General features: G+C 42.1%; 2 protein-coding genes across 2 annotated transcripts; both read left to right on the plus strand.

Annotated features, from left to right (window-relative positions):
• The first annotated feature begins 2715 nt into the window (after positions 1–2715).
• Positions 2716–61950, plus strand: LOC139687644 (glutaminase liver isoform, mitochondrial-like). The gene is made up of 15 exons (XM_071584884.1): positions 2716–2992; positions 18345–18433; positions 35105–35143; positions 37073–37172; positions 38668–38807; positions 39627–39756; positions 40855–40982; positions 41233–41348; positions 42413–42534; positions 46068–46226; positions 51767–51943; positions 55058–55189; positions 56437–56591; positions 61029–61169; positions 61701–61950. Exons 1-15 carry the CDS (start codon positions 2825–2827, stop codon positions 61948–61950), a joined length of 2046 nt encoding a protein of 681 aa, XP_071440985.1. The 5' UTR covers positions 2716–2824.
• A 12525-nt stretch (positions 61951–74475) lies between these two features.
• Positions 74476–102058, plus strand: LOC139687646 (glutaminase liver isoform, mitochondrial-like). Its single transcript, XM_071584887.1, has 14 exons — positions 74476–74606; positions 76834–76933; positions 78889–79028; positions 83348–83477; positions 85506–85633; positions 86856–86971; positions 89567–89688; positions 90545–90703; positions 93431–93607; positions 95058–95189; positions 96076–96230; positions 97488–97628; positions 100991–101156; positions 101846–102058. Exons 1-14 carry the CDS (start codon positions 74476–74478, stop codon positions 102056–102058), a joined length of 2010 nt encoding a protein of 669 aa, XP_071440988.1.
• Positions 102059–144179: the final 42121 nt, after the last annotated feature.

Here is a 144179-nt window from a genome sequence, read left to right on the forward strand (position 1 = left end):
ACGCCTCACTGTTTTTGTTCAGGTGTAGTGATTTGTGAAGATGGAAAAAATTGAGATTCATAAAGTAAGGGAAATTCATTCTGACTTTCAGAACACTCTGAAGGACTGCTCCTTCATATTCAACTGTTGCCAAGTTGAAAAACAAGTTTAAATTTGGTCGGGACAGCTATTACAATGATCTGTGTAGCAGTCTGCCAAAATATCCCACTACCCTAGAAATTATTGCAAAAGTGTGTAACACAGTCTTGAAGGGTCGCCGGCTGAAAGCACGAGAAATCGCTGGGGCTGTAGGGATGTTATCTGAACATCACATTTAAACAGTGGAATTGGACATGAGAAAATTATATACTAGATGGGTGCTTTGACTCTTAATGCAGGCTCAAAAATACATTAGAATCAACATTTCATAATGTTGTTTGACCCTTTTAAGAACAACCAACAAGATTTTCTGGACTGGTTTGTGACCATAGATGAAACTTGGGTCTGCTACTCTACCCCAGAGACATAACAGTGTTCAAAGCAGTGGAAACTTGTTGAATCTCCATCAAAGAAAGCAAAGATAATATGGTCGACCGCAAAGGTGGTGGTTTCAGTTTTCTAGGATGCAAAAGGGATTCTGCCGATAGATTTTCTTCCCACAAGTGAAACTGTTAGCGAACAATACTATGCTGACCTTGTGGACCAGCTACAGCAAAAGATACACGAAAAAAACCAGGTTTGGCGAGGAAGGAAGTCACCTTTCATTAAGACAATGTGTCATTGCCCACACACAAGTGTCATTGGCATGGCAAAATACATGAACTAAGAAATGAATTGTTGCCACACCCACCTCATTTGCTTTATTTGGCTCCATCAGATTTCTGACCTTCCCTGAGCTCAAAATTTTCCTTGTTGGATGGAGATTCTCTTCAAGTAAAGAACTAACAGCTTAAGTTGACCAGCATTTTGCAGGCCTGAATTACTCTTATTTTCAAGATGGGATCAAGATATTTGAAAGTCTCTGGACCAAGTGCATTGATGTACAGGGAGACTACATGGAAAAATAAAAGTTTCACTGAGGTAAGTCATTTATTTCTACTCCATTCTGAGAACTTTTCAGATTATCATCTTAGCACAGCATCTGGGTGAATCAATTTCCTGATTTAGTGGTTGAGATAATTGTAATTTCTCACAAAGGAAGCTAGGTTTGCTCTTACATAAATCACTCAACTTGGAAAAAATAAATGGAAAGTACAGTATGTAGGTCTAGTGCTTGAATTGAGCATTAAACATGGATCGTAACATTTTCTATTGAATTTTAAAAATATCAATCATTTGAGAGATGAGCCCCTAAAAATGATGCCATGACACATGAGAATAGAAACTGGCAAAATAAACACTTTTTAAAACATAAGCACTAGTGAGTACTTAAGGACAGCCAAATATAATAGGCTGAATTCAACCTTTAGCATAAATAATCAATCTGGAGAGACCATTTTAATTATGATTCAAAAAGTTACCCAAGAAAGTTGCCATGGTGAGCAGGCTTCAATAAATATTCATTAATATAATTTAACAATCTTTGGTGATGTCTAAGAGAAGCAGAGAACAAAATTTTTAAGTCTTCTTATCATTTAGAATTAGTTTATTTTCTAAACACCATTTGGACATACTCAAAACTGCCTCTCTCTCCTCTTCTATCACTTGGGTGCATGCCCACGCACATACATGTATGGATGTGTATGTGGTCAGAGAAACCCTTGTCTCTCCTGCATAACACAACTTGACACCCCATGACTACAATACAGCCCTCTTATTTTCACCATACTCCTTCAATCTGCAAAACATGTGTAACCTGTTCCTGCCCGTTCCTCATTTGCCTAACGTTCTCCCCTCTATCTCTGTCTTCAAAATTCCATTGTTAATCGAAATGCCGGCTATCCAGCTGTACTGTCTCCTTTGGATTTCTCCCAAATATACCCTCTCCTCCTCCACCATTATGGGGACTTTCTGATTCATTTCCCTTTCTGTCCATTTCACCCTGTCCATCGTTATCCAAATCCACATTTTTAAAACTTTTTAAAATTATAAAAATCTTGCTTCAATGACCATGTTTCCGCGCCATACAAAATCACGCCCCATATAAAAGTTTTGGAGAGCCTTTTCTTAATATTCTCATTTAAGTCCTTTTCATCAAGTCCCTTCGCCTTATAAAAGCTTCCTTGCCTAACGCATTTTTTCCCCACCACTTTGGTCCTGAACACTTTCCTCTCACATTAACTGTTCCAACAGCTCTGGTTTAAAAACTCCTGTTTTAATATTTAAGTTAGCCTTTTTCTTTCTCGTAAACCGCATAACCTTTTTTTGTTTATATTTATTCCTTATATCATGTATTTCAGTTTTGAAGAGGCAAAGTGTTTTAACGATTGGAACCATTGAGAGCGAACTGTCAGGTTTTTATTATCTAATTTACGACTGGAGGTAGTAACTTCTTAAATCACCCGCCATATTAGTCAAATGAGTATTCTAGATAAATTGAATCGCATATTTGTATAACTATTTTAATCTTATTTTGTCACACATTAAAATTTTAGTTTAATTTTATTGGTTCGTGTAGTTATTCATTTTTCTAATATTAATGAATTTACACAATTGGTGTATGACTAACTATGTAATTTACTTCCGGTAGGTAGAAGGCAGACGATAGTCGTGCATTTAAGATTGAGTAATGCCCAACCAAGAGCGCGTTGTGTGATTTATAATTTTGCAAATCCGTTTTCTGACTTAATTACGGTGTGTGTAACACAATTCCGGCAAGGATAATAAGTAATAACTATTAATTAGTATGCTTGTGTGTGTAACTAATGTTGGATATCGTGCCACCGGCAGGTTAAAATGTGGTGCAGGAAAGGCAAAGTTAAGTGTTTACAGAACTATATTTTCGCATAAATTTTCGGGAACAGCTCGGAAACCTAAATTTCGTGTTGATACATCCAAGTTCCATTCTTTAACGGTAAGTACAGAATTTTATCAAGAAGAAATTGATCGAACAATGTTTTTATTGATCCCAAGCAAAAGTGGGCGATTTGTCACAATTGATGTATTTTTATGAATTTTACACCAGCAACTCAATGGATTATTATGGTCACCTAAACGCCCTATGTGAAGAAGCTATATCAAATTTCCATTTTGTTACGTTTTGTGAGTAAGCAGCTCGGTAAATTGAAGCGCAACGAGCTTTAAATAAATTTAAATCTGCATATACTGATATGCCATGAATTTAGTGCATGAAGTAAATGTTTTATTTTAACTACTTATCAATGGTTTCGTATTAAACGTAACTTTGGTTCATTTTTTTAATAATTGCGTGGTTTATTCCTAATGTGGCTTTTCTGATTTAACATGATTTGGGGTTAATAAAAATGTAGTTAGTTGTGCAAAGGTATCTACTGCTGAACGGTTTATGCGAGAAGTCGCGACGAAAGATTTATCAGGACCTATTAATTCCTGTGCTAAATCTAATTGTAACTATTAGCGTTTCTAATTGCATAACGCCGTTCACGTAGAGATTTGCATTAATCTCGGCAGTACCTCTTTGCATTTTACCCACATTAAATGTGATCACAAGCGAAAAAATAGTGCGCCGACGTGAGGATCGAAGTGCGTAACGTTAGCAGAAAGTACACCAGATGTGAGGACTTGCTTATACGATTGTCGAAACGTTTTAATACGGACAGGAAGAAATGTGTCTGCAAGTGAGTCTTAGGAGGCGCGATGGTTTTCAAGTGGGTTTTGTACAGAGGCTGCGGTAAACTTTCAATTTTTTTGCAAGGTCTCGCCCGCTTTATGTCGTTCAACTTTTCCTTGCGGCTAGGCATTTTTTTTTAGGGAAGGAAAAAAGAATATGTTATAGCAATTATGCCGTTGGAATATGTGACTGACCTTTAAAATACAGAAACGTAGTGTGCGAAGCAATTAATGCCCTACGGTTATAAATACGTGCAATTTTCGATGGGCCCAGAAATGATGGCCTAGTTCACGATCTACCTGCGAAGGAAGATTCCATCATTCTCCCGGCCTCCCCATGTTGCTAAAACGAACATTTTTACTAGACCTATCGGGAATTTAAATAATGCAAATTAAATTTACCCTGAGTTGAGTCAGATTTGAATCAATGGGCGTTTTTGCGAGTTCTAATTTTCTTGGAAGAAAAATTGGCGGAATTTTCAAATTACATCACTGTTTTTCACTGGCAAAACTTGAAAAATAACGACAGATTATATTGTTGAAATGTTTTCAGACTAGCGCGAATACGAAAAATGAAAGCCATCTCAGGGAATACGGAATAAAATGAATGTATGAAAGAATGCACGGGCGGCGACACACATAAATTTCCAATGTTTATCGACAACAGTGATAAAATCTAAAGTAGGTAACCTAGTGTTGGTTTAATAGGTGAGGGTAGTTCTCAACCAATGCTATTGAAAGCCGTGTACAGTTTGCGACCTTCAAACATTAACAGGGTAATAACTGGACACCACGCTCCCTTAAAATTTAATCAAGGTCCTCTACCCTTAAGTAGAGGACCTTGAAATCCAGAGGTTTTAAACGGTCTCGCACGAGCGGAAATGCACATGCATTGTTTCTGCAGTTTATTTTACTGTTCTTTGGATTTCTTCCGTTTTTGGATTTTGTAATAGTTTTACATACTCTTAATAGTTATATAGTGCAGCTGACCATGCTACATGAGCAATATTTATCTCTGTTAAAAACTCATTTTAATTATTTTAGTGTAAGTTTCTGTTCTAGGAACCTCTTTAAGCGATATTCCATAACCTTTTAAATAAATTATATCACATTGGCCTTTGCGATGTATTATGCTAAAAAGGATCATTTCGACGTAAAGAATCACTCCATTTGAAGTTAAAATAAATATGAATTAATGTGCAGCAGAAAACAATCTTTTTAAGCCTTCTCTGTCCATTGACGTAATCTTTGACCCTTCGGTAAGGGAATTAATGTTCATAAATGGAAAAAAAACATATGGATAAAGAGTAAATTCTCAAGGAGAACCAAAGCGCGTGCAATGCGTACAAAATGCACGGCCAACCTTATTGTTCTCGAATTTGAATCAATTGCTCATTGTTAATGCACGTAAAACATGCATATTGTGTGTAGGGATCAGTGAACTCCAGCCCAACTGCGAGAGGTCAGAATTGATGTATCAACCGCACAAGATTATCGAGAGTAATGATGACGACAATTTTTATTTTAGAACGTATCTATTACCAATAATGAGTCTTCCTCAGAATGCAATGAAAGATGTGCTATTGCTTCAGTAAAAACTAGTGATCGATTCGGACATATTTATAGGTACTCTAAATCTTTATCAAAAATAAAGAAAGTGCATCTCTGCCCGGACGCTAAACATTCCTGGAATTCTAATTTATTCCTATTGATACGCATTGGAAATGATTTGAAAGATATCTATGGAAATATTTCCTCCAGATAGACTTAAGTGAGATATTTCAGAGTTAACACACAGTCCTAATAGAAGGGAGGAAAAAGAATTATCTTTCTTATTTGAAAAGTTCTAATATTGGAACAGAAAACGCTTCCTTCCGCGTTTTCCTAAATCCTTGAGACGTTCCGCGGGGATGTTATCTCTCTCCCCTTGAGCCTATTTACAATTAATTTCCCAGAATTCCCTTTAAATATTGCATCCAAGTATGCTTGGGTCTAAGCTATCACCTTATACGTGATATTATCGTTCTGTATAAACTTGCTGGGCTAATATCTTTACCGTATAAATCCTCTATGTATTCTTCCCATCCGTGTTGAATTTCATGGTTCAGTTGATAATTTAACGAATTTATGTTTAATACTGTGAACGGATATTCCCTTCTTGATTCCTAACAATTTTTTCACCATCCTGTGCAGCGCAATAATTCCACCCTTCTTTTGTAAACCTCCTTTCGTTGTACACTTTCCAAATCCTCTCACTATGTCTTCCTCCACGCTTCTTTCGTTCTATTAGTTTCCAGCTTCAGTGTAATATTTACCCCCACTGTACATCCACCTAATTCTGTGAATACGCGCTTCCATTACCTTCTCTCATCTATCTTATTAAACATCTCATCTGTATTCTATGATGTTCTTGTCCTTTTTTTATTTACTGCCTCTATAGTTCCGTTTGCGACTTACGAGATATCTTTTTTGACATGTTCTCGTATTTCTTGTATTTAACCCTTCTCCTTGTCCTCACTCGTAAGTTTTTCCACTGTCTTCTGGTACTTCTTTCTTTTCGTTTCAGTTAATACTTCACATTCCATTTTCTCTACCCTCTTTCCTGTTATACTCTCTTGAATCTGAGTTTACGCGTCATTAGCACTGAATTATGATTGGAATCCGCAGGAAACTGGTGACACGCGCTCTTCCTTAATCTGAGCCTGACCACAATATAGTCTTAATGATATATTTTTTAATCCCTGGGTATTTTCTGTACACTTGTGCCAATCGTGTGGTTTAAGCAAAGTATTCGTTACGGTTAAATCGTTTCACTTGCATAGATCTACTGGTTTCACGCCGTCATAATTTCTTGTTACCTCACTACCATCCATCCCTGCCTCCACCGTTGTGGTCCTATCCTCCATGACTATCAAATGTCTCCTTCTGGCAGTATCCGAATGTATTTACTCTAATTGACTGTATGCCCTATTTTTTCCTCCAAATGATTGCTTGGTGGCATGCAAACCTGAACTGAGTTGATTGGTTCGGATTTTACTTCTAACAATAATATTCTATGACTCGCCGGCTTCTTTTTACTTTTCTTATTTCAAGCTTCTTTTTACCTTTTTGTTCAATAATACCTACCCCTACCCCTCGCTGTCTCTCTTCCCCTCCGCTTTATATGACTCCCTTCTTACATGTACAGCTTTAATTATCCCCTCATTCCTTCTATCTCACCTAGTTCAACCGTAAAATATCTCTTATTTCCTCTGTTCATATCCCACTTCATATTTTCTAATCTCCCTGAAACAGTATCGTCCTAATATTCCAAGTCCCTGTTCTAACTGGTTATGTCCTCTTCTGAATTTCGTGAGATGACGACGGCAGAAGCCTCTTCCGTAATTGGGTACGAAACGCGGCTCAGTAGGCTGATTCTCGGAGTTTCTGAGACTCATACTCATAATATTGTCCATAATAAGGTCATGGAATAAATAATTGAGGTAGTTTCCCCTTTCCTTCCTCAACAGCGTTTTTAACGCGAATCCATATCTCAAAAGGCAGCATCATTGGGGTCAGACGTCTCTTGCTGCCGCATCTCTGAGGGAGGGACGCTGCAAGAATGTATTCCATATAGCTCTTACCCTACCAATGGGTGACCCTACCAGGAATAATTACCATTGCTCTCGCCAGCAAATGATGATCACAGCTATAATGTACATCAGAGCGTACAAGCCCTTCTACGACGTCGAGGTTGTAGTACATTGGCAGGAATTACTGACAGTTAGACCTTATGCTGATAATGCCTTCGAACAAATTACCCTTCAATTTCTCGATCCGACCCTTCCTCTTGAGCCATCAACTTCTCCAATATCTGTTTGAACGATTTTAACCTCATCCGCTCTCTCGGCATCAACAAACCGACATATCACACTTCCTTCATACTTCTCTATTACAGGTGAATCCAATCCACATCTTTCTATGACGCAAACATTCCGCCCCAAATCTGCTTTGTTACTGCCAAACTCCACTTAAGTGCCCCCTACCCAGCGTTCAGTCCCTATGCTTGTTTCTACTGGATACCTGCGGTGTAGCGCACAACTCCGAGCGGCGGCCAAGAGCATTGTTAGAGGAGAGGGATGGACCACGATGTGCACCAAGCGCACCAGGATGAACGGTTGCTTATTGCCTTTCACAAATACGCTCAAAAGAGGTATTTATGCCCATAATTCCTCACTCCACATGGATGCTAAGAAAAAAGCGTGAAATTGACAGCAAAATATATTGCTGTGAAAAAGTTGAGGAGAAGTGTTATTTCGACCTCACTTTAAACCCTTTTCGAGTGTGTGCAATAGGAACTGCACAAGAAGGAGCAAATTCCAAAATTATGCAAGATGAAGAGAAAATACGTTCGTTTCGTGAAGAATCGTTTTGAATGAGCAGAAAAAGATGCTTTATTATTACCATTTGGAAAGGAGGTTCAGAAGTCACTTGAAGCACATCTACGTTCTGTTCTTTTAGGCCAATACAAATAATTCTCATTTAGAGCTGTCACAAAGCGATTAATGTTACCTTCGGAGAGGACGAGAATATAGCAGGAGGTTAAACAAAGAAACGGGCTGCCGAACAGACCAAATCCAAGGAATCACACTTCCCCCGCACAACTCATGACCGCAAAACTATTTTGCATCCAGTGGCCAATAAGTTAAAGAACACTTTTGGTCGATGGGGATACATCACGTTCAGAAAAACCTCAAGCGAAACCAAAGGCTAACCCTGAGCCCGTTTTCACTGCCCATTCTAAGCTACCCACGCATCCATCCATTCCTGAGGGAGGACCATTGCATGAGGCCCACCTCTAGATAGGAAATGTAAACTAAGTACTGGCACATCTGGCTGGATACTGTTGGGTATTAAGGACTCCGTACACTAAGTTTAGGCCGTTAAGGCTGTCATGTCAAGAGAATAAATTATCTAAAAATATGATGTGAAGATGGAAGTCACCATCATCATTTCCAAGTTGGAGCTTTTTGAAGTGACCTTCCTATTCAAGATGAAATTTCAGAACAAAAAAATATATCCCAGAAGGCATCTTTACGACTCTTTTTTCTTGCAAAAATAAGGGGGCGGGGGATTGCAGATAAATGTAAGAGGGATTTTCTCGATAACATTCGTTTCAGCTCCATTCTGATGTTGAATTCACAATTCTTGTATTTTTCTCGTAATTTCCTGTGTAGTCTCCGCGAAGAGAGAGTTCCATTCACTTCAAAGTCGAAGAAATGCATCTGAATTCAGAGATGAGTAACATTGCTTCAATCCCCAAAATATAAGTATTCGTTAGGCTCTTCCACTTGACTCAATCGCTGCATCAATCTGAGAGTTCCTGAATTTATTGCCGGAGATGGGAAAGTGACTGTCGACTCATGATCGATGCTTCGACCGGAAGTCTATCATATTGGTGAAACATTTTTATTGCTTATCTCCCGCAGTGGAGTGGCGATTGGGCCTGGCAAGGCAAGCTGTCTCGTTTATTCTTAATTTTCCATAATGCTGATTTAAAAAATATAAATTCAAACACTTCTCAACTTAAAAGATATCCCACATCGCCATAATCGCTGTGGTAAGCAGCGGGAGTAGCGGGCAACCGTCCGTGAAATTTGTAGCGATTCTCATCTGAACTTGTTGTACGTAGCTAATATTATTTATCACCCAATGGATATTCAGTGATCCCGGATAGAATTACATTATTATTTGACCAATTTAACTATTAAATTTTTTCATCATTTAGATACTAGGCGGAAAGGCCACTACTGTTAGAAGCTGCGCACAAAAATAAAATTTGAGAAGGAACAAAACCATTAGAATGTTACTCTCGTGTTTAAGAAGTATTTTCAACAGATCCCTATTACTTGAACGAGCAAGTGTTCTACAAATCTACTGGCACTACTAACATTAGCCGTGGAGATGAATACATCAAGAAGGTCGTTAATTTTTCACAGACTTCGGACAAGCTTCTCTTTAAGAGTCATCGCCAATTTCTTCATTTACCACCTTCAAAGTCGCCGTTGCGGTCACCATGACAGTTCCGGAAGGGTTTGGTTGGCTTTTGTAATGTATTTCTTTCGCAATGAGCTCTAACGACCGTTAACTCCCTTGAGGGTCTGGTGAGGCAGACTATTTAGCCTCTCGTTCTTCTAGGTGACTTTAATGCTCATATGTCACTCCCCTTTGGAGTGACAATATGTATGACTTTAATAGACGTGGATGCATGTTAGAAAATCGTCACAAAAGTGGGAAAACTCATTTGACTCCTTTTACGGGTGATTATTCGTCAGTACGATAGATCTTTACAGAATGTTTAAATGTATTGAAAACTTATAATCCGGGTCAGCTATGTTTTGTCATTCGATGTACCTATTTTCACTGCAAATTACTTTAATATTCGTGCGCCTATTGTCTCTTCGAAAGGAGGTTTCGTTAATAGTACCTGGTTTTTACACACTTTAACAAAAAAATAAAAATGTCTGAATTTTGAAGGCGGCTGCTGAATAACCTCTGCTCTCGAAGCATATTAAAAATGAAGCGCTATTGCTATACTACACTTATGGTAACCGGAAAGTTCTGTAGATGCCTCGGAGTCCTCAGTTGTTCAAACGGTGAAATTAGTGAGATTATTGTTGACTTCCACTTCCTTCTCTTATTTCCTGAGTGTATTGAATACAGTGTCAAGGGCTTTCAGATGTTTCCAAGTGGTTTCAAAAGTATTTGCACCACCGGAAAAGGAAAAGGCTTGCGGTGGCCTATCCAGAGTCGAGCTAATGTGAGTCCGTCTGCCTGTTTAAGGACTTCGCGTTCGTTGGGGGAGAAGGCGAGAAGCAACAGTGGGACGCTCGCTATTGTTCGGTTTATGGATTTTGGGAAGGATCGGAGGGGGACGCTAGAGGTGAGGCGGGGATAGGGTGGAGATGTCGCCGTTGGATAATAGGTGCCCTTGCTCTCTGAAGGGCAATCTTCTCTCCATGAAAGATCGAATGTGGGCCAGTGGGAATGGTCATGCGTGGATTGGTTCGGTAGGGGGTGGGGTTCGCCGATGCGGAGCAGAATCGAATCACCGCAATCTGTGATATTTGTAGCAATGTTCGTCATTATCATAATTTACATGCAATAATCCTCTGATATTATCTTCTGGAATGTTCTCTTATTATCGACAAAATTGATAATTTAATTTCGATATTTAATTTGATACGCAAATCTTTAACCCAATATCCCAAGCCCAATAATCTTCATTATATCCTCCCCTCATATTTTCTGTCGTTTTCAGATTTCCCACTGTGACTTCCTCTCTTCTTCGCCCACCCCACTCAAAATCTCAGCGTTTTTATTCACTGTCCAATTTATTTTCTCCGCACTTTGCCAAACCAATATCTCGAGCTCCTTCGATCTGCGCTCGTCCTCTTGCTTCACAGTTTTTAGATCCATAAAGCGCCATGCTCCATATTAACTGAAGTCAACTAATCTTTTCATCATATCATTCGATACGGTACAAATCACGAATTCTCTCATTTTCAAATGATTCTGTCGTTCAAGTATGCCCCCATTTTTGAATGCCCTTTTTCCTGTAAAATACTGTTCAAATACATTAACTGCTCCATCTGCTCCAGTTTATTTCCTCCTACTTAATTATTTAAGTATTAGTATTAGCTTTCCTACTTACTTAACGAGTATCTCATTACCTTTGTTTTCTTGAGGTAACCCTAATTAGAAACCTCTCGCATCCTTCTAGTAAGTAACTCAATAACTGCAATCCCGTTGCTCTCGGGCTAATTAATGTATTCTGCGAACTTAGCTGACTTAATCACCTTGCCGCCCACTGTTATTCTCAGCTCAAGTTCTTCACCTGCTATCCTTAACATTTCCTCAGTATATACACCTATGTTGATAATTAACTTCCACCAATGGCGAACTCTCTTGTCCCACCTCACTGTCAATCAATGTCCATCCTGGTTCGTCCTCTGCTACTCTCACCTGTGTCTTCTCATTCTTGAACCAATTTCGAATAAGTCCACTCTCATATTCCGCGATGCATCTATTACCTTTGCACACTTAACACAATCGAATACCCTCTCATAATACACGAATCACGAAAAGATATCCTGATTATAATCAGTTTTCCTTTCTATTAATGCTCTCATCACTGCAATGGCATCCCTCTCCCTTCCTGGGCAACCACAAGCGACACACTGGGGAGGTACCGGCTCCTCTTCTCTTCTGTGATGAATTTTAAAATACGCCACAGAGGGTCTACTCTCCTCAAATCAAACCTCTGGTTGATAACTGTGGTTGAAAACTTCAATTCCTCCCATCGGAATCATATCCTGGGCTATTGCTAGTCCCCATCTGTAGCTCCTTCGGCGAAAGCGCAGCGGTGGGGATCTCCAGTCGGCGTAACAAATATTACTGTGCATAATTACAGAATTGAATACTGACGAAAGAAATGGGGAAGCAGTTCAATTTTTGTGCAGCATGGTTATCGGTTGATTTTAATGTATTTAGGACAAAGTTCCTCAAATTAATGCGGGTTTTATTCTAAATGACTTTTAAAAGGTTCCCTGGCCGTCCTGACATGATATTTTGAACAGCTGTCTACCATGTATGAATACGCGTGGGCCCCAGACCCAAGGGGCCAAGGCTTCAATAAATAACCACTGTCAGGCGGAGGTGGGCAAGAATGCAAGACGAGGTGGTACTCTGATAAACAGGGGGGCTCTGAATTGGAATGCCTGGAGTTCATGGAATGAGTAAGGAGGCATTCCGAATGATGCAATATTCAGACGATCATGGGATTCATCGTAGAGTGATGTGCCGTCGCATCTGCAGATGACAGCAGAGTGGATCAGAGATTTTAGTTATTAGAGTTTAAATCTGCACAAATCACCCAGCCATGGTAATAGGAAGGTTGAAAGACAATTGGAGAGATCATAGCGGGACCAGGAACGCCTTCGTACTACTCGGTGCTCTTCCTCATCGTGGAGTAAGAGGCGGGAAAAAGAAAATGGTGAGAAAGTGGTGGCTCCTGGATTACGAGTACCAATCACGCAGGATGGGGATGGTCCTCGGTCGTTAGAAAATCGATCTTACCCTAGAAATCCTTTACAGCAATGAGCATGTTTTAAAACGTTTGCACCTAATCTTGAATTCCAATATTTGCTAAAGTCTTTAACTTTGGTTTCGAAAGATATTTAATAATGAAGTCATTTCAAAGGTATTCTTCTGGACGAATTACCTGATATGCATTTCCATGTCTTTAATTTAACGGAGAGTAAAAAATATAAAATTATTGCGCGAGCATAAAATTATAATGAGAATTAGACATGTTTGAATATCGTAAAAGCGAGTAAAATCGTATTTTCGAGCCTTGACGCACGACCTTGGACCTAAAGTGGAACATTCCACCATGAATACTCGGTCACGGTTATCCAATTCGCGACTCGTTTGAAATGATTTCTACATCTGGGAAATTGCCTAATAATGATTTCCATTTATTTCATTTAATGGAGAGTTAGTTAAGAAATATCAAATCATTCAACTAGTATGAAATGATAATTAGAATTTTACTATTCTTGCATATTTGAATGACGTGAAAGCGAGACAAATTGTAAATTTGGGTCCTGGCGCACGACCCTGGACGTGAATAGGAGCCTTCCACCGTAATCACTCGTCCACGGTAATCCACTTCGCGGAAGATGGCATAAATGTAGTCATAACATTCCGTTTGATTGTCTTACTGAATGAATTATTAGGTGTGTACCCTCGCGAGTCTTGGAGCGTGGAGCTAAAAGCCGTTTTCTTGTCGCCGCCTCCGTCTACTTAAACTATCCGTTCACTTTATCGGACTGTGTTCCCTGCACCAGTGGTGCTGTCCCTTCGTGGTTCCGAGGTGAGCTCCCAGTTGGCTGGGATCGTTCGCGGAGTTCCGTGCCTCCGCGATACCCGGCAGCTCCTTATCAGAGGGAAGACCCGAGGCGAGCGGTCGTAAAAGACGGCGGCCCGAGTGCGCCGGTGACCTCCTCTCCTTCGGTCGCCTTGGATTCATGCGTTGCGGGCATTATCTTCATCGCTCTGTTTTAACAACTACTACCCATTCCCTCCCTCTCCCCCCGTTGGGTGGGCCAACTCTTCTCGAGGCCTTGCCCGCCGTGTTCGTGACTATCACGGCTGCATCCGCCGCATTCGAGGGATGCCTCCCCCAGCAGTGACGTGCGCGTCCGCTCGTGGGGATGGCTGTTGAAGCAGGCGAATCTTGAGAGTAGCTGTGATTGTCGAGGGCGCCGTGGCATCCCTGTGGATGTTCTGTTCTCCAATCACGCTTCCGCAGGCGAATCATCCCCCTCGCGTTCTTCTGCCACTCCGATGCCATCCGAGTTGCTCTCTCCACCCCTCCCCACATGATCCCCGTGACCCGCCTCTCTCCGGCGCTAAGGTTTGAAAGCCTCCCTCCGGCCTTCCGCTGCTCCGATGGCCTTCCGTCTTCGGAGCCGCCGCTCTCCACACAAATGCCTCCGCGCACCTCTGCCTCGTTCGCCATTGCTTGCACCGGATGGCTCTCCCTCTAGAACAGCCACCCGGTGCCTCGAGAGGGGCTCCGTCGTTCCGCTGCGACCTCTCTGCCCCCGCCTTCCCGACGTTCCAATCCCCCTAGTCTTGGCCTTCCCTCCTCTTCTTGACCCTTTGAAATAACTACCTTATGAGAATTCTCACACTTAAATTACATTTAATTGATACTATATCGCCTCGCGGTGTGGTCTCAGAGAATGCGGTGTGTATGGGTTGGGAACTTGGAGCGAAAAGTCGCGGGGATGACATGTGGTGAAATCGGAAAGACTGAAATTACTGGGACTTCATTTTCTTATATCTGAGCATTTTGTAATCCGATTAAATATTTTTATAAATTCAATTTTAATAATATGTTTTTATTCTTTATCTTTTCTGTTGAATAGTTAGTCATATGAAGGGGATGAGTCGAAAAAAAGGACAAAAGTACGAAGGGGTAAATTATAAACTAGGGGCAGAATTAATAGGAAGGAAAAAACTCAGCGAAGTGATGAGAAAATTCGCCCAGTTTATAGAAAAAGGGCGAACTGCATGCGTACTTACAGAGACACGACGTGCAAATTATTAATCGAACCAAAATAATTTTAAGGAGATGGAAATAATGTATAGAGAAACTGTATGGCCAAGACATTAGGCCAAAACGTAGACATAAGAAGAGAATTTGAGGCTTAAGTATTGGCTTACTCGATGACGAGACAAAATGGGAAAGGCATAAAGGGAAATGAAATGATGACCGTGGGGGTAGAATCTATTCCTGCGGTACAACGCACAAGTTTAGGAAAACATGGGAGGAAAAGATTTTATGGGTAAATTCGTAGCATTTACGAGGGATCGATTACGATTTCTAAAACTTCTCTGCCCGTCCTTCGCATTCCACTTTCAGGTTCTCCAGTTCACGGCAGTGGGTAGCGATCTTCCACGTTAGGTACGGGAAGGGGAGAGGCATGCTTGATACCATTGCAGTAATGAGGTTACTAATGGAGAGGAACAGAATAAAATTAGGATTTACCAGGTATCATATCTGTTTCGTAGATTTCTAAAAGGCGTTTTATAGAGTAAATTGGGGATTATTAATAAATTCATTGCAGAGAATAGGTGTAGATTGGAGGGATAGGAGAGTTATCAGAAACCTGTACATTTCCCAGACAGCTCGGGTATGAGTGGGGGATGAATAGTCCGGATGGGCATTATTTGGAATAGGAGTAAGACAGGGATGTCCATTGATCACCTGTAATGTTCAACGTAATGTGGGTGAAATAGTTAAAGAGGCATAGGATGAACTGGGGATAGGGAAGAAAGTCGGAAAGGTGGGGATTTCATAAAATCAGTGAGGTTTGCCCATGATCAAGCTTTGATTTTTCAGTCAGCCAAAGGGTTGCAAGCATTGTTGAGTGAATTGAAAATTCAGTGCGATAGGTTTAAGATGAGAATAACTGTAAATAAAACAAAGGTTTTGCGGTTTTTGAGAAAGAGAAAGGCTAAGGTAACGTCAAAATAGGAGGGCAACCACTAGAGCAGGTGGAACAGCTTACGTATCTCGGAAATATTTTGGACCAAAATGGTCAAGTAGTAGGAGAAGAATTGTGTCGGGTGAAGAAGCTTTCACAAGGAGGAGAGAATGATGGCAGGGACGTTGAGTAAGGATAATAAGAAAAGGCTCGTTAAAACTTTGTTATGGAACGTCGTTATGTTGGTAGCGGAAACATAGCATTGGAGCAAGTTGATAGGTGTGAATTGGAGACTCTTGAAATGTGGGTTTGGAGAAGGTGAAGGGGACGGCAAAGATAACAAATGAGGAAGGTTCTAAGAAACTAGAAACAGTTCTAAGATACCGTAGCAGTAACTTTTACCGACGCCTCGGTAACTCAACTGGCTAAGGCACTCGGCCGGACATCCGAGGGATCTGGGTTCGAATCCTGGTCAAGGCAAATGATTTTTTAACACTTTGAAATGTTTGTATTTTAAAAGGAAGAAGTGTTATGGTGGGGGAGGATAGAGGTTTGTTGGGAGAAATCATTAGGGGACAGGAAAGATGGATGTTGACCATATTGATTGGCATTGGAATGCTGAAGACTGTTAGGGGGGAGAATGATAGGCACCGTAGGAATAATAGAAAATGCTGTTACAAGGGGCCATGAGGGAACGAAGAGATTGGCAGATTGGAATACTATATGATTTAAGTTTTGAGAGCCGCTGCAAAACCAATCGTAAGATTGATAACTGGGGATTAAAATATTGATGACCGATGTTTATTGTACTGATTAACGTTTATAATACATTATTTTACCTTATCTGCTGTTTGTTTTGTCATTCATTTTGAGTATGCTCTTGTGAACAGAGGAAGAAAAAATGCACAGGTTGGCATTGAACTGTCCCACTTATAAATAATAATTAAACAACTGACGGGTGAAATAACCAGTACGTGGTATTTTTTCTTAGTGAGAATTTCTTTTTCATTTGGATTTAAAAATTCTCTCCGAATTTTAAAATTCATTTCTGTAGTGTATGATAAGTAATCAAAATAAGTAAAATTTAAAGGACATAAGCGCACAAAAATTGAATATACGATCATGTAGCTCGTATATGTATTATTGAAACATAACAAATCTAAAACGTCAAACTGTCGCCGTTGGCCAACAGTTATAAAATTTACAATTCCCTATTCCCGCCACCAACGAAGTGTCAATGCTGAAATTAGTATTTTAGTTTGAAATGACATACGACTGTGTCGTGCAAGTATTGGGATTTTTTATCTCCTATCAGAGGCTCAAAATGTGACTAAATTGAAAACCTTCAATTTTCACGCGGTCATAAAATTAAAACCAAACAATTGTCAATGTTGATAATATGGACAGTTAACTCAACTGATATTGGTTTGCATAAAAAAGATCAGGATTGATGTCTCATTGAGAATTGACACCTTAAAATGGTAAATTTTCAATTATAATGGTTACGTTAACATGAAAACTTCGGATACTAAATAGATATAAAATATGAAAAAAACCAAAGATTTTTTTGTGTCATACCTTCGAGATGGTTGATTCTAAATTACTGAAGGCATCAAAAGTCCTGAGTCACGTGGAACTAAAATGGCCGCTACTTAAAAGGGGCAAAACAAAAAAATAGTAGTTTTTTGGAACTACCTTCACATACATGTAAGGGCAATACGCACAAAGTATTAAACTCACTTTTGTACCACTTGTAATGGATTGACTTTCACATTTTCTGTTTATAAAGCATTGCAGGTACTAATTTTGTCCTTTGCTTAAGCAAAAATATGTTTAAAGTTAAGTCCTTATTTGCTACAATATGTGTAAATTGATATTGATTTAATAGTCCAAGTCCGGTGGCAATACACTCACAAAAATTCTGCACACTATTATGAGTGTAAGTTTCAGTGCAAGATCTCCGTAAAGCACTGTCAATGACACATTGTTTACCTCGACTCCTTGAGCGAAGTCTAACGCCAAAACGTACTGTAAGGGATACGCTTTCCATGAGTATAGTATAAAGATTTTCGTCAATGTAAAATATAATGGAGGCACTGTTTTACATGACCGTAATATGTTCAGTATTTACATTCCAAATTATCACCATCTAATTACCCGATACTTTAGTCATCTTTCGAGAAACTGGCCCAAGCCAAAATATGTTATGTTTGTGATACGATTGAACCATTTCCTCCTGACTAAGAACCAGAAGAAAGAGTCGGCTCTATTCAGTTACTTTCATTCTCGTGGAAGTTCTACTACAACTCCGCTAGTTACCCAGCTATATATAGAAAGCAAATTGATGAACGTAGTTGTACAGTTAAATGGCGTATACTCGTATCTTCAGCGGCGGCGGAAGAAGCCGACCCATCGCTCCTCCGCTCACTGCACCCTTCATATTCGTCTTATCCGTTGAGCGCCTCATTCGTGAGGGCATTCGGCACGCCCCGAGGGGCGGGCGACCGTGTGCTTGTCCGCGGCAGTGTGCGAGGAGTGCAATCTCTCATCCCTTTCTTCTTTCTCTTCCGCCCGGGGCAGGCGACCAGCAAAGGGGTGGGCGGCGCGTCCGGCGATGGCGCTCCCACGGAGACGCCGGCGGCGGCCAGAACTCCTGGCAGCACTGCGAGGTAAGGTGGTGTCACTAGCCATTGGTCCCGAAGGAGATCGTTCCCCTTCCCCCACTTCCCCCTCCCACCAGGATCCAGAGTAAACGAAAGTGAGCGAAGAGCACTCGATGTCAATGGTAAAAAAGGATATCTCGTGATCAAAAAGCAAAAACTCGAAAAGTTATGTTTACGAGCTGTGATAAGAACAGCTATTGAATAATTCCAGATTCTTAATCCTTCGTGGGTTAAGAATCTGGATTTTTGTCGATACCACTCGAGATTTGTTTTTAACACCATTCGCACAACAAATCTCGAGCGGTAAATAGATTTGAGCTCCCGATCAATATGAGGGCAAACGAGTGCTTGGTACAGATAATGTCGGTCCTCTAAAGCGGCAGCCTATTGCCAAGAAAAGAGCAAAATAACATTTTGGCAACACTTATAGCATGGTAATGACAAAATATTTATTGTCTTACACATGAAGATTGAAACTTGATAAAAGTTTGATCATAGCCGAGAAATTTAATCATTTCACTGATTTGCATAATCTCTCAAACATTTCACGGTGACAAAAGTTGATAAATTCAAGTTATCCTTTCCTGGCATTAAAATTAAAAGCTCTCCGAACATGATTAGGAATTATTTTAGCGTATATAATATATATTCACAGACTTGAAATTAAGAACTACTGCCGAATTCAAGGAAACTGCGGGAGATTCCACGACAGTAGCTTCAAACGGAGTCATGAGCTAATGCGCATTACGATGCAAGAATTTCAAGCTGTAAAAATCATTCGCCTCGGCTGGGATTAATCCTGGCAAAGGCTAATGATTTTTAGCCATTGGAATTCTTGGATTGTTGAGAGCAACTCTTAATACACATACTTTCGTAAACATTCTACGTTGTCTTTATGTTATATTTCATAGCTCTTTCAATTTCAAGAAAATAACGGATGGTCATTTAATGAAAATAATAAGATTTTAAAATCATAATTTTCTGTCTTGAATAGGTTTTCCGAATTTAGATAGCCGAAAAATTACATCTTGCCTTTCAAAAAATCTCAATAAAAATTATGTGATTAAAATATTTTAAGGATTTTTGAGCGCGAAATTGTTATGCAGATGCCAATCCCGGTTTAGACGTTCGTTTAGCTTGGCCAACCAACTTTTGCCGTAGGAGAATCTCAAGATTCGGAGAAGCTAGAACCGACAAATAGAAGGTTGATGCCAAAACCTCGGCTGAGCTAAGAGTAAAAGTAAGACCATCTCTGACGGCAGCTCCATTTTAGGAAGATCATTGAAATTGTCGAGGATATGAATCTTAAGTACAACTTTCCAAAGGTACACTCATTTTAACACAATATCTCATTCAGGTATGACAACCAACCCTATGAAACCACACGTCACGCATAGCCGTAAAAATACTCATAGTAACCTTTTCACTCCATCCCAATAAAATTTATAATTCCGATACATTAATGGAAAAAAATTGGATTTTATTGATTATTTTTCTCTCTTCTCCCCACGCATGAGATATTTTCAAAATAAGTGATCGGTTAGAAATAGATTTCGGACGGTGTTTGACAACTGTCCCTTCTATGCCACGACGTCGTTGACTTAGGTACCGCCGCGGTAAAGCTCGTGATTTTCTCTTTGTTTCCTCCGCTGTGCACACCTGCGTTCAGTTTGTCCCCACCACGGTGTCCTCCATAATCTCGTCCCCACAAGGAACTCCGCGACACACCCCGCGTCCTCCTCAGGGTTTGCCTGCCAGCCTCCATCCTTTTTCTGCATCATCCGTCCGACTTATCCCCTCTACACATCTCCGATCTCAAATACCAGTGTCATCTTACCTCAAACTATCACTCCCTTGATCACACATCGTTACGATTGAAGCCTAAAATAATAGTATATTATTTTCACACGTTACAATATGTGTATTATTACCATTATTCTTATTCCGTAAGCAGTTCCTTCCCTGGCGCTATTTTTACTTTAAGGTACCACTCTATATGCTGATATGCCTATAAGGTCAACTTATTGAACGGTTGACATTTCCTGCAACGGAATAGGATGCCTGCTTGAAGCCATTAACCCTAATAAATACCCTACACCCGGTCAAATACCAGCTCGGATATATAAAGAACTGGCGCTGGAAATAGCGCCGTTTCTGGAGATCATGTTAAATCGAATATCATGTTTAAGAAATGCGTAATAAATCACACAGCATGCAAATATTGGAAAAAATATACAACCTTTAACAGGTAATGAAAAACTATATTTTAGAATGCTTTCGACAAACTGTCTTATGGCAAAATCATCACTAAGCTAGTCTACGGAATAAAAGAAAATGCCATTCGCTGGACGAACAACTTTTAAACGAACACGCTCTAATGACAGCCATGGACGGTGTTAGTTCTAATACAGTTGAAGTCACATTAGGTGACCCCCAAGGAAGTGTTATCGATAATTCTTTAATTCCTTCTTGCCATGGCAGATATTGATACTGTGGTTTACAATTAATTTTACTAATTTGCTGACGACGCATAGGTCTGCAGAGATCTTCCCAGTCCCGAGGATAGAGTAGCATTAGCTGATGACCTGAATGCGAATACAGCGTTGGTGTGGCGAATGGAATTGAAATTATACTAAAATAAATGCCTCGTAATGAATTCATGAAATAGGAGTAGTTCCATCGAGAACGACTGTTGTATTAAGGGTATTGACATATCACATGCGGATAATATAGAATACAGGTGTAACTGTTTCCTATATGTAATTGTTTCGCGTACTCTTGACCTCTGTTGGGCGAAGCATATACGGGAAATATGAGAACAAGGTAGCTGAAAATTAGGGTTTATTGAATGACTTCTGCGGAATCGTTACGAATATGCAGAAATGCGATGCTATCTATCTCTAGTTAGATCTCACTTAGCAGTGCTGTTAGTTTATGGGAATCTCACGAAGTCGAGTTGATCAGCAAGTGAAACGTTGTGCAACGAAATGTACCGCGATTTGTTATAGGATATCATGATAAACTAAATAGTGTGACTAGATCATATTGCGATTCATTCACGGGCCGAAAGAGATATTAGAAAATAATATCCCTCACACAAATTAGAAGTAGGTCTCTTTTGTGAGTATAGTAAAATTTATGTTACTTATTATTAATCACGTCGTACTTAGGAATTAGAGGATAATGAAAATTTAATTAGATAGATAATCTTTAAAACCAACGGTTTTATCATGCATTTTTCCCGAAAGCGATGCTAGATAGCAGTAGTAATCTACCGATATCGTTAGGATTTTGTTGAATGTATCTACCAATCACTTCCATACACCTATTCCCAGCCTAAAACGACAATAACAAAAACTCAGAACGCGGGATACTAATAAATCACTTATACACTCCAGATTGTCTTAGTCCTACTTTTACGTATATTTATTTAGAGTTAATCCTATAACAGTCTTTTGTTTTGGTTTTTCAATCGGATTTTATTAACATAAGAATAACGACAGGGACGATTTGAAACACCCTAGCCTTAAGGGGGAAAATCCACCTAGGCGGAAATCGATCTTGCGACCATCGGATTGCCTGGTGGAGACGGTACCCCACTGACACCGGGGTGCTTCTGCTATGCCCACCTCTGTATCGTTCGCTTCATGCTCTCATGCCCTCATCTCAGTGCTCAGCATTCCATTGACACTCGATACGTTATATCCCGCATTCATATTTGCTGCCTTCTTTGAGTCTCTCCAAACTACGTTCTCTCCTTCCATGCTATGCTCGAAGTTTCTGTGTTATTCTTTCCGTCTATTCCATATTTTTCAATCTTTTCCACACCAACATCTGGAAATCCTCCACTTTACATTAATTATCCTGCCTCAGTGACCTAGATTCTGCGGCGTGCACACTACGCTCCGTACCAAAATTTTTGCAAACCTTTTCTTCACATCCTAATCTTATCTTGCTTGTTGTCAACTTCCGTGCTTGTTATCAATTATCTTCTCTTTGCAAAAGCTTCACTACCTAAAGCAATTCTTCTTTCAATGTCCCTTCAACACTGGCCAAACTTCCTCGATTGGTGAACTGCACGATCTACCTTAGTTTATGCCCACAACTTCAAATTTCTTGAGAAACTCATGACCTTAGTTTAATGTTCATTGCTTCTCATACCATTCCCATCGTAGTTGCTATGTCGGTCGCTCAGCAAAGATTATTGCAATCCCTTTGCTGACTGACTGGCTTTAGGATTCACAATCCGTAAATCTGACTTGATCAGTTTCCCACCTTCCATTCCTTCTTCCATCCCTTCCCATGCCTCTTATACCACTTCCTTTATTTATATACGTATTTATTACGTACCCCTACTCTTCCTAGCATTGCCCATTCTGACTCTCCATCCTCCTTACGTACCTGAGTAGCCTTTGACGTGCACGAGTTACGGATAATTCGCCGTTTCTCCAATTTATTCCAATCGTCAGCGAAATGTTCATTAATTTTTCCGATCTACACTGTCGAACGCCTTCTCAAAATCCACGAAGCAAATAAATGCCTCCTGGCTGTTTTCTATACCTATTTGTATATGTGATCGCATTATTATTATGCGTATCCCTGCACTTTCTGAATCTAAACTGATAATCACCTAAGTAATCATCTCTCTTCATCTTTATCCCTTGGTTAATGCTCGTCAGTATTTCTTTTCTGCGTGCGAAATCAAATTCATGGTCCTGCAGTCCTCACACAATGATACTTTTCCTTTTTATTCGGATACATATTAATGCTAAAAAAACGGTTATTACGAAAGAGGAAGGTGATTGTCAATAAATTCGCTCAGGAAGCCGTTTTTTAAGCTAAGTAGTTGTGTCTAACCATTATTGCTGTACGATATAGAACTACTATTTTTTACTCTCTTTAGCAACTCGTCGGACATATGAAGAACTGTCTTTTAAAGTTAAATCCCGTGGTGTTCCGAAACTGTTCATAATAACAGTTCCCATCGTTTGTATAATATAACTTCTCCATAAATAAATATTATGCACTAACATTAAATTTAAGATTTCCATGCTAGGTGTGAATTACCAACTTTCACAAGCCTTGACGATGGTGTGCACGGTATCGCGTGAATGAAAATACTCTTGTTAATTTATTGCCTAATTTGTTCATTATTCCTTCAACGTTGATATATGTCCCCCAATTTGCACTTGCCATCATAGGTTTAAAAATGTTATTGCGATATATGTTCGATAAAGAGTGCTAGTGTGTTTTTATTCGTACATTTTATTATGCAAAGCTGTAAATTTATGTATATCATGCTAGCGGGTATGCCCGGCTTTGCTAGACCAATTTCTCCGTACAGATTAAACTGGATTTAATTCATATTACAGGTAATTTTATGTACGGGGGCAGTTTCTTCATCACAGTGTCGTACGAGGGTACGAGATTTAGAAGATGATTTAGGACAAATACGTTTGATTTTCCCAAGCATGATAAATTCTGAATTAGAAAAAACGAACTGTTGCACTTTTGAATTTAACCGTTAAAGAAATAATTCAACTCCATCGAATTTCGCGGTAACAATTAACCAAAAAAGGTATCCACTATAAAAGTTAACTTTCAAAGAAATAATCTGAGACTATAGAATTTTACAGCAGCTGGTTATAATATGTGAAGCGTCTGCTCAGCTGTCTGCATAAATCATAGTGTACTTTTGTAAATTATATAATAGCTATAGAGAGATGATGCGGCAGTTAAACTGTCGCTCCTCATTGAAGTGAGCGAATTCAAATCTTAATTCTCTTAGTCAAACATATGCTTCCATCTGGTTGTGAAAATTTTTTGATCGAAAAGTCAATTTCTTTGATCTCAAAAATTTACATAAAAGTATATTCAAATTGGGCCCAGAGTGGGTTACTTTCGAAATTGGTACCCCATTTATGCAAAAAATTAGAACCCCCTAATCCATACCACCTTGGCGTGATGGGTCCCCATAAAAAGCAAATTACATTTCAGATTTATATAATATTAAGTGTTAGCTTAATGTGTAATTCTTATGTGGTAACACGTTTTTTATTGATTGAGTTGGCTTTCTTATTGCGTTAGCGATCCGTTGCAGGGTAAGGGTGTTCAGTTCGCTAACGGCAGAAAGTAGCACGCGACGGGATATACGCTGCATTTAAATTTTGCTTTCGCCTGAGCAGATTGTCAGCCGAGACTTGTATAATCTTATTATTTATTATTATTTTATTCAGGAGTTAGGAGGTGGCTTATTTTGCACATATTTCTTCCCAATAGCAGGGATATATATTATTTGAAAATGTTGAAATTGGAGAGAAAATCAATTCCAAAGGAAGGTGGACTCGAAGCTTCAGTCACTGCTCTTAAGCAAGTAAACACCACTGCTGCCAGATCTTTGAATCAAGTTGAGAGCACTATTAGGAATATAAAAACTTTCATTGGTGCTATTTGTAAGCACAGGGACATCGCACCTACGGCGTATTTGTGCACGGTGTGTCAATACTGAAGTCCAAAAGTGAAACTTGTACCTCATTTACATACACGCTGAGCTAACAATATACACATAATATTGCAGTTTTTTCAGTCAATTATCTAAATTATAAATTTATGATCGCTCTCTGCAGAACAGTTCTCATACTTTCTGCTTCTAATTTGAGTTTTCGCCAACTCTTTCGGATCATTTCCCACCTAAGTGCATGAACATTTTTAATGGACTCTCGACTATAATACCTGTAGGCATTCAAATTATGAAAAGCTAATTGGAAAAGGCGACTTCCCTGAAAAGGCCCAAGTGAAATAGGAAAATTGATTGCTGCGTTTTTAGTTTGCCTTTGTTCAGCGAATGTGCATTTGAACGGCAATGATTATATTTTTAATATATTGGTGATGAGGTGAGAAAGACAATATCATTTTCTAACGGACGCGCAAAATATTCAAATCATCTCATGCGGCGCTGGTAAACAGTGCTCAAACACCGTCATCATCATACATCTCTCACTCTTGACTCAGTGATGTGACACATCAGTGATTGCCATCCGTTGGCTGACTGGAGCTTGATCGACCGCGAAACTGACTGGATCCACATACCCAGGTCTTCCCATGCACAGTACTTTATACTTTAATCCCCCCCCTATTTACAAATAGATATTGGGTTAACCAAAGTACTTTCGTTAAAATTTTGAAGGATTTGTGCCTCTATGCATCCACACACCCGCATATGGACTTATTTTCATTTCAAATACCCAATGTATTTTCGCGTGTTGAAGGGGTCTCTGAAATGATAGGGGAGGGGTGACGGCGGCGCTCTCCCCCCCAACCCCCTGAGGGGTGACTAGGAAAGCAAAAGGGGATGAGGGCGCCTGCACAGGGAAATGTGCGGGTTTGGCGGGGTGGGGTGTGGAATTTCAAGTTGGGGGGGGGTTTGTTAGTGTCCCTACTAGGTGCAGGTTGTGAGTTATTGGTGGCCATCGCAGATTTTTTACTCAATGCCAGGGCACTTGTGGCCTCGACGGGAATTTCGATGAAGGGTTACTGGTTGAGACAATAAATCATGGCGAAAATAAAAAAGAAATTCAATAATCGTTGTCGTATTGGAAGCCGACATCAATAGCGGGCGCGGACTCGAATGGAACCTCTTACGTCAAAGTTTCACAAATTATTTTGTCAAAGGAGTCTCCTCTGGGAACTCTCAGCACTGGGATGACACGCGGGAAAAATATCCTGAAAAACAAACTCTCCCCGGCTCCCAGAGCTAGGTGACGGCTATCAAAACGAATCGCAGCGTCGCTGGAAGCTTTGATTTTAAATTTCCTTGTTGCCCTGTTGAGAGTTTTCCGTGCTGAGAACTTTCGGAAAGATTTAGAATTGAAGACCTGGTGTGTGACGGTGCTCTCTCATTTTTATGACACGAAGGGCAATGTGTTTGCGCTGGCTGTTTGCGCTGAGTGACCTCGAACGAGGTGATCACGACACAATCGAAAAGAGATGTGACGTCGCATCTCAAGAATGACGTGCTCACCATGAAGAAATCACGTGGTGTGCAGGGAGGGGGAACAGTTATGAAGAGACCCAAGAGAACGTGCGGGTCAGGCTTAAGAAACTTGGTCACATGAGACGGATGGTAGGAAAACGAAATGAAAGAGCATAAGGGAGGTGTTACTTATCTTTATTGCGGTCACATTTGGAAAACGGGGCAAAAATTTGGGAGTAATGGGAGCAAATGCTAATTTAGGAAATGGAAAAGGTATAGAAAAAGTTAGATTTGTGAGATTTTCTTCGAGAAAAGAGTGAACGTGACGACTGTTCTGTAGGAATCGGGAATGGGATTCCACTCGAGCCACGAAGAGTGGAAGCAAGACTAAAACACTTAGAAAGGAGCAGAACACACCCGATTTTATTTGAAAATACGATAAGGCGATAATTGGGATAATAATGGCCCCATTTGACAGAGTGGATCAGCAAGATAAACTAATCGATTAAGACACCGTCACTGACAGATTCGAGTACCCATTTTCCCCTCTCACATTACTTAATCATAACAAGATCAAACCTAATCACAGCCATATTTTTCATTCAAAATGCAAAATTGAAAGCTTCCCTGCATTATGATTTTTCAACTACATTTCCTTGGCCCGTACTAGTTTCTCGACAAGGTATATTTTTCAACGCTCTGCGAATTCTTCGCCCCATGTCCGCGTGAACGTTCTTTAATTTCCTTCTTTTTTATTCCTCATAATAATTCTATCCCGTTTTTAAGATCCACCATTCTTTCCTCAGCTGTTTTCATTGCCTCATCCTCATTTAAATTCTGAGTTTTTATTGGTACTCATTCCTTTCTACTTCTGTTAAATCTTCAAAATTCCACTTCCTACCAATCTTTTTGAATTTTAAATCGTATGCAGCAACAAATAGATTATGATCCGGGTCTACATCCACCTCCGGGAATGCGTGTGCGTTGATGACGCTGTCAATACTGCTTTGTCAAACCATTATGCATACTTTAAATGGTGCGCACCTGCTCCTCCAGGTATTTTTCATATGTAATGATGTTTGAAACAGGTGTTATCCATTATAAAATCCTATCCCTTGCAGAAATCCATTGTTTTTCCTCAACAATCATTTTCTTAAACTTCTCTGTCCTACTTCCCTCCCATATTTCCCTCCACCGAAATGTGCGTTCCAATCTCCCGTCACCATTACGTGGGTTCTTCCCTGCCCAGTTCCAAACACATCCTCCAGTTGATTCTCGAAATTGTCTACTTCGCCCTCACATCAATTTATTGTCGCAATGCACTCCTGGATTACCACTGGATTGGTTGGGACAGGTTTTATCCTTTATCTTTCAATGGAATTCTATCACTCACCTGCACTTAATTCACTACCCTTCCCCCCTGTTTCTATTCAGCACTACTACCATTCCATGTTCTATTCAGCATTCCAACCACTCTTCAGCCGCTTTAAATTACTTCTGTCTTTGTCCCTCCAGCAATCCTTGCTACATTTTCATAGCACCTCATGAAAGTCTAATGTATCTATACTTCCTCTCTCCATTTTTCTCTTAATGTTTTCTAGCTTCACTGTCCTTGACGTCGTTCCAACATACCATATCCCTATCCTAACCGCCGTGGTCTCCTTTCGAGTTTTCTTTTCCATAACTTTCCGCTTGGTTTTCTTTTTCACAACTTTTTACAACATACCGCACGGTTGTGCAACAATTATCTCTGATGACGATTGAAGACACATTGTTTTTCTTGCTGCTGGGCACGATATCCCGCCTTTTGTCTGGCTCCTACCCTTCTCCTTATCTGGCATGAGTGACCCTACCAGGAGCATTTATTTCAGGCAGTACAGCTCTAGGGGTCAAAGGAATGGGCAAACCCTTCCACCACTTCAGGCTCTTTGTGCATGGGAGATGGTCATGACATCGTTTCAAAGAGTAAAAGTGGCCTAATGCGATTTCGTTAAACTGCCATTGGTTTCAAATGCTCACTCCCGTCCTTTTTAAATGTTTTCCCACCTCACGCCCCCGATTCCCTCCTTCCAACCGGAGGGTCGACATGCGTGTCCGGAGCGGGAGGCGCCCACCATCCGGCGGCATCCTCTCTCGCGTGCGTTGTGACGTCCCCGGCCCATTGTTTTGTTCATCTTACGTACATCCCCCCAAGAGAAACGCGTCTCTCACCCGCTATAGAGAACATCCTCGCATTGATTCGTTGATGATTTGAGAACCACGGCACCAATATGATGCCCTTGACCGTGAACTGAGTTACTAAAAATGATAATGGCATAAATGAAAATCGGCGCCGTTAATATTAATTTTGTGGCGGCGATTGGAATGCGAAAGATAAATTGTGGAGCGATGGAGCGATTCTGAGCACGAACCGCCGGAGTTGATGATGTCCTCGACTCTGTCTCGGGGATGGGGGTTCCGCGGGGGTTGGCGGGGTGGGGGGCATTCAGACCGGACGGTTGCTCGCCCCGGATGACCGACTCGCCCAACGTCAATGCTTTCTCGTGAAATTGATTGGTCTAGTAAACTTTTACACTCTGGTTAACTCGTGAATGCCTTCTTCCACGTTTAGGTGGTGTTCCACGTTAGGTGGCTAATGATATCAATTTCGATAGAAGTGGTCGATTACAGAGGTGTGCTCCTCATGATTTCCAGAGACTGTCCAGAGGAAAACGAAATAAAGTTTCTTCATTAAGGCTTGCACCAGACGCTGTTCCGAATGCGTAAATGTATAAACCAATGATTATGATGGTAATCAATGGTTAAATTCACGGATATTTTAATTGTGCAGAGGTACGAGTGTTACTGAAATGCCTTGTTCGAAGAAAAACGAGCGAACAAGGTAAAAAGGCAATCGGACAACGGAACTGCTGTTTTCTTTGCATTAGAACTCTCGTACATGTAATGCACTGAAAAAAGAGTGCGGAAGGAATCATGTCCCCTATTTAATTCCAAGAAACCGCGGGAGATGCCGCAACAATAACTTTTAGCGGAGGCATCCGCTAATATGCATTTCAATGCAACAATTTCAAAGTGTAAAAATTTCAGAGTTTAACAGGACGCCTCTTAAGTGCTTAAGCCCTCGGGCGGATATCGAGGGATCCGGGTTCGTATCCCGGTCAAGGCGAGTGATTTTTACATTCTGAAATTGTTGCATTCCCCTATCCAAAATGAACTTCCCTCGCTCCGCTTACTTCGTACATGGGAGCTGAGCAGGACTTACGCTTAAAATAGTAATTTTTGGTACAATTTGCCTCCCATAATGAACGCAACTTGAAAGGCAAAGAACTACATACAGGAAAATCGCTTCTTATATATATACTAACTATACTATACTATCTCTATACAATACTAAGTATATATACTAACTATATACCTGTATATCGCTCTTCAGTCTGTGTCCTTCCGAAACCTACCTTTAACGGTGGACCGCATAAAAATTTTAAATACGACGTTTAATATCTAAGAATATTCTCTGAATGTTTTCCTTTCTTCATCTGCTGATGTATTTATTGCTTTATAACTATTTAACTAGTTGCTAACTTTTGTTGAGTGAAGATTTATCTGACCTTTTCTTTTTTGTTTTGCGGTAATTTAAAGTTCTTTTAATTCTTGCTTTAAAAATGGATTGTTATCTTCAGATTTTCTTTCTTCATTCTTTGAAGCCATGGTCTGGTCATCTGGAATGAATGCATCGTCGATGAGTTCTGTAAAATATTTTGCGTCCTTCTGCATGTGTTTCTTTTTCTAATATTTTTGGTTTTGTGCCCCCAAAATGTCCCCATTTTGCCCAAACGTTGGGCATGCTACACTTTTAAATGAAATTTAATATGCATTCCTATGAATACCGTAATTGTTTGCACAAAACCTTTTAAGCGTATGAAGAATAGTTTTGACCTCTGACGCGATATAATATGCTTGTTCTTGGAATTTTAATTTTCTATCCTGTATGGTTTCCAGATACTATGAATTCTGACCCTTGTAAAGCTTAATTGCGAGATTACTTTTCAGAGCACTTCTAAGGGCGGTACACCTAATTTTAGTTAGTGGTACTTATTTTTGCTTCACATCTACAGAGTTCTAGAGCATGCATACGAGAATGAAAGATTTTGATTCAAACTCTTTTGTAGAGTTGGCGCTTATTCTAATGATAGTTTATCCTATTTTCTCATGCTATCATTTCACAAGAGCCTGAGAGGCCTGCACGCAGTAATCAACATATCGCCATATTCCACATTAATTGTTTAAGTCCTGAAGTCTCTGGAGCTCCCTAAGTCGGATCTTTCGTTGTCCTTTTCGCAATAGGACCTATAATTGTTTTTCTTTATTCAAAGTACCTCTTTGAGGAGTCGAAGGATTTTTGGACGTGACAAAATTTTAGTTCGTCAATGTCAAGGGGCCATCGCCCTGAGTTAAAGGCTGCCTCCAAGTCTATAAAGACAACAGAAATTTATGTTAAAGGTTCTATTCTAATCAAAATTGACGACATGCTGGATTGCTTGATACTTTCTGACATGTTCGTATACCTTATTTTTAATTGCTCTTTCCAGAGCTTTGCGAAGAGCTGAAAGCAGGGTTAGCAGTCTGAACGATCTAGGAAGGGAGGGGTCTCTACAAGGTTCTTTTAAAATGAAGTGATTAAATAAGTTTTACAGATTTAGGAAAGTATCTCGGTTGTAGACAATCTTCAAAGATCCTTATAAGTATCTTTAATATTTGATTTTCGAACTTTTTTACTTGCGATCCTTCGGTATCCTGGTGTATTCCTTGGTTTTCTTTGTTCAATAGCTAATATGATGCCCAAATGGGAGATTTTGCAATCCTCCTTGTCCTACGGATCGTTTGGCATCTGTTCTTGCAGGCATATCTATAATTACGTATTAGGACAATTCAATTACTTGGTATCAGGGGGTCTACATGAGCCGTTCAATAATTTCTTAAAACTCCAAAAGATGGCGCTCGTAGAATCGGGAAATGAATGATTTTAGTAAGTCTCACATCATACTGAACAGCTGATTAAGTTTCAGCTATATTCATCTCGTGGTTTCATTTCCATGATAGATTAAAGCACCAAAATTTTGTTTATTTAGTAAATGGGAAAAATTATGTTCATGCGGTGATTTAAAGCTCTTATTCAAAAGGAATTACACCAGAAGACATAATAGCCGAGTTACATGAAGTCCATGATACATCTGTGTTTGCGACTGATTACAATTGAGTAAATGAGTTTAAACGTTGCCGTACATCCACAAATGATGACACATCGTTTGGGACGGCCAGTGGAAGTGATTTCCTCCGAAATGATTGACAAAATCCACGATATAGTTTTGAGTGAACGACGAATCAAAGTTTGCGAAATAGTTGAGGCCACAAGCGTACGTATCACAAGTTAAGAGTGTTTTCAATTTTGCAGGAACAATAGGATTTGAAAAAATCTTGACAAGATGGGATGCCGCGTTTGCTCTCAGTGGAGAATAGTAGCAATCATGTGGTCGATTCCGAAGCTAGTTTGGAGCTTATCCGTCGCAATCCTGTCGAGTTTCTGCGTCAATAAATGCGTAAATATGGACGAAACATGGATACAATACTGCACTCAAGAGACAATTTGTTTAAATTTCAGAACGCACAATATGTATATGATTTTATTGTATTCTATAATTGGAGTAAAAACGGCACATTCCTTGGATGAGCCATGAAAATTGCAAAAAAAACTCCATAGACAAAGGAACAGTCAAAACAGTAGGTTTCTAATGCCGATTCGGTTCCGTAGAAGGCGAAGAATGTAGTGTTGGCCGATAATGTGATGGTCACGTTTTCTTCGGATGCTCGTGGAGTCATCTACACCGATTACTTGCAAAAAGGACTAACTATAAATTGAGAGAAGTGTAATGAGTCGTTGTTGCACTTCCAATACCTGGTTGGTATGGGCTGATTCGGGCTTGTCAATGAAACGTGTGCATCAATTTGATATAGGTGGTCTCTGAACGATCGTTTTTCCTTCTTACCGATTCCTTCAAATTGCTGGTGGATATTATTTGCTTTTACTCCTGCTAGGTAGGGATGTGGTCTTCTTTTCTACTCTTTCTTAAGGAGATCTTTATTTTCCCAGATGTAAACCCATTTTGTAATTTTTCTTCTAAGTCGTACTTGTCAAAAGTATTAATATGAACACCTTTTCGGGAGATATCTTTCTACCACACTTTAGGCTAATTTTGATCAAAGCTATTTCCTTATTCTGACTTTCTTAAATCTGAGAAGAGAGGTGATTGTGGTTAAGAATTTTATCCTTATTTCCTCTTCAATAACAGTTCTTGTTACTGACTTTTATCTTTTCTTTGTCTCAATTTTTTTGAAATCTCAGCCTTAATTTTTTTTATTTCTTATGACTACCGGTTAATTATTAAACTAATCTTGATTCGAGGATTTCATTTCACCCACTGACATTTAAGCTGTCAGCACTATTTAATTTAGATTGTTGACTGGAGAGGGTTTGGCTCCGCCCCGAACACCTATCCCCTCGGAGGACTTGCATTTGAGGGGCCATAGGAGCCGAGTTAACGGTTTCTGTTTTTCAATTTTATTTCCTCATTGTGCAAATTGGGTTGAAGCCACTGTTTAGTTGGTAATCCCTGTTGTTCGCTCGAATCCCCAAAGAGGTAGTAGCAGGCCGATTGATCCCCGAGACGTGTATCAGTCTCAATGAGCGCTTTAAGTGCTCTCTACTCGAGGTTCACCCTGAATCTCAGATTCTCTCTGTGGGTCTCAGACGACGGGGGACCGGGATTTGAAGACCAGTCGATTCCTCCATTCGCTTCGGCCCAATCTGGCCACGATGCACTCTGGAACATATGGTTTTTCAAATCCCAGCTGGTTACAATTCTGTTTGTGGCGCGCGGCCGGGCTTCCGTCTGAATGTTTCGAAAAGGTCCACTCAATCAGCGACGACGAGCGCGGTCACCCCCAGGGACAAGGTCGCGGGCCCCCCTCCGGTCTGCCCCCTCAGCCGCGTCCCCGGTCTTTGGCCGAGGGGAGGAGAAGGCTGATTCCACAAGGCGCGGAGCGACGGGTAGGGCGGAGGGAGGGTCAGGGGCCGTCGTCGTCACTTCGGCCAATCTGGCGGAGGCATTGGCCGATTCGATTCGATTTTGCGGGGGTTTATATTTTTCCTCCGGTGGCCCGTCTCCACCCCGATTTCCCCGTGGCTGCCCACGGAGACATCGGGGAGGAGACCCCCTCCGCCTTCGCATTTCGCCCGCATCCACCTCAAAGTTTTAATGACCATTGAGACTGTTAAGATGGGTAAAATTTCACACAATGGCTATGAGAATCCATTTCCTAGTAACTTGAAAAAACATTATCCTCGAAACGAAAGCTTACTGACTTCGTGGAGTTTTAATTTTGCACCGTCTCTAAATTCTGGGCAATATTTCTTCCTCTTACCATGTTTTGGAAATATTAAAGAGCCACATTCTGATTCATTTCATTCTTTGTCGGAGATCTTAGAAGTAAAACAGTAATTTCTTCCCGCAGTGATTACTTTAATGTTTGTTTACCATTGTAAATAATATTTCACAAATAAGTAGGAACCAACTCCGCATAAGCCAAGAATATGTTAGCCATACAACCACTGGCGCCACACCGCGTTTTTTCAATATGACGGCATTAGTTTTAAATTTGAAAATTCGCTATTTTTAAAACTGTTATTCTAGTTTAGTACTCTTTCTACATTTATCTCCGTGAAATTGGCAAGTCAGAAAAAATTGTGCGCGTATGGTGCTCGAACTAGATGTATCCAGAATCCATTTCCACGGCAATCATTGCAAAAATAACATTCTTGGCGATTATTTGTGCCAGAGGTGAGTTTGTGGCAATGCGAAGCACGGGGCACCTGAACTCTAGAGACTATCGGGTGGCTGAGCCCGAGGCCTGAAACCGCGACCTTATTATTTATTCCTCCAGACATTCCCGCCTCAAGGGAACTTCACTTTTACTTAGCTTGCATTCGACTAAATGTTGACTTGTGCTGATGTTCCCGATTTCATCTTCACGACCTCTCGGAGTACCTCGTGTAACATTCCCAGGCTATGGAAGTATGAGACATCCTTTCCTGTCCTTCCCCTATGGCGCAAATGACCTTAGCTGTCGGTCGCCTCCCCTCAAAACTACTACTACTACTCGAGTGCCAGCAAAACCCTTCTTCCCTCCTCCATTTGATGTCGTGTCGGTGACTGCCCACCATAGACTGAAAATAATTGTTCGTGGCAGTTCGTCTTGGGCCTTTCCATGCGGAGGCGCTCGGGCATCCCCCCACCCCCCTCCGCTATTCCCAATACAATACGGAGGTTATAATATTTCACATATGGGACCGCTTAATTCGGGATTTTTATAACCAACATGCGGGCTTAGTGCGCTCGAGGTAGGACGTTCCCACAAAGGGTTTCTTGACTTGAAGAGTCGGTGAAATGATGATCGTATCCATAAAACCTCCCCTCCCCTCGTTTGCATCGGCAGCTGTGTGTGTGTTTATTGCCCCAATTGCTGCCTCCCACCCTTCCAAGCACCAGTTTCTTTCGAGTAACAGGATTTTTTTCTACCTCCCACCTTTCTTTCTCTCCGTGCATACATGTGGCTCTACGCGATCTGCTGCCCACCACCCGCGCCTCCAGGGGATACGCCTTCATCCACGACACCAGCTACATCAACGCGTGAGTATGCGCCGGGAGGCGAGACTTTTGATATATCCTCTCCCTCCGACACCCCCCCACCCGCAACCCATCGTCGGCTGACTGTCAGTCACAAGGTATTGGAATTCACTCAGGGGGTGCAACGGGGTGGGTCAATCAGCGGGATGTCGCCTCACGCGGAGCACCTGATTCGCGCGGTGAATTCCTTCCGGTGGGTACCGGAAGAACGCCGAGCTATTCGTTAACCCGGCGACTTGCTCCAAAAACTTTCTTCTGCTCTCGGTTAGCGCAGACGGTAATATTAATGGAAGAGAAGGGAAGGAAATGTGACGATTGGAGAAGTTTTAATGATTGACGACGGAACGGACTGATGTTTCGAAAATTACCGCTCCATCTCTGCTCCTCGACGCCACGCACCGCCTCCCTACCTACTCACTCGCCCGATCCCTGACCCCCACGCTACCCACGATCCAAATCTCACCCTTCAGTAGCAACTTCTAAGCCCTCCACCCCCGCCCTCCGTGTATCCGCCACCCCCGTACTCCTCGGCACAATTCTGCTCGTCCCTCCACCCCTCTCCGTCGTTCCCACATTCTCCTACGCTGCAGCCCCATTCCTTCCGCGCCCACGCTGCACCCTCCGTCCCCCTACCTCCGCCATGCCTCCACATCCAGCCCTACCCATCGACTGCCTCGCACTCCGCCCTCATCTCTCAACTCTGCCAACCCCTTCGTCCCCATGCGCCCTACCTCTTCCCCTGCCCTGGATACGCCCTACATCCGCCCCCCCCCCCTGAACTTCCATCCACAAGTCTCCCATCCTACCATTCAACACCTCCGTCTCTTTGCCCCCGCCCATATCCGAGGGGATGCACACCATTTGGTGTACCAGCTGAAAAGACCCTTCCCGATTATTAATCATGTGATTACTAGTTGTGTGAGCACTTGACTGATTGTCAGCATTACGGTTAGCATTAGAGGAATGATTATGGTGAAAAATTAGTTTATTTGGTGTTTTACACTTTTATTATCTAAAGTTCGCGTATGCATTAGATACACTTCGTGAGTTCCATAAATGTAATAAAGTTTAAATTTCACTTTAATTATGAGTGACTGGGAAAAATTAAATTTAAGACCTGAAGATGTTTACATCTTGCCAAAGGTAAAAGGTGAAACGTTCTAAGAACCAGATAAGCACGATGATCTTGCAGTCGGGAGTTGTGTGCCTCGAAACCGTGAGTCGCTGACTCACGGTTCTAGTCGACTGCTCCTTTTTCCACTTATTATTAACGGGACAATTGTGGGGTGTACGTGCATTAGTAGCGAGTGCAAAACTTTTCGGTAGCTGTTTCTGGAACTCACTCTTGTGATGATGTTGAAGTGACGTACTCACTGTCGGGAACGTGCCCGAACGACCCTCCAACCGATGCTTGTTCATATTTGTTCCCTGGGGCAGAATCATAATTCCACTCAAATAAAAATTGGGTCGAAGTTTCCGGATGCATACTTAGATGAATTATACTTTTCCTCTTAATGCCAAATGTTATATTTGGAATGTCGCCGTATCGTAGGATCCTCTGAGGACATGCATTGTTCCTGTTGTTAGTAGGTATAAAAGTTCGACCTCTACGAAGGAGGGAGTATCTATTCGACAGACATTAGTATTCAAATCCTTCATGAAAAAGCTTCAAGTGCTCATATTCCGATGAAGAAAAAATTTCTCAATTCATGCTAATGCATGCTTTTTCAGTGATACAGCGAAAACGTACCACAGTTCACCTATTGTGTGTGGTAGCATATATTTTGAGATTATCTGGCAAATTTTAATAAACATGTAGTGGTTATGTCTTGGGATCAGCTATTCATCAGTCGACAATTCTGTACCTTACCTGTCCTTACTCGTTCTCTCGTTTCTAATCTTCTCTCTCTCTTTTCATCTCTCCCCCTGCAGTCCCAAGGACCAGGAACAGGCCAAGAATGTGGACGACGTCCTCTTCGACATGTTCAAGAGTGAGGAGACTGGCCTCCTGCCCATCGGCAAGTTCCTCGCGGTGAGTGGTGTGTTGATGGGCTGTCGCTCCCCCCTCATGCAGCCATCGATCCCCTTTTCCTCAGTGACTGGCTCACTTCCCCTCAGTGAGTGACTTCCTTCCCCTTCTGTGAGTTTATTTCCTCCTGTCGGCGGCCAGCCGACCTCTCAGTATATTTACCAACAAAGTAGTTAACCGAAAACATATCTAAAACTTTTGAAGAGTGACTCGTCACCTCCTTCTCTTGGATTCTTGTGTTACCCTCTTTCTTCCTCCCGAAGCTCTCCGTACACTCCTTGGCCACCTGGTTTAGTTAAATTACCTTTCTCCTCTTTACTTTTGAGCATATTTCTCACTGTATGAATTTGTCTTCCGCCTACAAGAAAACATATTTCTTCTAAAATCTCTCAAATTCAACATTTACGTTTCCATATTTGTGTTTTTCAGCGCCCCACTCATTTTCGAGAAACACGGTCCATGTTCCCACCCTACATTTTTGTGACAACTCTTACTGAAGTCCCCTTCCGGCGTTCTGGAATAATTGACCTCCAGAATAATTGACCAACAATAATTGCTACCGTACCACATCCATGGAATGCAAGGTTCCTCTCGTTTGATATAGGGACTTCCCGTTCCTTCCGAATTGCAGCAAAGGCGCCTCCGTTTCCCCCTCGCCGTCTGGTGGTTGTAGCAGTTGATTCCGGGCGCACCCTGATCTTTGCCAATCAGAACCCTCTATGGAAACCACTTTCCCTCGTCATTTGTGCCCTAGAGTTTGGCCGTAGGTTATCTTTTGTCCTATCGCCTAACTCTACAGAGGGGAAAATAATTGTTTAAGAGCTGGAAAATTTGTGGTATCACCGAAGTTGGAAAGAATTTTTTTGTCGAACACTTTGGGGTGCTTTTCGTGTAAAACGCTTTGAAAACACTTTCTAGTCCATAATCGATACTTTTCTATATTACCCTTGCGTCACGTCCATATTTTTAATTTCTGATTGAAGCTCCCACCTTTTATGGATTAAATATAATTGGTAATTTTCCACACTGTGTAGTTGTGTTGTCATCTGCGTTATCATTGTATAAGTACACGCCATTCTTGAGAAAATTGCTTCCATAATGACGTGTATGCTTTAAAATTTCAGTCTGCAATACTGTAAGATTGTGTGGATAATTACAAAGTATTTTTTATTCTCCCCTACATAGAATTCCACAAAGATGAGGCAGTTGATAAAGATTTTCATCCTAAAATATTATCGCCTCGGTTTTTACCCATTCAATACTACGGCTTGCCACGCGGCCTAATTTGTGGCTTCAGGCTCCATGCAGGACCAAAGCCCCTCCATTGAGTGCTTCCAGTCGAGGAGCTTTGGTCGCGCTTTTGTGCTTCGATTACAGTCGAATCCAGACCCCTTTCCCCTCTCGATCTGTCCTTTCGGAGTCGTGTTCGTGGGGCATGCCCTGCTATTGTTGGAGTGACCTCTCAGACCCCTGTCTCGTCCCTTCCTCACTCCACCAGGCCCTCCGCAGCACAGGCCTTCGGAAGAACGACCCGCGGTTGGCTGAGATGACCAACAATCTGAAGAAGGCTCACAAACTGTCCGGCAGCGAGACGGGGTCCCCAGAGACCATCAAACTGGATCGAGATACTTTCAAGAGGTGAGTTTACGAACGGTCCTCACCCCTCCCCCCCAATTGAGTCCGGCCCCCCGCCCTGATGCCTCCAGAATCGATTCGTTTTCAATTCTGTCTCGACTGAATGTCCGATTGGCGCTCTCACATGTCGCGTTCTCAGATGCGCATTCGAATTTGGTGGGTTCATGCGAGGAAATTAATATTCTCTCTCCTCCGCTTGACCCCCGGGAGTTTATCGTGAAGTTTTAATGATCTTGGTTATTTATATTATTTTTATTATTGTGCCAACCTAATGAAGAAACTGAGACATTCAAGAGGGCACATGACTATTTTGCATCAACTATTATTTTATTAACCAGAATATTATTTATAAACGGCGGCATGAAAAGAGTTTTGATGTAGACGGTTCTATTACTTTTGCTTATACCCGCGCATGTTATGTTTAACATGTTCATTGGACTTAATAATTTTAACCGATTCAGGAGAGGATTCCTCCATTTTGAAGAAATTATTCGAGATGATTCTTTCGATTGTGTATTATTGTGATAAGGGAAATTAATGTAATCGGGGTTTTTCCTGATTAACATGGCCCCGATGCTAAGATGCGTTGTGGGACAGCATATCGATTGTGAGGACATCAACCGATGCATGATGATTTCGGCAAAATCTGTGAGGGGACGATTGAGGTTCCGTTGTGGCAATTACGCCTCCCTGGACCCCCATACATAAAGTGAGTTTGTAATGTTGCATCTCTCTCTCTCTCTCTCCTCCCCCCTCTTTTTCCCCCTTTTCGGATTGGGTGGTGCGTCCCTTGACTCTGCAACAACTCCTGGTGCCCTGCAGCGTCATCTCTGACAACATCGTGCTCATTTCCCGGGCCTTCCGCCACCAGTTCAAGATCCCTGACTTCCAGGGGTTCACCAAACACATCGAAGACTTCTACTGGAAGTGCAAGTCCAACACCGAGGGCAAGGTTGGTACACCAAACGGCACACTTTCCGAGACACGTCGGCACCACTCGCTGGGCATTGGGTGCGGCGATGACGTCACCGGTTGGATTGACAGCACCCTCTCCCGACGTGCCGGGGGCCTGTGCTCCCGAGCCCTTGCCCGCGGTTTACCATAGTAGTAATTAATATTTTAAGTGCCTCGGCGACTGAGGTCATTTGCAATCACTCTTGTTTTTATAGTATTTGCTGAACTATATTCTTGCTTTGGTATTTGTATTGGAAATTAATTGTGGCGATACTATTGCGTACCGAATTACATGTTTTGCCGGTTTTATTTCGTTTTTGGTAGCTCTTCCCGAGTCTGAACCCTAAGTCTTTATCTTCCATTAGCGCATTCCGTTTCGTATCTCTGATGAAGGGGGATGTCATGTATCATAGTCGTTGAAAGTGGGTCGCGGTAGTCCAGGGGGTAGAGCGTTGGACTACTGACCGGAGGGTTCCGGGTTCGATTCCCGGGCCAGTCTCTGGGCACCTGCAGCTCCACCCAAGCTGTGTGATTTTTCGGGTACCAGATCTTCCTTGGAAAACCATAACCGGCACAGGGAAAAGAACTGGCCCCCCTAACCTGATGTGTGAATTTCACACGAAGTCGGGCTTAGTACTGGGTGAACTCTAGGTCGACCACTGCGGTCCTCGTCGTGGACATTGGTGCGGTTATTTTAAAAGTGAATGAACCACTGCCTCACTCCGCCTTCACTCCTTATTCTCCATACACTTCACGAAGTTGCCTATGAATTTCAATTGGTCTGTGGCTTTTTGCCAGAAAAAACCTCATCACTTAACATTTTAACAGTTTACAGTGATAAAATTAGAAGAATCGCAGTCTGAAACTACCACAGCAGGATGCGCACTGAGTGTAGGGGCGTATAGACACTAAGTTGGTGGCTCTAGCCCTACCCACCGCCCTGCTAGGCTACGTTTCTTAAGTGACTTTCTTGACAGCCCTCGTATATTGATGAAAAGTTTCCGAGTTAATCCCCTTGGCCTATTAAATGCAACGTGCGCAAGGTAACCAATGAACATTCAACTCACTCTCTCTCCCTCTTCCCTCACCCAACAAGGTGGCCAGTTACATCCCTCAGCTGGCTAGGATGAACCCTGACTACTGGGGCGTCAGCATCTGTACCATCGACGGACAGAGGTTCTCCATCGGCGACACGACGCTGCCCTTCACCATTCAGTCCTGCAGGCAAGTAGCCAACACCCCACCTTTCCACCTGCCCGAACATCACTGTTGACTCCTCTTTTTAGTGGACGCTTCTCTATTACACGATGAGACTCTACATACGTTTTGGCCCTCTAAAATTGAGTATCAACCGATTGGCCAATGAGAGGGCATAAGCATTGCTTCCTTCCCCTCTCCTCCCAAATCATCATTCGCCATCAGAGCCTCTTTACTCGAAAGCATTATTATCCTTCCTTTGCTCGTGTCTTCCCAGCAAGCCCCTGACGTACGGCATCGCCCTGGACCAGCTGGGCGCGGACATGGTGCACCAGTACGTGGGTCAGGAGCCGAGTGGACGGATGTTCAACGAGCTGGTTCTGGATCATAACAGTGAGTACCTGCGTGATAGTGGGGTCCCCTGCCTCCAGCCGCTTTTAAGATGCTGGATACGTCTATTTCTCTGATCACTGCCTCCAGTCCAGTACTACAGGTATAATTGAATCAAATGGTGCTCTGCGAAGGGATGATTTTCCCTGATTACTGTCGATATTCCAATGCCTCATTTAACACAAAAGTACTTGGATAGTTCAATAATTCCTTAGAAAATCCAAAAGATGGTAATGTGAAGTATTGGGGAAGGTTTACTTTTAGTAAGCGTCATCTTTCCCTAGAATAGTGTTAAAGGTTCAGCAATATCCATTTCGGGGTTTCATTTTCATAGTAGGTTGAAGCAACACTTTTTTGTTTATTTAGGAAAATGGAAAAAAATTAATTTCGTGCGGTAATTAAAAACTATTATTTTAAAGACTTAACCCCGGCCCCTGTGTTTGCGACTGTTGACAATTGAGTAAATGAGTTTTAACTTGGCCGTACATCCACAAATGATGAACATCGTTCGGGGCGTCTAGTGTAAGTGAATTCTTTCGGAATGATTGACAAAATCCACGATGTGGTTTTAATTGATCGACAAATCAAAGTTCGCAAAATAGTTGAGGCCACAGGCATACATATGGTCATGTGCAGAGGTTGATACCTTTGAGAGGAAAGACTCTTCATTCCATTTCATGGCTGATACAATGACTGGACCATCGGTAGGAATGGGTGCATAAAGCTTTATGACCTCATTGATGGAGAGAAGTAGTTGTACATGTATTATGCTAATCTGGAGGTTGACAGTTCGAATACCATCTAACTTTCCTTTGTGTAGACTTTGGTTTTCATTTTCCTCATTATTTCTTTTTGAAATCCAACATAAAAAATCCTGACTGAGGTCTTTTTGTTTCGCCAGTCAAATAAAGTAAAAAAATGGATGTCCTATATCATCTCAATGAATATGTGCTCAGATTGGGAAACTGGCTTGAGGATGTATTATTAGGGGTTAGTAATCCTTAATGGCTTTTGTTTCTTATGAAATTCTCACTGACCTTGCCCCCTTCTTTTCTTTCCCATTCCAGAGAAGCCACACAACCCTATGATCAATGCAGGTGCAATCCTGGTGTGTTCGCTGCTGAAGACGCTCGTTAAGCCAGAGATGACATTAGCTGAGAAATTTGACTTCACCATGAGCTATTTCAAGGTCAGTAAGGGGAGGGTGGGTCATGAAATGATTGTGAGTTGTGGAAAATTGGATGCACATATGTTTTGGTTTCAATAGTGTGGAGAGGATAGAGGTTGTAATAAGACCACTGGACTATAACCAGTTCGTTAACTTCATCAGACAATTCTACTAGGAACAGTTTCGTTAAAGAGGCATATAGTTTATGTAGGTGCTTCAGGATAGACCAGCCAACCCTCAGTAGTCTCTCGGGTGATATGATATATGAAGCTGACTTGTAGAGGAGATATGTGCACAAACAGCAAGTTGGAGGGAATGAGTGCAAATGGAGAGGAGGATTGGTTTCTGGTTCCCACCCTCAAGTAGATGCAGCTCATCAACTGAATCAAAGTCCTTATTCATGATGTGTACACCATTTTTCTCAATGCATGGTGGCTGACCTTGAATGCACTCATGTAGCTTTCATTTTCTTGGTCAATCAAAGAAAAGGGGCATGAAATGCATTTTAGGGGGAACTCTATGTCCCTTTTGACTACCATTAAGTTTAATTCGGTCTCCGGTTGTCTGTGTTGTTAAATTTACCGCATGTGAATTGTATTGTGCTTGTGTTAGTAGGTCACTTTCTCACAATCTGTAAGAATTTGCAGTCAATTTTTTATGCAATAGCAGGAAGGAAATCTTGCTCACCAACAAGAACAGGAAATTATTCTGAAATTTTATGAATATTTTAAAAGAGAAACGAAGAACCATAGGTCCATCGTTAATGTGACTTAAGTTCAAGGAAGAACATTGAAGATCTGCTGCATTAGCAAGTGATCTCTGTAACAAATTCTCCCGGAAGGATTCGACATCTGGGGAAATAGGGGCCATGTGAATCTTCTCCATGTAAACATTTGGAGGGGAATACCATAATCACAAAAGGAGATGAACTCAACCGATATTTTTTCTGTAGGAAAACCCTGAGATATTATGAAAAGAAAGGGTTCCCTAAGCTTAGAAAATGACTTGCTGATTTAGAGAAGGAAATGAACTTCGAAGGGGAAATCCCATTCCTAAGGAGGATTCTGAATTCCATGGGATTTAAGTCTGGGAAAGGGAATGAAGGGAGGGAATTTCTAAGGGATACAGTGGACAGCTTTACACTTCACTTTTATTTTTGCCTAAGATGTATGACCCAGTTAATCAAAAGCTGTTGACAATAAACTTGTAGAAAAGTGCACATTTGTTTTTCTCATAATGACGAACTTCCACTATATCTTGTCTGAATCTGTTGAATTATATTTGATTTAGATGAGACTTGGAACAGAAAAAATATTGCCCTAAACACGATTTGGCTGAATGAGAGCGATAATGGAGGCTAAAAGTTCCAGTGGGAAAGAGTGGGAGGCTAAAGACTGTGCCATTTAGGCTCCTCATAAACAGGTTTTATGGAGAGAAAACATATTTAGATAAATGGTATTAATTATTATTTATTTTAATTCACTTAAGTCTGGTACATATGCCAAAAATTCATGTTTACTCACTTACTTTGGAGAAGAATAAATATTGAGAGATCTCAAGTTTTTAGATTTTCTTTTATTTGATGTTGTTTTTCATGAATGAGCTTAACTTAAGAATAAAGGATTATAGGAATAAAAATTGTGTGGAACTTTCTTTACATTTTAAATATTTGCCTTTGTGTTTGCCGGGGTGTGTCCCTATTTTTGTCTTAAAAGTAATTGTTTACTTTAATTTGAAGGACTGGATGTCTACTTCAGCATATACGTATACAGTAGCTGTCAAATGTTGGAAAGGGTATGCGAAAACTTTGCATAGTTTCACTGGATACTGAATCAAGTTAAATAAGTCAGTCATAACCACAGCATAATAGTCAATGTAAAATTCTTATATGTTGAGGGTACTGCAGCCATCGTTCATTAATGGCTATGCTGACTTTAATTCATATTGAAATAAATCATTTATCTAACATTAGTTTTTCTTATATTTAATTCTGTTTAAAACAATAGGCTCTGAGTATTTCACTGTAGAACTCCCAGCACAACTCATTGTTCCATTGTATTTTATATCATAGTGCCACACAATTTTATCTGCCTGCTCCATTTCAAGAAGCTCTACCCTTAATTGCTTACCTATCAGGGAACCTATCTTTATCACATTTGTGCAAATTGTATGGCTTCAGCAGATGTGATGGGAGATGGTTTGGGTGAACTTGTTTTCTAATGCTTCGATTTCAATGTTTTTGGATTCTGTTAAGCCTTATAACAAATCACACAAATGTTGTGAATATTAATGGATTAGACAGCGATATTTATTTATTTATTGTTTATTTATTTATTTCTTCATTCATCATAGGCTGGTTCAGCATGGTTTCATCATAAAACAAAAAAATTAAATCAATTTTTTAAGTATATAATCACATAAAAGGGCTATTTACATTACATAGGGATATTAAATAAACAAATTTTAGATTTTATTTACAAATACACAAAATTCATCCACATAGTACTAAGGTTTAATAAACAAGTATAATTAAAGATTACACTTGAAATTATTTGAAGGAGATGTTTTCATATCTGCAGGAAGCAGGTTAAAAAATTTGGCTCCTTGGTGGTATCATCCCTCACCTCTAAAATTAGATGCTCTTGCCTCATTGTGATTGTCAAACTTAGCACATGTGGCATGATCATGGACATTTAGGTTTTATTCATATATATGCATGTTATTCTTAATAAATAAGATTTGATTGTATGCATAAAGAGCAGCCAGTTGCATAATTTGCGGCTCATGAAAATGAGGCCTGCAGGATGGTCTGAAAGTTAAGTTTAAGACAGCTCTTAAGGCCTGTTTCTGCCCTTTAAAAGCCTTTTTGGCTATGGCTTGAGCCCCCTCCCCCCCAGAATTTAATGCCATATGATAATCGAGATTGAAAATTTGAATGGAATGATATGCAACAGTAGGACAAGGGCTCAAGGTGGGGCTTTTGATTATTTTGTGTGGTTCATATAGCCATGGAGGAGAATTGTCCGATTTAGTTATTACTGCCTCCCAATGCTGCCCATCTGAATGTGACTTGAGGCATCCTTACAACCTTCGACAGTGGTAAAGACCCCCACTAGCCCTTGGCTCTGCCACCCTGCCATGGAGTATTCCTGCTCAAGTGCAAAGGGGATTGCCTGTGCCATAGAGGGTGATGGTGCTGTGGCCAGTGTCCTTGATTTCCGATTTAGGTTACAATTACACTTTAACCCAGGCTCTTGAGCCAAGCACATTGTTCTCCTGCTGCATTCATTGCATTTCTGATTTCCATAGAGTGAGCAGTAAATTTCAATAAGTGTGCATAATCAAATGAAGAATATATAGCTTGTTTCTTAGGAAGAACAAAACAGTGTACTAGTAAAGTATATTGTACGTGCCTGCATGGCACTGTGTCATCGGTATTTCTGCCAGGAGTGGTGGATTTGACAAGCTGTGTCCTACATGAGTCAAGTCGCACTCCCCCTTGTGATTAGCCCCCACCTGTTGGTCTGATGGGGGGCACGCCATTCTTCTTGTAGAAGCTGGCCGGCGGAGAGTATGTGGGGTTCAACAATGCTGTGTTCCTGTCGGAGCGAGAGGCAGCCGACCGAAACTATGCCCTTGGCTTCTACATGCGTGAGCACAGGTGCTTCCCGGAGCGAGCCAACCTCCGGGAGTGCATGGATTTCTACTTCCAGGTGAGCCAGGGCTCTAACCCTGACCCTCCCGATGCAATCACTCCCTCCCCCACTGATGATATACTGTTGGCCACCAGTTTGACTGCTTGAAGTTGAATGTCTCTTTGGAGATGGATGGAAAAGGATTTGGAGGTGTTTCACAGAAAATCAGTTGATGATGAAATCATTTCATCTAATCAAGACATTTAATAATGCTCTTTAACATGTATTACAAATGCACATCTCCTGGGTAAACTATTTTGTGCAATCATTTTGATTTGCATTACAATAGTTATAGTTTGGCCCAATTCAGTCTTTAATGCCTTTTGGCCTTAATTGTTAAGCATGGCATTGTGTCTGGTTTTTTGAATCATTATCTCCTTTTTTGTTTTTCATTTATGAAATAAGACATACAATAATATGCTTGTTCTGCAAAATGTCTTCCATGTTCATTATTATGCATTTTTGAATGTGTTAAAAGGCTCCACCTTTCATATCATTATTATCACAGACCCTTGTTTGTCATTTAGCTTTTTATTTTTTCCAATTCTCAAATATTGTATCAAAGACTATGAATCAATTTGTTACCTACATGGCTTTTTCCCCCTCAAATGTGACCCCATTGTTGTCACACCTCCCAGCAACCTCTCTAAAAACTTGTGTTAGGCTGCAAGTGATGACCACAATGAGAATCATATTCACATGCTTTGTAAAAATTATATCCACTGAATTTCATCCTACAAAGGTTGAAAGTTGATGCTACCAGTTTTTATCCTGGTGTACATTTTCTTTTGGTTCATAAATTCCCAGGAAATTTTTCAATTGAATCGACAATAATGGATATAACTTGCAGGCCTTTTTGAGTATGTTTTCCTTACAAATATTGCTGGAATTCACTTAATCAACTTTATCATTATCAAAGGTACTATAAATAATAAAGAAAAATTTTAGATGGCTCAGCAAATTATCTATTTGTTTCCCTCCATGTTGTAACGGGAAGGATATTTGAGATGATTTCCTTATGCCTACCTCAATATTGTTCTAAATGTGACATCTTCACTTAAATGGCTGCCCCACTGAGGAACTGAGGTTGCTGGACTACCTTCGTTAAAATTCCACAAATTTTGGTGCGGGTGACCATGCCAGGGGAAATTATTGTTGCAAAAAAGCTGCATTACAGGTCATCAGAACACTCACACCCTTCCACTGTATGAAGGCCATAGTCCATGGGAAGGGCTTTGAATATGTATCTAATAAAAGTAGTTGTTGGAGTTCTTCGAGATCATGGGCACCCCACTATTCACTCTAAGGCATTTTTCTTACTGGTTTCAGGAGATTTGCTTTGACTAGCACCTTTCCATTTCAGTGGCAGTAACGTGACTGTTTTTCAATTTTGGTGGTTTTTAGTATTTACCTGCCTACCTTTTATATTTCCAGTTAAGATTGCATTTTTCAAATAAAAGCTAGAAAACAGAATTATTGGAAAAAGTTTTGAGACTTCAGAGTTACTATCAAAGTTGAAAAGGATAGTCTGTTCACCCTGATCTCACCAGCACATGCCAGTTTCCTTTCTCTAACAAAATGATTTAAATTTCAATCCACAATCCCATAATCATTCACTCACAGGCATAGAATAATCTGCTTTAATTTCTAATTCTGTAATTCTTTTGAATTTTGCAATGAAGTGCAATTTATGAATGCATTTTTAAGTGGTATGAATTTGCGGCTGCGGAATCTTTTAAAGAGAAAACTCATTGCTACAGGGTTCGTCCGGAAAATAAGTGTACTGAGCTCAGGAAAAAAATTTATTGCACTTTTACATATCTTAAGCTAATATTCCTCAACATAGGACCCTTGTGAGTCGATACACTTGTTCCAGCGGCGTTCCCATTCCTGGAACGCTCCCGCGAAGGCATCATCGGGAACCTCTCGAAGACTCGTCGTCGACCTCTTCTCTGCCCTCCACGAACATCTTGTGCCACCGAAAGATCATGTTTCTGGACATGGCTGACTCCCCGTAAGCCTGGTTAATCATACCGACAGTTTCGGTAGACGATTTCCCAAGCTTTACCGCAAATTTGATGGAATAACGCTGCTTCGGCATCGCGTTCCGTGACGTGGGTCGAGCGTGGAGGTTCGCGTTAACAGAGCTCCTCACTACACCACAGCTCAGAGCCAACTGCCTTTTTCAGCGTCGCTTGCCAACATACCCCCCTCCAATTGCAGCCCGTCAGAGCGGTGCTGGGCATGCCTGGAGCGGCGCGCCCAGCCCAGGAGTCAGTACACTTATTTTCCGGACGAACCCTGTATGCAATCATAGTGTTATAATACAATATGAATCTTTATGAAGGAGTCTCTCAATTGAGAGAGTAATCTAAAAATGTGCTTGAGTATGAAACTCTTTGATTGTGTCTGCCACTTTCTGAGGGAAAAATGCATAAGCATCTAGCCATGTACTTGGAAGGATCTTTGTTTGAGAACAGCCTAAAGAAACGAAGAAAAGTTTTAAAATAACAAAAATGAAAATGTGTTTTTTGGTACAGTCAAATGGAACTGAGGCATAAAATGAATAATCATTATCTCGATTATTATCTAAGGATGAAGATGATTTAATGCTCTGCAAAATTGGAGCTACAGACCAAGGAATTTTCCACAAAAATATTTTCTTACTCATTGAAATGTGAATATAATTGGTTTTTGAAAACAGAGGCAGGAAGGCAGAGTACTTTCAACTTACGTACTGTATAATAAAGTTTTGATAATCAGGGCATTCAATTGAAGTAAAAGGTGTATTTCAAGAGTAATGTTTCAGGTACCTTGCCCTGTCAAAATTAATTAAAATTTCAAGTATTACGGGGATCGAGATGGTGCGGGGGCTAACGTACTGGCTTCCCACCCTGAGTTCAAATCCCAGTGGTGTTGAATATTTTTCAGAGGTATCGCGATCCCTACTTGAGGTGCATTGTGGAGGGCACTTTGAGTAAGTACGCTGTCCGTTGGATGGGACGTTAAACTGCGGACCCCTTGGCGCCTTTCGTAAAGAGTAGGCTAATGCCGACGCCGGGTTATTCTCCACCCTTCATCCTTTCCTGTCCATCCCCTATGGCGCAAATGACCTCAGTTATTGGTTGCCTCCCCTCAAAACTACTACTACTTCAAGTATTACTGGGAAACTGGCTTATTACTACTGAATGGCATATCACTCTATTTCCCAGCCTATGAGACACACTGATTTTCAGGTTAGAATTTATGAAAAGCACTCAGATCAGCAAAAAGGGTCTAAGTATTTTGATGTTCACCCTTAATACCAAGAAAATTGAATTGTTGCATTAAGTAATTAGTTGCTGAATGATTACAAACACTTAAATATTGTAGAATCTCAGAAATTTATCATCACTGGGACAAAAAGACTTTCAGCTGCATTGTTTCAATGTTCTTAAGTGAAATTGGTGAATTCAAGTTTAAATGCAATTCTGCATGACAATCTTTCCTCTTTAGAACCTATGAAATTATTATCGTTTTAACTTTGTATGCAAGCCTTAATTTCTGTTATCATTTTGATATTACGGTAATTTATATAAAAAGCAACCATTTTCAATGCCTTAAGAAACTTTCTCGCTACATTTGTAAAACCTTATTATGACGAACTCAGTAGCATATCAATATTATTTGAGGATCTAGGTCAAGAATCACCCACGGAGCCAAGGTTAAATTATAAATTAAATTTCTTGCATCAATGGGAAGAATGTCTCTTTAGCAATGATATTGAAAATGTATTATTTGCTCCATTGTACTTTGGTAGGAGAGATCATGTCTCATGTCTCCAACTATGCTGGAAGGGAAAAGTGTTTTGAGTTGAGGGTAGTCTGGTGTGTAATCAACCCCTGCCACTCATCCTAGTGGTGGCTTGCAGGGTACGATATAAATCAAATCAAAATCTAATACTTAAGGTTGAGTACTTTTTGACTTCAAGTTTATCCCTAGAGATAAAATGTACGATGTTCTCATATGTGTGTATAAGCAAAGGGGCAACATCCCCAGTAGCACAATGTGTATTAAGTTATTCAGTAGCACCACAGTGAGATGTAACTAAATCTTCTATGTTGTATAAATTTATGACTTAATTGGGAATGTTTTTAGGAAATGTATTATGAAATATTGGAAATCTGTTGCTTACTACTGACTCAAAACAATGACATAGAAATTTAATTAAGGCCACTATTTACTATGACTGGTACGGAATAAAATACTTAATAGTAGGTATTTTTCTGGAGATTTGGCTTGCCCTTAAAGGCCAAAGTATACCTGTGTACCTCCGGCCCATATGATGTAGGCTGATTTTAGAGAACAGTTTTGAGTAAAAAAAATACATCTCATGGGCCACGAAATACAGTATGTCATTCTTACTAACACAATAAGTAGATGATCACCAACAAAATGTCTATTATTATTTATTATTATTAGGTAATCTACCGGTTAAGGTAGGTTTTTGGATGGACGTAATTACTAAAATGTCTACTATATATGGAAATTATCTACTACATATTTTTCATGCATGATATTGAGCTATTGCTCTTATTAGTCTGATTAACTGATTTCATGACAAATATTTTTATTTACATGTAATTATTTCAATATTTCCAATGTTTTGTAATAAATTTGAAAGGCCTCCTGAGAAGGCATGAACATTTCAAATTCTCAAATTGCTTTTAATTGTTCCTGAAAATTTCGAATCAGATATTTACTGGTATAAAATTTGTATTTTATGTGAAAGAGGAATATAGCGTGAAAAATGTGGCCAATTAAATACTTTATTATCATATTATATTATCATAAGATGCAACTAAGAATATCTGTTAAATATGAGTCCTACCATTGTTTTTTACTTGTATTGTTTGAAAATGCCAAATATGGTTAATATAAGTAGAATTTATGGTATGAAATAGTCTGATAGCTTTTATTTGAAATGAGAATCTCTATCATGCTTCCTTGACATAATTTATGAAGAAGCTTCAAATTGAGGAGAAACAAGTTCTCGTAGTCACCACACAACACATTAATTTGTGGAGGAGAGCCAAAAGCCAAATAATTCTCTTCATTCAAAGATTATGTTTAATCGGCCTGTTATTGGGTTTAGGTTTAAAACCCCATCACTGAATTAAAATAAGGGAGGGAAAAAATTGCCTGGTTTGACACAACTGTGCACTGAAACATTTTCTACCAACATTTATATTTTTCTTATTTTCCCAAACAGTTGAATTACGACAATCACGGGAAGTATATTCCCCATTGGCCGCCTCAAGAAAGGAAAAGCCTCTTGTAATGGAGTGCTCTAATATTAATAGATCTAGTTGCATTATATTTATGGAAGTCGGACAAATTAGAATACATTGCCCCACTGCCATTCCCACCTACCACGCTACCTCTCCTCTGCAAAACCATTTATTTTAATTTTGCCCGTCGAAAAAATAATAATACTATGGATTTATGTCAATGATGACGCCCTCAAGGGTGAAAGTATTGTCGGGCGCGGCTAACCCCGTTTCCCCTGTCTGCCGCAGTGCTGCTCGATGGAGAGCAACTGCGACTGCCTGTCGGTGGTGGCAGCGACGCTGGCCAACGGCGGCATCTGCCCAGTCACGGACGAGAAGGTGCTGAAGCCGGACTCGGTGCGAGACGTCCTGTCCCTGATGCACAGCTGCGGCATGTACGACTACTCGGGGCAGTTCGCGTTCAAGGTCAGTTCCCCAACGTGGTAATAGATGTCAGCCAGAAGAGAAATGTTCTCGGAGAACTTATAACGTGAAAGAGTGGCCCTGTTTGTTGCATTGAGCTGCATCGTGACGACACGACTTGTTCATCTCCGTGGTATCAGTTGGTTTTCAGGAAGGGGGACAAGTTCGCTGCTGGCAGTATTTGCATTTAGGATGAACCGGGGTATCGTTGATCATCACGGGTTCTCATTACCCCTCGGGTGACAGTCTAAAATTAACGAGGAACTTATCGCGCCCTCCCCCTCTTCTCTTTTCTGCTCATCGACGTACAAACAAATACGCGGCAAATGCTGCTCTATTCTCCGCGATGAAATTACCTCATCCACCCTAAATAAACTTAATTCAACCTTATCCACATCTCCTGCACCTGAAAAAAATTCCTCACATTCCACACTTCCTGCAACTTCAGCCCCTACCTTCTACTTAGTCGAATGTTCCACCTCTTTCTTTATGTCTTTCCCTCTGTAATCATCAATAAGCATCGTTATTCCATCTCATCCCCTGGTATATACTCTTATCCCCTCATATACCGCTTACCATTGCCGAACTTTCGTTAGCTCCCGTCCAATTTCATTCATTGAGGAGAGGGGTGCATTCGGTAAAAAGACTGGCGGGAAAGAATGGATGAAGTCCTGGTGATTGCTTATGCGAAACTTGAGGTATGATGCGATGTCACGTGTACGAGGGCGATTGAAAAAGTAAGATCCTCTCTTTTTTTCATGAAAAATCACATTTATTCTCAACTTTGTTAACATCGTAGGAAAGGCTGAGCATTTAGCTATTTTTCTACTCTGTCGTCAGTTGGGTTCGTGACGCGGCGGGAGAAAGGTACGACGCCGGTATTAAAAAGCTGCTTACAAGGATGCAAAAAGTGATTGATCGTCAAGGCGACTATGTAGAAACATAGCTAAATGCTCAGCCTTTCCTACGATGCACACAAAATTGAGATTAAATGTGATTTTTCATGAAAAACAATAGGAGACCTTACTTTTCGAATCGCCCTCGTAGAAGGACGGGCGAAGTTTGCATTTCGGCTGGTAAATTACACTGCTGAAGGTGAAGAAGTGGAAGAGAAATGAATTTGAAGAGAAAAGTTCCATTGGTAGCCCATTAGAAATCTCTAGGGAAATAATTTTTACGGGAGGTATTAAGCATGACTTCCTCAGTTCACCTCCAAATGTTGCCGAAAGTTGTTCTTGTGCTAACGCCACCATCTTGAGGAAATGGCGACCGAATAAAATTTTATAAAATATTATATTTACTTAATTAAAAGTAAAACTTCGGTTTTCGCCATGTTGAAGAGAAAAAGAATGCCAATTCACTGAAAATGTGCATTTATTGAAATTTTAATAACAAGTACTTGAAATTTATGATCAATGTTAACATGCCAAAGCAAACTTCGAACTATTTGTTAAACGGCTTTAATACTTTTCCCCAATAAAGCCAAGAGCTTAGTACACTGGATAATGGAATTGTTTCTAATGGCGCATTGAATTTTAAAAATTCATCGATCGAGAATGATCGAGATCATCATCGAGAACGATCACTGAAGAGTCCTCGAGACGACATCCCATTACGATCGGTGATTAAAAAATAACAAACTTACTCCTGTTATCACATTAAAGTCGACGACACCAGAATTTATTTGGAAGAATATTACGGTAATGGCTGCCACCATTTTTTCTTCTGGTATCTTTTGTGCGAAGTGAGTGAGTTGAATTAAACACTCTCCGCAATAATCATTTCTCTAAAACATTTTTCCTTGGCCATTTTAGTTATTTTCTAGCCTGGAGGGAATGCAAAGGGATGGGAAAAAATTGGCGAGTTCTGAGAGGACGGAAGCTGGCGAAGATGGGACAGACTTTGGATCTGGGTCGATCGAATGATGTCCGTGTGGACTTGTGAGCGTAGGAAAATGTGGAAAGGGGCTTTTTGGTTATGTTCATGACTAATAGATTGGCGGGTCGTTGAAAAGTGACTGGGAGACATTTTTATAATGAGTTATCCGTGATTTTGTGGTCAGTCAGGATGTATACTATTTAGGAGACCGAGTGACTGGGCCGTTGATGATTTAGATGGTGAGGGCGTGCGGTTATTACTTTGGGCAAGTTTATGCGCGTAGTGTTTTCTCTTTAGAAAGGTCTCCGTGTAAAGGAGAAATCGCTGAGATCAGAGACGAACTTGTCTCAACGGAGCCTCTCCTATTTCAAATTCCGTGGTCGCGGTCGGGAAATGAATACGAAAGAGAATGTTGGTATGAGATAGATAGCAGCTGCTGCATTGGAGGTATCGCGGGTTATTTGTGGGTTTTGCGTGGACAGAGTAGTGGGATGTTTGATCGGCAGGGGATACGTTGACTTATGGAGATGACATTTCGGGTAGCGAGAAATATGCAGGGATGCAAAGACAACAGAGGAGGAGCCGTCAAGGTAAGGAATTAATGGATTTAGGCAACAGTAAGTGAGTCAGATCGCGTGGGGTATATTAGTGGTGGGATCGAATCTCTCTCCAGAAGGAGGCAATCCTCCTTTTTCTCAAGAGGATGATAGGTATGATGTAATTAAGTATATGAGGCTAGGATTACTCCATCATCAGAGGATGATGATTTACCCTGAATGACCCGACCGGCAGAGAGATAATGAGCACGTGGCGTAATGATTGATAAAAAACATGGCATCTTGCCGAAAGGAACTAAATATGCATTATCAAGTACGCAACTTCTTAAATCTCCACAAATGGTATTTATATGACTGATTTCATAGCAGAGCGATAGCATCAATTAAATTCCTTGATGCTTTGGGATCGCAAGTCTACACCTCGTTAAAATTTGCTGAACTGTACTGACTCTTGACTATAATTAATTTTCTGTCAGAGCTTTCTTAAGATGGTTTAAATGCAACTAGCTTATTTTTCTAATAAAATCGGTGATGATAATGGGGCGTGGTAGAAGCAACAAATACTATATACTTAAAAGTAGTGAAATCTTTTGGCATCCAGCGTGCGCGCGGCGCGAGATGGGCTCGCCATCCAGTTGTCCCGTGAGTGGTGGTGGCCTCTAATCGGAGACCTTTTTTGCAGGTGGGCCTGCCGGCGAAATCCGGAGTGAGTGGTGCCATGCTGGTGGTCATCCCCAACGTGATGGGCATCTGCACGTGGTCCCCGGCCCTCGACTCACTGGGCAACAGCTGCCGCGGCGTCCAGTTCTGTCAGGTGGGCTCGGGTTCCCGCGTGGGCGTGCGATGTCGTGGGGCGCGGCGGGGGACCGCGAGGTGGTACCCGCATGCGACTCGTGCCGTCCGTCTCTCTCCCCGGGATGGAAAACAGAATGCCTCCCGTCAGATTTTCACTGGTTCCACCTTTCAGAGGACCTAACTCAAGGAAGTCGCTCGCACCGAATCCGCAGTACTCTCCCATATTTTCAGTTCACAGTAGGGAGGGGTGAACCCAGGGGAGGAGGCTCAGGAGTCGCAAACTGTGTCATAAAAATGTGCCAAGGAGGAGACTTGACGGCAACATTAAACGACCTTTAATATTGAGGAAAGTTTTGGTAAAAATTTTCAATATATTTATTGGTGCGAAAAATTTGAATGATTACATTTACTTTATATTCATTTTTATATCAGTGAAACATAATTTATCTTTTTACTATAGTTTGCAATGTGGCGACAATATTTTCAAAATAATGCTAGATAAACATTTTACGTTTTAATACATCGTTTGTAATTGATTCAAAATGTAAATATCCTCACAACATGTAAGAATGAAAAGGTTGTGAGGGTAAAATTAGTTGGTCCGGATTCCTTGGGTGTGGAGGAGAGTCATGGAGTGATGGTGGGCAGCCCTGACTAAGGCGTTTCCATCCATCAGACACACATCAGGTAAAACAAGAAATAGTGTTCTGGGCCGAATTCAAAATGTTACGTCACGTGATGGGGTGCGAGAATGGTCCGGACGACGCCGAGGGGGATTGTCCGGCGCGTGCCCTAGGCTAGCCGAGAGATCCGGTCGTCGTATGGGAGATCGCCCCATTCGGATGGCAGGATTGTCCCGCCCACATCCCTTCTCCCGAATCCATCTGGATCCGACCTCGAACGCACTCCCTTTTGGATATTCTCACTACGCACACGAGGGCTCATGGCTTGGTCGTCTCGAGGGAATATGATTAATTTAACGCTACGCGGGGCCAGCGGTTGTTCGGTTAAGGATTTCAATGACCCCGTGCGAATCGGTTCCGCACGTCCGCCAGCAGCCACCCCGGCCATCATTTTCAGGTCCACGGGGAATACCTGCAGGAACCGGGCGGAGGGCCTACAAAGCTGCAAGTGCCAAAAAATGAACCGGATGGGAGAGGGACTTCGGGAGATATTGCCGCAGAAATATCAGTGCCGATTTCGCCTTTTTGTTATTGGGAGTCAATGTTGTGGCATCTTCCTGACCGAAAGTTTTTTCTCTCCTAGGAGATCGTCAGGGAGTTCAATTTTCACCGCTATGACAACTTGATGCACGCCACCAACAAGCAAGACCCGAGGCGGCACCGCTTCGAGACCAAGGGCCTGAGCGTAGTCAACCTGCTCTTCTCGGCTGCCAGCGGCGACGTCACCGCCATGCGGAGGTGAGTGGATGGGAGCAGCCGTTCGCTGGCCGCTAGGGTTCTCTGCGCTGGTGAATACTCGGGTTTCATACCACAATCTCCTATTTGAATGTCGCGTATTGTAAAAGTGTAACAGTGAAGGATGATAAAGTGAACACATGTTGGCTGTTAAAACACTCGCATTACAAACGGGCTTCAATACCTTTCACAATTACGCATCTACCTCGACAGTCATCTTTGCCCATATGTTTCTTAGCCATCATCTTGTAATCTCCCGGATTTTACTGTCGTAGTTTGAAAACGCTTCTTTTCTTAACGTAATTCTTCTTTTTAATACTCCTACTATACTCTGGCCACCATACTCAAAAACACTTACTAAATATACGAACTGTTTGCCTGTTCCATTCAATTTTCCCCGACGTAAATGGCTATTTCACCCTTCCTATTTCTTAAGAACTTTGAGTAAACGTGAATGAAACCGAATATCTGGTAGAGGAGGAGACGTTACGGATGAAGTATGATCTTGTGCTTTTCTGGCGAATTGCTGTGGAAACGGCTACTCGGGTCTTCCACCGGATCAGTGCTTCCATCGATGACGCCAACGTTTCGGAAAACGACTTGTCATCGATGGAGGAACTAACTATGTTGAAGACCCGAGTAGCCTTTTCCACGACGTTAAATATATTCATCTGTCCCCGGCATCCATGAAGGTAGTTAAATAGTTTTAAATGTTCAGTCTCCCTTATTCGACCATCCAAAAGGAGTAAATATGACGTAGAATGCTTAGTTCTCTAGGCTGGCGGAGGAGTTAAAATGCTTTATGGGGTCTTACATTGTAGAGTTATATCTAAGGAAATAAATAAGAGAATCCTGCAAACGAGATAAAGGTGACTTACGGGGCAGATAGCTTGGCTGTAGAAAAAACGCCTGAAAGTGAAGTCTAAGCTCTGGATATAGAGGAAGGGCATTAGGAGAGGGTACAAGATATTCAGGTTAGAAAGGAAAAATTGAAGACATTGGACAAGTGAGGGACGTGGGTCAGTGGCGTAAAGAATCGAGAGACGATATCTTCAATGGAATGTCTATGTTTGAAGATTGAACGATCAAAGGTGGCCAAGAACCATCTTAGAATTGCCACCAAAAGGCAGAAGGAAACGTGAACGGTCTAGGAAAACGTGGAGAGAGCGGAACTAGCCTAAATGATGAGGGGTCGAGGATTGGAACAGAAGATGATTGCTATCACCGAGGAGACTGGAGATAAAAATAAAGGGCAACCCGGGAGGGCCGTTGAAAGTAATTACATTTATCAAGAAAAGACAGTAATCCCTTTCAACAGATGTTTCAAGCAAGAGAGAGAGATCTTTATTAGGCCAAACTCCTTTTTTATAAAAGGGAATAACAACATATATTTCAGCAAGCTGTGGAATTCACCATTTATAAAGATCAAGTTAGCATAATAAAAAATATATCATTTGCATAAAAAATAATTCATTTAAAAATATTAATATTTATGCCATCGACTTGTAAATTCTTGAGAGAAACAGCACCTGGTCAGGGAGCTTAGCTGATTGATTTATGATTATTTTTTAGTACTCTTTAATCTGGTACATTGTCTTTCCTTTGAACCCATTCCACAGTTCCATGATATTGCATTTAGCGTTTGAAAAATATGATCCATAAAATATGCGCTCAAAGTATTTCTCAGAGCTGCATGTGGTTTTTTTTCTGTTCAACCAACGTCACCCTTCTCGAATTCCTCCAACTGTGATGCTGCCCAATTAGTATTATGTAATAATTTCTTAGTAAATTTGGAGTATCGTAGAATTCTTTCACGATAGGTGAAATGAAAGCCTATAGTTAGATGAAGCCTAAGAAACATCGACTTGCAAAGAGCATATATATTTGTCATTGCTTCGCGTTTGCGGAGAGACTTTGAATGCTGAATGAGGAACTGAGAATCACAATGATACATTCGTAACTAAGTTGGAAATATCTCATATTACAGCAGTGTATAAAAAGAGACTTTTGAATCGCGGGGAATAGATCGTGAGTTGTTAGAGTCAAGTCTAGGCCGCGCCGTCGAGTGTCCTGTGTCGGGCGAATGGGAACGCGTGCGTTGCATCATGGGAGGGAGAAGTGGGGCCAGCGTCGGAGTGGCTGGCGGTGGGCAACATGAGACACGCAAGATAGACCGAATTTGGTGCTCAGGGCGAAGTATGTACTTTGATTGGGATATTTTTGGTGAAAAATTAGACAGTGCGAGAAATGATGACAGTGCGAGGAGACCAGTGTATTGCGCCCTTAGCTGACCGACCATCGCCTGGTCACTATACAACTTGGAGGACGGGAGCGCGCAGCGGGTTGCGCGACACCAGGCGCGTCTCGCATGCCCTCCCGTATCGGGGTAGCGGCGGAGTGGAATGGGGGGGGGGGGGCGAAGGTTCTCTTCTGCAGGTCGGACATTAGAGAGGCGAGGGAGGTAGACCGCGACTGACTCGAGGATTCGCTATGATTCGGCGCACTCCACCGGAAAACGAAATGGCGCGACAAGGATATCCAACGATCGGGAATACGAGAAGCTATGCGGAGCAGGTAGCGGGAAGAGAGTGGTCTAGATCTATATACGAGGATGGCCTGAAAGACATTCGACTTTTGGCCTGGAAAAATATACTACCTACACGATGGGGTCAGATCCCAAATCCTCTTCAAAGTAGGTGCGCCCCTTACCGCCTTAATAAGGAGTTGTTTCAATTCGGTCGTAAATTTCGAACCTATTGTTGGGACTATATCGAATGTTTTGGAATATAATTCCTCGTGATGTGATAAACTTCCTTCATATGCGCATTGCATCGTGTATATTCCGCGTAGTGCGAGGGTAATTTGAAAAGTTCTCGGATTGGAACAGAAATTTATTTATATATATACTCTGCAATCCACCACCAGGGTGTGTGGCAGGGGGAAATAAACGACTTACCTCAGTAAAACTTTCATTTATTTTCAATGTAGTCTCCCTGTACACTGATACATTTAGTCCAGCGTTGTTCCAATATCTTCATCCCATCTCGAAATTTAGATTCCTTCGGGACTGGTCTACTTATGCTGTTAGTTCTATGCTTAAATAGAATCTTCGTCCTCCGGGAAAAATCTTGAGCTTAGTATAGAGATGGAAATCTGATGGAGCCAAATCAGGCGAATAAGGTGGGTGTGGCTAATATTCCTATCTTAGTTTACGTATTTTTGACATGGTCATGACACTTGTGTATGCGTGCATTGTCTTACCGAAAAATGACTTTCCTCCTTGTCAAACCTGGCCTCTTTTCGTTTATTTTTTTCTGTAGTTGGTCCAGAAGTTTAGCTTACTATTTTCCAGTAATTGTTTGACCAGTGGGAAGATTTTCAGCGGAATCCCTTTCGCATCCTAGAAAACTGAAGTCACCACTTTTTCAGTCGACCGTATCACCTTTACTTTCTTTGGTGGTGGTAAATCATGTTTCTACTGCTTTGGCTACTCTCATGTCTCTGGGGTATACGAGTATTAGTGGATCCAGGTGTCATCTGTGGTCACAGACTGGCGTAAAAAACCTTGTTGGTTGCTCTGAAAACGGGTCAAATATTGTTTGGAAAATTCAATTTGATGCATTTGTGATCCTGCGTCAAGAGTCGCGGTACCCATCTAGCGGATAATTTTCTCAATCCAATGCCACTGTTAAAATGTGATATGTCCGTTCAGATGACATTCCTTCAGGTTCAACGATTTCTCGCACTTTCAGTCGGCGATCCTCCAAGGCCATTTAATGCACTTTTGCAATAATTTCTGGGGTTGTGGCACATTTTGACCGACTACTGCACGGATCAACATCTAAGCTGTCCCGGCCAAAGGTAAACTTGTTGCTTTACTTGGCAACAGTTGAATATGAAGGAGCAGAGTCCCCCAGAGTGTTCTGAAAGTCAGCATGAATTTCCTTTGCTTTCATACCTTTATTTACGAAGTATTTAATTGCTGCTCGAATGCCAATTTTTTTCATCTTCACAAATCACTACAAGGGAACAACAGCTGAGAGACTCCTTCACTAATGATCACTTCCCCCAGCAATGACACGTTTCGTGTTTACTCATAACGGATTACCTATTACTTCGCGGGAAACTCGTTGCGCTTGCGCTGACATCTGGTGGTGATTCCGAAAACCTTTCAAACTCCCCTCGTATTTGAAAAATTCAGATTTATTAAAGAAAAACTATTTTTACGTGCTTAACTTGGCTGTTGAATCAGATCATTAAATAATGACTTGTTCCATCCAATGCTGCGTCTTGTTCCTCTTACGGCTGCTAGCAACAGCTCCGGCGGAATGGCCATCCGGGGGCCGCACCCCCCGTGCCTTAACCTGGGCCGCCATATGGCGTACCCCTGCTCCCTGATAGTGGTGCCACTCCTGATTGAGCGTGTGTGTGTTTTGACAGGCACCGCCTCTCCGGAATGGACATGACGTTGTCCGACTACGACGGCCGGACGGCGCTGCACCTGGCCGCCGCCGAGGGACACCTCGAGTGCGTGCAGTTCCTGCTGGAGCAGTGCGGGGTCCCACACGACACAAAGGACAGGTAAGCCGAGGCACTTGCTCCCCGAGGGAACGAGTGAATGCCATTTTGGATGGAGGGGGATCCTCCTACTGAGGCAGGGGGCGCTGGAGATAACGGGCGGTATCCATTTCGGCGCCGGAGGGCCTGTAGTGGAAACACCGAAGCCTTGTTTCCTTTGCATCTCCGTAATTTCAATTGAGTTTGGACGTGTCATTGGAGATAACACCTGAAATGCATAATTAATATAGTTCAGTTCTTCTAGCTCTTGTTTGTTCTATGGAATGAATGTCCTAATGAATTGGGATCCTCTTTAAATACTTTGATCAGGAACGGGGATGAATTATCATTAATAATAAATATTATCAGGACCTGTCAGCGGCTACTGGTCACAACACGGCTTCACGACCACGATGTAATACAGACCCGAAGGTAACAGACTCAATAAGGAGCTGTCCTCATCTCCAGGCCTCACCATGCGAGTGAGGGAGCCACCCGTCCCTTCGCGTTGGCCTGTAGGCCCCCGCCAACCCCTGTCTCTCCATGTGTCCGCAGGTGGGGCAACACCCCTAGCAAGGAGGCGCAGACGTTCGGCCACGCCAAAGTGGTCGAGTTCCTGGAGCAGTGGGCGAAGGGCAAGAGGAGTGGTGATGAGGAGGAAGGCGAGGGGGAGGCGGAGGACTCGTTCCCGCCGGCCCTGGAGACGGCGGGCGGGGCAGGGGCGGCGTCGGCGGCCTCGCCATCCCCCGCCTCGGACATCGTCCTCGACGACCCTCGCGGCGCCCCTAAGGGCCAGCTGCCGTAATTGACCTCCGCCCCCACCCGCCCTCCCTCTCTAGTCACCCAGTATCCCCTCTCCCCTTCGTCCCCCCCTACTCCACCCATAACGCACGGAAGTCACCGGGGGCGATACCACACGCGATCGCGATCCCTCGGAATAAAATTTGTCCTAGCGTGTTTAGACAATAATTAGCCTTTGGGGAGTGGACGCGTGCGCCCGTAGTTTCCCTACCGGGGCACCCCCCTCCGCTCCCCTTGTGGCGGATGTGATGTGCGGATGACAATTGCTCTGTCGAATGATTTGTCTTGCTTGGTTGTTCTTCTTTTTCGAGAATAGGAGGGAGGAGGTATCGCCCGCACTTTGGTGGGAGTTAGTGCCACACCCCTCCCTCCCCTTTCCACAGCCGCCTTTCCCCCGTTTTCCCGCCCTCTTACCCCGCCGCGCCTTGCACAGGGGGCGGAGTTTGGCACGCAGGAAGGGTGGGAGGGGTGTCGAATCCCATCAGAATGTCGCCGCGAGGGCGGGGCGTACTCCCGCTCACTCACTCTCTCCTCTCTGCTCGGGCGATCACGCGGGGCTCGTAGTTGGGGGTTGTTTCCTCCAGGGGGGTTCGCCACATGGGTCACAGGTGGCTCAAGGGGGAAGGATGGGCGGAGGCTCCTGGTTTCCCTCTGCCTCTTCCAAATTTCCATATTGCATTGTCGTCGCTGCCTTCGGTCAGTCCGCCGAGACTCTTGAGGGTGCTCTCCCCCTCCCCACTGCGTGTTTCCCACCCGCTGCCGCGTCCCTCCATCTCCATTCAACTTTCCTCCCGATGTATTTTTATTTTTGAGGAAGAAGAAATCCACCGCGTGGTATATTTTTATAGATAGTTTATTTATTATCATGTGTGCATTTTTATTTTTAAGTATTCATAGAACTTCGACGTGTTTCCCATTTTAATTTCCCTCCATAATACTGCGTTGGCTTATCTTTTTATCGGCAAAGCTGCTTCGGAGGAAGGCCACGCGCCGGTCTTCGTCACTTGGTGTCCGTGGTCGAAAAGGCCGCGCAGTCGGCGAGTATCCCCCGCGCCGAAGGCACTCGCCTCTTTGACTTTCCGCGAAGGGGTCGGCATTTCTGTAAGTGAGAATGTTGCTCTCATACATTCCCTGGCAATTGATACATTCAATAGTGAATTATGGCATTTGTTGTTTAAATTCAATACGAAGTGATATTGTTTACTCAATGGCCAATTAACTCGGGAAAAAGTTCATTTTTTAAGCACTGTTTTAGTCCTCTATATTAATCCCTGTTTTAATGTGCATTGCAGCAGACATTTTTTTATTGTTCTTGTATAGATTTCTTCGTAGCTAGATTGCTAATTATAAAGTCCGGCGAGGACTGGCTGGAACATAATAGCTACAAATGACCTTCGCCTCCAAGGTTTTCCTCCGTGGGGGCGGTGTGATCTTTTTATTTTTGGGGAGGGTACTTCACTCTTCAGTGCCCATTGCGTAGCGAGAGCGTAAAGAGGCCTCCCTGTTTGACGACCTGAGACATTCGTTACTCCTTGGACACTCGTCTTGGTGAGCTCGGTGACGCCTCCTTTGCCCTTCGCTACTTCCGTCGTTTACTCCTATAGTTTTGCCTGTGTAGGCCACAGAAAATCCAGGTGTATATCTTGAACCAGTTATATTTTACTTCAGGGAGAATATGTGAGGACCTTATCAATATAATTCATTGAGAATTTTAATAAGACTTAATATAAGATTTAAGTTGGGAGCATTTATCTTCTGCCACAAGGAAGATCATCATTTTTTATTAGGAAGTTGATATAATCTGAAATCAAACTATCCCGGCCCTCAACGTAATTTTTTGTGGCTACGTATTGTATTCTTCTTTTCAGTTACCAGGCACAGAGATCACTTATCTCATACTTAAACATGGAGAATATTGTTAGCTAAGTGTGTACCGGTCAGCATTGAATCCGTTTAATAACACATGTATTTTTTTCAATGCTTAAGGCTCATATATTTCATAAAACTGGAACACTTACTTCACAAACCTCTAGTCATGAAAAATAGATTAATTTGTAATCCAGATGTGCTGAGAATCTTCAATATTAATTAGATTTCACTTCCAATCTTCCAATGCACACAGGTATTCATGTAAGTTTTTTTATCAATATTCTTGTATTTTCTCAATTTGTTCTTCTAAGACACAAACGCACTGATCATTCTATTTTATTCTATCTTCTAGAAAAGACAAAACCACTATGTTAGTACCTTCAGAAGGTGCCTCTCAACTTTCAATTATTTTGTGCAAAGGCATCATATGCCTAAAATCAGCCTCCATTTCTGGGAGTGTTCAGAGACTTTGAACCTTGGCTGATGGGGCCTCTGGGTCCAGGGTATTTGGGTAGGGGTTCCTTGCTAACCCTCTTGCTAGTAGCTAAGACCCTTCCCCCACAATCAGTTGCGCAAGTGTCATCTGCCAATGTCAATACTCCCCAAACCACACAAATGAAACTCATCTCAAGCATTTTGTCCCATCTGGAAGTCGGTATTTGGATTCATTGGTGAACCGAGAGGGTTGGCATATTTTGGACTAGGTTGCATGCCCAAGAACCGCAGCCCTAAAATGATGAGTCTACCAGCATCTTTTCACAATGTCAGTAGGTTGAAGCAGTAACAAGTGGCATAAATGGCATTTAATATGTGCTCGTTAAAGCTCTTCAATAATACATCCTTCAGGGTGCAAACTCTTAATCCCTTCAAAATGAATGCTCCTCCCCAATTTATCGAACCTGCCATTAGCAAAATTAACAGAATTTTGAATACTTCCAAGTGGGTGGACATAAGAACTCTGCATCGTAGCCATTCTGATTGCCATTAGAGAGCAGTGAAACAGATTTTTTTCAATCATTGGGTACATTTTGTTCGGTGGAATTGCTGTAGGATTGAATCCAACAGAGCAATACAAATCATTTATTTTATTCTCAGGGATATCTGAATTCATTGAGCAGCTAGAGTTCTCCAGCTTAGTTTCATTTCTTTTAGCACCTTTTAATATTTGCACAAAAATATCAACCTATATTATATGATTTTTATCCTGAAGATAAATGATTTATGATGAGTGTGCCAGCCCTAATCTAAATTTGTTTATTTATTTGACTAATCATGAACCCATTCTTCTTTTCCGTCTCTTAAAAATTTCCATCGGTGAGAGCAAGATGGTAACAAATCACCCACTGACATACCTACTGCTTTCTCTCCCCACATATTTCAATACTCGCCGGCATTGGGGCAGCAGTGTGAGAGTCAGTGAGCTTTTATATTTTGGCATTTCCAATGTCAATATTATTAAAATTTTCATATAGTCCAATGCATTGATGCATTACTGCTGTTTTTGAAAGTTTTGAGTATTTTAAGGGTGATCAAGAATGCAAAGAATTGTTGATTGGTATAGTTTATATATTATTGATTGGTAAGGTCATTGTATTTGGATGTACCATGGATGTTGTCAAAATAACTCTGGAATCTTCAATTTAGAACTTGCAATTGCCTTAGAGGCAAGTACCTTAAACTTAGAAAATTCAAGAAATGTGAATTTCCCATTACGTTTTGGTGTGGAAGAAATCATTGTGGAATTCATATGGTTTCTAGAACAAGGGTGTTGCTTCATGTATCTAGATTATACACTTGTACATGTTCCAGTGTTTGACAAACGAAGTAAGAAAAATATTACATATGGCAATAACCTCTGTCAATTAATTCAGACTTTGGCATTCTCCGAGTTTAGTGATAGCAGAGCTTGAAAAAGATATTGGGTCAGGAACTTTCACAGATGTCCCTGCCTCTCCTTCATCATTCCAAAACATTTATGCTGATTGAAATAATATAAAGAATGAGATCACAGTCCTCCTTAGAAGGTCAAATAGGGCTGACTGTTCGTTGTCGTAGGAGGAAGAGTAATGCTCATGGTTTCATATTATTAATTTTTTTACACGTGAATTTTTTGTGTTATGGCGAACATCTTGCAAGTTAATTCCCTCACAGGACTTCATCTTTCTTTCTTCATATCATAATTCATTATTTGAAGTCGCTAGAAGAGCTCTTAAAGATTAGGCCTGTTGAATGTCTGCTGTCTAAATATACTCCTCAGTGATTGAAGAATTATCCAAATGAATATATTTTACATTTAATGGGAATTGGAGCATTAAGACTCATGATCCCTTTTGCTGCAAGGGTTGGCACTTTATACAAATTGCCTTGACAGTGTCAGCATAATAACTCCAGGAGCTACACACAGGAGCCTAATCTGGGAACTTTGATGATTAGACTCACAATTCGAATGGAATGGCAATCAACCGCTGTATTATGTATCAATGATTCTGAATCATTTAAGAAATATCTTGATTAACTTTTGAAGTGACAGAATATGTAACATGTGCTGCCTTAATTCATCAAGTCTCAAGTCTTGCGCTCACATTTGTTTCCCATTTATCATTGGAGGTATTAGAAACATTTCTCTTTCTACCTTAACATTTCAATACCAAGGACCTCCTTTCTGTTCGAAATGATGTTTGACTGATGGTCAGTGAACGAATTCCAGGACTGCCCTGACCTTGGTTGGGCATAATTTTCAAAAATGCAGTTCCTGTTATGCTTGAAAATGCTTTTAAAATTCATGAATTCTATTAGAATGCTTGACCTACATGCTCTTATGCATATGAATAATGAAGAGAAATTTTGGAAACACCACTTTGAATTTCTGAAATAATTTCTGCAAATTTTGTGTGTATTTATGTTTTATGGGCCCATGAGCCAATAAATCCAAATATATTATTCCAACTTAAATACAAATTACTAGTGTGTGAAACATTACTGCCTACTGTCTAAGGTAAAAGGTTGTGTAATAGGAGAGGTGGGTATGGAGGAGGGGAGGTGAAGACTCTCTGAATAACCGTTACTCATAATCTTAACATACTACTGCTGTTTGTCAGTGAAAGTTTACATCTACTATGTGAACTCAGAAGTAATGCCAAAATTGTTGTGAATTATGTGGTGTTTGTTGATAATAGTGAAAAGAAGGACTGTTTTAGGCATCTACATGTGAAATATTTTGTGGCTGATTGTTATGCAAATATATTTGGACGACAACCAGTTACATATGGTTTTTTGTTATTCTGAAAATCCCCAAAACATGTTATACATTGTGTATTAGATTACCATATTGGTGAAAAGAGGTTGTGCAACTGACAGTGTTAAATGTATGGATCTCTTTTGTTTTGATGTCTGCATATGTGAATGTTTGGGTGTACATTTAGAGGTATTACTAAATGCTTAAGAATGCACAGAAGTTATACCAAAGAAACCTTCCTTTGCAATATAAGCTTGTATGTGATTGACAAACTTTAAGACAATAAGCTTCCATGCCTTGTTAGCATAACTTAAAAGTAATAATTATTTGCCATGCATGGCAATTAATAAGTTTAATGTATTTCCGTCTGGGTTCAAATAGCACACTGTCAGTCATGGTCAAGCACAGCTTTGAAAGCATGTTTTACAAAACTACCTGACTGGCTGCCCCATTTTGATAACGTGGGAAAACTCACTGTCTCACTCAGGATAATAGTGCCAGCATTATTTAGAGGCAGTTTTAAGATGTTCTGCACAGTTTGAATTTTCCCTATGGTTCTCCATTCTTGCATACATATCTACTGGCTGATTTGTACTCAAAAGCCCTATTACTTTGGAACATGGAGCAAACTGACTCTTCATTTGTACCCTGTACATAAGTAAATTCAAGTATTGATTAGAATCTTCAATCGTAGAACATTTCTGTAAAGTTATACACATTTTACAACAATAGAAGAATCAGTTTTGTGCGCAAATTAATTGTAACACTCATGACCACTTTGCAATAAGAACAACTTCATATTCCTGTACCCATGCCATTAAAATCAGTAGGCTGAGTAAAATGAGCCGTACTACACAAAGCTTTGATGTTTATGATGTAAAGCTCTGAAAGGGTCCATTGGCAGTTATCAAGTATTAAAGCAGTCTTCTCTGAAGCCTAGACTTCAAGGAGAGGGCAGGAGCTAAAGAGGCATGTTATCTCTATATTTGATTTCTCATCTCTGGTCCAATGATCCATAGGTCAACTCTTTTCTTCACTTTTTTAGCTATCACGAGGTCTCCCACAGATAAAAATAAGCAAGGTGAACACGTCTAATAATGAATTTCATCCACAATGATGCCTAATGACATGCACATATAGCAATTCCAAATGCTGGGCCAATGTCCAAGGGTGAGCTGTGAGGACCCTTGTTATCATTTGAAGTCATTAGTATACAGAAGTGAAAGTTAAATTAACTAAAGATCTTTTCATCTGATGTTTGATATTAATTTGTTCTGTCTTGTTATAAATGTATATTTTAATAAGTTAATGGCATAGTTACCGTAATACTTGATGGCTAATGTCATCAGTGCATAAACTTAAGTTGTAGAAATACTTTCCTTTCTTAAAAATAAAGTGAATTTCCATCATATTTTTACATACATTGACTTTCTATTCATCTAGTTACTGTTGAAGTTTATAATGAAGTACTTAAATGTATTTGTGAAAACCGAGGTTATTCCTCCACTGTGCAATGCGTGTGTCGATAATAAAGGCAGTGCTAACAGATGCAATGGTTTCATTTCCATTACTGGAGTCAGCATATGACAATGAGAGCGACTCAAATTCCAAGTGGGATACGAGGTGTTCCTTCGAAGAACTGGGTAATTTTCCAATACGTCATCGTTTCAAATTGACTTTCCCTTGACAAAAAGGGGCGGAGGAATTTGTCCACTGTTCCCGACGAAGGATTCGAATATTGCACGCCTTGCCTCTGATGGAGCCGGCCCTACATTCCATTCAATCGACCCTAACGCCTATTCTTTTCCGAAAGGGCGGAAGAGAAGAAGCCAAAATGCTTCAATGCTAGTCGCGCGCGAGGCGCCCTCCCGACGCATGCCACCCGGAGCCGGTGCTCCTCTCGCGGGGGCGCCTCGTTGCCTTCCCTTGCTTGCCGCCGCCGAACCGGGGATAAATATACGACCACCAGGGAGGTGTAGGACGGTGGAAGGTCCCCCTATCACTAGCGAGGACGAACCGGACAAGGAACGCCCCGCCTGAAGCGGCGCGGCAATCGATTGTGTCCATTCCCTTCGGGTGCGGCGCCACCTTCCGGAGGCAGTTGGTGCCGGACGATGGCAGGTCTCCCGCTCCCCCCGGCGGTCGCCGTGGCGACATCTCCGCCGACGGACTCGCGGTTCCTCTCCGTCGTCCCCGTACGGGGAAGGGAGCCTCCCCACGGCGACGGCCCCCCGCGCCGTGTGTTGGCTCTCGTAGTTAGCCACGCGCCCTCGTGCGCTTCGGATTAACACGGCGACGGAAATTGCCGCGCGGGAGCGTCTAATTGCCGCCGGCCTTCGGCGCGAGCTGTTGGCTCGCCTCTAGCTCGAGGCCGCTCTGACAATCGCTGGGCGAAGGCTCCGCCAGTGCCTCTTCAATTCTCATTTTACTCTTCCCTCTAGTCCACCTTTCTCAGTCCAGTCCGCGTGATTTTGCCCTCGCGGCTTGCTCTTAAGTTAACCCATGGGAATGGTTTGCGGATGACAGCAGTTCAAGTGGGATCGAATGAATGTCGCCATCTGCGTCCACATGGAAATTTCGAGTTCCAGGGGGTCTCGCGCGTTTGAAACAACGACTTTCCCGTAAAACAGAGCGCGCCCTCACTAGCTTGTTATATAGCCACCAATGTCTGCATTGGGCATCTTTCCTCGTCCCCTTCCCGAATCATCCTCCGGGAGGAGGCGCACCCTCGCCCCTTCTACGGAGATTGGTGTTTCTCGGATCGCATGTTGCTGCGGGCAAAGTCGCTCTGGGTGGCTAATCCCCTGTGCGCCGGACGTTCGGCAATCGGTCGTCCTCTGGAGGGAACGGGGCCCGCGACTGACACCCCCACCCCCGTCTACCCATTCCGCTAATTCCCTCGCACGCACCTCCGGAGCGCTCTGCCGTGGGGCGACATCCCGTGGGGCTCTCCATTGGCCGGGGGGGTGATGTCACCCGATTCCGCTCGCGCCCGCCCCCCCATCCGTCTCTCAAGATGGAAGGGGAGCGGGGGCGGCGGCGCCTCTTCCGCCCGTCCCCACCTGCGGCGTCAGCGGAAGAGCTCCACTTGAGCCCCCGGACACGGCCGAGCGAGACGACGCCTCCGCAGCCTCTCTCTCTACTTCAGCCTCCGTGAACCTCCCTGGGTGACGATGGAAGAGGTGAGTGTGGCCCGCCGGTGGCCGTAGGGAGGGAAGCGGCGGATGGACGCGGGTCGTCCATCGTTGCCGGTAAAGTTCGCGCTCGCAAATGGACGTACAAGCAAGTGTATTACGGGCACGTCGGAGTATTCAGAAAGTTTCAGAAAAGTTCGCAGTGCATCATTCTCGCGCCGTGTTACACACCTATTCATGAAATTCACCAAAGATTTTTTTAAACCAAGGGAAAAGTGTTGATCACCAGTGGTTCAGTCTCGTTGCGAGGAAAACCGGTTCTGGTTTTCCAGTGGTTGTAACGTACGTCTCAGTAACACCTTTGCAAATTGTGGTCGCTTCCCGTCCTTCGACAAAGAATACCTTTTGAGGATCACACGTTCAGAAAACCTCGGCGAGACTCGAGCGGATGCAATGGCGATTATTCCCGAGTGACGTCGATAAAATAATTTCGCGACCTTCCCGCTTTCTGTGCAATCCGTCCCCATCTCGGCGTTGCGAAATCTATTCGTAGTTTTTTTCATTTTTGTCTATGTCGCTTTTGAAGCTACTTTTCGCCGTCTGTAGAACATGTTGAGGTCCGCGAACTCACTTGCAACAATAGTATCGTATATTTCTTTGCAAATTGACGAATGGAGGCGAGTGCATTTTCATTCCCAAACCTCTATGTACTCCTCTTCTGTGTGCCCAGAAGCACTGCATGGAATGAGGAAACCACTGCCAAATACCAATTTTCAATCGCCTTCCAAGCATTTGCCTACCTGACTTTTAATGCATGGTCATTACCGTCCTTACCGAGGGATGACGAGCGGGCGCACTGTCCTTCGCCTATTTCATGTGTTCTTCACAAATCTTTAGCTCTTATTGACTGATATAATTTATGGTGAGAAGCGTGATTAGCTTATCATGCTCACCAGTGTCTCATTATAACTCCGCATCCTTTCAGAGTTACCTTCGCCGCCCACGAATAACGCCAGTTTCGGAGTTATAAATCAAATCAAATACGGCCCGCAGCTACGGTCGACTCCACAAGGAATAGAGTAATTACCCCCCCTGGTATCAGCTTGTGTCGCTGGGATCGGATCTTTCTCTACAATGTATAAATTTGTGTGTATATATATATATATATATATATATATATATATATATATACATCTATATATGTACATATATGTACATGTATATATAATTACACACACACCTATACCTATATATACGTGTGAATCATCATGAAATTGTTAATGAGCACTAGTGTGGTCATTAGTTACGGGCTAAAAAATATTTTTCTGAATACGTTTCGAGACGCCCCCAAAATTTGTTCTATTTGGTTAGAAAATGTAAAGTGTTAAATATTATTATAATCGATTAACTGGTAAGATGGACCGAATTGCATTTGAAGTATACACATTAAGATATACTATATTATGTCGTTATTCGAAATTCTCGGCAAAAATGGGGATATTCGAGTGTCGGATTCTTATGAATTGATTTAATATTGGTATCACCACTTAATTGGGCGTTGGGCGTCATTTTTCTTGAATATTTATGCTATATATATCCGATCATTACTATGATTCGGCCGGTAAAGTGGAGGGTTCGTCGTGGCGATCAGCAATGTACCTTCTCGGGCAAGGTACTTCTGATTCAAGGCCGGTCATCCCCTTGACCAAAATGACTCCGTTCTGCGCATAATGTCGAGTGGATTATTGCGAGGTGAGGAGTAGAGCAGACAGATCGGGAGTTTAACATGAATTATGGGACTGGTTTGCTGGATTTATGGTTTGATTACATTAGCGGGTGGATAACATTATGATGCGTTCATATATGTATTTATCTGGAGAAAAGTATAGCTATCGCACACACATACTATAGTGCCAGAAAAATTGAATTCTCATTCATAGATTGAGTACTCGAAGTCCGTTTGCGAAATGGAGAATAGTCATCCTAAATTTTCTAGGATAGGCTTTATTGTTTTCATCGCTGGACTACTGTTTGTTCAGGCTCGCAAACGTAACATCTACGAATTATTGAATCAAAGTTGACAACGTTAAGTAAGTGCAAACAATGGGTGCGTGATTGGTATAAACCTTGGTGTTTTAATGCTTTAAACATTCGTCAGTTTATTTGTTTTACATAATTTTACTTTTGAACCGGATAGTGTGAAGTGACGAAATATTTAATCCCAAAAGTCGTAATATTGGAGCAAAAGATATAAACAAAAACGATGCATCGTAAAATTCGTGGGATTGTGCTTAAAAATGTAAGCCCCGTTCGGTTTCTTGACGTAATATTATTTCTTTAGATATCATCTTTTTTGACATGGAAGTTATAATAATATTAGAAGAAAATTAATTGAACATGTTGCAATCATCATCACCTTCTAAAGGCGCAGCCTTGTCTTTGCAGCCATATGTCTATCTCGATTGCTGTTTTTTTTCAAATCCTTATATATTTTGACTCTCATAGTACTTATTATGTTCCTATTTTATGTGCCAAGAAACTTACCTGTATTTTCTGGCCTTCCTAATAATTATTTCCTTGTACTTTTCTCTTCATTACCTTTTCCAGGAAGTTCTTATGCCACAGCATATGTTCAACAAATTTAATTTTCCTTTTCGCCATTTCTCTCGTTAAATTCTTTTTCTCTTTAAGATCTCTCAATACTTCTGTGTTGCTTTTCTTGTGTATTCATCTCGTTCTTGTTATCCTTCTCCGAATCCACAGTTCCATTGCTTCCAACCAAGACCTCTCCATCTTTCCCAATCTCCAAGCTTCACAGCCGTATCACAATGTCCTCCAAATACGTAAAGATTTTTTCTAAATATTTTCTAATCTTCAATTTCATGTTCCAATGATGTGGCAAAAAACACTTATAATTGCATTTTAATTTTAGAATGGTGGTTTCTCAGTGAAAATACTAATCTCTTACACAAAATGAATAAGGGCTCGGTAATTCTCCGAAACAAGTCTTGAGAAAAGACCGGTCCAGCGTTAAAAACAGACTATTTAGTAACCTATTGTCGATGGGAAGGTAGGAATTTGCAATTAAATTAATTAAATATATTTCGTGGCATCAATAATGGTAATAGTACAACACCATTATACGAAATGCCATCATTTTCCGCCTGTACGAATTTAAAATTAAAACTTTTTGATACTTCGATATCTTGCTAATTGTAACTCGCGAAGTTTATTTTGGTCATAGTCCACCTTAATAAAATATGTCCTCTACAAAAAGCGATAAATTCACGCCAGTCTCTCTTTGTAAGCATAGGCATTAGGCTTCATATGCTTTGTCTTTCTTCCTTCTAAATCATCATGCACTCCACGATACCTAATTAATATGAAGTAATAATAGGAGTATAAAAAATAGATGTAAACTTAAAATCAGCCTTCCCTTTTAAATATAACTATGAGCTATTAATTTAGGAAATGATTTCCGGTGTGCGTTTATGTTATTACTTCATGATTGGCTGGACTCAAAACAGTTGTTAATTCCACGTGTAAATCTTTATTGCACGACCTCTAGGTTTCGTTGCTGTGCGACATCTTCAGGCGAGTTACAGGAGTCATATGCTCTCAGTTTTTTGGAGGGCCGAGAGGGTGGGCGTGGGATGCAGGGGATGTCACGGGACGGAAGCGGTTGTTTACTAAGTTGTCGGAGAAAGTGTGGTCAAGGGATATGGCAATCGACAGAGTAAGAGTGAACTTGCAAGGTTCGGCAAAGAGTCTAGTATAAGCGAGGAGGGTGGAGGGTTAATTTATATTTGGGAAGTGTTAATTCATACTCTATTAACGACGTTATGTTCCAGATAACTAATCCCTACATTTGTAAGTAAATTGATATTTAATGGCGCCATTCCCGTTTGTTGGAATAAGAGAAATTGGCATAAAATTATTCATCTTACACACTCTTAGAGCGTAAGAAGAAGTATAACTCCGAAGATAAACACACCCGCACGCACGCACTCGTAACCAACAAAACAAATAACTCACATAAAATCAATAACGAAAGCAACAGGAAATAACGACCAAGATGTTCCATAAGAGGCGGTGATTCCGGAATATTCCACGGGGAGCCAATGGCACGAGGAATTAAAATGTGCAGTGGAAGCATCCGTGAACCATTCGACTCGCTCCTTTCACCGCGGGGGCGAGCGATTGTAGAGGGGGTGTACCCCTCCCCCCATGCACCGAGGGAGGACCCGTTTCGTCCCGCCACTCCCCCGCCTCTCTCTCCCTGCAGCTGAAGATGATGGCCGCGCGCCCGGACCCGTACGACCTGTACACCAACTCCAAGGATAGCGGTAGTTCAACGCCGAAGCGGAGGTCCGGCCAGCAGAGCCATGAGAGGTTTTTCCGGCTTCTCAACAGGTTCCTCAGGTGAGGGAGACAAAGGAGATGATGGCCTCTCGGGCTCGAGGTTCCCGGAATCTCCGAGAATGCTAACGAAATCCGAGTGAGTGGGAAATAGTGCGGTCTCCTTTTGCCCATTCGATATTCATGAATTTTTCCATGTGCGACTGATAAGGCTTAAGGAAGTGGAAATTTTTCCGTAAATAAATAAAGGCCCCCATAATAATTTGAAATTAAATTTAAAAGAAAGTAAGCCGTTCAAAAAGTCCCTACTTTATTGAGGAATGTGTTTCATTATTCCAGTAGGCTTTTGGATTACACACCTTCCAATGATTACAGTACCCAGCAAGCTCATTCTGTTGTTCGTTGACTTTTACTGATCAGTCAACTTAAATTCGCTAAAAGAGATGGATTTCAACTAGGAAAGATGAAATGTGGGAGAGAAGTGAACTCTATACCTCGCTAATTTTATGCGTTGGGTGGTGCTTCCCTAAGGGTTTCGGCTCGTCGGGACGATCTCATCCGCCCATAGTTCTTAATGGATCCGGGTAAAGGGATCAATGTCTTGTTTTCCGTGACTACAAACATTGTGGACTTATTTTATTCATTTTCTGAAACTTGGGTCATGCACAAGTAGAAGGACGAAATTTCAAGCCTCATTAGAAATGCACGCAGGAAATGATATTCACCGTTTTCCGATGGGTCCTTAAATTGTTGTGGTGCGAATGCACGCACGCACGCATGCACGCACGTGCGAACCATGAATGAACTTGTATTTATCATCCAGGATACACCTCCCACTGTTTTAATAGTTGATATTTTGCTGTTGGATGACCTGCCTTGTAAGAGATATTCTATTTTCATTATAAAATTAATCCATGCTACGAGGGTCATCCGGAAAGTAGTACCCGTTCGTGAAATTAAGACACAAAAGTAAATATTAACAAACATAAAAAATTTTATTTGAAAGAGGATACTTTAAACTACTTCTCAACATAATCTCCAAGCAAATTAAGGCATTTGTCATAACGTGTGACAAGTTTCTGTATTCCTGCTGCATAGTCCTTCGCCGCCAGCTCATTGAGATACGCGAGGGACCCATCTTGCACAAATTTTTGCATAATGCAGATGGTGTTTAACAATTTCATGAACAATTGTTCGAGAAACATTGGGAAAATGCTCACAGATGTCATCAATTGTGACGCGCCGATCGTTCCTCACGAATTCGTCAACTGAGCTCACCAGTTGGTCTGTAATGACAGACGGCGGTCTCCCCGAACGCTCATCGTCGTGTGTGTTCCCCCTCCCCATGTTGAAGTTGCGACACCACCGCCGAACAGACGACTCGTCCATTACATTGTCTCCATACACCTCCTTTAATTGGCGATGAATATCACATGGGCGAACGTTTCTTGCATTGAGGAATTTAATCACTGCCCTCACTTCACAACTGGCGGCGTTCTCAATTTTTTTAAACATTGTAAACAATCACAGAAACAACACAGGCAATGCTAGCGTCACGCAACTTGGCTCGGAGAAGGCAGACAAGCCACTGAAGCTATCTGACCTCGTCCAGCGGCTACTCGCGTCGTCAGCACTTCATGCGGCACGAACGGGTACTACTTTCCGGATGACCCTCGTATTAATGTTAGCAGCGATTTACGTGGAGGTGGTTACCGTGACTTGAAAGTTGCTCCGAGGATTCGGCCATTTTTCGAATAGGCGATTTTTAATACTCTTTTATTTCACATATTCCCATACACGGGCCACCCCCGTTGGCGAGGACGTTATGCCGGCCCTAGTGGCATTATGGGGTAACGTTCTCACCAGCCAACTCAGAGGTCGTGGGTTCGATTCCCGCATAGGTGTGTTTCCCTCCACATAGGTCTCGTGTGTTTGTAAATATCTTACATGTATTATGTGTAAGGGTTAGGTGGAATAAGGAACCATAAAGTCGTCATCTCGTCCCAATAAAGATGTTGTATAAATAAACATCAGGAATCTCTTTGGCATTGTACGCGTATATAGTCACGAAAAGCTCTTGGCTTCCGCTGTGAGAGACTTACCGATGGCGGACAGCGTACACCCCGGAACGTAGCTGCAGCACACGATGTGTGTCCCAGGCAATGACAGTGGGAGTGGGCGATGGGTCCCGCGCAAACGGCTCCTCCTCAACGTGAGGATGTCCGGAGGAGACAAAGGCGAGTTGTCTCTCCGCGCCGCTACTCTCACACCGTCCATCTTTCTTCCGCAGCTCCAGGGATAACGACCAAGCCAAGAACATGGAGGACGCCCTCTTTGACATGTTCCGCATTGAGGAGAGCGGCCTGCTGCCCGTGGGAAAGTTCCTTGCGGTAAGTAAGCACACCGAAGAGTCCCTCGCCACCGTCCTCCCCCGCTCTTTCTTCCCTTCTGCCATCAGTGCCCTCCATCCATCCTTCCACCGCCATTCCAATGCTCAATTTGTGGACATTTTCTTCCGCGGACCAAAAACGTTTATGAATTTTACTATCGCGGCGAAATATTCCAAATGCTCGTTTATAGCCTGAAACACTACCTCAGCATCCCCATCACTTCTCTCCGATATTGCACAAATAGTCATGCACGACAAAGCTGACTCAATTTGTGTGCTCCATTACACTTCACCTCAAGTATTGCAGACGTGTCCTTCCAAACTACCCCAACATGCAACGGACTGAAATGGCTTGATAAGGTTTTCATTAATCGAATTTTAATTTCGCTCCCTTTGGCCATGTGCTTTGTCAGTTTAAAATCTTTACTTATTATATGACTCAGTACACGTTATTATGTCGATAAAATGTTTTTGCATCTACCTCTTCTTCAACAGAATATCTCTTCTCTCATCTTGATTTAGGATTTTCTCACCCAATTATTGAAATTCTTATTCCGTTTTACAGAGCTTCCATGTCCCACTTCCGGGTCCTCCCATCCTTGCATTTCTTCTTTAAAATTGATCTCTCCACTCTACATAACCGCTCAGTTGTCTTTTTGTCTTCTTCGGGTAATCAATCCACATTTTATTCTCATCTGTATTCCAGCCTACATCGTCCTGCATCGCTATCCAGTCTTGATCAAGAGCATTAAAAATATTTGACAGATGATTTTTCTCCTCCAAGATTAAAACAAAAAGTGCCCTGCGAATTTTTCGGTGGCATTTAGTCCGTTTTTGCACTGCTAATCCTAGTGCTCATCCTCTTTCCACCTGGTCCAACCTTAAAGATGAAGTTCTCATCTCAACTCATAATATGTATCCCTGGAAAACGGCCACTACTTTTATGACAGTATTTATTTATACAAATTCTGCTTACTGTTTTTATTCTTCTGCTCCTCTCCGGGCTAACTTTTACAATCTCTTTTGTGACAGAGTATTACTTTAACCAAGGAAATTAGCGTGGGAACGAAATGGGGGGGGGAATGAGGGGATGTGGGGAAGGGGAAGCATATCTAACCAGCAGAAATGTTTTACATCGGGGTAGGTTGCATGTAGGGGAAAGATGAGAACATTTGTCGGGGGGGGGGGGGGGCAAATGGTTGGTGGATCTCAGAATGTTTCTGAGATTGGCGGGTCGTCTGTATGCGAGAGGAGGGGCATTTGGACTGTAGAGGTGAGGTAGCGTCATAATCGTGTAACATAGGAAACAATTCTTTAAGAAAGGTTTTCAGTCTGTGGGATCCTGGGAAATAGGTGTTGCAAAGTCCTGCGTCAGGAATGGCGTTGTTTTTCTGTGGTGTGTAAGGTCTATTCCCTATGCTTTACTTTAATGACACTTAAAACCTCCCTTTTTTCCATATCTACAACCGCAGAGCATCTTTTTTCCAGTTTCCGGTCCCAAAACATGCCTTCATCTATATTACTATTATTTTCCAAGTTCTATCTCCCTACGCGTCGAGTGCATAACTCAAAATACGGTATTATTAATTAATTGGTTTGTTAAAGTCATTCTCTTTGCTGGGACTCAGTAATTGTCATTAAACAACCACAATTAAGCTCCTTCAACCTTTCAGGAGACTTATGGCATACGAGTCAGGGCCATTAGTGCCCTGCTATACTCGTTATCCCATTTGCACGAGAGACTCTAAGGCCCTTCCACCCTCACAGGACTAAGTAGATTTAGTTTCAACCTCGGTCTTAAGGAAACACTTCTTGCCCTCCTACGCCGTCTTCTTCTCAGTACCACACTATTCATCGCACAGTCGCAGTTCACCATGCCTGGTCGCACACGTCAACAGTAAGACGACACTCGCCACGGAATTGGCATTCATTAACCGTTCTTTACCTTGTCTTCAGGCGCTGAAGAGCACGGGATTGCGGAAGACGGACCCCCGACTGGCGGAGATGATGGAGAACTTGAAGATGACGCACAAACTGCTCGGCTGCGAAACAGGATCTCCGGAGACGATGAAGCTGGACAGGGAGGCCTTCAAGAAGTAAGGCCCCGCCGAAGAGGCCAACCCTGCCGCCCACGACCCGCTCCCCCACGGCAGCGCGCTAATCTTTCGGCCATCCAGTGGCATCCAATTATCCGCTCAAAGGCCCCCTTCAATCTTCTCTCCTTTTCGTCACAAAAACTATAACCTTTGATTCAACATGTGCGCAGGCAACTTATTTTATCCAATGTGGTAACTATTACCCATAGTTACCCCATGTACTATTGAGCTTGGTCTTAATAATTAATTTACTATAGCTGCATACTTCACCATTCAAGCCACTGTTGCCCAGCGAGAGAAATTTGAGCATTTTATCTTTAACTAAATCCATGCTAATAGAAGGTATGCAATTTTAGAAATATTTTCCTAACGTCTACAAAAAACAATTTTTTCATAACATTTCCTTGTGCTAAACTACATCTTTCGCTTTAAGTTAACATGTTAAGTAATTATCTGATACAGCAATGTTTAGTGTCTTCAATCCCCTATAAGAACTATCGAGGTAAGCAATATTGGATAATAAGTGAAAATCACTTAAGTCACTGAAGGAAGTGACACGCCTAATGTGGACTCTAGAAAATGCTTTCGAATATTATACATGTCATAAAATTATGAAAATTATTTACAGGGTTTCTGTTTAAATGTTTGGGGACCCTTTTGAGAAAATGTCTCAAAAATCAACGCAAAGTGCTAGCTAAACAATTTTACAAACCTCCGCCTTCCAGCCGCCAAAAAGGTTGCCATTGTGTCACTGAGCCAGAGTGCCCTTTCGCCCCCGACATTTCCGGCGACGAAGGTCTCGGAAACTGCGCTTGATTGTTGGACTACTTCCAAATGGCGTCGCTATGAACGTTACCGCGGTATGAAAGGTAATTTAATAGCCGATGGAAAAATGAGACAATGGATGGCGTGAGCGGAAGGAGCCGGAGTCTCTGCAAGATTGCATGAGATGGAGGGAGACGACCGTTTGACTGCGACGAGAAAAAGGCAGAGCAGGGGAATACCCGAAGGACCAATAGCAGGGGAAACGTAAAATAAGGCCCTCGGATAAAATAAATGAGAAACTACCAAGACGCTGGCGACCAAGAGTATCGTGTTTGACCCAATCAGAGAGAGATACGAAACAAGGAAGACTGGATTATAAGATATCGATTTCGCCTTAAAAAAGAATGAATACCGAGAAACGTGAGGAAAATCGACCGCCGAGTCGAACGTGCCTTCCGGTGAAAATACGAGGGCTGCAAAATACTTAGAGTGATGATAGAATTTTTATTTGCATAATTTATTGCGAAAAAAATGAATTGTCTTATATTGTCATCTAAATGTGCCTTGTATGAGTGGCACAAAGGTCATTGGTTTGATTCCAGTATTTCATCATCGGCAGTCATTGCCATTTGAAACATTTTCAGTTCGTAAAATTCACACTGGCATACATTACTTTGTGATAGTGTTCATTTTGCTTACTGCAGCGATGGAGGTAACACGCGACAGTGCATTGAAATTTTGCTTTTGTCTGAAAAAAATCTGGACCGAAACATAGTTAATGCAACAGGGGACTTTAAGATATTCTGTGCTTTTATTTAGGTCAGATAGAAGATGGTCTAAAATGTTAAAAGAGCGGAGACAATCGATTTCAAAGGAAGTTGGATGCATAGATACAGCCAATTTTCCCACGGAGGTAAATATTAACACTGATGCTACCACTGTGAGAGAAGATTGTCGAATATTGTTGAGAGCACTTTCAGGAAACATTGAAGCGTGTGCGTCCACACACTCTGCTAACAGAAAAAATGTACCCGAGGCGTGTTTGTACGTACTTCATAGAAGGTATCGTGTATACCCTAACAACATGTTTTTTTGCTGTTTAAGTTGATTTTACAGGAAATCGAGGAGTTTCTTTCTAAGATTACCTCTACAAGTGAAACTTAGATACATAATTTTGATTCTGAGACCTCACGGCAGAACATATTGTGGAAATCTCCAGCATCACCAACACTAAAAAAGACCCATACATAGTGTCCATTGAAAAAGTTATGGCAGCAACATCTTTCATTATTCAGATAATGTTGTATAAACAAGTCATACCAGAAAACATATTGTAAATGGAGCATACAATGGGATGCATTACTGAAAATTCCCCTGGAATGTATCATTCGCAAAAGGTCACATGTCAAAGCAACAGACTGGATCCTGTATAACGATGATACACGGCCGCGAATCGCAAATACTGTTGCAGAATATTTCGCGAAAACATTGTAAGTTATGTTTCACATCCTTTCTAGAGTCCATAATAAACTACGTTTGGTTTTATTCTGTTCCCCAAGGCCAATAAATATCTTCAAGGAAACTATTCATTATCAGAACCTGTGGTAAAGGCTGCTGGGGTGATTTGAAAGGACCTAAACAAAATGTCTTTTAGTATATTTTCGAATACTGAAAAAAGGTGGAATGAGTACCCTTTGGGGACCACTTTAGAGGATTATATTCTAGTATGAGTAGAAGTATGTCGTTTATAAAATCATGACCTCCCTTGATTGAACAGGTCCAGTAGTAAAACGAATGTGAAATATGTAATTGATGGAAATTTGAAATAAAATTAAAATTGAACCCCAGCCAGTTGGCACAACTGGTTGGCCTCAGTTGCCCTAGCTTTTCAGGCATAGGAAGAAAAAAAAGAGAGTTTCTGTTCTGGTAAAGGATATTGGACACATTGATTCGCGTGAACAAGCCATTATAAGAAGCATTCGTAGGCTTGAAGAGAAAACCCTTTACAACGGGGAGTAGGAAAAAAGATTTAAAGTGCTGGAGACTTCATGGATTACAGTGATAGAGGAACAATCTAGCAAGAACTAAGGCACTACGGTGTGAATGAAAGACGAAAAAATATTCAAGTGACCATAAATAAGGAAGTTTATTCCAGTAAAAAAGTAACGGTATTATGCAAGAGATACATGAAAGGGGAAATGTAAGAAGTGCAAGTAATGGATACCAAATACGAAATTAAGAATTGAAAGGAGAAGAAATGAAATGATCGGAATACGAGCAGCAAATGACATCGCAGCAGATGTCATAGTAGCGGAGAACGGAGAATACCTGCGGAAAACCTTGCAGGAAGTGGCTCTGGCATTGAGAGACATGAGATGAAAATCAACATGGTGTAAAAGTGCAGATGTTGCGTCAAGAGTATATAGATATAAATTCACTAGTGGAGTCCAATTACCATGCCTGCCTCGTAAGTAAAACTCCATACGAAGGAAGGAGTTCGAAGTACACCAATATGAGATTAGTTTAAGCTTGGAAGGCGTTTACAGACAAGTACTATACTCATAAAAGATAAACACGCAAATCAGAAAGCAATGCATCAAATGGTTGTTGGTGGACGCAATTGATGACAATCGCATTGAATAGTTAGGGAACGAAGGGTGGACGAGGAAAGGACAGGGTCGAGCAGAACAGGGGAAAGAAGAACCAGGGGAATTGGCAACACTTTGAGATATGATGGATTTATTAAGAGCATATATTTGAAGGGTAAATTAAAGGACAGCCCCGGCGAGGAAAACCAAGGGACGATCATGTAAGTCAAGTAAAGAGATATTAAAGGCGGAAAAGTAGTTATGGCATGGAAGGACGAGAATTGGAAGCTTTAGATAGAATTTCTATACCCAGCCTCTTCGGGTTAAGAGGCTAATAAAAAGAAATCTTGTATCCCAAAGAAAACAAAATCTAAATATACCCGCTTGACTGAATTTCTAAGACTTCCATGAGATATTACCGCTTTTTTGAATTGGAAGCAGTGAAAGATGTGCAAATAGTTGATTTCTCGATTTTCAGCTGCTCACGCCAGATCTGGATTGCGAGAGTTTTAATCAATAATATATCTTAAAAATGTACAGCTACCATTGTTCTCTTCGCTATTTGCTGAAAACTACTAGTAATTTATTTGAACATCCCAAAGCTAACGCCATAAAGTATTTCAATATCCTATTTGCCTCATACCAAACTTTGGGACCACTAAATCATGACTGAACTCCATTTGAATTTACTCTCTGGATCTCTGTCCTAACATCAAGTCAAAGTGGGTTGACTTTGGTGGAGATTCAAGGAGCGAGGACTGATTTCCGGTGGTCACGTCCCGCTTTTCATATATTCCTCAGTTTCATCGAATTTCAACGGGACTCATGACGTCACGCACTTCGACAACCGTGGAAGAGACACATTAGACGTGCCCTCCATTCCCATTTCGACTCCGTTCCTCCTCTGGAGCCCACCACACTCGGCCTTTCGTGGCGTCTCATTACCCTCTTTTGCCTTCTGCGCAGTTTGGTGTCCGCCAACATCGTGCTCATCTCCAGGGCCTTCCGCCACCAGTTCATCATCCCCGACTTCCAGGGGTTCACTCGAGACATCGAGGACATCTACTGGCGATGCAAATCCAACACCGAGGGCAAGGTGAGTCCAGTCATTACGTGCAGAGAGGCGACACTTTCGCAGAACTTATGGTATCCTTTTTTAGGCACTCAGTGCATCGCGTGCATCGTACACCTTTCCCCCACTCCTTCGCATATAACTTCCAAGTAATATTATCAACATTATAGGAGTTCGTGCTTTCCCGGCGAATCTTATGAGAATCAATATGGATGCCAAAAATTCACAAAACCAGTATTTAAATTAAACATGTAGTTTCGAGATTTCCCTCTGCAACAATTAGTCGCAAAATCAAACCCTGTAGTCATTATTGTAAAATTTTTTCATTAATGATCACCGTTGAAATTTACAAAGAGCTTACTAATTAATTAATAGAGATAAATCCAATGCCAAATTATTTGATCGCATCGTTCGACATTTCCGATATTTTCACGAACGTTTAAGTCAAAACGGTATTGCATATATATGTAACGTAATGCAATGATTATTAAACGGTGCCAATTTATCAAGATTTTTCATTCAAAAACTAATAACCATTATTTAAGTATGAATTTACTAATAAATTATTCTCGTTAAACCGTGAATTGTATGCAATGCAGCGAGGCCTACGTATGGACTCCCCACTTTCACTATTACTCAAAATTTTTCCTTCCACCAATTTGAAGTTAATATTTCATTGCGATTTATATTTACTTTGGCTTATTTTATATTGATTCGAAGACATCCATGTCAGGTTTCCCTTTGGATTAGCAAATAGAGATACACAAATATGTATTATCTTTCTTAAGTTCCGTAAACCCATTCATGTCGTTTGCCAAAAAAATTGAGATTAACCGCGGATTAAACTCTCTAGCATTTAATATACGTAAGCATCTATTCCAAACAAATTAGTTGTAACCAAACCGGATACATATCTTGCACATACCATCCAATGCCAGACTTCTCCAATTATCATCTCACTAATAAAAACCGTAACTCCTCACCCTTTACACAGACTTCACCATTTCTCTCTCGTATCCAAAAACTTAAAAAATTCAGCAATCAGAAACATTCGGTCACGGATATTCCAGCAGTTTTTAGTAAAACCGCCAAAAGTGAAATAACGGGAAAGAGCACTAACCAGATCTTTTCCGCTGCGTGAGCTGAAGATACACCCAAAAGGCTCAGGTTCTTTTTCAGAAGGCCACTTTGATTTATTCTTCTACAATCCGGCAATCTTAAAAACCTTGATTTTCCTCAAATCGTAACTTATTTAAACCAGGTATTCATAGGCTCAAATGTTAAGACCGTCATTCCGTTCATGTGGGACAACTGTGCCGCAACGTTCACGTCAGAATAAAATTACATTAACGAAGCCCATTTGTCGGGATTACACGGATGCCCATTTGTCAAGTATTGCTCATAAATTACCGCGCTTCATAATTTGCCCTCGAAATCTTCTTACATCTATAAAAGAAGGGAATAAATGCAGATGTTCGAGAGTAATTTTAAATCATCAGACCAGAAAAGGACTGGGACTGCACATTTGTCAACAAACATTGCCTACACAACCAATGTTCACATTCCCGATCAACTTTGCTCCACAATACGCCTAAATGTAATCCATATCCACCCAAAGTACCCCACTCCCCTTAGTCTTAGAGTAAATGCTAACCTTCCAGAATCAATTACCAGACGAGTAGCTAAGTAAGATATTTCTCGAGAAGGGTCGTGCTCCTTTTGAAAGTATATTTTTAATCGTAGAAATGTCACAACTGAATCAAGATATTTGTATCCTTTATTTACATCGGTAATGTGAGCACCAAACTTACTAATTTTTATGAATTCCATGCATAAAATACATTACCGCGACACTTCGGAATTCAGTTGGAAAATTGATTTCGGCCAAAACCTTTTGATTTGGACCTGTGGATCATTTTATGAAAGATACAAGGGCCCTATAACCCCGGCCACGCCCCTCCCTATCCCTATGATTGCTTGAATAGTGAAGATCTCGCATTTTCATTTGCACCCCCGCCACTAATACGCACTTATGACTGTCATTCTTGGTAGGTGGCCAGTTACATCCCGCAGCTGGCGAGGATGAGTCCTGACTACTGGGGCATCAGCATATGCACCATCGACGGCCAGAGGTTCTCCATCGGCGACACCAACGTGCCCTTCACCCTCCAGTCATGCAGGTGAGGAGGACATTCATTGCGATATTCCCCAAAGGGGTCAGCCTTCTATTGGCTGGCTGCTTAAATTCGAACTGTGTTCGAGATCCAGTCATTAGCTGCGCTAACTGATCGGTTTTCTCCCTGCGTCTCATCTAATAATACTACTACTCAGCCCTAGCTGCTGCAGAGGCTACTCAGGACACGCAACGTAGCCATTTCAGTTTTCTTTAACGAAGTCAACGTCTACTCCTCCACCTAGGCCATAGATTGCCTACCTAATCCCCTCCTTTCCTCCTTCGGATGCGCAAGTGTTGCATCAAGCGCCTTAAAGATGTCGTATCGTCTTCCGGTTTCATTTGAACTCCGGAGTCGTCAGATATCTTTTAAATGTTGTTCCTTCTCCATGGTCCGTATTTTCCGCGTTTATTCTCTTCTGTGCAGCCTTCTAGACTCTGATGACTGAGGCTATGTCGACTCCGAGATACTTGGTCTGGTATTTGATACGATGCGTGTTCTTATTTTGCCAAGAACATTTGGGATTATTACGCACAGTAATTTTAAAAGTTTTTTTTTCATTTCGAATGCAAAGGATATAAGCTATTTATTTTTAATTTCTGGAAGTATGTATACATAGTTCAAATGACTTCTTTTGAAGGACTATTGTCATCTTTGATCACACCCCATTTATGTCTGTTTCTCTCCCTGTCTTAAGCGTGAGATGTGTCACGGGGTTGAAAGGTAAATATTTCTAGAGATGTCCTCTATTTTGGAGACTGGTTTTCTTGGCCTCCAAATCTTATTTTCTTTCAACATACTCCTACATCTCCTCCTACTCTTCCCTAAAACCTCTGTCCAGGTACTGAGGTATAAATATGGTTGTATGACTAGTTATTTTACTTTGATAATAACGTTCATCTGAAACAATCATTGTGTTTCTATTAAATTGTGACGTAGTAAATTACTAAGTAACCATTTATTTTGATATTTAAATATAAATGGCCCGAATAGCAATTAGAGTAGAATAAAATGTATCTCAGAAATCAGTTGAGAAGATAAATTGATTGCAATAGCGTAAAACAGCGAATTATTAAGTTCCGGGGAAGCAGGAGATGACGGGCGTCTCGGCTGCTAGGCGCTAGGGTGCGGTTACCTTCCCGGCGTCAGCCCACTTTCCCTTCCCGAGCGAAAGCCCTTGGACCGCCGTACCTCTCAGGCTGGAAGTCCTGTCGTTCTCTCTCCGCAGTAAGCCCCTGTCGTACGCAATCGCTCTGGACGAGCTTGGAGCAGACCTGGTGCACCAGTTCGTGGGCCAGGAGCCGAGTGGACGCATGTTCAACGAGTTGGTGCTGGATCACAACAGTGAGTACTTATTGTGAGAAGGGGGGTATTCGCTCATCTGTTTCTCCCTCCACTGCACATTTCATTTTCGACTGACCGTTCGACAATTCTAATATGCTCCCATTGGAGCGGTGCCTGACAATGAAGCTGTACATTGGACGGTATTGTTTACCTTCTCAAGTTTAGGGATTGAGGTTGCGAAGACAGCTTGCGATTTATAATGCGGTGTGATAATTTTCAGGGGTAGAGGGAATCTTCATGGATGTTGTTCACGCGGATTCGGTCATTTACGTTGTTCCGACCTTGAAACTTATTCCAGATATCCTTTTAATTTCGGCTTTTCAAACCTCACGGCATGTTCATATCAAGTCGATTCAGTTGTTGACAAGAATTTCCAACGATAATTATCCTAAGAGTTATTACGTTTAAACCTCTTGCTCTTGGACTCTGCCTCTAGTATCTTTTATCCTTCTCTGCTATGTGAAGTCAACGGTACAGAATTGCATATAATTTCTCCTTTAATAATGTCGTTGATGCGAAATTAAAACAATAAGAGGCCCAGTAGACTACATTGAGGACACCCGGTGTGATTGGCGTTTCTTTGACAAATTCATATCCGACAAATGCACTCTGTTTTCTCCCAAGTATTAACATTCATCATTCTTTTATCAACATTTAATTTTTAAACTTTTGATGGCATACCACCATGTATTACCACGACGAAACCTTTTTCCAATCAATTGGAACTGCATCTAATTCCGCTCCGACATTAGTACCCTTAGGGATGCTTTTGAGTAATGGTGGCGTCGTGGTTGTAATGAGGTACGGTCTTTAAATGACAACACAGAAGTCACGAGTTTGAGTCCCTTATAGTTGAGTTTCCCCTTCTCCGGGGGATGGGTATTTGATTATTCTTTTATTATTATTGCCTAAGAATTCGATGTAAAGATCAAGCGACTGATTTTCGATTAGTCATGAAAAAATTCAAATTAATCTAGGAGTGACTTCAGGAGAAATGATTTTTCTCAGGGTTATAATTTATTTCTTTCAGCTAAAAATGTTGCCATCAATTGGAAAATTAATTATTCCATTAAATTTTACGCACATCGGATAGTGGAATGGTGCGAATTAGTTCGACTTAATGGCCAACAATTTCCAGTCGTTGTTTTCTTACCTAATACCACATTGAGAATTCATATATTAGACATATCAGTCCGACGAGTTAAGCGTTGTGTAAGTAGTGATGGCTTTGATGATTTCTTAGAGGCTGGCAGATTTTTGAGAGCACGCCAAATATTCTATGTAAAAATGTTGAATTTCATTTATAAACGGTATTGCATTACAATGTTATTTCTGAATGCAGTGCACTTCTGATCGTCGACAGGTTAATTGGCTCTATCGGCCAAGATTATATCTAGACCCTGAAGTGGCAAAGTTAATTTCCCTGTATTTGGACGTGGCACCGAAGTCGCCTACATAAAGACAGTGGATTTATTCATCGTGATCAACAGTAGTGCCGAGCTACAGTTCCAGCAAAATGCTTCCATATCTCGTCTACATGTAAAATTACGCGCATTGATCGTGGGTCTAATAAAAGTTGGACTATCTGCCGTGATCATTAGTTGTGATGAGCCTCTGCAATGGCAACATTTCTCCATCTCTCGTTTGTATCTACGCGTAAAGGCCTACATACATGTTTGCCATAATAATATCGTGTACATCTTCCATGACTACCAGTTACATTCAGAGGTTGCAACGTTCGTCTTGCCCTCTGCATCCAGAAAGTCTTCGTGCGGCGAACACATACGAGTATGTACGTAATAACAGTAGGTGCTGCCACACATGGACATTAAAAGTGTTCGACGTGGCACTTGACGAATTATCTTTCTCTCCCCCTTCATAACTTGGCAACATTTTTCCTTCTCTCCTCTACATCGAGACGTAGGCTACTAGATCGTTCATATAATCAGTGGGCTCATCTTCCGTTATCATAAGTTGCGCACAAATCTTGAACTTGTTTTTATTCGTCTCTCCGCCTCCATGTACAGATACAGCTTCCTAGGCCTCCCTAGATGCTCCGAAGGTTTCTCATACATTATTAATCCTCTACTAGGTAGCGACCTCCTCTGAAACTTGACCTTTTCCCTTGCTTCGACTGTTATAATTACCCAAAGGGACTCTGAATACTATGAACGGCCAGTGGAATGATTCGAGCGGTAGTGAAGTGACTCTCGCTGATTAAATCAATCCTCCCGAGAGGGAGAGAGAGGGAGGGAGGAGACCAATGCCGTCCCGTTTGCCTCGGGGTCCACTCCTGTCGATTCGCAGTCGCCCCGCCTCCGTGTCCATCTCGAGTGGGCGCCCAACCCCGGCTCGTCCCCCGGCCTCCAACACTCGCCTTCATTTCAGGGCCGAGGAGAGATCAACTGGGGGAAACACGGATCATTAGGATGCCCTTTTTAGGGAAAAGGAATCTGGTGGCGCGGGGGTAAGTCGTGGCGGTGCCCCCGGGAAAGGAGAGCACCCCTGCGCGGCGCTGAGTGTACTCTCTCTCTCTCTCGCCGCTTTGAATGTCGCGCGCCTTCCCACGCGTTCTTTCCATTCTCTCATCTCCAGAGAAGCCTCACAACCCGATGATCAACGCCGGAGCCATCTTGGTGGCCTCCCTCCTCAAGACCCTGGTGCGGCCCGAGATGACGCTGGCCGAGAAGTTCGACTTCACCATCAATTACTTTAAGGTCAGTCCGGGAAATCTCCCGCCCTCGTTCCGTCACAGTGATCCTCCCATTTTGCGTGTGTTGTGTGCTGGGCGCTAATTCGGAATGGTCGTGAATGGAAGATTAGACGAAATTGCCGTCCCTCTCGACTGAGCTTCCTCCCTCTCTGTCATGGTGTGGGGAGGGTTAGGGAGTGTAAGGAGGGGATGTCGAGGCGTAACTAGCCGTGCCTGACCGTCGACCAAAGGTGGGCGGGCAACCCTACCGCTCGTCACTTCCCTCACGCCTGATTTTCATGTCTTTCGTTCTTATCACCGTTAATTAACTGTATTAACTAGACTATCATACTGGTAAATATTATTTAGTCACGAAAATCTGGGTCGTTAAAGCAATCCTTATTCCTCAATACGTCGTTTCAAGGAAGCGACCGCGTATCTTAGGTTTGCCATTGACCCGAAGTTCCCGTATGGAATAACCGATTTGGAAGAGATGGGACTGTGATTTCAGGGTTGGCAACTGAGCGCACTTTCAATTTTAAGCACTAAATGATGACGTATATGTCGTCGAATTTTAATGCAAAGGTGCCAAAAGAAAACGCTGAAACTTAAAAAAACATTTTTAATCGTCATGGGCGGGATAGAAATCGTGAAGGGTGACTGATAGAAGGCAATCGTCGGTTTCCTCTCCCCTATTCATTGACGGTTTTCGTTTCATCTGAATTTTTTTCGTTTTAATAATTTATTAATTCCCTAAGGGGTGAAGAATTTATCACTTTATGGATATGTTCACAAGGTTTCCGCCAGATGCCCGATAACAAACCCCACTTCTTTCCCTGGGGTCGTTCTCATATCGTCTTCCTCGCGTGGTCGCCTTACAGAAGCTGGCCGGTGGGGAGTACCTCGGCTTCAACAACGCCGTGTTCCTGTCGGAGAGAGAGGCTGCCGACCGCAACTACGCCCTCGGCTTCTACATGCGCGAGAACAAGTGCTATCCGGAGCGGGCCAACCTCCGGGAGTGCATGGACTTCTACTTCCAGGTGAGCCAGGGCACCCTCGCCCCGACCTCCATCGCCGCTTGGGGCTGCAGGACCCTCCATCTCTCCATCGCGACGCCCTCAGACCGAAACCCTACTTGGGACATAACCACGCACCCCATTCATGCGTCGCGACTCACCACTGTCAAGAGTAACTCGCCCCCGATCCATCCACAATCTACGAATACGTACGCTCGGATATCTAGGCGTTTCTTACCACCCGACGACACATTTTCGTGCCATTATTATTTAAAGTGGGATTTACACTTTTTCTTGTGCTTTGGAATCGATATATCCATACACTGATGACATTACGACTCCGTATGAAACTGAAACACTTCCACCTGTCATATCTGCGACAATCTCCTCTGCCTCACCTCACCACGCAGGTCTTCGACGCAGCGTTCGTCCTCCGTGTCCAAATTTGGTTCTGTCCACTCCTCTCTCGTGTCGCCTCTTCACCACTCCCTCCCCACCTCTTTTTTTATCCTTCGATATTCGGCACAGAAACATCAATTCTCCCCCCGTTGTTACATCAACATAAATTTCCCGCGTTCCACCAAAAAGATGTGTGGCAGAGGGTGCAAGCACCAGGATAGCTAATAGCTTCACTTGACTTCCTCTCTCTCTATCTCTGCTCATTTAATTCTCCATATCCACCCGTCGAAATTCTACAGTCTACCTCCAAAGTTCAGGTTTCGGAACTGCGTAAACCCAAAATGCCCGTAAAAATCATTAAAGACACATTTAGGACATTCATGAAACACATTTAAGAGTACTTAGTATATAATTAAATCAAGAATACAATGTATCTTTCCACTGTCCTAGGACAGTGGAAAGATACATTGTATTCTTCATTTAATGAAAATGAATTTCCACAAGGTTGAGCCGGGAACAATTGAATACTTAGTATACTAGACGAGACGTGGGTTTATGAGTACGACACGCAATCCAGACATCAGGCAAGTGAATGGCGTTCACTAAATGAGCCGAGACCAAAAAAACCACGTCGTTTTCAGTCAAAAAAGAAGGCAATGCTGACGGTTTTCATGGATTACAACGGTGTAGTGCATCATGAATTTTTGCCAGAAGGCCAGACAGTAAACAAAGAGTATTATTTGGGCGTTATGAGACGTTTGCGTGAAGAAATTCGCCGAAAGAGACCAGAAATGTGGGCAGAAAACTCGTGGATTTTGCACCATGATAACGCACCGTCGCACAGTGCTATCATTATTCGTAATTTTTTGACGAAAAATGCAACAAATACCATCCAACAGCCACCGAATTCACCTGATTTGGCTCCCTGTGACTTCTTTCTGTTCAATCGAGTTAAAAAACCATTACGGGGAACGCGTTTTAGCAGCCGAGAGGAAGTAATGGAAAAATCGCAGGAAGCACTGATGGACATACCGAAAACCGAATATTAAAAATGTTTCGAGGATTGGATCAAGCGCTGGCATAAGTGTGTTGCAGTCGATGGGGATTACTTTGAAGGGGACAATATAGATTTAGATGAATAAACTTGTATTTTTAATTTTCTGAATAAATTCCGGGAAATTTTTGATCAAGGTAGTATGTTCTAAATAACTTTCAGAAAATCTCATGTTCCGCCCGCACATGACGATAATAACATTAAATATATGAATTTTGTGGAAATCCAACTATTCCAATTCTATTTCGAGGACCCAGCAATAAGTCCTCGATTAGCCAGGTGTTCATGGACAACCAGGAGAATTGCGTCTTTTGCTCGGAAAACCCTGAAACGGAGATAAATTTGGACAGCCCTTTGACCTGGCCGTATTCCCTGGCCGCATTGGTCGTTCTCTTATTTCCCTCTATGGAAAACCATCTCACATCCTGATTCGTATCCCAAAAGGTTTATGACCCACTTTACGGCTGTAGTATCAACACCATTATGCTAACTGCTTACATCAGTGTCCGCCTCAATACCTTCATACAGGCCTGTACATGTCATTACCATCAAGTATGAGCCATAGACTAATATACAGGTACGCGGAGGAAACCACGTCGCGTTTCTTGAAATAATGGAGGGTAATGCTGACCTGTAATGATGTGGCCTCATTGGACGAAGGCAAGTACAAACGTAATCCCCTCGAACATTCGAGGATTTTACACTTTGACAAAATTACTCTCATGTGATCGACACCAGTCAATCTGGTATGTCAAGAGTAGACTGCGACATTTTTCACCAACATTTGTAAATTTTATTTATTCTCTAATAATTGAAATAAACCCAAGCTATGTGATTTTTCGGGTACCAGGTCTTCCTGGGAAACCATGACCGGCACAGGGAAAGGAACTGGCCCCACTACCCTGACGAGTGAATTTAGTACTGGGTGACCTCTACCATCCGACCTACTGAACCGACCTTCGGGTTGATTACTGTGTTTATGGTTTTTTAATTGAAATACGCCAGTCACGAGAAGAATATATTTCCCATTGCCCTCGTCAAGAAAGGAAAAGCATCTCGGTATGGAGCGCTCTAATATTTATAGATCTAGTTGCATGGTATTAATGGAAATCGGACAAATTTGAATATATTGGCCCCCTTCCATTCGCACCTACCTTGCTACCCCTCCTCTGCTAAACCTCTTTATTTTAATTATGTCCGTCGAAAAAATAATACTATGGATTTATGTCACTGATGACGCCCTCAAGGGTGAAAGTATTGTCGGGCGCGGCTAACCCCTTTTCTCCTGTCTGCCGCAGTGCTGCTCGATGGAGAGCAACTGCGACTGCCTGTCGGTGGTGGCGGCGACGCTGGCCAACGGCGGTATCTGTCCCGTCACGGACGAGAAGGTGCTGAAGCCGGACTCGGTGCGAGACGTCCTGTCCCTGATGCACAGCTGCGGCATGTACGACTACTCGGGGCAGTTCGCGTTCAAGGTAAGTCGACGTGTCGGTTGGTCGGAATGTATAGTCCTAGTTTTGCTTCAAAATTTGGGAAGGAATTGACAAATTCCTATCGAAATACGCAGTTTTAACTAGGAAAAAACTTTAAGTACCCCCTCTCTGGACCAACGAGATAGATTCTACCGTCAATCTTTCCCGGAAGTTACTTCGCGAGTTACAGACTTGGGCTGATAGATTATTTTTCTCAGAGAGCGTCATCTTTCTCTATCTCGGGAGAAAATAAATTACAGACATGGGTTCGGAGAAACCGCTGTTTTGGGAGATTAGGAAGCGTATTTCTCTGGAGAAAACAAATTACAGACTTGAGCCCCAGCGATCGACGGGAGGAAACCCTGGACGACTCATATGCCAACGGATCAGAATAGCATTGCCCGAAGGCGCTAGGGGGTGAAAGGCTGGGCTATTTTGGGCTAAATGTTGTGTGGTATGTATTCACCCCCTGCCACACCACCTAGCGTTTGCTTGCAGGGTGATATGTTAATATATCTACGGCGCAAAATCGGTCTGTGGCGCGGAACTGCGCAGTGGCAGAGAGGATGGAAAGAAGTGGAGTGGAATAGTGTGCAGGTTTATTTGACCTAGGAAGGCATACTATCTCAATGCATGACTTTACGGTTCAACTGATAAATTAAATGGTGCTGATTTAGTTTCGAGATGCTAGACAGACGACATAAGGTGAGTGGGAGGGGGGGGGCGAAGTGCGTGATGGAGCGATCAGTGCGAGAGGGTAGGGAAAATGCGTGCGAGGATTGTGGATGAAAAATTTTATATTGCGGAATTGCGTTGTATTGGCACAAGTGCCATGGTTAATGTAGCCATATGTGACTCAAGTCATTATTTATCTTCTGAATGTTTCCGGCAGATTCGGTGAGGATGTCTAGTACTAAAGTTAAAAAAAACAAAGCATCAAGGCTTATTTTGCGAAATGCGATGTGCTTTTGGATAAGATAATTGTTAGAGGCGAAGGTTTTGTACAGTAACGGTGACTGTTCGTTCGCCATTGTTATTCTACCGGTACGTTGTTGGTTAGCCTATATTCTATGGGTCTCTCCTCTTTAAACACTTGGGTGTTACTTTCAATCCGGAGTTCCGTCGAGTGAATGATTGAGTGATTGGAGGAAGTGGGCATATGGGAGGGGCGATCAGGCAATGCGAATGATTGTTGAAACGTGACGAGAATAAATTATTCCTCACGAACCAAAATTCACGTCACGGTAAAATTATTAACTATGGAAAGAAATGCGTTCAAGTGAAGATAACTTTTTTTATGACCATTCTCCAAAATTGTGCATCTTAATTCTTTGCTATGAGTGTTTTTGCAAATAAATTTTTTTTCCTCATTAGAGCTTGAGTGTTTTGTACGCATATTAAAAGTTACCGCTCCATAAAATTTTTTTACGTGACTGTGTTTTTGTTTCCCCAGGTTGGCTTGCCGGCCAAGTCAGGGGTCAGTGGGTGCATGCTGGTGGTTATCCCCAACGTGATGGGCATCTGCATCTGGTCGCCTAACCTTGACACCATGGGGAACAGCGTGCGAGGCGTCCAGTTCTGCGAGGTGAGTTGGATTGTTAATCCTCCACTCCGGTCTTTCCTATGTGAAACTCACTTTTCAGCTCAGGTCCTGAGTGCCAATCTTCAATTACCCCTCCTGGAATCCAAATATAAGGAATTATTTGAGCTTGAGTGGTAACCTATGCGATGTCCTTGGCTGCTGCGATAAATCTTGATTCACATACCGTCACAGTGCCCTATCAAACATGGCTATACTCTGGTACCACGGTATCGGTAACCATATCGTAAACATTAGCACGTGTCAGTATCATAAACACCTGCGAGTAACTTGGGAGGAAGGAACTTACCCTGGGGTCACTGACAGTGATGCCTTCGGAAAATATGGCATTCAACAACTGCGGGGCGATGTGAAGGCGTGATTGATAATTAGGGAGAAAACAAAGAATCTTTAGACAACTCGTAATAACTACGAACGTATGTTCCGAACCCCATGTAAAAGTGAAACGGATTGTTAATATAACAAATGGTATACGAAATGAAGTTGGTGAAGAGGAAGGGCAAAGCGGGATTGGAGCATGAACTTAGCTATTCGGGCACATATTGAGGGACGGTGGTTTACAGAGCTGTGTAATGAGGGGAAGATTTATTCGGAAAGGTCAAGCATAAATGAAAGGCGCGTCGTTAAAGATGTCAACTCGAGGATTATGAAGAAATGAAAATATTCAAATCAGGAATGATCTAAACGTGTTTACAGGATCGTGAAAATATTTTATTTTGATAGAGTATTTCAATTACAACTCAAAAGACTTATACCGTCTAGTCCTCCCTTCCTGCGAGGGACTCAACATCCAATGCTGCACGTGCCCCCCTGGTGTCCCAGAGAGGCCGGTCAGCCCTGACGCTACTTATCGTCTCCCCTCTTCTCGCAGGAGCTCGTGATGGATTTCAACTTCCACCGCTACGACAACCTCAAGCACGCGGTGAACAAGAAGGACCCGAGACGGTACCGTTTCGAGAGCCGAGGCCTCAGCATCGTCAACCTGCTCTTCTCGGCCGCCAGCGGCGACGTCACCGCCATGCGGAGGTAAGGGGGGGGGGCTCTTCTTGGGGTCTTCTGCGCGGGGGCCCCTTGTGTGCGGGGGGCTTTAAGCCTTTTTCTAAAACTCCTCCGCGATCTATAGCTTCACTCAAGGCTTTAAATATTGATAGACAAATTCGAATACTGGTACTTTGAGCGATCTATAAGCTATCGATTGTAATGGCCAACCATCGGTTACTAGCAAAACTATAGCTTAAGGAACTAATTTTTCCAGATGTATTAAAATGGTGCAATATGATTTTTATCGCTCCGGCTTGAAAATATTTTTAGTTGAATCTTTATTTGTTCCGTTTGGCAGAATTTTTATTTGTTTCTACCTCATCGGTGGCGAAGCGGCATCCTAGCGTACTAATTCAGAAGTCGCAGTTTCGAATGTCACCTGGATTGTTTTATTCCAGCTAGGGTTTGGGCATTTTTATTTCTTGCTGTAAATCCAACGCAAACAAAGGCCAGCCTTGCAACTTCCAGATTAGTTGAGGAATAATTACAGTCACTATTTCTTTTGGGAAAGTGGAAGTTCAGTGGGTAGAGCGTTGGCCAACTGAATGAGGAGCCTTCTTTCGATTCTTGGTGATGCCTCTGGGCAACCTCAGCTTCACCCAAGTTGTGCGAATTTTTGGTTACCGAATTCCGTAGAACCACAGGCGGTACAGGGAGTGAGCAACTAGGCTAGTTATTCATTCTCTGATCCCCTACCGTGATGTGTGATTTTCACCCACCGTGTAGTGCTTGTTACTAGGTGAGCACTTTCCTCAAATAACAAACCAACATTCGGGTCCATAACTGTGATTTCTTATTTCATTGATAATGAATCCAAATTTCCTGGTGACGAAATTGAAAATGTAGTCTAAAATTTCATTTTCGTGTGCATATGACGACCGGTGTGCACCAATCACGGGAGGGGGCCTCATCGAATGGAAGTCTATCTTTCAGGTTGGTGTACTGCCCATATGCTCAAAATTGTTGATTTTACCTTTTCACCTCTTCCTCGCGACATCCGCGCACTGCCAAACGTCGTCTTCCTGAATGGGCGCGCCGTGAAACAGCCTCTGCGGCGAATTCGTGTCGCAAGTCGTCGCGTGCCATTTATTGTCTGTGGGTACCATCGAGATACCCGTCAAGCAGTTCGCAAGGGCGCCGAGAGCCCAGCGTGCCACTGAAGCAAACCGCCACCTCCTCCCGGGTGAGCGAAAGAGGCGTCCCTCACTCTCCTTGATTAATTGTGGTGCTTCACTTCCTCAGGCACAAGCTGTCGGGCACGGACATGTCGCTGTCCGATTATGACGGCCGGACGGCGCTGCACCTGGCCGCCGCCGAGGGACATCTCGAGTGCGTCCGGTTCCTCCTGGAACAGTGTGGGGTGCCACACGACCCAAAGGATAGGTGAGGCGGATGCCCCCCAAGGGGCTACCTCTCTCTCTTTGGAGCGCTCTATTTCACTTTTCTTTCTCCGCATCAGGTTTAAGCAAACATCGGGCGGTTCTTCAAACGACTGGTAAGCTGGATTGAAATAGTTCATTCTTCAAAAGGGGGTTGTGGAAATGGTCAACCTCCTGGCATATTCCAGCGCTGAAGCTAGTATATATTGGCGTATCAGCAGAAATCTCCACCTTGTGCGTAAATTTACTTCCTGATGTCTTGTGATACCGCTCGCTGCATGACCTCTCAAGTAATTCGCTTCCTGGAGAAGACTGCTCCTTTGGAGCATGTCACGAGACGAGGGATTTCCCCTGGATTACGCATCCTGATAAGGAGATATCATGTTTCGAAAACTAGGCGGAAGCTGGGTCTCAGTTCACCGAATGAGAAGCGCTGTGAGACACTCCGTGAAGGAAATACTGGAACACACCCTCGGTTTTGTGAAGAAATGGCATTTCATACGAGTGCGGTGTCTGTGGTAATCATTTCTAGATTGGGGAGTATAAGTTTATTTCGTGGAGTGAGGCAATGGAACATACCGATTTTGTGACATGGCATTTCAAAAAATTAACGATCAAAAGAAATTATGATTTTAGTCAAGGTATTTTCTCTATTTCAAGGTTGTGGACGGTCCCAACTATTTACTGACAAGTACCTTGAGAACTTTATCTTTCTTTGCCCTACACGTTGTAATTACAGACCGATCTCTCTCTAATCCAATTGGTGCAAGGTCATGGAACATTTAATTGTTAGTTCTGTAATGAGACATCTCAATAATCATGAGCTATTGATGAAAAACCGGCACGAATTCCGAAAGTGCAGATCCTACGAGACCCAACTTATTCTTTTTGCTCGTTATATCCTTGGTTCGGGAGAAAATAATGTTCCAGTGGACCCGGTTTTTTTAGATTTTAATAAAGCCTTCGGGAAAGTACCTCGTAGTAAACTACTCATAAAGTTAGAAATCTATGGCATAGATAAAAGTATTCTGGGCCGGACGCAAGACTTTTTGAATGGTTGCGTGCCAAGGATAGTCATAGATGGTTTTGCCTCTAATACAGTAGAAGTCACTTTAGGTGTTTTCCAAGGAAGCCTCTTTTATTATTTCTATACAGTTACGACATTAACTCCTTGCGTCACAGTAAAATACGTTTATTTGCCGGCAATGCTATTTTTTGCAAAGATATCCCTAGTCCTGTATATAAAGTAGCTTTAGTAGATTACCCTTATGGTATACAACGTTGATGCGATAGGTGACAATTAGAATGGAAGTAACAAAGATGAGTGGTGATTCATTTTTGGAATAGTAGTGCGAGTAGCAATTCCCTCCCGAGCGCAGACTACATCAGGAATATCGAAATAGAAAGTGTAGACTCGATTAAATACTCAGGTGTTTCCCTCACTCGCGACCTCTGAGTAAGACGGATACAGTGAATGTGTGAACAAGCTAGCAAAAGAATGGGACTTATTAGATGAACACTGAGGAAAAGTGACGAAAAGGTTTGAGAGCAATTCTAAATTTCACTCGTTAGCCCACATTTAGAATATCCTGCTCGTATATGGGATCCTCATGAATATGGATTGATTGCCGAATTGGACCGCGTGCAGTGTAGAGGAACTAGATTTGTTAAACGTGGTTATGATAAACTGATTAGCCCATCAAAATTATTAGAGGAGCTAGGCTGGGAATCACTCACGGAGCGAAAGTTGAATTTCACATAAATAAATAAAATATTTTGCTTAAAATGGTAGTAGGTCTCTTTGCGATGATGACGGTAATATTAGATAAATCAAGTGTGTAATCGATAGATTTAATTTTTCATTTTTCCCACGAAGGGTCAGGGGTGAGAGCAACTGTAAATCACTGCGGTAGAGAAGAAGGTATGTTTCTTTTTTTCATCAAAGTAGTCTAGTAAGTCGTCATTATTTAATCTAATCTTTGTTTATTGTCGCTCTTGTTACTAATCTCTCGGCGCTTATGCTTAAAGAAGTATACTTTGCTTATATACCGTATTATATGTACAAGTAGTTATCATGAAATTTGAATTATTTTCATGATATATTATAACTGGAAATTAGAAAAAACTTAAATTATATTTTGCACCCTTCGCTTTCAGTCACCCCTTGCCACAAACCCTAGCGGTGGCTTGCAGAACATTATGTAGATATACTCTGTAACTATACCTCTATTGTTTCTCACTGTCCTCATGTCATCTCCCATTACTCTTATTCGAGGATTTTACTGTTCCCTGAACTAAAAACCCCGCTCAAAGGAAAAAGAATAGTCACCATTCCAGAGATAGGGAAAATTCGACGGAAGAGCTAATGAGCATTCCGGAGGAAGTGTTTCGGGACTGTTTCAGAAAGTAGAAACACCGTTGGGATAAGAGTATGCGTTGGGTAGGAGACTACTTTGACGGGTACCCTGACTAGTAATTTATTGGTGAAGTATTTATTGTAACAAAAAAACTTGGGAAATTTTTAACAGACCACGTGTATCTATGTCTCTCCATTTGTCTCTGGATATTTTCCAGCTTCCATGTCCTCATTTTCGTTATAACATTCCAAGTTCCTTGACTAACCGGTACGGTCCCATTCAGTCTTCTTTTAACATCTCTCAGTTCAGTTGTGGGAGGAATTCATATGATAACGACCGAGGAGGCTTCGCTACCCCTGATTCTGGTCACGATACCTGACGCTGCGGGCCGAGACCCATAGCTTCCAGGATTCATTTTCTCTTTGTCTCGCATAATTAAAGGTGGTTCCCATTTCCATCTTCAATAGTGTTTTTAACGAGGCAAATCAATTAAATGACGTCCCCACTGGGGTTAGACGTCTTTGCAGCCTCCTTTTACCTTTTGTCTGCAACCAGTAAACCTTTCAGGCACACGGGTAACCCTATCAGAGCCAATTATCATTGTCCTTGCCATTACAGCTCTAGTTTCAACGGAGCACGCAAGCCCTTCCACCCCATCAAGGTCGTAGTCCATGCGGAGGGTTCGAGTATTCTAAAAAAAACAGGAGAACCACTCGCGAGGCTGGTATCCAGAGGTAGTTGCTCTGGGTTCTCTTTTTCTCCGAGGATTTCATTTCGGTAAGAGAAGCATCTGGGTGGGCGGGTGATGATGGCGGGAATGGGAGGTGATTGGTATGAAGTAGGCCGAGGGAAGGGAGTGGATTGAGGTGGTGGTGGTGAATTGATGGCGGAGAGCCGATCGGAAGGCAGGTTCTGAGTTTATGTGCGTAAGCTCACAATCGACACATTATGTGGCGCGCATCACATGTGAAAGCGCCGAGTGTCGAACCCACTCCTTCTTCTGTTTCAGGTGGGGTAAAGCCCCCATCGATGAGGCCGCGACCTTCGGCTACCAAAAGGTCTTCGAGTACATGGAGGAATGGGAGAAGAGGGTCCCTCCGAACGAGGGGCCTTCATCGCTCGGGGTGACCGCGGAAGGCCACGACGGCGAAGGGACAGAGGAGAGCGACGGGGCGGTGGCGGCGGCCTCCGCTCTCCTCCCGCCCCTTCCACCCGCCTCCTCCTCATCCTCTTCCCCGCCTCCCTCGGAGATCAGCCTCGGCGAGTCCGCCAGCACCAAGCAGTACAACCTGTGACTGCGTTAAAATGCGACTCTGACAGCACGCCCACGACTGGGACTGCTTTGCGATGAAATCTGTGATCAATAACTGCCTCTTCGACCACATGTCGATTTCAGTCCTCGGAGATTGGCGGCGCATCAATCATTTTGACTCTGGCAAGCAATGTCTATTCTGCCTTTCGAGTCTCAATCATAATATTACGATTCTTTTCGTTACAATGTGTAGGAAAAAGAATGAGTTCCAATTACTTAGGTGTCTTTTCATGTTTCAGTTAAGTGGAATCTACTCGTGGAACGAGCAGGTATGACAAAGGGGTGTACAAAAAGTTCGTCAATCAAAGAATAATAATATAAAACAGCTATAAATCGTGTTCATTCTTAACCTTTTGAGATGTTTCTTCAGATATAGACACCAATTAAGATAGGGACGAGAAGGATATGGTGTATTTCATTAATATAAGATTTAACGATTTCCATACGAGTTAAGCTACATTTTTGTGCATAGGGTTTTGTGACGTCTCAAGATTTCGCCATCTCTCGAATGTCACTATAGACATATCTCCTATAGTGAGAACGCTGCTGTAGGAGATATGTCTGCGCGAGAACGCTGCTCTTGAAACCGACGTTCGTGCTATCATGAGTTCATCTCCAATCCAAACCATTGAGTGCCAACCTGCTAGATTGAGACACATAGTGCTTGGGTCGTCGTCGTCCTTTGCGCTGCATTTGCGTGGGTATGCATTAAAGCGGGATAGGTATGTGGACGAGGCAGTATGCCGGCCAGAAAAGCAGCACTAACAGCGCAACGAAAATTCGGAAGTGTGAAAACGTGGTGTTTCTTGCTGTATTGTAAGGTCCTGGAAATATTCTTTCGAAAATTACAGAACTCGCGTAGGAGCATAAATTCTTCTTGATATAGTGCGGAAAAGGATAATTTACTCTATCGTCGACTATTTATTCGCACAATAATGGGTCCTCGCCTCTTTTTAAAACCCCATCATTCTGATGTATTTTTGTGAACATCAACGCGAATGTGATGCCCTCTATGTGTATCGGGCTGACCATTCCCTCGTGATGTTAGCGGCTTGTCTATTCGAACAGCCCCTTGGTCCCGTCTCTGAAACATTCACATTCCAATCGGCCTTCAAACGTGAAAGGCCAAGTGTGATGGGGCATATTTCGCTAGAATCGTCTATGCTCTCGAGCGGTGGGTCAATGAACATCTCCATGTTAGTCCTGTTACCGCGTTCCTAATATCTAACCGATTCCTTCTGGGAAAATGAACACTGTATTCAATACTGATGGAACTAAATCTCTCTCACATACCTCCTTACATATGTCTTCAGATATTGCCGAATGTGGTGTCCATGGGTGTGCAAATCTCGGTAAAAATTCTCTTACTCAGAAAATCTCTCCCCGCTCAATGCTTTTGAATGACTTAAAATTTCAACACAATCTTCAAGGCAAGTCTTTGTAGATACACTGCTTCCAATGACGATGTTAAGCTAAGCGAATATTGGAGACACATATTTCGGAAAGAAAGAGTAGTGATTGCGAAGTTGTCAGGCCTCAAAGTACCTGGGTCGCATACCATCAGGATTCCCAGCTCTTAGTTTATGACGCTGCCGGACGGTTTTGGCTCGTTTTCGTTTGCGTGTCACCAAAACGAAATAAAATCCTAAGTAATAGCACGAGTCTGCTTTCACTGGTCTAAAAACGCTAATATTCTGTTCATAGAGAATATTGTGATGGCCAACAAATCGTTGCCCGCGTCCCACCAACTAAGAAAGTTACGCATTGCTCTGGCTTACAAGAGCATAGTGTTTATTCGCTGAGGCAAGTTACTTATTTGTTTCATTTTATTCATTACCTTTTCTCTATTACCAACTTGATATCATTAGCTTTCTCCAGAGCCACATTTCCATTCCCTCTCTCTTCCATTTCCCCTCTCAGATGATTCCTCCCTGATGGGTCATATGTCAAATTCGTGCGTCAACACACCCAAAAAATAGTTTTGTGACCTTTTACCTGATCCTAATACGAGTATGGTTATTCATGAATATATTCATTTTGTTTCGCATTGCCTTCTTTACCAGTTTTTTTCTTTTCTTTATATCTGTCTCACATTTATCTTTGTTGTTTATAATGTACCCTGGCTAGAATACGTTTTCAACGTAATCAAAGTTTATCTTGTCCATTGTCTTGTCTTTTTCATTTCATTTTTTTCCTATCACCGATTTTGTCGTAATCTTCTCATTAAACTTCGAAGGTTTATATATCACTTTATATCACTATATATATATATATATATATATCACTATATATATATATATATATATATATATATATATATATATATATATATATATATATATATATATATATATATATATATATATATATATATATATAAACACAGATGTAGATTTTTAGAATATAGAGACACAAAGAAAGGACACTCACAATTTGTTATTTTACGTTTCGACAGCACGGCTGTCAAGACGACAGCCGTGCTGTCGAAACGTAAAATAACAAATTGTGAGTGTCCTTTCTTTGTGTCTCTATATTCTAAAAATCTACATCTGTGTTTTTATATATTTGTGTGTCGCCGATGAGCGTTCCATTTCGAAGATATTTTATATATATATATATATATATATATATATATATATATATATATATACACATATAGGACATATGGTGAGCCGAGGAGGAGAAGAGCACTTCAGCAAAGAAGTACCAGAATGATTGGACACACCTTGAGGAAAAATGTTTTAGGAAGATGCCTAATAGAAGTAAAAATTGAAGGGAAGATTCCATGTGAAAGACCGAGATTCTAGTGCAGAGGGCAAATTAAGAAGACCGTAAATCAGAAAAGCTATCAGGGAGTGAGGAAATAAAACCTGATTAAAGAAAAAAGGAGGCTGCAATAAATCAACGTTAGGGTTGAAACAATTATGATGATCATGGATTGTAAATTATCGTAGAAAAATCCTAACATTCATTAAAATGCGAGATTATGCGAGCATTTCTTGTTATACCGGTATTTTTCAATTCTAACCGTAATAAACCACTGCTAATAAACTCGTGATAATTATCTCAGTTCGAATTCACGAAGAAGTATGATGCAAGAGATCGCAAGAGATGCAAGCCCTACAGAGTTTTTTCTAGTGATTGCCGCTGAGAGTAAGTAGTCGGGATTGGGCTGGGCGAGGACGCCGGCGGGAAAGGGAAGGAATTACATCAGAGGGATGACACCATGGGCGCGCGGTGCCCTCAGGGGCACTGCGGAGGCTTCGTGTAGAATGGAGGATCGGTTCTCAAAATTTTAATTACAAGTAAGAATGGATTCTTTGGAATTGCATTAAAGTCCTGGAATCGTTTGTTTTTTGTATTAAATAACTTGAAATAATTTTTCATTGATTGAAGTGGTTTGCCGACAGCTAAAATATTCTAAACACATAAATATTATCTTTTCCATAAATATGTGAATACCCTCTGCTTGTATTACGGCATTTCACTGCCTGTCAATTCTAAGGTGAGAGAATATTTTCTGAAGCGAAAAGGTTGCTAATTTAATTTCAGGTGTGGAATGTGGGATGAAAATTTTGAGACAAAAAAAGGAAAATGTATGTTACATTTGACTTTTCAATCAATCCCTAATGAATGTCAGATCATCCCTCAAGTACCGAATATTGATATTTCTGCACTTTATTTCACAACTAATGAGCACAAATACACTTGTAATACTATTTACACTTGTCGTTCATATTATTATTATATTGACTATCGATTTTATTTTAAACAGATTTGAACTCATCAAATTAAATGGATTCGGAAACCGTGTATGTGTTTCACATTTGAAATAGTCAGTAATGTTTATAATTTTCAGTAAATAATACACTCATGAGGAGAACAGTTGAATTCGAATTCAACAACTGCTTCGACGATGCGATCCATTGAATGCAATGATGATGCGTTCCTTGCGATGATGCCTTGCGTTCCTTGTGCTTGCCGAGGGCTCGCTCCAATACTATGTATATCTGAGAATACACGCACTGTTATGTTTTCGGCAAATATAGGCGAAAACGTGAACCCTTGTACAAGTCTGGATAGCTGGCTGAACGGCGGTCCCCGAACGACGCAAGGGGACCGGCAGTAGATCCATTGATGGTCGATGGGCGGGTGACCACTCCATGAGAGTGCGCCGTGGATACAGCCCTGATTTACGGCCACATTAGGGCAGGCGGTGGTTCGCGATTTCGACGAGTGGAGGCGCTCCAATCCCTCACATATATATTTACACGCACACCCCAAACGCACGCCGCTAACATCTGTCTTCGTCGACGTCACGCTCCTTCCCCAGTAGATCAGTGGCAAAAATTGCCGCCCGATTCCGCGGGGATAAACTTGCACTGGAATATACACGCACGCGTGGGCGTCCACCACATGAGACTTGTTTCAATAAGCATCAGGGGCGTCGCGAGGAGTCCCTGACACGAGAGAAACATCAATGCGAGAAAATGTCACTTCCCATGAATCATCACCCAGTCACTCACGACGCCCCAAGCCCCGCAGAGTCGTTGCCATGCCGACGGCAAACAAATAAGGGACAAATTCAGGGTCTCACTGCGTCGCACAGAGGAAATTCCACTGGCACACGCGCGCACTTAGGCGAATAATACTGATAGGGGGTGGGGGGGCAGACGGGTGGCCGTCCGTGGATGAAGACAAACCGGAGGCCCGGGGGGGAACACCGTCCGGCACTCGACCTCCGGGGGGCGGCACCCACACTCGCGTCCCCCTGGAGTGCCCCCCTCGGGTGACGCATCCCCTCTGGGCACCGTCGTTCCGCCCTCCGATGTTTCGGGCGACGGAGATGGGAGCTCAGAGCTGATCGGCGGAGAGGTTGTAGCGCCACGCCCCCGAGGCCCACTTGGCCGAGGAGAGGGAGTTGAGCGAGGCGAGGGAGGCGGCGGCTGGGCCGGGGGGCAGGCATCTCCTGGGCCCCGGGTGCGCGGTCGTCCGCCGCGACTGGTGGTGGCCCCGGGCGACGACCATGTGGGGTGACGGGGCGGCGGCCATCGCCGCTTCCTCGAGATCCCCGCCGAGGTCGCCCAAGGGGTCCTACGAGAGATAGAGAAGAAGGGTCGTGAGCATACAAAAGGGGGAAATGGCCCCTTTTGAAATGGTCGGGCTTGGGAGATTATCAAACTGGTGCCCCCTTCTATCGAGCGTGGCGAAAGTAGGGTCAGGGTCGTCCTTCGAAATATGCGACACCCAATGAAGAACGATGTGCATAAAATTCAGATGTACGAAAACTTAAAATATATTTATATAAAATGTACAGCTGATCGTTATCCTGTTAATGCCTTTCACCGGTGAATTTAATGAATAAAAAATTCCAGACTTGTATTTTATAATAAAGTTTTCGAAAAAAACGATCTCCAAAAGGCAATAAATTCTGACGAAGAACAGAAAACTTGCGTGCCTTCACCGATATTTTTCAATTAGCTAGAATATATCTACCGATGGGCAGAAATCATTTTATTTTCTCTACATTTCAGGATATTGCAGCGTCAAAAAAACAAAGTGTGTGTGTGTATATATATATATATATATATATATATATATATATATATATATATATATATATATGTATATATATATTTTTTAAAAATTATATTATTTTTTTGGAGATTTATCATACAGATCATCACTGACCGCTTTCTCCTGATTGAAGAGAAACAGGGTCACGGATGAAAATATTAGAAGGACCAGGTGACGTGGGCAAAGAGCACCAGAGACTGCTGTTGAAGCTGCTCGTCCAGAGACTGAGGCAGACTGAGGGTCACCTCACCATAAACACACATCTTGGCTAATGGGAATAAATCAACTGCGAGGGGTGCTATTATAATAGATGCTGAATCAAAAACAATTAAAGGGTCGTGTGTGTTTTGATGGACACCTTGAAACGTGATAATGGGGATTTTATTAAGAAAAATAGAGACCTTAAAATTAACGCCCATCAGAAGGAATTTCAAATGTCTTTACTCGTTTCATTGATATCTGAATTTTCCAAATAATATATAAGAAAGTTAAATTTCGCTGCGATCATGCTCCTTTGAGTTAATTGATTTTTCATTTGTTATATTTTGGAAAAAACACTGCTTCTTTATGGTAATGCTTCCTTAAACAAAAATAATTTAATAATATTTTTGGCCTTAGAGTGTATCATAAGCAAATGATGTAAGCGGAGAAAGTAATAAAATTGCAACAATATTGCACATTTGGCAATTTCACAGGGCTTGAAGTAGTACAAAGATGATGCAAGAAGAAATAAAGCCTATTTAACCCCTTATTTCGCACATTAAGAAGTGAAAACTGTAAATAACTTTTCATATGCATTTCTTAAATACCAACGTAAGTACCTATCGATTTTGGACAACTCTTAACAGTATTTGATTTCATCGTCGATTACTGGCAGTCATCCCTGTCGACCAAACAAAAACTAGTTTCACCTAGAGCTAAATAAGCAGGGCGTCGACTCCAACTGAATTTTATATTTGGAAAGCAATTTCCATTATGTGTAATCTCGTATTTGCATTACAGTGCTAGTTGAATGGCCTACCATTTAGCGTTTGAGATGACCCGCAGATGGCTATCCCTCTTACCACTAATTTGACGTCGATGGTCTACGTATTATAGAATTTCTAGAATCGGAAATTAAAAACCTCATCTGAGAATACTCCAGATATTCCAAAATTAAATTTTACCAACTTTGGCACAAACACAAGAGTTTTAGTAAGTAGTTGTGAAATATTTTAAATTTAAGTACTTAATAAAATATTTCCAATTATTTAACTTTGCACCACTGTCAAATGAAACATCTCGTCAGTTTCCTAAATTAATACGCGTTTATTTAAAACACTCGTTACAGCAATAATTCTTAGAAAACGTTCCATTCATTTTGTGAACACCTTTTTTTCCGTAATCTCTTAAGAAATACCATATTGTAAATACTTTAGGTCTCTAAGCTTTATAGGAAAACACGTAATTAATTACCTAGTAAATGAATCAATAATTTCTAATTGAACTCCCCCGTTGAACACTCAAAAATATACCTCTTATCTATTAATTGCATTGGTACCTTCCCGGCGGTTTTGAAGCTCGATCGCAAAAAATACCATTTAACATCAATTATTGATTTCCTTGCCAAGAAAAGTTTTATTTGGTTTGGTTAGCGCATTCATGTCGCCCACCATTGCCCCTCAAAGGGGTGGCGTCAGAACACGTTACGTCAGCCTTCACTCAGAATGCCCGTCCCTTTCTTATCCCTCGCACCCATCTAGCGCCCCCCCCCCCGTTCCCTCGAAGCCTCCCAGGCGAAGTTGGTAGGGGTAGCACCCCTTCGCTCGCCCCCGTTCCACAGCCAACACCTGTGATTGTCAGAAGGCGTCGCGGTGCCCGCGTCGCCCGCCGTCCTTGAGACCTACGGCGGCAGACGAGGAAGACGATGCCGGGTGCCGTCGCCGACGACGCCGGAGGGACGCTAGGCACAGCAGCAGGAGGGAGGCCGACAGCAGGGCGGTCAGGCCGGACAGGGCGAAGGTCACGCTGCGGTACGGCTCCCTCGGGTCATCGGTGCCTCCTGGGAGAGAAAACAGGGAGAGAGAGGGGAGTGTGTGCGTGCGTGAATGTGGAGGGGGCATGTGGATATTGCGGGGAACCCAACTCCAGGGTCCTCGCGTCGCACCCCTGCTCCACGCCAGTTGACGCGACGCATTGGATCGGCGGTAAGAGGAGCGGTCGCTGTGGGCGCAGCGCGGAGCCCGGGGGAGCAAGGGTAAATCGTTCACCGACAGCCCCGCGTCTCTCCACCCCTTTGCTCCGCGGGCGTCCTCGCGAACCCTCACTTCGGGACCTATCTCTCACCGAATAGTCGACAGACCTGTGATTGTGTAACTTAAACCTACTGACCACTGATTCCATTGATCTGAGTTCCTATGACTGCTTGTATTCGATGATTTGTTACTCCATTTGTCATGATTGTGTTATTAGGGTGAGAGAAAGAGTGAGATATGAGTCCTGAGGAAAACTACAAGAGAATTGAAATACGTTTGGCCATGGAGAGCCAATAGCAGTGTGAGAGTTTTAGTGGTAAGGTTTGTGTTTATATGTCTCCGGTAAAGTGAGAGGGCCCTTTGGCGTCGCCAAAGCGAATGATAATATGGAAAACGTTTGATTTTGTGTGTGGAAAAAGAATTTTCAGTCTCAGACGAGGGGTTTTAATCAGCGTGCATCTATTCATATCTGTTTTTGGTAAAGGCATGATCCAGAGAGCTCTTTTGCGTCGGCTAATTGTGACGTCGGGAGCTACTGAGGTAAATTATGGCATTGAGAGGTTCTGAATATGGTAAATATCACATTATAGATAATTTCAAAAGTAGATTTGAGGAGGAAGAGGATAGCAAGAAAAATTAAAGTGGAAAAGAAACGAAGAGTAAAAGCTGACAAGCTGCAAGAACAAAATCTAAGAAGGCAGTGTGAGTATAGGCTCTGTTCAAATCAGGCAAAAGGAAACATATTTAAGGAGTTGGAAAATGTGTGTGATGATTGCGCAGATTTAAAAGGAATGATTGAGGAATGCCTGTGGTGTATTCGGAAAATATATGTTTAGGAGAAAAAATGTGAGAAATATTGGAATGAGAAGTTTAAAGATTTCATTTTTGGAAAAAAGGAGCCACACAAGAAAAAGTTGTTTCTTAATTAGAGGAAGCTGAAATATACATGATATTTTTTTAGGAAAGTGATTCCATAAATGTCACGTAAGAAAGTAAGGAAATAAATGCACGGGAAAAGAAAAACGCGTATTTTTGTGGAGTAAAGAAGAGTTTATTGAGGAAGTGCTGACAAGATCAAATAAATGAGAGGTTGTTCTTATACATCAATACTACTAACTTGTTGCCATTTTTAAAATAAAGTGTGAAAACGCATGTAACTTTTTATGTAAATTATTTTAAGTCTTTCAACAATTATATAGGTTGAGAAATCCTAACCAAATTGGTCATGAATATTTTTTGATTCCTCAGAAAAAATATACCATTAAACAAGGAATTACTAACGCATATATTCATGTATTCCTTAAGGTTGTTTTCAATTAGTGTTAAATAAGAAGAACCATTTAATATGAATTATAGAAAGAAGACAAAATGGGAATACAAAGAGATCATATTTCCACAGATGCTATGCTTAGGAACTATGGCGCTAATATATGTATAGGAATATAATAATAATAAAATATTGTCGTATTTATAGGAAACATGACACTAATACAGCCAGATGCCTTTAGAAATTGAATTATAAATAAACCAAGGAGAAGCACTATTAGAATAATTTTTGAACAATTAGATGCGTTAATCCTTAGACAACACTACATGTAGTCTACTGAAGCTGTAAAGGAACAAAACATTTTGCAACAATTTCAGAGCGTAAAAATCATTCGCCTTGACTGGGACTCGAACCCAGATCCCTCAATATCCGGTCGAGTGCTTTAGCCACTTAAGCTACCGAGGCGTCCTCTTGAGACGCCTCGGTAGCTTAAGTGGCTAAAGCACTCGACCGGATATTGAGGGATCTGGGTTCGAGTCCCAGTCAAGGCGAATGATTTTTACGCTCTGAAATTGTTGCATTGAAATGCACATTAGCGGATGACTCCGTTAAAAGTTACTGTTGCGGCATCTCCCGCAGTTTCTTTGGAAAACATTTTGCGTTTGTCGCGGGTGAAAAACAAAGAATTAAGACAATAGAAATGTAGAAATACTAAGCACCATTACAACACAATCAAAATTGTAATGCATAAAATGCTAAATTGACAATTTATCTGCAATAGCATTTGAAATGTCATTGATTAATTTAAACAATGTGTCATAAAAGAGAAACAGATGTTGCTAAATCGGTTGAAAATAAAATGTATCCTTATTATATTAATTCTGTATTTAGGCGTTGAAAATTCGAGTACGGGTAGTTATATTTTTCTTGTGCATAAAAAGGTATATAAATGTAACAAATATTTGGAAATTGGCTATTTATACAGGTATGCATGGTAGCTTAATAAGTCTATGAAATACTAAAATTAAAAATATAATCTGCGCAAAAATGAAAATTGATATTCATAAATAATATTTTATGATAACAGATCAACAGAAAGCCAATGCTTTCATTTAAAAGGACATTTCGGTAGGCCCTTCATTCTTGTTGCTATATTCATTTACAAATGTAAAATGTAAGGGTAAAAATAAACTACGACCTTAACTGAAAATTAAAAGTTTGAATTATTTCTCATAAATAAATAAGAAGGCAATATTAAATGTGTAATTGGAGTCGTTAGGACGAAGCATTTTTACGAGATATGATGGTGGAGAGATAAAATAAAATAAAGGGTGAAAATGGACACAGGGAACATGAAATAAGTGAAGATCAGACTGAAGCAGCAGTTGGAATATCGAAAAACGGGGAAAATACCCGGGTAGTTGGCATATTTAACAGAATGCTGAAATTTGGTGGCAAGATATGTACTATTACTCACCCGTGCGCCTTTTTTTTAACTAATGCATGGGCGCAAAATATTTTTTACCAAATTAATGGAAGGATCCATTCGTTTATTTGCGTTTGTATTGTCCGCAATGGCTTCGGCTCCGTCAGCTCTAAGGGATCACCTTTCGTGTGCCGATTATCATTGCTCTTGGGGTCGGTTCAACGACAAGTTTAAAACTAAAACTATTTCTAGTGATCGCAAGTTTACTTGGATCGGTGTCTTCACTACAGGCTAGACTCAGTCTCGTGACCTTGTGCCGCATGGTCCTTCTTCGCAGTTGCGATGGCCATCCCGGTGCACTGACCAAATCTTTTTCTACAAGTATAGTTCTTCGGAATGCAAATCGATTGACAGAGAGTAACAGAGATTCCATCACTTCTGAGACCTTAGGTTGGAATTCTGCTCTCGGTACTTTTGCCACTATAAGTGCCCATATTAATATTCACAAAAGGTGAGGCTCCGTGGAATTCACATTAATTGCAATACAAAATAAATAAAAAAATGTTAGATAGTTCATCGTCATGATCTCCACGTGAGGACATATGTGATTGGGGTTGTATGGAGAGCTAGCGGGTGAATGGGAAGGAGGGGTTCTGCCACCCGCAGGATGTACGCTCTCCTACTCACCTTCGTAGTGGACGACAGCTGGGCCTCCGTCGTGGGGCCGGCCCTGGTCCGCGCGTTGGAGGGCTGCCGCCAGCCGGGGCAGGAAGGAGTTCCACAGGGATATACGTCGCCCGAGGTCGTGCCCGGAGCCGGAGGAGTGACCCGCGGCGGAGGGGGCCCGCATCTGCTGCCTCTCGAGGCTCATGTATCCACGGGGAGGAGGTGGGGTCCCATCGCCCCCGTAGGGCCTCCATTGCGGCCCGTAGCCGTACGCGTTGGGCGTCGGGTTCCTGCCACACGCGCGCGTGATAGAGAGAGCTGATAAAGATGGATGGATAAACGGGCTGTCCCTCCCTTCTACATCTACTGCATCTGTATAAATACCCCACAATCCACCAAAAAAGTGCGCGGCAGAGGGTTCAAGCACCAATTGGGATGGGTAAGGTACAAGGAATATATAAGGATATGAAAATATGTATAAGGAAGAGGAAGGATGGTTAAAGAGTTAAGAAAAGGGGAAAAAATTCTACGAAAAAACAATACCAAGGGCGTGAAAATCCATGAGCATGCTAGTGGAAAATCTATTTCCTTACAAGAGTTAAATTCACCCATTGTAAAAGTTCTTTTACATGAGAAAAAGGAGGAGATAAAAAATAAACCACAACCACCAATACGATAGACTTCAATCAAATCAAGGCAGGTACTGCAGAACTGGAGAGTAAGAGGGGGGGGATGTTCCATTAATCTGTGGCCATACAAATTATGGTCCCCACCCGCCCTTCACTCCTAGATGAGGGCTCCACCTCCCTGCTTGTGGCAACTCCGTGGAGCAGTCATGTCGCAGGCAGGATGCACGCGCGTGCTTGTACACGTAGTTGTGTGCTAGTGCGTGTGTGTATGAAATTTAGCCAAAGGGTCGTAGTGTTGGTACACTGATTACGCACTGAGTTTCTCCAAATGCGATATTTAATGCCAGTGGCGGGGATTTTATCGTCCCTGGTGTGCTCTTACTGAAACCGTATTGAGATCGGAATCCGTTTTATGTAAACTAGGATAACTCAGGGAGGGTTATCCTGCAAATGTTGTCGGAGCGAGAGGTGAGGGAGTGTGATGGGAGAGAGAGAGTGTGTAGTACACACACCCTTCTCCCACACCCCTCACCAACAATGGGCAATTTAGATTGAATTAAGGAATGTAAAACGTATACAGAACTAAATAATGAGTTATAGTCGATTGTAGCTTGGGATTTATGTTTTTTTGTCTTTTTTTAGAGGTTATATAGGTGTAGTACAGTGTAGTACCAGGGTCCATCAATAACCTACCCCAGCCCAGTAGACTACTCCTTACAATGATAATATTGCTGAAATTTTGGTTTCTCCCACGATTAAACACGATGAGGAATTGCTAGCGATGAGAAATAAAACTGCACATGATCCAGTTGGTAGCAACTCAGAGGGTACTCGCCACACTGAGGAAAAAGTAGCATACCATAACGAGTAAAATCTTGAATCTATCTAGTTCATATTTTTCCATCGTAATGAATATTGTAATTTTGTTTTTTTAAAAATGCAGCCACTGAAGATTAATCATACTAGTAATTTTTTAAATTTATTTCTAAATAAAATCAGTGTGTTCTTTTCACCATTCTCACCTTTCTAAATCGAGACTATTTTATTAAAATAAATTTTTTATTCTTAACTGTTTCTCATGGAATGTAACCCTATACTTTCGAAATCCCTGAAGAAAGAAGAAAATAGTCTCAGTCGAAAAAGGTATGACATACAAATACTACAATGTCAGCTTAAGTTTTCTTTAAAATCCACTCTCAAGCTTCTGCGAAACATTTTTTGGGGGGCTCTAAATTCAGCCCAAATGCACCAATCGTGAATATGATCCGACGTCACTTTGTTTTTTAAAAATAATTTTGCTATGACAAGGAGTGGATTCCGGGTCGTTACAGTGTTGATAGGGCAATTGAAGAAAAATTGCAGGAACATGAATGACTGTGCGGTGTGGATGCGGTGCGGTATGAATGGTGTAACGCCATGAGATGATGAGGCATCCGTACAAATTTGGAATACCCTTCGAGGGCAAATGAAGCATGTTCTGCCCGTAAAAACACGTGCAACCCTGCCAAAGGAGTGTCTCCGCACTGAATGCGAGGGCCCATTCCCGCCCTGTAGGGGGTGCTGGTCCCTGGTTCAGGGGGGGCCAGGCGTGAGTCACAACCATAGAAACTTACCCCTGCCTCATGAACTCCATCCAGAGCCTCTGGATAGCATCGCTGAGTCGTTCCTCTGCAGCCGAAAATCGCCGCCCGCTGGCCCTCTGCATCGCCTGCGACCCGAACAGCAGCACCAGGTCGGATCCGTGGCCCGCGCCTGCAGACGAGGAGAAGGTAAGGTCGGGTGAAGTGGTCCGAGTGGTGAGGCTCCCCGCACCCAATGCCAGGTGGGTGCGGGGATCCACATCCACCCCTGGACACGCCAACCGCACCTGTGCCACGCAGATACTCCTTCGTTTTTTTCATTCGATATCCCAAAATAAAGTGACCACCTCCGTAATAAAAATTTATCGTAGTTCTTTCCGCCGTACCCGTTGAGTGCGATCAAGTAAAAATTATTGCATGCCTTAATTGTCTAGGTAATTATAAGTATTATATGGAGTAAAAAATGGTTTGAAATATAATGCGGCATATACGAATAGTGTAAATGTTACTTAAGGAAGACCGCAGAATGATCAGAGGTTCTAGAAATATGATATAGAAATCACGTGACGCTTAAACGTCAAAAATTACTCTATGGCTATAGGCTTCACTTCGTGGAAATATTTGGTACCCATATTCAAAGATTTGAAAAGACTTTATTTTAAGGCACAACGCGTTTCGCCGCATCTTTGGGGGTTGAGGAAGTGTACGATCATCAATTCATTGCATTATTCAAGTGCTGTATGTAAATTAAATTCGTAACTCATGACGCTACAAGTCGACGAAAGGCCTTGTATTTTAAAACTAAGCCTGTGGAAAAGTACAAAATATTTTAATACGGAGGTCAGAACATTTCGCCAATCGTAAATATTTCTCGTGTCACATTCCTTTCTATTGATTTAAATATTATAAATAAGTTTAACATGGTTCACGACATTACGATAACATTAATGTTTATTCCGCAAGAATCAGGTGCCGTCTTGACTCACCGGTGACGTTAACGGCCGCGCCCTTCGACCCCGGTACGCCCCCACTTCCGAACCCGCCGCCGTAGCTGGTGCCCTCGAGGACGTAGGCGAACACCGGGCGACTGGACATGGCGGATAGGAAGCGCAGCTGCCTCTCGTGTGGCGCGCGGAACTGCGAGTCCGTGTAGAACTGAAAGGGGGAGTGTGTCAGTGCAGTAGTGAAGTAGGGGGGGGGGTCGCGCCAGGGGCGCGGGCAGTGGCCGGAGACTTACCTCGATGAGCTGTGAGAGCAGGGCCTCAGTGTCTCCCTCCGGGGAGCGATCCACGTACTCGAATCTCAGGGCCTCGTGCACGACGGTGGCCAGGGCCGGCCCACCCTCGCGGCCCACTCCGTACTGCCGAGCGGCCGACGGGATGGCCCTTGCCTCGAAGAAGGCCCTCAGTTGCCCGTGGCCCTCCCTCGCCAGGGACTCGCCCCTGCCGTCTGCGGACGAGAAACGGGAAATAGAAAGTGGTAAGGCGACACCCCAGGGTCTGTGCCCGTGGGCTACTGCGCCTCCATTCTGGGGCCTTGACCGACCCACCAATGCGTGCTTAGTTTGAGGTCACCCAACACCGGTTACACTCATTAACGATGACCTGCGGGGCACTGTTTGCTGCATAGATTTCATTTGCCGCACTTGGCCGTCCAACAACTGCTGCATTGGATATTATTTTGACTCAACTTATTCGAGAATCATTTAGCAACGTTGTGACATCCAGTTACTTAGGTCAACTTGTTCCAGGTTGACCTAAATACATACAGGGTTCGTCCGGAAAATAAGTGCACTGAGCTCAGGAAAAAAAATTTATTACACTTTTACATATCTTAAGCTAATATTCCTCAAAATAGGACCCTTGTGAGTCGATACACTTGTTCCAGCGGCGTTCCCATTCCTGGAACGCTCCCGCGAAGGCATCATCGGGAACCTCTCGAAGACACGTCGTCACGGCCTCTTTGACGGCGTCCAAAGTCTCGTATCGCGTTCCTTTCAAACTCCTCTTTATCTTCGGGAACAGAAAGAAGTCCGGTGGTGCCAAGTCCGGGCTGTAGGGCGGGTGCGGCAGCGTTGCCACGCCGTGCTTGGCCAAGAAGTCCGACACGACAAGCGCGGTGTGAGACGGCGCATTGTCGTGATGCAGCCGCCAGATGTTTTTGATCGCTGGCCGGACGCGGGCGACTCGTTTTCGAAGCCTGTCGAGCACTTGGACGTAAAATGCAGCATTTACAGTTTGTCGTTCAGGTACAAATTCGTAGTGGACGACTCCCCTTTTGTCAAAAAAGACAATGAGCATCCCCTTGATCCGAGATTTTCTCATGCGAGCTTTCTTTTGACGGGGTGATGATGGGGTGTGCCACTCCGCACTTTGTCTCTTCGACTCCGGGTCGTACTCAAAGATCCACGTCTCGTCACCCGAAACAACGTTCTCTAAAAAATGTGGATCATTTTTGCAGTGATCCGCAAGTTGTGTCGCGATTTCCAAACGATTGAGTCTTTGATCATCACTGAGCACTTTCGGCACCAACTTTGCACAAATTTTTCGCATCTGTAATTGCTCCCTAATAATCTCGTGCACTATTGTTTTTGGCACATTACACTGCTCTGCTATCATCCGAACACTAAGACGACGATCAGAGTTCAGTACATCGCGAACTTTTCGCACATTTTCGTCGGTGAGTGTCGTTGATGGGCGTCCAGGCCGTGGTTCGTCGTCGACCTCTTCTCTGCCCTCCACGAACATCTTGTGCCACCGAAAGATCATGTTTCTGAACATGGCTGACTCCCCGTAAGCCTGGTTAATCATACCGACAGTTTTGGTAGACGATTTCCCAAGCTTTACCGCAAATTTGATGGAATAACGCTGCTCCAAAAACTTCGGCATCGCGTTCCGTGACGTGGGTCGAGCGTGGAGGTTCGCGTTAACAGAGCTCCACACTACACCACAGCTCAGAGCCGACTGCCTTTTTCAGCGTCGCTTGCCAACATACCCCCCTCCAATCGCAGCCCGTCAGAGCGGTGCTGGGCGCGCCTGGAGCGGCGGGAAAAAATCAGTACACTTATTTTCCGGACGAACCCTGTAACGCGCGATCGATATCTATTAATCGACTTACTCCCAGTGCGTGTTTTCAAAAGACATTTTACAGGAGCTGTTGAAAATCGGGGTACAAATTTGAGTTGAGTGTTCCACAATCAGACAGAGAAATTTCCTCCGACGTATTTAGGCAAGTATGAGTCCAGAAAAAATCCAAGGGAATGTAGAACTCGATCATTTACAATTGCATCTAAATGATACCTTTTACAAAGAACGATATATTTTGGAGTATATAAAAAACTTGAGAGAAATTTTTGCGATTGTTGCACAATATTGCATGTGGTATTTGATCATTTTAATGGTGAACTAGCAAAAAAACTTGAATATCCTGTACTTCATCCTAAATTGCAATTGTTTGTTAGATTATAGAATATAGTATGTATGTATTTGCATGCGTGTAAAATGAAAGGATTTTTGCATGAATGTATACGCCACCCTGAGTATAGGTTTGCATGTATGTGTTGATATTGCATGTGGTTTTGTTCCCTTTAACGGATGGTCCTAACACCCCCAGCCACACGCCCTTGCGGCGGCTGGCGGAGTATTGTGTGTAGATGTAGAAATATAGGTATTCCTAAAAAGTAGTTGGCGGTCAAGAGTGAAAGCTTTCGAGATGTGACCGGACGAAGTATGCTTGGGATGACTCCGAGGAATGGATACGGGAAGAGATCAACCCGGGTGCTAAAACCCAAACATCCCCCCTAATACATTGAGTGACTCACATAGGCTGACCACTCCGTCGTGACTGGCCACTCCAGTGACCACGGGAATGTCCAGTTTGGCGTAGGTCTTGGTGCAGGAGTGCAGCGCCCAGTCGGCGTGGCCGCCGTCGGCCGCCGGCCCTGGTTGTACGCAGGTAAGCGGGTCGCGTGGGAAGTACTGTTCGGAGGCCGGCAGGAAGTCCTCGTCCGCCACGGGAACCAGGGACGCGGAGCCGTTACCCAACTGCACGGGAGGGGCGGAAGGGTGTGGGGGCAGAGAGAGAAATTATTAATCACGATTCTTAATCAAGTGTGTTTAAATCAGGCGAGCATAATCTCTGACCGTTTTGCTTGATACAATTACCATAAATTATTATTACTTCAGTGTAATTACACTATAGCGTAAAAATAGATTGGCTATAAAACCATCAACCTGTAAACTATTTTCAGACGTGAAACAACAAGTCGCTCATATATGCGTATATTTGCGGCTCCAGTTCAACGATTCGAAAATCTCTAAAGATGAAGCTCCAGATCCAACTTCAGAGACTACCTACGTATTCCGGTTATTTCTGCGTATGCAGTTTTTCTGGGAACTTTTAAGCATTTCATTTAACGATGCTAAATTTCTAGGGCTAGTCATATGGGCCTTTTCATTTTTCGCTTCCCTTTTGAAGACTATTATACTGATAAAGGATAACCACAAGTATTATTGTCAGTATTTTGTCGACAGTACACTTCCTTGACACATGAAACCATCCAGATTTGGCGCGCATGCGCGATAACTTCGGCTGTGTGGTATTTATTGCACATCGGGAAAATTCACCGTGACGTGAGCGTATTCGGTGACTGGGGACCCCCCCCTCCCGGGGTGCACACTCTGGGAGTGGGAGCCTGACCCCGATGGTTGGCGCTAGAGGGAAGACGGTTTCTATGGGCCAGCATGGCACACGGGTCGAGTATCAAGACCGACATCCTCGCGAGCACCGGCGCCGTTGCCCTGTTCTTTCAGAGAGTCATTTCTTAGAATGAGAACGTCATACGAAACAAACTTCGAAACGGTGGTCTCTTTTTCTTGAAATAAGCGCTTTCCATTCATAGGGTAGCGTATCATTCGATGGCTCATCTATTCCCAACTCTACATTCCAAATAACAACGGCTATATTTGATGGTATTATTAATTGTAAGTTTTCCGCGCCCAAAGATGAAAAAAAATTAAAAATATGAACGAAAAATATTACCGTCAGTTTAAGCGCGTCAGTGTACTCATCTCCTGGATAGGCCAGTCGAGGGTTGGTGAAGCTTAGTTTTAATCTGCCGTACTGAGGTTTTTCACCCTTTCCCTAGAGGTTACATTAATCTTCCGCATCTGTGTAGGTTTATAATCCGATGGATGCTCATTACCGACGCACCTAGTCGGAGGAAGGGGCCTGAGCAGTGCCTTCGTCCTTCACGAGCGGTGCCTGCGGTGGTGTGCGGGGGAGATACTCGAGAATAGTAGCACCGCCGGGAATGCACCTGCAGGAACCCGAGAAGGGGTGTGACGGAAGACTTCCGAAATTGACCGCGCTTAATCTCCCATTAACGACAAGTGCGGGGCGTTAACCTCCCCCCACCCCCATCCCAGGCCCTCGGAGGGCACGCTCACCTTGGCGTGGGTGTGGAAGGCCCGAAGCAACTCTTCCGTCGTCTTGGAGCGGAGGCAGGACAGCATGTCCCTGGCAGCGGAGGGTCCGGGCGACAGGGAGGCGTCCGGCCCTGTGGAGGGGCCACCGTCGCTCGTGGCGGCGCACCCGAGGCTCCGGGCGATGGAGAGCGAGGCGGCGACGGCACCACCCCGGGCCACGGCCCCGCCCCGGGCGGACGACGAGAAGTCCCGGCCGGAGAGTGCCCATGGGGCGAAGCCGCTACCGGACATAAGCACGGCGCTCTGGAACAGCCCTGTGGGTGGAATGTGTCGGTGTAGACGGTGGGCGAGAGAGGGTCAGGGGAGGGAGGCGAAAAGAGCCAGAATGAATGGCGTGAACCTCAAGAAGTGGTAAAACGCCGTTCGGAATAAAAGCCTACAAGGAGTCAACTAGAGAAAGTGGAAAAGCTCACGTATTTGGGCAGTATTTATGAAGAAGATATCAGTAGTGGTAGGGATATAAGAAGGTTTGCGTTGGAAAATGAAGAATTCCTAAGGGCACTGCAATAGGTGAAAGATACGCTAGATATAGACGAATAGAAAGGGTAATTAAAGACTACTTTTCGTGCGTATCCCTGTCTGGATAAAAAAAACCCGGTCTTTCGAGGCATGAGAGCGGAGACAAGGCTTTCGAGATGTGGTAGGTGTGGTGAAAAATTGGAAAAGAAAGTTGAATGAGGAAGAAAAATGACGAGAGCCAAGCGTGCGGAGAGAATAGAGGAAGTACCTGGGCAAAATACGAAGTAGGCAGAAAAAGTGGATGGAATAGGTATTGAGCTGCGGGAAGCTAAATGCTGCGATAAAATAAGGGGGAATATAGGGTAATTGATGAGGAAAGAGCATTGGGTGATTATACGGCATGAAAGTGAGTAGAAAGAGCGTAGAAATGAGTAAGAACAGAGGTACAGGAAAAGCAAAAGGAAGGTCATATGATACGTACTACATGATATTGCTGGAGAATGGAAAAAGGCGAATCCTTATAGCTGCGTCTAGAATAAATGTAATGGTTAGCCAACCGAAGAAGGTAATTTTATGATGGAACAGAAACACCACTACACTTATATCTCTCCTAACCAGACGCTACAAAATTATAATACTATTAATATAATATTCGTAATGCAATCAATTTGTGGAAGGCACTTTGAGTGAGTACGCCGTCCGTCGGATGGGACGTTAAGCTGCGGACCCCTTGGCGCTTTTCGTAAAGAGTAGGCTAATGCCGACGCCGGGTTTCTCTCTACCCTTCATCCTTTCCTGTCCATCCCCTATGGCACAAATGACCTCAGCTGTCAGTCACCTCCCATAAATACTACTACTACTACTAATACAATCAACCATTTATTTACTCTACATATATCCTTCTTCATGTCATGCCTTATCCAAAATGATTAAAATTCTCCTCCACCTATTTAGCTTACCCAACAATCTCAATATCAGTCTTTTACGTTCTGCTGCAACGCATGTTGCCCTCCATCCACATTTCCTGCCTTTGAAAGTATCCCAGTAACCTTATCTCTTTCCATATCGGGCTGTATTTATTCGTTTGTTTTTTTCTAATCTCCACACCTGTATTTGGACACGTTCCAAACTACTCTTACTCCCTTTCCAAAACAACAAAGTTTGCGAATTATGTACAATTTATCTTCATATCAATGCATCATCAAGCAAATCTAGTTCCATTTATGCCATTTTCACATCTTTACTCATATTCCTTGTCATCAACTTCCAACTCTTGGTGAATGCTTTTATTCATAATGCGTTTTATCTTTCAATATCCATTATACTTTACGCATATTTGTCTAAAGCAAGTCATAGGTACGTGAAGTGTTTTAGTATCCATTCTAGTGCACGCCCTTCACTTTTACGATTAGTTTAACTTAGCCTTAGTAATTTTTGATAACCTCATTCTCTTCGTTTTCTTATACGTAGTTGATTCTCTTCACTTTTCCATCATATTGATTCTCTGCAGTGGATTCAGTAATTTTCACAATGTTTTGCTTCACTTACTAGTCAAGGATTCGTCATTTGCCATCCTTATTTATTTGAAGATTAGATCGTCATAGGGGGTGGATAATTAAATGATCAGCTACCTTCGTGTAAAGTCATTCCAATGCCTCTATTGTCATTTATTGCGGGTATACATTGAAAAGAACGCGTTGCAATGTACCACTGTGTCTTACTCTCTGCCTATGTCTACCCATCATCTGACTAAGTCCTCTTATTGCACTTATAATATTTATATTCGTTTCGATTAGATCACCCATTCAGGCCACACAGCCATGTTATGCAGTTTGTTCATAAACATTTTTTCCATTTGGTTCTGTCAAACTCATTATTGGAATCCTTCAAGCAAGAAATATCTCCTGGTTACGTACTATTTTACGAAATTTTCTGTTAGGGATCTTATAACTGTAATGGCATCAAATGTTTGATCTTACTTTTGCTACACGAAAACGGAGGTAACTTCTGGACACCGGTCGTAATTTTAAACTTAGTGGCCCAACATCTTGCTTTTAATGTATTATTTTTTTAGCAACACGGTGTTATTGACTACCATGTTGCTTTAAATGTATTCTTTCAACTAGTCTCAATATTTTCTGCTTGTGCGATATTCCTCCTGAAGTATCTTAGATGGTGAGCACAGATACACCTTTCTAATCTACTACTGTGCTTTCAACTTGATTTACCGAAACGACATGGAGAAAATCTGACCGTCTTGTTATTATTCACAACATCGTACGGCTGTTTCCATCACATTTTTGTTGCCATATTATTTTCTCGCAGTAAATTAAATTACATTGAAAGGTAAAATGATAAAGCATAAAAAATAAGAGTCAAATATATGTTTAGAAATAAACCATAACAAAAATCAAGCACCGCGGCTCTGTTCCAAGACGTTCACAAATTCGCGACAGTGTATGAGGAAGGGCTGCCTTTGGAATAGGATTGCCCGGGGGAGCATCGGCTGACAACGGGGCGACATCCAGGACGTTGGAAAGCATAGGGTGACGACGCATCTGCGCGGTAATGGACGGGGTTCGTGTTGCAGGGGTGGTGCGTTGACCTCTGACCTTTGGTCCTGGGTGAGAAGAGATGGAAGAAGGCGCTCGCGGCGCCGGCCGAGTGACCAAGGAGGGTGACCCTTCCCGGGTCACCCCCGAAGGCCGCCACATTCTCCTGGACCCACCGCAGGGCCACGTACTGATCCAGCAGTCCCAAGTTGCCACGGGCCACGGCCTCCCCGAAGCACAGGAAGCCTGAGGGAAGATAAGAGAGGTGCAAATAATGAACGTCAAGTTCGAAACGGTTATGCGTCCGGTGGTCGATTTGGTTCCAGAAACAACAGGACGTTTGGAATCGTCAGTTTTTAATTACTTTTGGATAAAGTTTGGAAAAGCATATAAAAGTGCAGGATCATAGGACCAGGAGGGGAGAGAATGACAGTTTCTGGGGGTGAGTGTATTCATTAGGTCCATATAAAAATGCATAAGACAGGATTCTTTTTGAAATTGTGTATTGGGTTCATGGAAGAGGAAAGTGTATAAGGAGGGACCGCGTAGTTTGCGAATTTTCAGAAAAATTAAAATATTTTTCTTTTAGGACTCGTATGACGGCAGATGAACCATTTACTGCTTTCTTTATTGTCAATCGGTATTTGGGTGTATTTTTTTGAGAGCAAGAGGTACCCGATGGATCTGATTTTTGGATGGATTTAGGGTTTGACGGAATGATTTGACATATATTTTACTAAGAAAAAGATCGATGAATATTTTTACGGGGTGGTTGGCTGGAAGTGCCTTAGTTTCTTACAGGGAGAATGGAGTAACTTTAATCAATGAAGTGGGTATTGCGGAAGACTTCGGAGGACCTGGTTGTGAATTGCAAAACACACGCCATCGCATATTACGGAAGGAGTGCGGGACGCCTGCGGCAATATTGCTGCCTCTTACCCCTAAAATTACCCCTTCCCACAACAGTAACCCATCTTTTCCTTCCCCCTTTCCATCCCATTAGACAATTCTAATTCTAATGCTCCTATTATATATACATACATATATATATATATAAATATATATAAATATAAATATATATCTATATATATATATATATATATATATATACACATACATACATAAGTATATGTGGGTCGCGGTAGTCCAGGGTTAGAGCATTGGACTACTGACGGGCTCGGATTCGACTCACGGGCAAGTCTATGGGCACCTGCAGCTACACCCAAGCTTTGTAATTCTTCGGGTACCAGATCTTCCTGGGAAACCATAACCGGCACCGGGAAAGGAACTGGCCCCCCAGCCCTGATGTGTGAATTTCACACGTCGTCGGGCTTAGTACTGGGTGAACTCTATCATCACCTACCAAACCGACCTTCGGGTTGAATACTGTGAATACGGTATATATATATATATATATATATATATATATATATATATATATATATATATATTTATATTTATAAATTTATTTATTTATATTTATATATAATTATATTTATATATCCTCATCTCCCCCAAGAGGGCAGAGTTTACAGGTCAGAAGATAGGTAACATATGTTGTCTATCTTCTGACCTGTAATCTCTGGCCGGCCTTTTACATAGGCCAATGTTCCACACCCCTGAACCTTAGGATAAACAACCATCGTGCATCGTGCAATCCCTCCTCTCCGTCTGCGGGTCTTCCCATCCCTAAACATTCCTGCAATCATAACACCCCCTTCAACCAGTGCTACAATTTTTCCGGTCGAGCGCCCCTTCCCCCATCCGATAACCCTAGAATATTAAAAAGTCTAGAAATGGCATATATACCATGGCATGGCCTATCAACATCCGGGTCTCAACGTCGTTCACTGATAAGAATGGTCAGAATTGTCACTTTGTGGAAGTGATTCATATCGGAAAGGAAAATACTTCGTTCTTCCGCATAAATTTTGTTGTGCGTGGTGCCTGTGTTTCGACTTACAGGGTCTGAATTACGACTTTGTATATTGAAACCTGGGTCTTGGATGTTGCAGTATGTGTGGGTGAGCGAACTGTTTTCTTTTCCGATCGTGCATTATATATAACTCCTCCTTCTCACTCCTTCCCTATCTCCGTTCCCCTCTTGCCTCTCCTCCCCCTTTCCTCTACCCCGCCTTCCGTTCTCCCCTTCCCCCGCCCCATCTCTTTCTCTCGCATACCTCACCTCCCCTATAGCAGCAGTCAGTATTACTTTTTCTTCGGAGGAAGACGGAGCTAAATTCCGTTGATATATATATATATATATATATATATATATATATATATATATATATATATATATAAATGGAATTTAGCTCCGTCTTCCTCAGAAGAAAAAGTAGTACTGACTGCTGGTGTGCGTATATATATATATATATATATATATATATATATATATATATATATATATATATATATATATATATATATATATATATATATATATGTGTGTGTGTGTGTGTGTGTGTGTGTGTGTGTGAGTGAGTGTGTGTGTGTGTATAAAAATAAGATAGCACTATTGAAGAAAAACACAGAACCACACAAAAAAAGAAACTCACACGTATTCCGAATTTTCGGTAGTCAAACCACCTTTCTCAAGGGAGAGAAGGAACTTACTTGAAGCTTTTGTTCGCTAGCACACAAACACACACACATATTATGTATGTGTGTGTTTATATATATGTGTAACCAGGTCGAGAGGGTAGCGGAGAACTTGGGGTACGGCGTGTGGCTCACCGAACACGTTGAGCCTGTAGGCGGCGGACACGATGACGAGTCCCCTTGCGGACAGCTCCTGCATTGCCGGAAACCTGGAGGGGGATCCGTGAACGAAGGCCTCGCCCTCAAAAAACACCATGACGGGTAGGAGGCGGCCCTGCGGAGGGGGTGGCCGGACGCCGCCGCCTGCGACTCCCTGGGGAGGAAAGAGATGGAAAGGAGTGGTTATTCGTGACTCTTTAAACATTTCGGACAATTGGTGAATACATGGAAAACATGGACGGATATGATTAGCCGTTGTTTTTTTTAATCGATTTGGTTTTCGAAATAATAGGGCGTTCGATATAACGGCAAACATGTGACTCGTTTACTTTTCGTTAACATATTTTAGTTTAATATAACTTGAAATTTCAAAGTAATTCCTTCTACTAGATTACTATTGTTATAAATTACCTTCGTAAAGACCCAACTTGTAATTTTTATAATTATAATTTTTTTCTAGGGTATTTCCTCAGTGACATTAGTTGCAGTTGGGGTGTTTCATGACTACAACAACTCTGCTTCTATGTGCTATTCCCGTGTGTAGTACTAAGGTTTCCGGGTCATCAAGTAGATCCTGGACATTTTTTTAATGTATTTAGCATTACTGTTTCCTGCATTTTTATAAAAATATTATCGTTAACACAATACATTTATTCGGTCTTTTAGACTTTATTATGTAAACCTTTTACTGATGTCACTATTCGTACAATCTCAGCATCATTTTGTAGATATACAAGTAGATATTTCATTTCTTGAACTAAAGGTGATTAATTTTGTATTGAGTATGTGTTTTTGATTTTCTTGTCAATTAAAATAATATTTTGATGATCGGTTAGAATATACGTCATTTAGAATGTGTCTGTTCCAGTGCAGTTTTTTTTGTGATTCAATAGTGCTATTCCTTGGTTTTAGTTATGCCATCAAATCCCTATGTTCAATCAATTGTTTTTTTACAAGTTCAAGATGTAATTGTTATCATACAATTATATTGTCTTGTCTTTGGGTGTACTCGTTCTTATTAAAGAATCTTCATCCACTGGTAATATTTTCTATGCTTTCTTTTGTGTCTGGCAGTTTCTGCAATATTATCTGCGCTAATGCTTTTCATTGTATTATTTGTATAATATTTTGTCCTAATTGTTTTTTCCTGCATACTGCTATTACTTATCCCTCAGTTTCTGCACACAACGCAGTTATTGATAGATATTTATTTGATTTCTCAAGGTCTACAAGTGGTTTCTACAATTCGTAGGGATACATTCAATGCATTCTTCTTTCATTCCATTTCACTATTTTTCTTCGTCTTTTATGATGCTATCCTGAGGAATGTAGTCTGTTACAAAGTAAACACCAGAGGAGTGGACTTGGGGTCACCCAATCCCTCACCTCTCAACGAAATTTAATCCACCCTACGAATTAAACTGAATCATTCCAATAATAGTTAGACAATTGAAATAAATAAAAATATATCAAAAATAAGCGGAGCTAAGTAAGTAATATGTATAAGTCTTAAAAGATATGACGCAGTATTTGTTGTATCCTTGAGCACATGCAGCCAACACAACAGAGGACAATTATTGTGAATTGCACAGTCAAGTGAACACTCAGTCAGTGACCCATTCCCTGTGACGGAGAGTAATTACCATCCAAGACTAGCCATGCTGCACCTCACCCCCCTCCCCGTGGGACGCAGTGGGTCAGGACACACACGATGGAACGTGGGCAGTGGGTACTTACGGCGGCATGGGAGTTGTCCGGCGTCCACACATTTAGGTAGAGGCAGTCCTCGCCGGTGAGCTGCATGGACACGGGGCCCTCGGGGTCTTCCGATAGGGCCTCGGGCCTCGGCTGGGGGCAGGGGGACGCGAAGGCCCCCGCAAAAAGTGTCCCATTCCATCCGGGGTGCCGCTCCGGAGGCTGAAAAGGGGGAACGTGCTCTCTTGTAGCCCCTGCATAGCGGACATGCCGAAGAAACGAGACCCGCCTCTCCACATCATGATGCTCCAGTGAACCGCTGTCGGCCCTCATCTGCTTATCTACCCAAACATTATGATGCATTGAGTATTTGCTTCGATGGAGCATTTTGTGTGTGAACACTGGCCATCAAACATCTCATGACACAAGGATCGTGTTTTCTCTTGAGTCGGCGCGTACGACCAATGTATGGTGAATATAGAACACCAACGAATAATATGATACCAAGAGCTAAAATTTACAAAAACAGTCATTCATTCTCACATTTCGTCTAGTTACAAGCACCTGAGCAGTCTGAGACATGTACGGGTAGCGGATAAGTCTCCAATCCTCTCAAACTACTCAAATTCCCTGCAATACACTCATTAATTCTACCCAATTTACTATATAAAACGCTTTCATGAAATTTATAAAACAGACATATGCATTATGATTGTATTTTATGTTCCTCTCTCTTAGTGATCTCATTACTGCAATGGCATTACGCGTGCCTTACATTTCCTGAACCCAAACAGATCATCTCCTAAGTAATAATCATTGGCCTGCTCTCCATCCACTTGTTGATGATCTTGAAAACTACTTTAGCTGCGTCGAAGCCTAGCTCATTGTTCTGTAGTCCTCAAATATTGCTGCCTTTACCATTTTTTGAACACGAACTAGCACTGATCCGACGAATTCTTCCGGTCAAATTCCTATTTCATAAATGCTACGGGTGGGTCGCGGGAGTCCAGGGGTAGAGCGGTGGACCGGAGGGTCCCGGGTTCGATTCCCGGGCCAGCCTCTCTGGGCACCATCAGCTAAACCCAAGCCGTGTGTTTTTTCGGGTACCAGGTCTTCCTGGGAAACCATAATCGGTACAGGGAAAGGAACTGACGCCCCTACCCTGATGCGTGAATTTCGCACGCCGTTCGGTTTAGTACTGGGTGAGCTGTACTATCACCTACCAAACCGACCTTAGGGTTGTTTACTGTGTTTATGGTTTAAATGCTACGGGTTAATTCATAAAAACTCTTCCGCTCACCTTTGCTCAAACCTTATGATGTTCCGAGGGAATGTTGTTTATCCCCACTGCCATATTTGATTTCACTTCCCTTGATGCCTTTTCTGTCTCGCCATGAAAGCCTGGACCTAAGCTATCTTCATCTGCGTCATATTCTCTTTATATTTCTAACCTTGCTGGTCTAATTTCTTTACCATACAATTCTTATATATATATATATATATATATATATATATATATATATATATATATATATATATATATATGTATTTCTTTGATTCCTCTTGGATCTTTTCATCTTTTCTAGTTCAATTAATATTTTTCCTGACTTATCTTTACTTGTTAACACAGAGTTTCCCTCCATGCTTCCTGATAATGTTTTGACCTTCCTGTACTATATAGCGCGCCAATTTTACTCTTCCTCTGAAAACTTTCCATATCCTCACATCTCGTTTATTTTGCTTATCCGGTCTAACAGCTAACTTCCTTTCTCCTAAATGCTACGAATTAGTCCATGAAAATTGTTCAATAGTCCAAGTATGGTAATATTATTTGAATTTCTAAGCCAGAAGACTAAGTCTAGTCCAATATGATTCGACGATTTCAGAGTTTAAAATTCATTCGCCTTGACCGCTATTCGAAACCGGATCCCTCGATATCCGGCCAAGTGCTTTGGCAAGTTAAGCTATCGACGCGTTCTCATACACAACGAAATTTTGTTGCCTTCAAATAAACAAGTTTTTGTGACGATATACCGTCTAGTCCAATACTGCGATGTGTGTGCTTATCTTTATATAGTATGTATTTGAGAACAAGTGCCAATCTTTATGCATACTATTCATTACAAACAAATTCGCAATTATTGAAGCCCATTGCAAATTGCTATGCCTAATTTACCCCACTTAGATCGAGTGGAGTGGACGACCCCATGGCACACTTTCCTTTGTGGGCTTTCAGCGTAATAGCCAGAGCAATGTAAATTAACTGTCTCTAAAGCAATTTATCTCGAATAAAAGTGACTCAGCCTTTACAAAGTTAATAGGTCAACATATGTTTCTCCTATATTTCAGGTCCAACTGTACGTTTTAAACTTTTCTTCAAAGCAAATTTTACCTAATGTTGAGTTATCAGCCTAATTCCTAAATTCACACGGCAATTTTCCATTACCTACAAAATTTCATGCATCAATAACATTTTTATATTTCACTGCTCGATAATGTATTTTCTGATTTAAAAAAATCCAACTTGACTACGTAAATGCAACTGGTTAAGATTTGATTTCATCTGCGGTTTCCTAAGGCATCACGTTGTGATTATACTCGTAGATTAGCGTGAGTGAGCCGGAAGGAGGACCGTGAGAGGGAGGAGCCCACTCCACAATAATTGTACAACAACCCGGCTTCATAATCTTTTCGCAACCATCCAACGCACCATTCTTATCATTAATTTCCTTTTGTATTCCGTGGTCGGAGAACACTGGAAAGTTTTCACGCCGCTGTTCACGTGTCGTCCGCGCATTCTGTACTGTAAGCTTCGTCAATTTCCAATTTGTGTACAAGCAGTGGCTGGAATAATTGCGCCAATCAGTTTATGTTCACTATGCCTAATAATACGATTTCATTTACGGAAGTCAGGAAAGAAAGGACACAGAGTTGCATGGTTTTCATATCCTTCACAGATGCATAAATAGGTCTAAGACTCTCTCAATGAAAAAAGCGCCCTTCCCAATCACCAATTAACTGCTCCTAATATAATAAATGAATTAGCTCTCGTCCCCATCCGAGCGCACAGCGCCGAATATTCCCAGCTGCACAATTGAAAAGAAATATAGAGATGAGGAGGCACTCCAGCGGAAAATGCTGACATCCACCTAGTTGCGAAAGTGGTGAAAGAGGAACATGGTTCTAGCTCCGAGAGAAATAAAAAAGAATTAATTAATGGGAATTAGATATTTTAGGGAATTTAGGTGGAATAAAACCGAAAAACTTTATTGCAAAACCATTTTACCTAAACTCTTCAAGCAAGAGTTTAATTACACCAATATATTTTTGACATTTTTATCACTGCATATTTCACGGTGAACAATTCAATGTATTATCCCCCTGCATGAGCATGAGGCATATTTTTTCAAAGAATAAATAATAGTTAAGTGAACATTATTTATTTATAATGATGGCCATTCACTATAGTCATTAAATTGTCCTCCATTGTATTTCAACGAGTATATTGAATAGTATGAAAATATAAAAAAAATATTCATAAAATTTACATTTTATATAAATACGAATAGGCCAAGCAGCTGGTTTTATGTATTTTCAGGCTCTTAGCTCTGCTCATTTGTGCTACGATTATATGTATTCCGATGTGATCCTTTGATGTCATTAAAGTCTCGGAACCGTGGAATTAAGACTATAGGGATGAAGTTGAGAGAAACCCTTGCCTTCGTCCTAGGGCTTCCAAGTGATCAACTACTGGTTATTTGGCGAATTTTCTTCCAGCAAAAGAGTGCGACAATGGACATTAGCTAAGTACCACGACATTAGGCAGAAAACTCGAGCGTTAAATCATTTCGGTCCGATAGGAGGTAATTTAGAATTTTTCAAATCCCTATGAAAGTTTCAAAAATATTTAAACGGAACCGAAGAAGGATTGATTCATGATTTTCAATGACTACGCGAGGATCTGCAAAGTCTGTTATAGTTATAAAAAAAGCAAAGGGAATCCCACAGATCTGATGATGTAAGATGAGGTACCATTGGATAAGAGTTTCATCAGATATAATTGGATCAATGCCAAGGTTATTAAAGGGTAACACATCGTGCCTATGTACGTAATGAAACATGCTGGCTCTTCGTCGTGCCGTTTCGCGCAATGGAAGCTCATTAAGTTGCGCATTAATGTACTTCCGTGGGGGCGTAATTAATAAATAGGGAAGTTCGGAAACAATGCTCGCTGACAGCGTGTCGACACATAACGATAAAATAATAAAATGGAAGGTCTGTGAGCTGTATGGAGTCACATGACTCCACACCATCCCATATTCACCTGTCCCGTCCCCACACCGTCACGCCTTCGTGTGGACATCTCTCTGTGGAGACCATGCTTCCGATCAGCAAAAGGGTCTCACGCACGTGGCCAGAGGACCCTCAGGGTTCAACGCTCTACTCCCCGCGGGCAGCGAGATTTGAATCCTGGCCGGGAGGAGGGTGCCTAAGTGAAGCGGGAGGGATGCCAGTATTTAAGCCACGGTGCCACGCGGGGCAATCAGAACCATCCTTCTCGCTGACATTCATACTAGGGATTTAGCGGCACTAGAAGTTGCATCGAAACTTCAGTCATATTGATTTACGGTAACGAAATGTTGCGTGTCTTTAGAATCACCTCAATTTTAGCGCCGGTCATTTTACCACGAATAAACCTGAACCAAAGTACGAAGTACCATTTGCTATCACTAATCGTTTTCCCGTTTAATCTACGATCTGACATTTGCCAAGTGAAACAGCGCGCTGTAATGGAAACTGCACTACCAAAGGACTGAAAACTGCATAATAAACACTGTTGGTCTCACACTCTTTTTCATTTGTGTTTCATCCTCTTTCTCTTCTGGATGAGGAGGAAGGTTATGCGAGCTGATTACTGACAGGCCAACACTGGCTGGAGTACGATTCGTGTGCATGGGATTCCACATTGGGCCTGGTAGGAAACGACTGATGATCTATCAAGCTATATTGTACCGTGTAAGCTACAAGTCTAGCCAGGATGGGGCAAATAATGCATTTTGATCATCATCACTTAAGAGACCTGCTTCAAAATTATGCAAAAGATAACCTGTAAGTTAACCTTCTCTTCGTGACTGATTTCCAACCTAGTTCCTCTAATTGTTTTGATACGCTACTCAGTTTATCATAACAACGTTTTACGAATCTACATCCTCTACGGGGCACATGATGTAATTTGGCAATCAATCCAACTTCTTGGAAATCCCAGATACAAGCAGTATATTCTAAATGAGGCCTAACAAGCGAAATATAATATTGCTCTTCGACTTTTCATCAAATTTCCCCACTACTCTTCAAATCAATCCTAATTTTTTATTAGCTTAAGTCAGCTTTCTTTGCCTGATGCAGTATGCGTTCGGGAGGGAGCAACTTTTTATCATAAATGTCATCACTACGCCTTTTTTTAAGTTTAATTTTAATTGACACGGGTCGCATCAACGTTGTATAGCATTGGGGTAATCTGCTAAAGCTACTTTATCTACATCACTACGGATATCTCTGTAACGTAAAGAAGAAATTAAAGAAGTCTGATAAAACTTCCTTGAGGAACTTCCTAAAGCGACTTTCTGCTCATTTGGGCTATCACCACCTATGATTACCCTTTGTACGCCACCATTCAAAAAGTCTTTGATCTAGCCTAGGATATTTTATCTATGGCATAGGCTTTAAGCTTTATTACTAGCGTATCATGAGGTATCTTGCTGAACACTCTCTTAAAGTCAAAAACACCGCGTTCATTGATATCACGGACAAAAAGCGGTAATTGGTTCTCGCAGGAACTAGAATTTCGGAAATCACGCAATTTTTCATCAATAACTATTAAATATCGAGGTGTCTCATTATCAAACTAGCAACCATATGCTCCCTAATCTTGCAGCAATTGGATGTGAGGGAAAAAGGTCTACAGGGTCACACCCAAAAGTGGTAGGACTGATTTTCTCTGGCGCGAACGGAGCGGTGAAGGGGGGTCTGCCTGGCAGGGTAAGGTGGAGGGGGCTCTTAGCAACAGACCAACACCAACCTCAGTCGCCTGCGGGCTGTCGTTGAGTGAGGACACCGTTTTTAGTGAAGCAAGTTTTTTGTCCGCGTCGAAAAACAAAATGAAAATGAATTTGGAGCAACGTCGACCAGTGTGTGTCGACCAACAGCTCCTGGCCAAATACAGCGTTGCCACGTTGCCGCACCCGCCCTATTCTCCCGATCTGGCACCACCGGACTTCTTCTTCTTCCCCCTGACGAAAAGACAGCTCAAGGGACGACGTTTTGACTCGAGAAAGGCCGTTCAAGAGGCTTCGACGAGGGTTATCAACGGCATCCCCAAAGAAAATTTCCAGCGGGCGTACGGGGAATGGGAGCAACGTTATACTGAGTGTGCAGCAGCTCAAGGAGCATACTTTGAAGATTATTAAGTCAATGTAAGTATATCGTCAATAAAATTCTTGTAAAAAAATCAGTCCTACTACTTTTGGGTGCGACCCTGTATAATTACTCGGCTCCTTCTTGTCTCTGCTTTTGAATATAGGTACTACATAGCCGTTTTTCAATCACTGGGAACCTTGTGATCCATTAAGTTTTTAAATTATATTATATATTATTTTTTTATATTTAATATGATTTATAGAAACTGCGCTATTTCCAACGCTAATTCCTTAAATATTTGAGCTGGCATTTGATCGAATCAGAAGGATTTGTTAGGGTCAATATTTTGTACGCTCTATTCCATAATATGAAATTTCAATTTTGGGCATCGGTTGGCGGAAATGATTTGTTAAGCTATCAGAGACATTGGAGAAAACGCTTTGAAATATGGAATAAAAAAAGTCGAACTTTTACACGCTGCTGGTTACTCTTTCGATTTTATCGTTTTTCAGTGAATTAACTGTAGACTTAGTTCCCCGAACCTCTCTGACATTGAACCAAACTGTTTTTGGATTCTCGTTTAAATATTTACTTCAATTAAATCAAAGAACCAGGACAAAATTGATTCAAGATAAAAATGGATATACACATTTTGAAAACGATATTGTGTGTGAAAGATGGAAATAATAAATAGAATACATTGAAATAAAATAATTGACTTTGTAATTTCACACACTTTATTTAAAAAACATGATGATAACGTTCAGCATCGAAACTTGGGTCGTGTTTTTTAATAGTGTGTGGAATTGCAAAGTCAATTATTTCATTTCATTTCAACATGTTATGCAAATTCCATAAAGTTACGCCTGAGGCAACAAAATTTTGAAAAATAAATAGAAGAATTATATAATGGAACAGAGGCACAGTACAGCCATAGGGGATGAGAAAGTTTTACACAAAGATAGCCTAGGTTGTTCAATAACCAGAGAAGAAGTTATTTTTGCTTTGAAAAGTTTGAGGACAACAAAGCAATGATGATGCTTTAATTTTCAGCCAATCTTTTCCTTTTGAATTCACGTAACGCTTTCCAAAATTCCATCTAGGTTATCGCCCTGAATGTCTTGTAACAAAATTTATCTCATTTCATTTGTTACTAGAGATATCGTACAGTGTAATTATTATCGTACTGTGACATAGTCTGTAACGTCTTGACTTATCTCTAGCTTCCATGTTGTACTTGTTCCATCAAGGTTCCGTGTTCTCTTTGGTAAAATTTACTTTGAATGAACCTGTTAACTGATAAATGTTGGATATCAAGGAAGTGACTTCATGTATCTTCAGTACATATTTTGGTGTTTACTGTTTTCCATAAAATTAACAAACAAAATCTGTAACACGCATTTTAATCAAATATTTTCCCCGTCCAAGTAAATTTTTCTTTTGAGCATCTTATTTCGTACCCCGTATGAGGAAAACTGCTCTGCTCTGTGATTGCTAAATCCTTAAATAGTTCCACTATTTAAGACCTTTTCGGGTACATTTGTTGTTAATAAAGCAAGAATACGTATTATCGCCCATAGTTGTTGAAGTGGCGAGTTGATGCAAGGAGTTAAGCGTAAAAGAATGTAATAGTGACTCGCAGGTATTTTTGTCTTTGTCGCCTGTTTTAAAAATGAATTTGCTCCAGTCGATAGATGGGACATATCAACCGATTATAATGTTACAATCCTTGTTTTGTATGAGAAGCGTTTGATTTCCTGGTCTAGTTCAATATTGAATTAACTTTATCGTCCGGCGGCTTGTAAAATGCGCAAAACTATATTCTTTCGGATTCGAATTCTTTATAGTGAAAAATAAACACTTTCCACGCCGTTATTTGAAATTAACACAGTTCTGCTAACGCAAGGGTTTAACTGCAATGAATTAAAAACCCCTGATTCTGTTTACTCTGTCATTTCTGTGGACAAAAAGGGATTTTGGGAAAATTTCGTTCTCCATATCAGTGAAAAACCAGTTTTCAGTTCCAATAATTACGTGTCTGTATTATCTGATATCTGCTTTTGTTCTTTGAGTAAGGTGATGATATTCAGCGACTTTATTTTTTCAACTTCGGCAGTTAACTACTAATATAGAGAATGTTCCCATGGCGTTACGGTTGGTTGAATCTTTAACGGGAATATTTTTCTTATTATTATCGAATCCCTTATGAATTTTTTCGTCCTTTGTTATCTAATTCATACTAAGTGGTCTATTTTATGCATCAGTAGTAATAACCCTCATTTCATTTAAAGCAAAATTATTTGGCAAAGAAGGCATTAGACACTCACTCTTTGATCTACACTCTGTCCTACACTTTAATATACGAAAACCCCGCATTGTTCAAGTATCCTACCCGCTTCACACATGGCGGACTATCAGACGTGTATGAATGGATGGATGGGAGACAGCTTGTCGATTCGGAGGAATGGGATACTTACCGCAAATCGCAGCGGCCCGAGAGGAGGTGCGGCGAAGGGGATACCCAGGTAGGCGTTGACAGATACCCGGCCGTCGGTGAACAGCTTCACCTGCGGAGAGCATAAGACAAAATATTTTATCTCACAGGGTTGCAAATTTCCGCAATCGCAACCCTGTGAGATTGAACATTCTATGTGAGGGGAGTATGAAATTAAATAACTTTTTCGATTTTTACCGTTTATTAAATTCATTCTACCGACATAATGGATTTTTGTCAGCAACATACTTCTCACAACTCATTCAGGCAAATGTATGGGTTTATTTTCCGACTTTGTACTAGCAGTACATGTTACCAGTGCACACACGTACGGTCCCCACCCGTAGGAGTGTAGAAGGGGTCCCGCTGCTGGGGGGACAGCTTTCTTTGACGTGAATAGTCCAAGGAGTATGCAACGCCATTAGATGAGCGTGGCGGCAGGGGTGGAAGGCGGGACTGCTCCGTGATTGATGTGCCCTTTAGCGGGACAAACTCCCCTGAGTCCACCGGGAGGGGATGGATAGCGAAGGGTAGAGGGAGGGAGGGAAGGATTCGGGCGCCATCAAATTCACACCCCGTGCCACTCTACCATTTTGTTGTAGGATAAAAAGCCCTCAAGAGCAGAGTTCCGCAAATGTTTATCCATTAAGATGTGGAAGTAATGAACATACCCAAAACTAGATTGAAATGTACTATATAACGGCCATTTTTCCGCCTATTTCAAAACACATGCGTATTGATAAGTCGAACAAGTGAGCATGTGCTTGAACCGTTTTTTACGGAAGAAGCGCAATGCTTGAGTTATTTTTTTATAAATCAATAAGATTTGATTTTGAAAAAAATTAAATGATAGTAATATCACTCAAATGAAGTACCATTTCAATAGCTTCATTTTTGCGGAAAACTAAGGTATGTGCTTCCGTGCTTCGAAAAAAAAGTTCTCGAGATAATTTTGAGATTTGTACAGGGGCGGGAATAGGTCAAAAAAAGTGGTGTCACGTGGGGGTGCATGAAGGGGAAGGGGTTTGGGGCGGAAGCACTCACCCCCGCCAGTGTACCCTGCCGCACCACTCTCCTCGGCGCCTCCTGCCCGCACCCGGAGTGCAGCGCAAGCACCACCAGTAGCACCAGGCGGGGAAGGGCTGCCATGACCTCCGAGGGTGGCGGCCCCTCCTCCGGCGTGCGGCCCACGGAGGTCCTCCGCGACCACTCTGCTCAGCCGCCGATCCCTCTCCTAGTCACCCCTCCTCCCTCCCACCCTCACGCCGGCGAACGCTGCCAAGAGAAAGGCCTGCGTGACTGTCGTGTCGTTAAGTGCCGTTCAAATGGTCACGGGCATGTGCATAGGTTATGAGACCGCTTCGTAATGTCCATGGGACTGTTCTGCGGGTAAGTGGAGAAATATGAACGCGTAGCATTGACTCGGAGCAGAGGTCACCTGATGATGCCAATGTCACTTTGAAACTGGGTGGTGAAACGATAAAGTCAAGCGGAAATGGATACAAAGTTAATTTCTCCCGATACAATTGACGGAGCTTCTCGACTCATTCCATGATTATATATTCTGTTCAGAAGAGCAAAGCAAGCCGATTAATATGTACCTTTTTTGCCATTGTAATTTAAAATATTGACGCAACTCCGACCAAAGAGTTATTCCAGTGCTAAAATCCAAATTTATGCAATCCAACCTGGCACGTCCATTAACTTCGAAAACCACAAAGGGAATTGAATATTACTTCCGTCCATTCGGTGGAATTTAGTGAAATCGCATCTGCTTTCCATTTTTCCATTTCCATTGAAACATCTCATATATTAATCACTGGTGAGTGCAGTAAATTTTCTTGCATGTTATTTGCACGCGAAAATTTATTTGAAGTGCTTTAATAACCATACATTTGCCTTGAAACTCGCAGGTATTTTAATGAAACATCTGCGAATTCAGTGACCGACGGAGCAGTCAAATATCCTGCGTAATTTGAGGGAGGAACTATAGAAATGACCAATGCACGAGGGCGTATGAAGCGGCAGAAGCATAAGAGAAAAAGGGCTCCATGAATAATCTTAAGTATATTACCAGAGATTGTGAAAGAGAAAATGGGAAATTCCCGAAAGCGGTACAATAGGGAACAATAAAATGTTGGATGGAGAGTGACTGGGAGAAGTGAATATTCTCCGCGAGTTTGACCAAGTGCAAAAATTCACCCGGGAGATTGAGATATCTATTTTGGATGAGGCAAAAAATATTAAAATGGTATTTGGTCCTTCATTTTTTATATGCCAGATCACATATGAAGTCATATCAGCATAATTATAAGATAAATTACTTCTAAAAAAACATTTGATTGGAATAAACAAAAAACATTCGCCTTTCGTCGATGTTCCCGATGAATTAGAAGAAAAGTTGAACGTAGTGCAATGTCTTGATCTCTCAGGAGGATTTTTGTTCGAGTGCCGTCTCGAGGAAAATGTTTGCTTCTCCGTGTCACTCCCTCTCCTCTGACGGGCGCTTTCTTCGTTTTTACGACACTCGCGGGGGGAACCGTGGTCACTTCGCAGTCTGCATCCGCGGAGTGATGCATGTACCCAGGAGTTTGCGTCGGCGAGAAAATGAGTGAAGGTGAGAAGTGAGCCTGCTAGTAACATTTTTTTGTTTAATTCAATGCGATTATCTAGTAGAAATAAATTAAAATCGACAAGCGGATGCAAACTCATCAATTGGAGACCAAGTTTTCGCGGCACCCATCCCCCCCAGTGTGGTGCGACTTCCATTCAAGGAATCAGTCGATGAAACATCTTCGCAGGTCGCACTCAGCGATTACTTTATAAAGCAGGACTACAGGCGGTGCTGCCATCCTTCGGAAACGATCGCAAAGAATCCCCCCCTCCATCCCACACCCCGGAGTCACTCTTCTAGAGACAATTTTTGGGAATCCGCTCGTGGAATTGCGGGGCGGATCTGAATGCTGTAGATCCACATCAATCGATCGATCACACTCCGCTCTTCGCCGCCGAGGGAGGGCTGGAGATTACCGCTGCCGCCGCGTTGTCGGTGGCCACCGTGGTCAGCATCCCGGCGGGCGCGCACCAACGGCGACCCCTTGACCCACTTGCGTGGGGTGTGCACCGGAGCGAGGAGCGGCACGCCACTCTCTCGGCACACAGCGAGCGCTCCCCCCCCACACACACACACTCACGCACAGCCCACTTCCCTTTCCGCCGAGAGGGTTGGGGGGCGGAAAGTGGATGATGCATCTCGGCTGTCGCTCTGAGGGAGGCGGTTCCGTCCTCCGCCGCCGTCCGGCCACCGCCGCGCGCCTGGAGCCCCCTCGGGGCACAGGCAGGGCTCAATTAACGTCTCGGTGCCCTTCCATTCGACCCGCCTTCGGAGGAGATCATCGCATTTAAAAATCAAGGAAATCCAAGGATATACAAAATTACTTGTTCGATTCGTTCGTTGTTTACGCTCACTATAGAATAACTTCATGTTCTCCTCATGCAACCAGGCTACTTCCCTAGTGGATACATTCAAATGACAATAAATTCTCGGCAGTGCGTAAGTTGACCATAATACGAAAATTGGTCTATTTTCAGTAAATAATAAACATTTACAACATAATTCAGCGTATCCTTTTATTTTAAAAATATAATTGGCCTAATTTGATCTCAATTATATGCCATAATTCACTTCAAACTTCGGCCATTGAGAAGGAATTTGAAGTGGATTAAGCAGATATGTAGAATTTAGGTTTTCCGGCGAAGGGATCATCGAGTTGCCGACGCATTTGTAACCTTGTGATAGCTTTTGTATTCTACACTTTCGAGATTTAAAATTTTGAATAATCGCCGGGTAATTAAATATGACACTCAAAAATGTGCGGCCATCAGTTCCGCTCTCGACAGAGCGGAAACTAATTTCACATTCAATGAAATGGAAGAAATACGGAATTTCTTAAGTGGAAGCCGTGACCCAGGAATCTGCCAGTGTACCTCCTCACCTCTCCTTCCGTCAAAGAACAATGACTTGACCCTGTGTTCGCCAGTTGCCCCCTCTTCTTCCAGAGCCTACTCAGCTTTCCACGACCTATCTTCAGCTATCAATTACACCGTATTAGTTTTCCGGTGGAGCATTGCAAAAATGGCGCAGCTAAGGATACTTTCAAGTCAGAAACTAATGACCGAGTATCGGCTGCTGCTAAGCGAGCCAAAAGTTGCAAAAAGGCAGCAAAGCTTATGGTTTGTTCGAAGTAGAAATTCACAATTGTTAGCTCTCGTTCAATCACCAGATTAGCCTTTATTTAGTTGGACTGTTTGTGTCGAATGAGCCTACAATATTAGCTCTTAAATTAGAGGAGTAGGCGGGCGCCGACATGACTCTTTTCCCTTTTGTTCAAGGGTCAGGAGGAACCTAAAGGAATTGCCCAAGTGGAGAATGTGTACCCTAATACTTCGCAAAATAAAATGCACCAAATTGTCAATTATAGGACTAAGAGAATTGTGGAAAAATCGTTTTTTGATCACCAACTCTAATCATTACAAGTTACCCATAACAGGATTCATAAGAGTATTTAAGTGTTATTTGAATAAAAACAAATCCCAAGAATTATCAAAGAGGAATTTTTGATATGTTTTTCAATTAAAATAATGGGGATGGACTTCAATGGACATGAAATGTAAATTCCTTGAATATAAAATAAAAATCCACAAAACCATTAGGAACAAATGTTTATACAAAGAGCCTAATAGTACTTTCACCAAGATGGACAGCGTCGAGATGTCCAGGAAGCCTAATTTTTACTCTCCCAAGCACTTCTTATCCACTTACATCATGTTCAACAATCATCCTTATCAAACTTGTCAAAACATCACTCGCACATACAATATCCATATATTTTTCGCATTACTCCGGAATCAGACCCAGTTCATCCTCAAGCATGCATTCACACTGCTTTCTTAGGCATTGCTATCTGCAGATCTTTGACTTACCCCTAATTACTTTTGCGCTCTAATTTTCCCTAATCCCCACTTTCTCCCCAGATTTACCGATCGAACTGCCGAACAGAGATATGTTCCAGACTCGGAACCCCGCATTGCTCTTCCCCCCTCATGACGCCCCTCACTATTAGCGATCTAAGAAAGTCATCACGCAGAACGATATATCATTCTTGCGCCTTGTCAAGCATTCAGATGAACAAGCTGTTACCTGAACTACGCCCTCGAGACGAATAAATATTTTTATATTTTCATTCCTTTCTTGTTTTTCTAAATTTATTTGATGGTAACCTTGGGGTCAAAGGAACATTTATAACATCAGCCATTTATCCATGCGTCTTAACACCATTAACCTTTCACCAGGGTCATGCGCATTGAAAACATTTGTCAATTTCCCTCATATTCACCCTTAACGCTTTTAATATCTTCAGACTCACGTGAATAATATCAATAACTCTTCGGACGTCAACATTCATACGAATTGAGAGCAGCATAGGGGATGCTAACTTGCATTTTCTTCCGTCGCACATAACCCTCGTATTTAGAATCAAGCATACGCCAAAGCGACATATTGTACACCACTATGGACTCCACATAAAGCATGCCATTGATTTCTTGCGCTTTGTTTGACAGACAAAATACTCATTGTTTTCGCAGTCGTTTCATTCATCAACTATATTTATTTTAATGTATTCCCCAAACAATTCAGTTAGCACTACTCTACGAATATCGCAATCTCTTTAGGGGCAATTCCACACGAAATCTACCGCCCATCACGTTGTGCCCGGGGGTTCTGCTGACATTTGATGTAATGAAAGGAAGGATATATAATATCCAGGTGTCTTTGCAGTACCAGTTCCAGGCACAGCATTCTCAGCCACTGGTTACGTTACTCTACGGCTCATTTCTGGTAGGTACATCTTTGTCACTAAGCCATAGGCGAATTCCACTTCAAGCACGCACTCACGCGCGCGCCAATTAGATAGGGCGTCGATGATGGCTGAGAGAGCATCTTTCAACTTGCAGTGACGGGAAATTTTTCAATAAATGCTATATATACAGAAAGGACTCGGGCATATTGCATCATAATAATATAGTTAACAAGGAGTGCTCGGTTGTTTCTCATTCGAGTCTCTTGGCACCCAAGGGAATATTTCTGCATCCACCAATTAGAAATAGTCCATCGGGAAGTATTGAAAACTATTCTAATTGCAATAAATACTGGGTATTCCATTTGCTTCTAGGTTTGTGAGTAGCTTGCTACGAACCTCTTTGTTGGAGTTTTTTTTTAAATCCTGAAAAATAGCGCCCACTAGAACATTATTTTCTCCAAAAGCAAAACGTGAACAGAAGGCGCAAGTTTGTCTCACAAGATTTACCTCTTCGGAAACCATTGTAATTTTTCATCGATAAATCTTGCTATCGTTGAGCTCTATTTTCGAACTAGTAATTGAATATTCTATGCCCTTGCATCATATGGATGCATGGGAGGTATGTCTGACAATTGCTCGGTTCCAACATACTGCCAGTATTAAATGTTAGCTATTTTCCAGGCGTTGGATTTTATGCGATCTGTTAGGAACATCTTTAAAATGATCTTCTGACATTGTGGTATTCCTCAAGCTAGTTCCTTACATATGCGAGATGGTATTTGATCGGTGAGGGGGGATACATTATATTAATGAGCACGTGGTGTTAAAGAAATAATCACAAATACTCGCAGATTTTCCACCGGTCTTCTTAAAATTATAAAACAAATCTATCGCAAGTAATTTCAATTATCTTTTTTAAATGAATAAAATTTTATATGATGCTTCTCATTTCTGGTTAAACTTAGGGAATATTTAGCGTTTATGCGCCGGTCTGTGGTCGAATATTCCTTAAAAGTTTCGAAACCTGTGAGATTTTTAGGTGAATTCGTTTATAATTAAATAATGTTATCGTCTCTAGTTATCGTCTCTATCGTCTGTGAAATGGCAAGATGTATAAAGCCATACGTAAAAAAATTCAAAAGCGATTCGCAACTATATTTGTCCTAATCCCCTCTTTCAAAACTGTATGCGCTCGAGTGAAGACATTGAAAAGTCCACTCATTATAATTTCTTGTTTTTTGTTACGATATGAGAAGACTTGGACCTGCATGTCTAGTTCTAATATCGGACCGAGGCTAGAATACATGTGGTGGTCTAAAAATTCTGCATACGTATATACTCTTGCACTCATAATTGAAAACCAAACACTTTCCAAAACCGTTATCTGGAATTACATATGCTTTACCGCTGCGCGAGTTCTTAACTGCAATAAACCCCCCCCCCCAATTTTATTTATGCCATCATTTTTGTAAACCGAGGAGAGTTTTTGGAAGCTGCCTCTGAAGTGTTTCAGTTCCAATATTTACTGCTCAGAAATTTTAGATTTGAGTACCAGGAATATAAATTAAACCTGATATTTCGCTCAGATGTTCCACACTTGACCTCCTGAACCGGAATTCCAAAACATTCCGATGCCTGTTTTCCCATTTTTTTTAACCTGAAGTCCCATTATCCCAAAAATGTGCAAAAACAATTAATTAATTTATATGCTCTGCTGCAATATTAATCCAATTTACCCGTAAATGGTCTCAAAGAGAAGAGAAAAAATTGAACATGCTCCTTG

The sequence above is a fragment of the Hetaerina americana genome, unplaced genomic scaffold, assembly GCF_022747635.1.
Source record: "Hetaerina americana unplaced genomic scaffold, ioHetAmer1.1.p SCAF_2, whole genome shotgun sequence".
Lineage (NCBI taxonomy): Eukaryota > Metazoa > Arthropoda > Insecta > Odonata > Calopterygidae > Hetaerina > Hetaerina americana.

Excerpts from the sequence above, each read along its gene's own strand:
- LOC139687644 (XM_071584884.1), top strand. The coding sequence starts at position 2,825 with ATGCTTGTGTGTGTAACTAATGTTGGATATCGTGCCACCGGCAGGTTA. Across the intron at positions 35,144-37,072 it reads GACACCAGCTACATCAACGC|TCCCAAGGACCAGGAACAGG; the intron begins GTGAGTATGCGC and ends CTCCCCCTGCAG. Across the intron at positions 40,983-41,232 it reads TTCACCATTCAGTCCTGCAG|CAAGCCCCTGACGTACGGCA; the intron begins GCAAGTAGCCAA and ends GTGTCTTCCCAG.
- LOC139687646 (XM_071584887.1), top strand. The coding sequence starts at position 74,476 with ATGATGGCCGCGCGCCCGGACCCGTACGACCTGTACACCAACTCCAAG. Across the intron at positions 85,634-86,855 it reads TTCACCCTCCAGTCATGCAG|TAAGCCCCTGTCGTACGCAA; the intron begins GTGAGGAGGACA and ends CTCTCTCCGCAG. Across the intron at positions 96,231-97,487 it reads GACGTCACCGCCATGCGGAG|GCACAAGCTGTCGGGCACGG; the intron begins GTAAGGGGGGGG and ends TCACTTCCTCAG.